General features: G+C 42.5%; 1 protein-coding gene across 1 annotated transcript; it reads right to left on the bottom strand.

The window, feature by feature from the left end:
- Positions 1–1,386: 1,386 nt before the first annotated feature.
- TMCC1 (transmembrane and coiled-coil domain family 1) lies at positions 1,387–99,244 on the bottom strand (the record flags this gene model as incomplete). The annotated part of the gene is made up of 4 exons (XM_082004727.1): positions 1,387–1,701; positions 4,374–4,509; positions 11,464–12,398; positions 98,699–99,244. 4 exons carry the CDS (start codon positions 99,242–99,244, stop codon positions 1,387–1,389), a joined length of 1,932 nt encoding a protein of 643 aa, XP_081860853.1.
- Positions 99,245–121,896: the final 22,652 nt, after the last annotated feature.

Below are 121,896 nucleotides of genomic sequence, written 5' to 3'. Positions count from 1 at the left end.
ACTTTGGTTTCACTTTTTAGGGGATTGTTTAAAAATTAAATCAGAGATATTTCTGAGACAACAATTCTTTTAAGTGGACTGTTGATTCAGTATTTCTTTCCTTAAAAGAACCTGTCTTTTCTCTAGGAAGGGATGAAGAGAAATTCCTTATTCTTATCCTGAGGCCAGGAATGAGAGAGTACATGGAAATTAGAAATATAAACATACTCTCCTTCACATTTGGAGAAAGAAAAAAAAGCTCTGCATGACAAAAATGTGTGGAGAAGATAGATGTTTTTCATGATGCTGCATCTGTATGCTCAGGGGGACAGATAAATGGCATATGAATAGCGCTGCGCTCCAGACAGGCCGGCACTAGAAACTACTCTCTGCCCTCCTCAAAACTGTTTTAGGACAAGACGGCTCACAATTATTCACGCATTTCTTCATTTAAAAACATCACTTCTTTATTTAAAAGAAAAAAAAAAAAGGAATGACCCTCCCAACCCCTTCCAAAAAAACCCCCAATAATAATAATAATAATAATAATTATTATAATAAAAAATCCTATTAGAAACAATAAGGAAGCACTGAGAGTTTGAGTATTACACTCTTCAAGTATGCTGTTTGGATTTTTTTTTAAATCTGTGAATATACATATACAAAAAAAACCTTAAAAGTGCGACCAAGGGCTTCTGCTTAAAGAAAGTATTTCAAGGACTACTTCAAAATACTGTAGCACAACTGTGCAGTTACTGTGTATGGCATGAGGCTTCCACTTCATATGCTTAGCAAAGTTAGCCAGCCTTATAGAAAGTTACTGTAAGTCAGGTTAGCACAAATGGTGAACACAGACACTGAGCTGGGGAAGAGATCCACACGTCGCTGTTTTTCTCTTGTTAAGGAAAGAAACCACTCTGCATACATTTGGACATGGAATGTGAGCAGACTTCACAGTAAAAGTTTAGTGTTACAGGTTTGCTGTGGTACCATCATTCAAGGCTGTGCACTAGATTTAGCTTTGCTCATCTTAAGCTAACCATGTTCTCTTCTTCCTGACAGGTTTAGTACAGTAGTTCAAGCCACAATTTAAATTGCCCATTGGTATGCTCCAAGTTTCTGTATTTTATTTATTTCTTTTGTACACTTTAAAGAATCTTAAGATTTGCATCCAAAGAGAACCATGCTACATAAAAATTATCCAGGATTCTCGCCAAAAAGAGTTCTTGAATAAAATCTAAAAAATACTATTGCAATGCATCTCGCAGAGAAAAAACGTTATTCTAAATGTAAACAAATTCACTCGGACACTTTAAAACTTCAGCGGAGTAATTGCTGACTAATCTTTGCCACACTTGCTCACCAAGAGCGCCAGGAGGAGGGCAATGCAGCTGATTCCTGCCACCATCATCTGGGGGGAGACAAGAACCGTTCCAAGTAGCCAGTGATGGCATCCCAGTGCTTCCACAAAAAGGCAATGAAAACCACTATAAATAAAGTGCTGAACGTCCTATTGCGAGTCTTCATGAGGGGCACAACACAGTTGGCCACAGTGGAGACGAAGACGAGGAGGACAGCCATGACAGCCAGGAGGATGTTGATGAACTTCCCCAGCAGGTTCCTGGCCGTGGCATTCTCCAGCCCCTCCAGCTGCACTACTTGCTGCTGCTGCTGCTGCAGCTCCATCTTGGAGATGCGGGTCTGGCATGCTTCCAGTGCCTCCTGTGGGCAAGAACACACCGCTGAGTTGCCAGCACTCCACAAGTCCACCCAGTGGTGGACAGCCCATGGCTCTTACCGACTAGGCCACACCAGGGCCACCTTCCTCACGCCTTACACACCTCCTGCAGGACATGAGTCACTACACCAATTTCATACCCTGCAGCGGGAGTAGAGGAAGCTGTGCCATTTCACGTGATTGAGGGTGAGGAGCCCCTCGTTAACTAGGTACTGCCATTTGTAACACACCACATCATCTCATTTACACCAGAGAGGCTCAGAGAGGACAGGCTGGGTAGAAGCCAGGCTTTGTTAAAACACACATTTCAGCTGCCACTTTGCACTGTCAGCTGCCTGTCCCTGCAGGTGGTGCAATGGTCACCTGAGACCTTACCATCCCTCCTGCCCTGCCATCAGACCCTGAGGGAGGAGGATGCCCTCAGCAATCAGACAGCCTCTGTCCAGATGGGGGGGGGGGGCTACCCACTGAGCTGCTCACTTCAGCTTTGGTTTCAAGAGACCAGTGAGGGGACAAAGGTGCTGTGTCCAGCCAGCACTCCTCTTCCTCTTCAGGGATGCGCATTCCCAGAGCCTCCCGCTTCCACCACCTTCCTTGCAGTGGCTTGTGCTTATCTGACCCTCTGTAAGCCCATTCAATTCTCTAGTCAACCTGGCAGAAAACTAAGTCAACAAAAATAACTAACCAAAAAAGGCTTGGCCACATTTGGCTTCCTTAGTGAGCTGAATGAGCTCAGGGAAAGGTTTGAGGGGCACCCGGGCTGGGACTGCACAGCTGCCGTCACAGGAGGAAGATCTCCTCCTCCAGACTGCAGCACGCTGTGAGCTCCAGGTGACACTGCAAGGGCTGGAGAAAGGAGATGTCTAGGAGAAGGATAAGAAGCATGAGATTTATGAATCTGCCTCTAGGAAGAGGCAAAGCAAAAGTACCAGAAGGAGAAGACCATCCTGTACAAAACAACATCTCTAAAGCACCACTGACTTGGGGGTGATTGTTTTCAGACCTTTTCACTATGCTGAACCTCAGGTGGACCAACCCAACCTGCAGTACAACACTGGCGACATGCAGTAAGTTGGCTAGGAATAAGGAGAAGGGTTAAAGACAATTAATGCAATGAGACATTTCTGCTCTTGGAGGTACAAAGTTACAATTTTTCCATTAATTCTCCCTCAAGATTTACTTTTCTCAGACCTAAAGGCCAACTTCGGGTAATATCTAGAAGTCTGCAGCAACCAGCAGTCGAGATCTCTCAGACTGATCACTGAAATAGGAACCAGAACTCCTTGCCTACAGATTGAACTCTGTCACTGTTCCTTTGAAACATCAGCCCATGCTCTTAACTACTTTTTCATGCAAGAAAACTTAACTTACCTTTTCCCCAGCAATGCTGAGGAACAGTCTGTTCCAGTTTGCAAGTTTACACTAAAAGCACTGAATCATAAGGTGAAGATTAAAAAAAGCTATTGAAATATCCCCACTTCAATTTAAGTTTTCAACCTTACTTCTTCCTGCTGTGTTAAATTAGAGAGAAGAACAAAACCTGAGAGCGTCCTGTTTACTCTGTTGGGAGGCCAATGGCACCACTGTCCACAGACACTGATTTATTTTAACCTTAACTTAAAGGTCATTGTCACCTGTTACACTTCTGTGTCATTGCATGATGTCTGTGGAGGTCAATGAAACATGAGGGCTTGTATTCAGTTATGGTCCCTGAAAGTCTGGGGCAAAACTGATCAGCCTCCTCTAACAGCAAGCAACCTGGCAGGACATTGACTCAACTGGACTTGCAGCTGGATCTGTAAGTGTGCCAAAAGCGCAGCCTGCTCTGTCTCCAGAGGAAATCACCTGGCTGAAGCGCCCCAGGGAGAAGAAAGAGGGAGAACTTTGAGACAGAATTCTCTGCTCACACTATAAACATCTCACATCAGCGATCAAAACTGAGATGCCTGCTGAAACTAGCCCGAGTATTTAAAATGGATGATATATCTGTTTCTGAATAGGCCTTTCTTTACAAGGTTTAGCAGCTGCTTAGATCATTTCCCAGGTCTTCCACTCTGTGGAAGGCCCTCCAACTCCATAATATCTGTTTCTATAGCTTTGGTCTTTTATATACTGAAAGAAGCTTCTAAAAGAAGTACCTCCTTATTTGGGCAAAGCCAAGAGAAAGAATTGTTTCCTGACTGAATGCAGTGGATACACAAAGCCAGTTTTCCTTATATACATGTGACCACTGCTCTAAAATCAGCGACACAGAAACACAGCCTAGGGTCAGTTTACTGGGAACACTACTATAAAAAAAGTTCAGGTCATGGCCCATTAGTTTCCAATACCCTGCAAAACCCTGTACAAAAAGTGGACACAGGCTTCCACTTTGCTACAACTTTTTTAAAAACTGCTCCGGACCAAGTGGCAGGCTCCCTCTGCAGATGAACCTGCCTGCTAGTGCATGGGCACAAAAGAAGAAGTTACTTGGAGAGTTACCCAAGGGTCAGAGATGGAATAAAGGCCATTTCAGAACTCGGTAATATGCAGGTTAGCCATAAAGCTACATGGATTAAAACCAAATATTGAATCACGTAAGTATTTCAAAAGTGAGCGAGTTACAGAAAGAGCAGGGGGAAGACAGGACTTGAGTGTCCTTGTTTCTGTCACTGACCTGGATGTCCCGGGCTCGCTCATAAGACTGATAGGCAATCTTCTCCTCCATGCTGGCCAGCTCCTGTTTTAAATTGAGGATCTCATTCTGGTGGAGCTCAGTCAGGTCATTTAGCTGCTCTTCGAGTCTTTCACATCTAGAAATGATATACATGGTACAGTAGATGTAATGAGAAGCGAACAGCAAAATTATACCAGTAACAATCAAACAATGAACATCATAGGCTTTTTACTGAAAACTAGTGTGGTTATCTCAGTCATTACAAAAGCACGCATTACAATGTAAGGCCCTCTCACTGGGAGTTAAGGAAATCCTTTCTAACAGGTAAGGTAGTGTTAATCCTGTTTCTATCCTGGGGAAAAACACACAGAGCGATTAAATGACAATTGTCTAGTGGTTCGAGAAACCAAGGACAGAATTAGAATAGAGTAAGTTATTCCCCAAACTTTTGTTTAAAACAGTTTCTTTCTAATACCATAAGCCCTTAAGCATTTTCATCTACACTCAGAACAGTAATGGGCATAAAAATGACACAGAAATTACACGTGACCGATGCCTCAGAAAACATGATGGTTCTGTCTGATCTTTACATGTGAGGTCACATAAACATCTTTCACTTTTTTCCTTTATCTCTCATGAATGATTCAGCTTAACTAGTAAAAAGAACATGACATTTAGAAGGAGGGCACATGAATCATTAACCTGCAAGCTTATTTTTCAGTTTGCTATGGTGAATGGACTGGGAGCAGTCCTGAGAAAGAAGGCTGCCCAGAAAACTGAGTTATGACAATTCTGAGAGATACAGGATTGTTTCTCATTGAGGGAGTTTTAAATTGACTTCAATGATAGCTCCATAATGTTGTTTTAGCACTTTCAAAACACATTAGGAATACTTTGCATTTGTACGTGGCACTTCATTTTTGGAATTTCAAGTCCAAATTTTCAAGCAATTCATGCTTCAACACCCTTTTAAAATCAGGCAAGTATTTGTATTACTTCCAAAAGGTAAATGCACACAGAGAGCTAGGCCACAGCTCAAGGGCCGGGAGTGGCGAGCTGGGCACCATCCATACCATCCTCTTCCATCACACTTCCTGCTAGTTTCTCATTCTTGATTCATTACGAGTGACAGCTCTGATGGTAACTAAGGTATGGGTACAGCTATTGTGGCCACCGGGGTTTTTTCACTCTTAATTTCCACCGGCTGTCTTCTCAATGTAACAGCATGGAAAAAGCTTACCGTATACCTCTTATCATCTGAGCCTTGATACTAATAACTGAGAAGTTTCTAAGGAATTCAAGAAGAGATAATTCTTTGTTTTAATTTCAGTTCCCCTCTGGCTCCAGGTGAATTTAAATTATACACACACATGCATAAAATTAATAAACAGTATTTATTGACAATGAAGAATTTAATTACAGGTTCTGAAACTAAGAAAAAAAATGCTTCCTTCCCCCCCCCTCCCCAGATCTTTAGTGCTTCACAAGCTACATATTCAGAATCAGTAGGCCGAAGCTAGGCTTTAAAAATAGTCCTGGCGTTTTGTTTTTAATTGAAAAGCCCGAAGAGAATTTTCATTTACATTCCCAATGCAATAATGCTTTGAACTAAGAAGGAGTGAGACATAGCATGACAATTTCCAACAATCAAAACACATGTGGTCAACCAGTAGTGAGACTACAACAACCACCAGCTGACACGGCTCAGCCCAGAAAGGTGCCACAATAACTGCGCAACCAAGGCAGGACACACAAGAGAACTGGTTTCCCAAGAACAGCAAGCTGCAAACAAGGGAATAGCCATGTGAAGACTAGCTAATGAAGAAGGAGCCCAGATAATTAATATTGCCATTTGTTCCCACCCAACTTAAAAAAAAAAAAACAACTTGCCAATAACAAAGAAATCACAAATAAACCCACTTTTAAGTCCCAAAGGCAGCATCAATTCCTTGAAATATATTCAGTTTGTTAATATATTACAAAATTCTCCAGTGGGTTTATTACACAAAAAAGGACTTAAGCATTTCTGAAAATATCATGAGGTCTTTTAACCTCCTACCACATAAACACCCTTCATAAAACAGCTGTTGCCAGGCAGCTTAAATCCTATTCTCTAGCAAGAAACAATTGTATTTTAGTAACTTCAGAACTACCTCAATCTATAGGAAACATAAGGAAACGCTGCAAATCCACAGAGTTAAAGAGTTTAAGCATAACATGATTAGTAAAAGGGTTGGCTGCAATCCTCCCTGCCCTGAATGCAGGACTACCGGCTTGTTGCTGAACCACACTTCATTTCCCTGCTCAATCCCAGACCTTTTGCAGTTTGCACCCAAGAATCATCTGCACTTTCAGAAACTGGCATGCCAGACAACTGCTGGAATTGGGTTATTTAAAGAAAACAAACAAACAAACAAACAAACAACAGAAACCAAACTGCCCAGACTTACTTTTTAAAATTACACTTCCTCCAGTCATCTCCTTTTCACCCCGTGTCCCGTTACCCACAATTTAGAAAATTCTTTTTTTTCCTACTGTTTTGTACTGGTGTTCAAATTTGAAAAGCTAAGAGAGGTTCATGTGATTTACAGGGCCCAAAGCCAGGGTTTTCCCACTGAAGGATGGTTCACACTTAACTCAGAGGTATTACAAAGGTAAAAGGGATAGGATACCTGTAAAGAGGATTAAGATTATACTCACTCTTCCCTCTCTAATGTAAGAGTGCCAGTGTCTATGCAACACACTCTAAACTTGACTGTGAATACAGCAGTGCCCTGAATGACTAAACCTCACTTTATTTCACGTACAGAAAATACCTCATTAGAATCCAAGAATTACTTTTTCACTAACTAAAGTGTGAAACATACCCTTAAAATAACTAGCCTCTAGACTAACAAGGACAGAAACTTTTCTGTATAACAGACCAGTGACAACTGTCACAAGTATCTCATCATCAGAGATGTTCATATGGAAGACACCCAGTATATTGCTGGGGTGCTCAGCTGAAGTATGGGATATGGTAACACTTCATTTAAAAAGCCATGTCAGATTTCCACACATTTTCTGAGGCTCACTGCTTGGGAATTAAGGAACTGATCTGAAAAAGGCTAAGAGACACAAATAAGAGCATCTCATTTTTTTAAGGGCTTTAAGGCATTTTAATGTAATAGCTGCAAAATACATGGTTAATACAGTGTATGTAAGGGAGGGACATGATGATAAAGACATTTTATCTGCACTCAGTAAGTGCTCTGGTGAGTAAAGAAACTCTGACCCAAACTGATGCTAAAAGATCTTCACAGTATACTGTGAACGGAGTCTAATACCTCTCTTCAAGCATTTCTCAAGATGGACCTTTTTTTTTTTAATAGCTATATCATACAAAATCTCATCTGGTCTTTGTCACCCAAATCATACAAAATCTCATCTGGTCTTTGTCACCCAAATACTTTTTTTTATGCTACTGAACACACTGCTTTCAACAGCAGACTAAAAGCCAAAAGCAGTATCTATTTGCAATATACTTCAAGTATTCTACCTAGACGATATACGGGGGACAGAGCTTATTCCAGAGGGAGCACAAGCTGCTCTCGGTACCTGCATCACACTGTGCTTTGAGCTCTGAACCTCCTCTGGCAGAAGATGACAGCTTTGTAGGGACATTTTAGTGCTTTTATGGCTGGGTGAAGACCTATGTGACCCAACACACTGCCTTCACTGCCAAGCCACACTCCCAAAAGGCCTCTTCAACCCTTCTAGACCTTAAAGGTTAGCACATTTGATCTATTTTAAAATAATGAGAACAGACTTAAGTCCAACAATTAGACTACAGCAAAAATCAGATAAATGAAAGCAGCAGTGTCTAGCATTCTAGCTGACAGATTTCTCCCAAAAGAAGCGTGGGAGACCTAAATGCCCCTTCCAAGGATGCTGGGCTTGGGAAAAAACCCAAAATCTCAGACTGGCCACACTCAAACTATGTGAGCTCATGATTTCACCGTGTACAAACAGGTTCCTAAAGGGACACAAAAGATGAAAATACTCAGCAGGAACTTCATTTCAGTCTCAATAGCACAGAAAGTCCCTGCTTGTACCAGCAAACAGCCACCACCAACCGATGAGATAAGCAACAAGCTATTTCAGTGCCCGCTCCCAGTGCGGAAGAAACACAATGACGGCCAAGGCGCCGCCAGAATCTTCCTTCCTCGATGACTCAGCCCTGGCGGAGTGCCGTGGTGCTCCAGGTCTGGCACGTGCTGCCAGCAGGCGGGCAGGGCAGCACAGCCTGCTCTGGCCTTGCCGAGGGGCTGCCAGGCCAGCCCCGGCACCCTGCAACACCAGGGTGGGAGAACTGGAGTGACTGCACCAGCAAGTCCCTGCCCTGGAGCCAGTTAGCAAACCGGCAGCTACATGATTGATAGGCAAGATCTGGAAGCAAGGAGAACGAGGGAGGAGATGAGGAGGTCATGGAAAACCTGCAAAGCAAGCCATAGCTGATAAATAGAAACTGCATGAACATGCAAGGAGAAAAGATCAGAACCTGCAGAAAAGCAGAACATCTAAGAGAGGAAATGGACATGCTTTGTTCCAGCTTCCAGGTACAATACACTCAGTGTTGCCCTATGACCAAAAGCTTCTCCAAAATACTTCTTTTTTTAAGCTCTAACTGAACTCAGTGCTCGTTTTTAAAAGCTTCCAGAAATAGAGCAGAGTTATGCGGTATTTATAGCTTCTAAATCCAGTTATGATTAATTTGAATCGCCAGTGTCCCAGCTTCAAACCACAACGTCCATTCCCATCTTTTCATTTTTTTCTGAAGAGAGCTGAGGAACAGTCAGAGGAACAGGTGCCAGCCCTCTCTGACAAGGCGGCGGCATCCTCTCTGCCCTCGGACACATCATGTAACCTTCCAGTTCTCAGGGTAATGTTGGCTTTTATCTTCATGATGTTTTAAAATACATAAGCTATCAAAGAAGAATCTACATCTGTACAATAAAGTATTAACCTCACTGTGATTAACCCATGAGCTCCTTGCAGATCGTGCAGTTACCTGCTCACCTCTGAAAGCCTGCAGAGACAAAGGCACTCAGTGTGGTTTAACTGGTCCTCTTTAAAGGTCACACCTTTAATTAATTTGCATCAACGTTCCAAATGGCAGGTCTAAATTACAATCTTTTTAAGCATTTATAAGCCAAATACAGACTCTCCCAGAAGCTTTTCACTCTAGGCTGCCTTGGTTAGTGGTTAGGCTCTGGGCTCACCTCAAGGGAGCACTCAGTAAAGATTAGCGGGACATGACAAATATGACTTCATATTGCACTATACGAGGACCTATGTGAACCTTGCTACATGGTTTCAGTGAACAACCAGCCAGTTTAGCTGACAACGTACATCAGTCCTCAAGGTCTCCTATTGTACTTTCAGGCCGCTCATTCAGCTGTACTGTGCTTGCATATAGCATTCCGCTATGAATAGCTACTGCTGTATGTGTGAAACAACCACCTACACAGCAACAGACAACAGGATCCTTCTTTGCTGGGGAGCAGAAGATAAAACTCCATGTCGTTATGTGAATTCACGACAATGAGGCACTAGGAACCAAAGTTGCTGTGCTGGGCACCAGTTCCAGTCAAATCGCTGATTGTTGTAAAGCTGGATTAGAAAGCGGCGTTGGTCTGGCTTTGCCTATCCAAGCTTTGCAAAGCACACAGAAAGCTTGCTGTCTCTACAAGATCCTAGCAGGCTAAGCCTTTTCAAACATTTTTCCAATGATCTGGCACCAGCATGTCTAAGGAGCTGTAGGGCAACTCCACGTCATACTATGCAAACCAACACAGCAAGTGGCACACGGTTACTTCAGAAAGCCTGTCCCCACACCCAACAAGCAGCTCTGCAGAGCCTCACAGGTCGTGCTTCCCGGCCTGGCCGAAGTGACAGAGGCCATAAGCAACCTCATTACAAAAGCCTGCTGTCCTCCATCAGAACGAGGAGTTGGGTCCCTTACATTTGTTATTTATTTATAGTTTAAAAAGTTAAAAAAGCACAGTTTAAGAAGACCATTGATTTAGACTGCAGTGTCCTGAACGGCTGCAGAAGGTTGCTGGTAACTCTTCCCTCTGGAGCTTGGGGACAAGCCCTTGCTCCCAGTGTGTGACAGGGAGGATGCAAGACATTGTGCTGAATGGCATGGGGCAGCCTGCTGAGAGTTGTCTCCCACCCAGCATGGAAGGAAAAGGGAAAGCGTTTCCTCAGCACCTCTCCATGGGTTGCTTTCCTCAGTGGGGAGGCAGGTGTAGCCTCAGGGTGACGGGAGGAGCTGGCTGCCATACCATACTGTCAGGCTGCATCCCTGAAGCCACCGTCACCTCTTCCCTGTGACCTGATCAGGGACTGGCAGTAATGCAGCAACTTCTCTGCCTTTCCATTCCTTCCAGCAAGGGGAAGGCTGGTGGAAACATCGGTTACCCACTTCCACAGCCACGTGACCTCCATGACAAGAGCATTGCCAGTATCTGACATTTAATTTAACTTCATTTCATTGAATCCTGCCACTGTGGGGCTCAGCAGAAAAGGGAAGGGGATATCCTAGTTTTGGCACATGGGCAAGATCATGTCTTTTTCAAGAACCCTAAGAAAGCTATATATTTCTTTCTCTGATAGATATGGAGCTGACTGTTGGAGGAGGCAGGGTCAGGATACTGTCCACATGTAGTCCCGTCTCTTGCCTAGACACAAACCTTTGCTGGATTTTTGCAGGGCAAAGCCCTGTCTGGATAATAGTAACTGCATCAATGTACTCCTGGTCTTTTGGGACACCTTTCTAAATTTCTTTGGCTTGACTTTTTATCTTGAAAACACTAAGAAATAACCTTTTTCCTTGCTGTTTCTTTCTTGTACAGAAAGGGAGATGAGCAGCGAGATAATGATATTTACAGAAGACAAAGCTGGGAGAGCAAAATCATGAGAAGACTGCAGAACTTCCGATCTAAGCCAGGCTGCTGGGAACAGCCTGCTGAGTAGTACTATGCAGGACTCCGGTGCTCTGCAACTCACCGAATTTAATTCTGAAACAAAGTATGAAAGTACGTACCTGTACCGCTCCTCCTGCAGAGTCTGCATTATTAACGAGTAATCCCTCTGATAGCGAACCTTAAGGTCCTCAAATGATTCTTCCAGTCTTGCCTGTGTCTCTCGAATTTCTTGAATCTCATGCAGTATTGCATCAAACCCTGAGCTCTGCATATCCAGAGTGTTGGTTTTGGAGCTAGAAGCTCCCACAGGGCCCCCTGTTGTGCTGTTGGCTCCCACTGAGCCTGATGTGGCACTGGAGCAATCCTCTTCACTGCCATATTTTGGGCTTGACTGAAAGTTCTGAATAACACCTAGAGCCTTGCCTCCTGTCCCATCTTCCTGGCCTTCTTCTAAGGAGTCTTTCAGATTAGCAATGTTGTCTGCACTCCCAAACTTGTTCCTTATGAGGGATGCAATCTCCCGGGGTTTGGAAACCACAGCTCCTGCTGCTGAATGTGTGGCTTGGGAGAAACTGGAAAGTCCACCTTTTACACTATCTACTACTCCCTCGCTGAAGCCAGTGACTTTTGCTCCAACATCTTTCAAACCCTGATGCATATCCCTGAAGACATCCTTCGGCTGTCGAGGGATCCCATTCTGTTCAATCTCTCGCAGCTTTCGATGGTAATGTTCTAGTTTCTTCTGCAGCTGCAAGATGGTCTGGGCTGACTTTTGATTTTTCTTCTCAAACACTTGCTTAATGCGGGCACTCTGTTGCTTGTCTGCATTGTTGGCCAGTTTCAGGTACTCTGCCACATTGTCATCTCGGGCTGTTTGTTCTATTTTTATCTGCTCAGTCAACTTCAGTATCTTCTGCTGCAGGTGTGTGATAGCCACTTTCGTACGCTGAGGATCTGGGGTCCCATCAACAGAGTCTGCATTGATGCTGCCATCAGTGCTCGAGGCCACTGCACTAGAGGTCTGCGCTAAGCTGCTGACTTCCAATCGCTCGATCTAGGCAAGGAGAGAGAGAAATATAAGCACTAATCACCCAACTTGACAAGTAGATGTAATTCTGCAGAAATACACCTTTTTTCTTCTGGCCAGTGTAGAGCATTAATAAATTGAGCTTCATGTGCTTTACAGACATCTAGTAAAAGCTGAGAAAAAAGCAAACCCCCTCATACTTAAGCCAACTTAATGGCCTCAAACAACCAAAAACTCAAGCCATGCACCCCAATTTGGCAGGCTGAGTTCTCTGAAGTTTTGATACAAGGCCAGTAGCTCTATCAGCCAGCGAGCAAAAAGAAGGTAACTGTGAAAGAGTGAAAGCCACACAGATCAAATATACAGCAAACCCAAGTTACTTCCAGTGCTTCATCTGTTTGCAGGAAAGCAAGCAACACCAAAACTTACCAGAAAACAAGAGACCTACTAAGGTCACTGCTCAAAGCAGAAATAGAGAGCCCTTCAGACCTCTGAAAACATGCCCTGCCACACGCTGTCAGGCCTGCAGTGCCTGCTATAAGCGATAAACCCTGTGAGCAGGTGCCTCCAAGTGGAAGGAAAACAGGCAGCAAGTTTCAGAGGTCAAACCCCATTTTTAGCCAAAAAAAAAAAAAAAAAAAAAAAGTTAAACGCTAGTGCAGTGCAAACTAACGCCGACGTTTTTCAGTCGGCTGGAAGAAGCAAGGAGCGGGCGGTTCATCTGCAACGCGACGCTCCCCCTCCTCGGGCCAGATGCGCCCCGAGGCTCATCAGGGGCCGAGCCGCCGCGGGGGGTCCTCCGGCCGAGGAGAGCCGGCCAAGCCCCCTCGCCAGCCTGGGGCGACCCCGCCGAGCCCCCCCGGCCGGCCCGCGCCCCGCCGTACCTTGGCCCGGCGGAGCAGCAGCGCCCGCTCCCAGTGCATGGCTCCCGCCGGGCGCCCGCATGGCTCCTCCGCCTCCGCCGCGCCCTACCTGGGCCCGACCCCGCCCCGCAAAGGGCAGCGCCCGCCCCGCCTCAGGGCAGAGCGGCCCCGCGCCCCTGGCCCCACGAAGGGCGCCCCGCTCCGGGAGGGAGGCTGCTGCGCCGCCCGGGCCCGGCGCCCACCGGGGGACGGCCCAGCCCCTGCCCCTGCCTCGCGGCAGGCACGCGGTCCGGAACAGCCCCCGCCCCGCTCGGCCCTGCCTCGGCCGCCCCCGCTGCGGCCCCCGCGGGGCGGCCCCGGGCAAACGCCGACCGCGGGCCGCCTCCGACCGCGCGTCGGGGGTTAACACGCAGCCAGGGGCGGTCCGGCGCTGCGGAGGGGCTGCGGTACGGGGGATGCTGCTGGGGAGGCAGGGCGCGGCTGCCGCCAGCCCCCGAGAGCGAGGCGTGCGGGAAGGGCGGGCAGCGCGCGCCCCGTTACCGCAGCGGGGGGCTGTGCCGTCTTTCCCACTGATGCTCGAGCCTCGATCAGTTACGAACGCTTCACCTCCAGACCGCGTCACCATCGCTTCTCGGACCTCAGGCTGTTGTGTTTACTGAGGTCGAGCTGCATTTGGAAAGGCAAACTCTAAAAATGATACTCGGCACCACTTCCATTTACGTTTTCAAAAAAGGAATCTGTTCTAATGGATTTCAAACCATGCAAAACCAAATACAAGTTTTGGTTTCTGTAGATGCAGCGAATGGCCCTGTAACATGCTGGATAAACAGGTGGTGATTCATGCCCTACACATTTAGCAAACAAGCTTTAATGGTACGCATTTGGTTTTCTCCATGGACCCAGCGGCTTGATCTAAACACTGGGCAGCATCCCAGATTATTTTCTTTAAACAACTACTACCCAATTGAAAGCTTACTCCCCAAATGCAGAACGCATTCCTGTATTTGCCTTGTCAATATGTAATTTAAAAAAAAAAGAAACGCTATTAGAGTTAATTGTATCCTTCTCTCTAGTTTCAATATTCTATATTTATGATTTAACACAACAAAATTAACACCCTGCAGTAGACAGGCAGCACTGTTGTGTGCTGCAGCAACGCCAGCTAGTGCCAAGCAGGGTCAATAAGGCTCCTTCCCAGCAGCCTTATGCTGAGGTTTGCTGTTTGCTATCACATCAATAGAAAACCAGTTAAGACATATGGAAAACTCTACTGATTTATTTTCTAGAGCAGTTCAGTTGCTGGCAACCACAGAATATCAGTTTTCAGTCTGTAGTGACTGCAGAAATATCACTGTGTGTATAATTACTGCACATTACACTAATAGCACATTCTTCCTCTCAGACATGAGTTTTGTGAGAGAAAAAATTTGTAGAAACTTTCTCTTCAATTGGCTTTAGCATATCTCTGCAGGTTATCTTCCTATACCCGTGACAGAAAATAAAGCAGAAGAGCTATAGTAGGATAAACCATGTTGGGATAATTACTTTATAAACACCAGCTGTGTGGATATTATTCTGTAATAACAAGAAGGATTTTTTCCAATTAAAAAGCAAATGGCTATACAAAGTGCTATTCTGGGACAGAACTGAGACAATTGAAGTACCTCCTCTGTATCGACAAGGCTTTAGAAAGGGAAGATTCAGCACAAACCGGGTCCCTGGAAAATGCTGCTGACACATTATTGATTTAACATGGCTGGCAATCTGTCCTGAAAAGAAATTGGTAAATGAAATACTGTAATGGTCAATGTTTGTACAAAATAGGGATTACAATTCAATTAGTCAATCCCCCTTGCAATACAGTTTTCCAGTATATTAAGTCAGTCCAGATAGAGTGGACCTGCATGACCTCCTACCAGGCAGTATACTGAAAACTTTGGCGCTACACCATAAACTGAATGAAGTCATCTGAGGACCTTATGCTTTCTCCCCCTCAAGATCTTATCAAATTCTTAGCACTTGCAACACTGTCAGGCTTTCCCTCCTGAAAAAGTTTTTCTATTTATCTATCCTGCAACACACAGCCCAAAAAGAACCTATGACTTTGCCTTTTGGCGCTGCTGAAGATTAAACACAATAGTTCCTTTAAAGGTGTTTCACCTTTTTAAAGCTATTTCAGTAAATGCACATACCACAGAGTCATTCACCAAGATGACTGTCTTTTTTAAACAAGCAGGGCAGCTGGCTTAAGCAAACAGCAGAATTCAGAGCAAGCCTACTGTGAGGCGATTGCTCAGCTCCTGCTTCCTTCTCCTGTATTCGGACCTTTAAAAATGTGGCTGAAAAGCATCATGTTACTTGGAATAAAAATATATGGGGCAAGGTGAGACAGGGGAGCTGAGAATGACGACTGCGGAGAGCTGCCTGGATTAATCACACTTCCTGGTGACTGAGCACCCCCAGTGGCAGTGAAACTAATCTTGAAAAATTATTTCCTTTTCCCCACCGTGCTGAAGGCAGTGCACTCATACAAGCAGAAAAATCTAGGAGACTCATAGAAAGTCATAGGTTTTAGACTTCCTGTTAGGAAACACCCCTTTTTAAGAGCATCGTTAGCGTGCAGCTGGCCAAGATGGGGTGCTGCAGGGACAGGCATGGGGAGCAGCCGAGGCACGGTGACTCGGGCCAACCCCTCCACACTGGGTGGGCAGATGGTCTCCTGCCTCGGGCACGCACAGGAGTGGAGACCTGCAATCTCCCACGACAGATACAAAACAGTCAGTTCATTAGTAAATAAGATCTCTAATTAACACCTTACACAGAATAAAAATTAAAGGGGAGAAAAAAAGGAGCGTCCTTTGTCTCTGTCCACATCTGCAGAGTTACAGTGCCCAAAGGCGCATCTGCCGCGCTCCGTCAGACCCCCCACTTGCCCAGCACCCTGCAGAGCACACGTCCTGCCGACTGGCACATCCCGAGACCTCAGGTGCCACGGGAGGTACGTGGAGTGCCCCATCTGATCTGAGACGCCTGACTGCTTGCTCTTTGTATTTCCAGAACACGCCTTGTATTTATTAGAATTAACAACTCAATGCTTGATATAGGTAATTACTTTTCACTTCCCTCAAGTCTCCTTACACTTTCAGCTGGATGCAGAATCACTTACTTCCTGCCCTCCTCTGCTGAATGGTGCCTCTGAACTTCAGACTAACGAATTATTTTAAGGTACCTTTATATGAAATTTTTAGAGGGAAGGAACCCACCACAAATTAACGTAAATAAATGAAACAGTGAAAATAAAGAGTGCTTGAGAAAGTTCTTTGCAGAAAAAAAAACCCAAAACAACCAAAACCCACACAAAACAGTGGGTTTTGAAAATGGACAGTACTACTATAAAGATAGTAGAATCAAAGTTATTTTGGAAAATACTTTACTTGACTAGTTGCTTATGGTCTGCTGCTGATGGAGAAACCAAATACCAAGGAAAGGAGTTTTTTGCACTTGCTGCTTTGCTGCAAACCATAACTGATTTGGTTAGTTAAAAAAAAAAAAGCTTGGTAAATGGTGATGTTTCCAATGGACTTCGTCCTGTGTATTCATCAACATGGAATACTGTATGTTATTTTTCCTTCTAAAAGCAAAAAGATGGCAAACTGCACTAAGTAGAAAATTTAGAGAAAATATATCTTGACAATATGAAGAATCAATCCCTTTAGATGCAAGAAATTTTGTCAGTAGGAAGGTATCCATAGAAAAGGAGGGTTGAGATTAGTTAAAACATGTGATTCTCACATTTAGCTTTAATTTTCTTGTTTCCGTCCTAACATGTTCTTGGCAATATTTCTTATTTTGAGGAGTCAGAGGAAGCTTAGGGAGAATACCTTTTACTGCTTTCATGCAGGGTTGACAAACACTAGTACACAAACATCTGTTCAACAGATCATATGTCACGCGGAGCAGAATCAATCTTTTGGATGCTGCCAGAGTTTCCACTGAATTAGTAGCAACCCCAAATTCACATCAGTTCCACAAGTTCTGCACTCCAAGAAGAGCTGTCTTTTTAAGAGGTATGAAACTGAAAGCCTGGCAACCTACAGCTGTAGAAAAAACACAACTCTTGATATAGGGACAGGGCTGTTAACCTCAGTGTCTTGTAATTACACTGTAATTTCTCATTTAGCCCTGCATTTTTCTTCATTTTTCTCCACTTCAGTAATTGTACAGTGCAAAAAATGTACGGAGGCCATTAGCCCACAGTGTGATTATAGATATGCATTAAACCATCTAAACGCACGTTTGTGTGAAGCCCTGTGAGGTACAATGAAGAGATATTTAAACATCATGAATTACTATGAGGTACCTTCAATGTATTCAATTAAATCCAATTGACAGCCAGAAGCCACCTCACTGCATGACAACTGCAGCACATGATTCTTTAAACATCTGAGTCAAGGTGACATCAACTCTGTTGTCCCGTTAGTAGACAGCATGTCATGTCCCTACTGGATCTGATAAAGACATAGCATATTGCAAAATTTATCCTGGGCCCCAAGTAAACAAAAAAAGTAATACAAATTACTCTGCCCGACTCACCTGGGAGCTGCAATAAGCTATTTATGACCTATGGTTGAGATAGCTTTTTCTAATGCTTTACTTTTTAAAGGATGTTACAGAATCACAGACCAGTTGAAGTTGGAAGGGACCTCTGGAGGTCATTTGGTCCAACCCTCCGCTCAAGCAGGGCCACCAAGGGCCACCTGTCCACGACCATGTCCAGGCAGCTTTTGAGTATCTCCAAGAATAGAGATTCCACACCCACGTATTACATTTGTGGATATATCTGTAATACAAACTTGGACCTGTAACCCTTTTCATCTGTCTGCTGCAATGCTAGCACACATTTGATAGTAGCAGCTCTTCGGTTCACTTTTTTATTTCAAATTGCATGTTTATATCATTGCAAATCTTGTGTAATAACATATGTAAGGGAGAAGATATAGGTTCATTCCCCCTTGATTAAATACAGACAGAAGATCCAAATACTGCTGAACTGAACCATCCCTAGGAAACACAACAGTCCACTCGGGTGTGGATTCATTTAAGAATCCTCCTTCCCTCAGCAAACGCCCACTGCAAATACATGCTCCTGCACTATGTAACATCTACCTTGGATTTACGGTCAAGAAGAACACAAAAGAAAAATAAAGAACAGGTCCAGTGTGATGTCTCATGACACACTGTACAGTTAACCTGCGCAATTTTATTGGCCAACTGAATCTTCAGAAACTGTAGCAGCTTTGCATTTTAACAGGCTTTCATCTACTTAGCCACAGAAACTGCTGGTCATCATTCCCAGCAACTATTTTGAGTTGTCCCTATTACGCTCCTAAATCCAAATCAAAACCAAAACTGGCTAAGGAAAGCATACAAACAGATGGACAGCTCAAGGAAGTCTTGCTGTGTATTTTTCATAGTACAGCTCATTGGTTCGATTATAATTGCGGTTTCTAAAAGATAAATAGCCTTTGTCTGTGGTCAATCAACCCTCAAAATGGTGGGAAGATCATCCTGGTTGTGGAAAAAAACAACACTGTGAGAAATGACCGTGAAAAAAATACAAGAAAAAATTCCAATACAATCCCTTTGCCTGCCAAAGATAACAGCTAGAGCAAGGAACCAACACTGGTAACACCAAGAGGAAATGGCTTTATACCTTACTCACAGTAGTTATGCAATCATGAGTGATGATTACTACAACACACATGCACTCATGGTACCTCTGCCAGCCCAGAGCCATGCATGTGGTTCCCAGCATTCCTGCACAGCCAGCACGTCCTCACTCTGCAGAAAGGGAAAGAGATGGCAGACACATAGCAAGGGACAGAAGGGCTAGCTGGCAACCACAACAATAGAGCAATTTTTACCATATGCTCAAGAGACTTAAACATGATTTAGCATCCCCTTTCTTTGGTGGTAGTGGTAAGTGAAGCATCTCCCTGCCTAACTTTGTATTGTCACAGCAGGGGGAGAGAAAAAACAATTCCCTGTGGGGCCGAGGTGCGAGCTAACCTGGGGACTGACCCACGTTAAGAATAACTGAGCGATAAGGAACTTGGAAATATTCTTATTCTTAGTAAGTTCCCAAACCTGGTTCACCATAAGGCTCCACACACCGTGTAGCAGCAGGACTGCAGGAACACTATAGGAGGGAAAAATGACTGGGACTGCTTAAGTTGGCGCCGGTGCCAAAAGAAACATAGATCAAGCTATGGCTTGAGGTATACATACAAACCCTCACCCACAACTTGGTATCTGGTAAAGCCAGCGGCAGTATGACTCTCCAACGGCCTTGTCACCTAATTCAATATGAAATGGAGATGTGACTTCATATGCTGCTTCAAGTGTCAGAAACAGAGTTTAGCTATAAAACAACCTGCTGTATTTTCCTCCTATTTGTCAATGGCAGAAATCTCCAAAGGAGAACAATATTTCAAATTCAGCAGTCACTGGGAGGAACACTGGAAGATTCTGCTGCCATGTGACATCATACTTGCTCTATCAGACCGTCACGTAACCTATTCCACAGGGGAGCGTCAGGGAAGTCTGTTAGTGCAATTGCTCAACACGAGCATTCCCTGCAGCACAGCACGGCAGAGCTTGGCACGTTTCTCCTGTTTGAATCTACCTCCCTTGGGCAGCATGCGCCTCGGGAAGCAAGTGCTATCACTGACTAGCTGGTTAAGAGGTAACTGAAGTTACAAAGCTGATTTACACCTTTCCCAAGTGCAGTTCATGCACATGCATCCGACTGCTGGTCAGCCAGGAGCAGTGGGCTGAGGCAAAGAACACCACGCAAGCTGTTTCCTCAAACGGGATGGAGACACACAGGACCAGGCACCAGCTCTGCCCTCAAGTATTTATTTACACCCTAGAGACAGAAGGAGACTGACAAAACATTGTGAAATCTCCTCTAAGATGATGTTTCTTGCTCCTTTAATTCTTTTAAAAAACCTAGTTAGAATCATAGAATCAATTAGGTTGGAAAAGACCTTAAAAGTCATCAAGTTCAACCGTTAACCTAGCACTGCCAAGTCCACCACTAAACCATGTCCCTAAGCACCGCATCCACACGTTTTTTAAATACCTCCAGGGATGGTGACTCCACCACTTCCCTGGACAGCCTGTTCCAATGCTTGACAACCCTTTCGGTGAAGAAATTCTTCCTAAAATCCAATCTAAACCTCCCCTGGCACAACTTGAGGCCATTTCCGCTTGTTCTGTCACTGGTTACTTGGGAGAAGAGACCAACCCCCACCTCACCACAACCCCCTTTCAGGTAGTTGTAGAGAGCGATGAGGGCTCCCCTCAGCCTCCTCTTCTCCAGACTGAACACCCCCAGTTCCCTCAGCCGCTGCTCATCAGACTTGTGCTCCAGACCCCTCCCCAGCTCCGTTGCCCTTCTCTGGACACACTCCAGCACCTCAACGTTCTTCTTGTCATGAGGGGCCCAAAACTGAACACAGGATTCGAGGTGCGGCCTCACCAGGGCCGAGTACAGGAGCACGATCACTGCCCTGCTCCTGCTGGCCACACTAGTGCTGATACAGGCCAGGACGCTCTTGGCCTTCTTGGCCACCTGGGCACACTGCCAGCTTGTATTCAGCTGGTTGTCGACCACCAGCTCCAGGTCCTTTGCTGCCAAAGACCTTACCTTCTTGACCTGAAATCTTGAGAAAAGATATTTTTGAATGCAGAAGAGTAAGGTCAATTCAGTAATGGTTTTCCAAAGCTACAGACTAGTCAAGAACAAAATCAGCAGTGCTGTTGAATAAATGGGGCAGTAACACCAACATTATGGGTACACTGCAAGTCCAAGGGAAGGAATAAAACAATCTGAATGGAAAAATAGGAAAGAACTGAATTATACACAAGGGCTTGCAGGAACTTGATTTTTGAGGTGGAAAAGGATGACACAGCAAAAGATATGGCCAAAATAACATTCATGGCTGTTTATTTTAGCAGCCCCAGATTTTTAATCAAGGGGGGACTGCCAATCCGGCCAGAAGTTACAATAATAAAGATAGGAAATGAGGTAAAGCTAAACAAACATTAAGTATAGGAACTGGGAGGAGAGGGTGGATTTGGAAACAAGTTTATACAAGCTTTTATCAGCAAGTGACTATGTAAAATGACGGGGGGGTGTGTGTGTGTGTGTTTTTGTTCTTGTTTTGTTGTTGTTGGGTTTTTTTAATTTAAAAAACCCCAAACAATCCAACTTATTTCGGTTTCCCGAATATGTCCGAATCATATCTCATTACCTTAGAGACAAAATAATTGTTAACACTTCCTAGAGAGTAATTTGAGAGGGGTTTTTTTATGCTTCAACCCGCTATCTAATAAATACAGATTATTATTGCATCTTACATATTCATTTGTAAAGAAGAGAGTTTAATTTTCAGATTGCAAGTTAAATTTGACTTGCAAAGCAATGGAGCAAACTAGGTCTGGAGTCTGGGAGAACAACCATCTCTGTGCGCTTACTCTGCATAGAATAGCCGTATAGGAGAGCAAGGATTTCCCCCCTTTTTCAGGAGATTTTTCTCTGTTGAATTTTAACATGCAAGTCATCTCCAAGTATTTAGTCTAAAGGGCTCCTGTACAGGAGCACAGCAACTGCACTTCTATACTTACTTCACTTCTTTTTATTTATTTTTAGTTGTAGTATTTTCTGCAGGTACAACACAGAGCGTCACCGTAACCAAAATTCATCCTGGAAGCAGTTGATCCAATCAACACTTTATACAAAAAGATAAATATTTCAAAACAGCAGGATTCATGTTTCTTGTGAACATATTTCTTTGTCATTCCTGTATAGCATTTCTTAACATATTGTTCCCTTATTTAAAGCCTTTCTAATATAACACAAACATAGTACATCAGCTAGTATTACACTTGCCAGAAAGCTATGCAATGGAGCTGGCTTCAGAGACTCCTTTCCTGTTCAAACGTAGCTTATTGTTTAGCTCCAAGTGCTGCAGGGTGCTCCTGCATTAGCACCAGCTAAATCCATGAGATTGCTCCAAGTGGCAACTTCACTTGTCAAGGACACGGAGAAGCCGTGTGGGCAACGGCAGTCACTACAGCACAAGAACACGCACGTTCCCCAGGGCTGCAGACAGCCGGCACGAGTGCTTTCAGGAACCTGGAAGAAGAAAACACTAAGCAACGAGACATCAAAGGGAAAGGTGCGTTCAAGGGATGACGAATACCCAGCAGAGTAAGGCAACAAGGCACTTGTCTAGAAATACATAGCAAACACTGAGTTAACTAAATACTGAAATCACTATGTTGCTTTCAATATTCGTGTAAAAAGCGAGAAGCCTGATCTAGAACTCCATCTAGAGACAAACCCTACTGCAGCAGCATCTCCACAACACAAGGTGAAAGGCTCAGGCTACCCTGGCAGCAGAACTGCCCGTATCTGATTTAGAGAGCACAGAACACGGTATCCTATGCTCACTACTTTTCTCTCCAGCCCTCAAGGTGATGTATTAACCTGATTACACACGCCAAGATGCAAAGTATGCAGACCTATCAACCTGGAATGTGGAATATAAATAAACCCCTCCTTCCTTACTGCTCGCTACCTCAGCGGTCTGTACCGCTTCAACTCTGCATTTCTAACAGAGCTGTTCCCAAGAGCCACCTGTGTGACACTTTTCTTATGAAGACTGATGAATGCAGTGAGAAAAAGTCCATGTGCCAGTATAGGAGATCCAGATCTTCCCAAGGGAAAATAATGAGTCTATTGAATAAATGTGATTAGACATATACGCTTCAAACACAACAGCAACACCATGCAATTTCTCAGCCATGTCTTCTGTAGATGATAACAAACCCTAGGCAAACATTCATCTACAGCAAAGGCAAATGGAAAAAAAAAAGTCTGGATCCCATATTTCTTTCTTCTGCAAACATCGGAGCCACAATGCACTGGAGAGCTAACTCCGGCAACCTGAAGAGAAGTATCTTTTATTTTGCACTGGAGATCAGTGTTAAAGGCCTTACTGTCTCTCTTCAATATTTAGTAAATGTTGGGGGGAAACACAGCCTACAGTTAACTCAGACTTGTGAAATGGGAATGGCTAGCTACACAGCTAAATGAAACCAGAGAAAAGTACTCATTCATTTCTGAAGGTCACCGACTCCATGTTACACTCTTACACCTGGAGGAAAAATATGATTCTGCAGTTTGTTTAGTACTTCCTGAAAATCCATTTTGCACAGCTGAAACAGCAAAACAAGAGGTCACATTAAAAAAGCTACCAACCCAAACAGCTCTCTGACACAGGGCTACATTTACTAGCCCCTTCTTTCATTGTATCATACAAGCCAAACCCCAAAACAGCAAAAACAGAAAACCCCAAAAAGCAGCACCACATTTGAGCTTGTTTATAGATTGCAGCACTCACTCAGACAGGAGCCTTTTTTCATATTTCCCAGCTTCCGAAGAGAAGAAAAGCTATATAAAAAACAAGCACAGAAATTCAAAAGCAGTGCCTGGAGGAAAACACCGTTTTGAAGGCTGGTGCCACAGAATGAGGTCAAGTTCTACTGGAGATTTAAATAAAACAGCCAAATAAGATAACTAACGCTGTTCTTGCGACGCTCCACGATCTTCTCACCTTCACAGGCTCGCGGAAGTCCCTTTGACAGCACACGCAGGTACAGCAGCACCACATAAACATCACCGTGTGGCCATCTGCAGCTCCGGCCCCAGCGCGAGGTACCGCTCGGGCAGCCGCCCGCGCCGCCCACCCGGCTCCATCCACCTGCCCGGCTGCGCGGGCTCCGGGCGCTCGCTGGAGGGACCGAGCGCCGCCGCCAGAACAGGCATCGCTGCGTGCAGAGCCCGTGTGCTGCCGATGCTCCCCGCAGCTCGGCCCAGAGCTCGCAGGCGGGCTACGCGCCTCTCCTGCAGACGCAGCGAAAGGCCAGGGCTGCAAGATTTAAAGCTACAGGGCTCTCCGTTCCGTGTTCAACGCACCATGCTATTTTTAAGACTGCACCTTTGAGCCAAAAAAATTGGACAGGATAATAGACAGCCACATCAGGAGCAAATCAATAGAGAATCAAGGCAACATATGCATCCCTCAGCACACACAACGAAACAATGCACTTGGTAGCAAGATTCAAACAGAATTAAAAATGGCGATTCAAAGATGCGCAGCAGGACATAAATCCACCTATAAACTATATGCTCTATTTATAGTACCAGAGAAACACTGCTATTTAAGAATCACTAAATAAAATTTTCAGAAGATTAGTGTGGCCTCCTGGAAGGCTGAAACTCTAAGTAGAAACTAATTGTCACATACGGACAAAACAGAGCCAGCAACAGCATTTTAACCACAGCTGTCATTCGTTCAAGAAGAAATCTCACCACCTCTTAAACACTATGTTGAACCTCCTTGTCAAAGAAAAGGTGTTTTACTGTCATATTTAGAAGATGTAAAGCAAAGGCTCATTACCCTGTTTGTGACAGCTCTGACCCACAGCACCTTATGCCATCAAGCCCTACCCCTTCAGACTCATTTTTGAACAGTCACCCTCACCTCACGGCTACGCCTCCCCGTGCTCTTCTCCTCTGTCTCACTGATATTTCCTGTTTGTACCAAATATTATTACTCACCTAGGATAGAGACAGATGACCGCCAAGCCAAGCCATACATAATCTAAGTTTGAGATCTTCAGAACCATTAATTCAGAGCGTGCAAGGTGCTCCCAAGGCTAAAATGCCAGGAATTGTCAAAAATGACAGAATGAAAGTGGGCTTTTAGAAGTTTCCTATGGCATTAGCCATGCAGCATGTTTGCAGCCAGCATGGATACAAGGACATAACTTCAATTTTTTCCTTTCTGTCTGTCCCTTTGAGCCAGATAACTCTTAGATGCTCCGACAGACATTATGGTGGTTGGGTATGGCATGTTTGGGGGCTTTTAAAATCATTCTCTTAACTTGCAGTAATGCACAGGCAGTGTACAGGTTTGACCCCATGTTGCTTTCCAAAGTCCTTTTCGATGCGAATACATTCAGCACTGACATGTTAATTCATAAAATATAAATTTCAGCAATGTAACCAAGGAGAAAACTCTTGACTGACTCAAAACACGGGCACTGTAGAAGAAAATATTATTAAAAGCAAAATTAAGTTTTTATTAGGGGAAAAAGAGAAAAAAGAGGAATTGAAACCTGAAAATGTGTTCTGTAGGAACCAGGGTTAGAGGAAAAACATCTAAAAAACCCAGTTGTCTTAACTTATACTGGTATGTATGCATTTCTGGAAAAGCGTTATGACAAAACAGCAAGTACGTTGGTAAGGGGCATTTAGAAGACGAATTGAGAATGAAAACATTTCATAGAAAAAGAACAATATAGTCTGATTCACGCAGAAGACAAGCCATATTGGTGTGGAGATATTAAAAGATACATCCACAAAAGCATTCTGGGAGGTTAGAAAACAGGACATGAAGGGCAAATGATGGAGGGACAGGGAAAAGGAAGGTGAGAATCAAAACAGTACGTGGTGCAATTCTGCAACTGGGCTGCACGCAGTCACCACATCGTAAAATATTGCACCAGTCTCCGGTGTAGATCTGGATTCTGCAGTGCAGAGTTTACTGTCACTTTGCCCAGCATGAACATGCAGCAACAAGTACCAGCATTGCTCTATCAGTAACATCTGCTCTTAATCCCATTCTGCAATGCATTGCTACAACGTTAGGTTGCCTCAAAGCCATTCCTTGTTCAGCAGGTCTGTGCTAGGTAAAGGGATCCCAGGAAGCACTACTCCAAGAACTGAAGCAGAAACATGCATAGGACATGAATGAAAATGAAAACAACGTAACTTACCGTATTACCATATATTCAAAACTGCAGTGTAGTGCCATGAAAATGACTGTAAAAATCAGAAATTACAGGAAATCTAATTCAACTGACATTTCTATTACCATTTCTCTGTGGGTATTCTCAGGGTTAAATCGTAAGAGGGTCTTTAAAAATTGATTACATTATGGGAATATTAGATATTGAGATTCTCTGATCACAAGAACACTGCTCTAACAAACGGCACACAGAATTCAATCTAGCAAAGCTGTTGTAAAGAAGGCTTTCTATACAAAATGAGGATCCCACCCCACATCTGCAAAATCTTTGAAATCAGCCAGTCATCCAGTGCATGCAGAAGAGTTTTACAACAATGCACTGCACGTCTGCCAGATAACTTCTGACTATCAGCTGTGCTCCAGACCAACTAGAAGCAAGAACATCCAACCCTGTTGCAAGAGCCTAGTGAGAAATCTCTGTGAAAAAAAACCTGTCCAGGCTAAATACAGAAACTGAAACAATTTCTACATTTGTGGAAGTTCAGGGCACACACTAGATTTTGCATCGTAATCTAACACAATAACAAATTTTTAAAAAGGGAGTCACAATTAACTTTTTCAGGGAACTGTTTTACATTCTTATGGCAGGTTTCACACTCGAAAAACAGCATCTATACTGAGAAACCTCCAGATGACTAAGACCTTTTATCTATTAATGATAGCAGATCCCATTTAACAGAGGTGAAAGGGAAGGGATGTGAAATTTCTTGTACAGAATGTCATTAGCCTTATTCAGGAAGCAGTTTACATTGGGTACAACCCAGCTTGAGTCACAGGAATTCTACTACTATTCAGACAGATCATTTCACCATACAAAGCAACAAACAAATCCATGAAATGCGCTCATTATTCTACTTAATATAATCATAGAGCCTGCAAGAGCTTTACAGAGCAATAAAACCAAAACCAACCTACCAGGCTGAGTATCACCTCCATTAAGAGAAATCAGTTTCACTCCTCAAAGAGGAAGGCATGTTTTCTTCAGTAAGTTTTGCTACAACCCCAAAGCGTGGCAACAGCGCACTGATGTTCCATGCTGTTAAAAGTAGACTCCTATACCCACAAAGAAATAGAAACATCATAAAAAGAGCACCGACAGCTACTCTTCTACGCAAACTAAGTTCAAATAACTCTGGCAAGTTGCAGCGCAGCCGCGAGCCTGAGCAAGTCTCGCTGCTGCAGTGACTCCAGTGGCCCTGCCGCCCTTGCCTGCGTTCTCTGAAAGCCTCGCACAGCAGGAGACGACGACTACCGCAGCAGAAGCCAGATGATGGGATCAAGCCTCAGTAACGTGCGGGGACACAGATGTTTCTAAATGTCCAAGCCAAGAACAGAAAAAGCTTCATCAATCGGTGCAGCACCGAGAACGGCAGGGCGGGGATGGGGGCACCCAGCACGCACACTCGCGTGCAGCCCTTCACTGCTCCAGGAGGTCTCCCTGCACCTTCCCTCGGCCTCTGCCAGCGAAGTCCCCAGCTGCATCAGCAGCAAGGGAGGTGCAGCCATCAGTAGCTCGTTTGCATTCTAGAGCATTTCTTTCCTGAAGTTACTTAGTAAAATTGGGGGGTGGGGGAGGTGGGGGGGGAGAGGCAAATGAGCTTTGATGCAGCTTAAAAACTTATGGAGATTAGATGCTCATATGACCCCTATAACAAGATGAGAACTCTTTCCAAGACCTCTTAAAACCAAGAAGTTTAGGGGGAAAAAAAGAGTAGGGGCTAGATCCATATATTCTGGGAAATCCGAATGCTGCCAAATACTAAGTAATATAAAATACAAAGCAAGAGAGTGAGAAACTGGTGGAAAATTCAAGAACCGATTTGTGATCATTCCTTCACTGTGTTGTTCCCTGAAGTGGTGCTCAGACTGTGGAGAAAAGGCAACCTCCATCCGCTCTCCCTATCTAGAGTGTTTCACCTGTGAAATGCCTCTTTTGAACACCTGAGGTGCATATTCAGCTGATGGGAAGAGAAGCCCGTGTTAGCAAGCTCCTCATAGCAACAATTGAGCCATACAAGTCTGCGTCAGTGAAATTGGGAAAATGAGGCCACAAAAGTTAACAGTTACAGGAAGACAAAACCCTGAAACCGAAACAGCAGAGGAGTCTGAAAAGGCAGACTATAATTACCAGAAGAAAACTGGGCCAGCACCATAGCAGGGCATCCTTGATTTGGCTCCAAGTCCTCAACAGGCAGCAGGAGCGGAGGGCTTAGGACCAGGGCTGGGCAGCACGGGGGCACAGCCAGGCACAGCCAGGCACAGGGCGGCTGCCCCTGCAACCCCTGGGATGCTGCAGGCAGCGCCGCTGCAGGATTAACCCGCTCGCTGCTGAAAGCACCAGGAGAGCGCGGCTGAGCGCTGGCACTGCCAGGGCAGCAGCTGTGCCCTCAGCAGCGTTTCACGGGATCCACGGCCCACAGTGCTGTGGGCACATTTAAGAGAGAAAGCTGGATTCACGGTTTGCTAGTTTATGAGACATATAACTTGTCCTGTCAGGGGCTTGGGACATTGCTGTTTCTAAAGCTTTATGGTTCAGATTTCTAAACTCCATTATTCACTTTTGAGACCACTGCATGTAAAGACACTGGAATACCAGGCATAACTAACACACAGCAAGGTAAACGGGAAAAGCAAGCACGTGCTCAAACCCTGCGTGCTAGTGCTAAAACCATATCCTTATCAGAGCTTACCCTGGCACAGCCTTCTTGTGCAGCAGAAACCGCATCGCTCCATTTAATACAAAGCTACATAAAATAGGAGCGGAACATTTGGAGAAATAGAGACTGAGCTCTGAATTCAGCAAGTGCAAACCAGAAGCTTCAGTAATCTGTGGCAAAGTAAACATATAGGGTTGTTTGGGTTTTTTTAAACCCAGTACTGAAACTAGTCATTAATTAAGATCCTGGGTTTGGAATACCTGTTCAGACACAGGCTTTATACTTGTACAGGTCCTGCTTCTTAATTCTTCAGGAAGGATTACTAAGAGGCCAACCTAGTGCTTGCACATAGCACTTCAATGAAAGGAGAGTAAATTGGAGTATCAGCCCCTTTCCCTCTCTCTTTCTGGGTACAGGAAAACTGCAAGGCTCAGGAAATTAAGATCTGCTTTGAACCTTCTGAATCAGGTTCTCCAAGTGAAGGATGACAGGTAAGAGGGAGGAGAGCCAGAAAGCCAAGCAAATGGTATGAACCAAATTACAATGTGGTAAAGTGCAAGCACTTGGTATCAGCACATCAAATTACAAATATTAAACATCTAGAGACATCCCATGACCAACATAATAGATGAAGAAAGAAAAATAAATCAGACTCAGCCTACTCTCATGCCCAAATGATTGCCTCTCCTCTTCTGCATCAAATGCAGACGAAACCGGTCACGAACATCAGAACAGGCTAGAAGACTCTCACAGATGACGGACTCTTTCGACTCTGTGTACAGACACAAATGCAGGGCAAACACAGTGAAGCAAACCCGCATGTATAAGACAGGTCTTACTAAAAATAGGGTTAGACCAAGACAAACTCAGCAACTTCCAGGAATGCAAGGACTTCTGCAATACAACTTCTGTCTCTACAGGTCAGGAAATTTTTCACACTTCCAAGTGTAGTTATAAAGAGGGAAAACTTTAAGTTAGTTATGTCAGGGAAAAATGTCCACCTCTGACTATCCTCAAAGTGGGCACTGGAACAGGTGTACAGCTCAGAGGTCCTGAATGTTAATTATAAGAAGCCAGCTGAGGAACCTGCTTCTGTCACTGTGTCATTCCCAACGGTTTCAAGACTAAAACGTCAGATAAGAATCCTTTCTAAATGTAAGCATTAGTCAGCCATTTACATATGGATGATGCAGCTTCAGTCCGCCCCTCCAAGGCAAGTGGAATTACACAGTTGCGTCGGATAAAAGAGCTGAGGTAGCTGAAGGCGGAAGGCTGGCCACTGGAGGAAGCGCAGTCCGCAGGGAAGCGCTGCCCCGTGCGCAGCGAGTTCCAGGCAATCCACCAGTCATCACCAGCAGGCAGGGTCGGCAGCAGACGAGCGAGCCGACAGCAAGGGTGTGTATGTATGTATGCACGCATAGTAACGAAGGAAGGGAAGTATGCGCACACAAGTGCATATATGAGGAGAAGGAAGGAAGGGAAGCAGCAAAGGAACAATTGCTTATTAAAACCTTAAGACAGAAGGGCTTGCTTGGCAGCCAATACATTCTAAACTAATATTACATCCAGCAGCTTGTGCATGGATGTGTATGTTAGGTTTTCATTTTCTTAACTCTTTATACTCACAGGAGTGATAGCTTTTTAAGTTAAATCAGCTTCTTCACAGTATACTTTTTGTGCCTGACTAAATCTGTGGTTATATATTGTAAATACTTTTGCTAAACATAGTACGAGTATTTATCAGAATACACGTGAACTGTGCAGTGTACACATTAGTTTTATTCACTTGCAATTGTAGAATAGTGAAATTATTGCAAACATTGTCATAGTTTTCAAATTAATAATCTGTATTGTCTAGTGTGTTTTTTCTGCCAGTTCAACTGAAGAGTTACGTGTCAGCAACTAAGCATGGAGCACATGGACTAAAACCAAAGCTCATCAAAATCAGCAAACATTGCCAGAGTTCAGCTGGGACTGTGCTCTCAACATCAGTCAACTAATTTTCAGGACTTCATAAAGAAAACATTCTTTCTAAAATCCAAAGAATTCATAATTCTCCTGATCTACTTGAAACTTAACAGGCTCAGCTTTCTTCTAACTAAACTAGGAAATCCCCACTAGATAAATCCAAAATGACTGTATTTTTATACAAGGAGTACAAAGCACCTGCTTTACAGTGTACTTAAATATCACTGCAGCTCCAGACGACTCTGTTCAGACAGACAGCAGGCAGGAAGATGCTCAAGCAGTTTAACTCCTTAACCAAAACACGGGCTCCCTAGAAATATGGATCTTCAGGAACTATCTCGCACCTCTTACTGTAAACCTTGTTCTTGATACAGCACTTGAATCCATCAACAAAAAATGTCATCCTCCTTCCCTTTTCATTAGCTCATTCCTGAAGAACGGTTCAGGTTTGTGGCTTTTTCTAAGTCAAGGTAAATGGGATCCTTAACGCTGGGAGCTGCAATTCACACATTACTCATGTCTTGAAAATGCTTCACCTCAGTTTGTGAAGTGCTGCATGACACAATGATGAGCAGCAAAGTTTTCCTGTCTTACAGCCTCTACGATGGCTATCATCGACTGGGATTGCATCACTGCTTCTTCGCAGGTCCTAGTTTTTTGAGTACAGTTTTCCTTGTACTTGGGTAAAAGAGATCTTAGCCACACTGAAAATACCAGCTTGATAAAATATGGAAGAGGAAATAAAAATAAGAAAGGGACCTCATTTGTTGTGCTCAACAAAACTTCTGGACCCCCAAACAGGTATTCTCTCTCAGGAAAGGAAACCTTTCTCCCTAGCCTTTTTGAAAGCTACTACTACTGCTTTCAAAGCATGAGGGCTTCAGGGCTAGGAGGATCCCCCTTAAAAACCACTGACTTCAAAATCTTGTCAGACAAATAAAAGTATCTTTAGTAAAAAATGACACAACACAATGATAGTTTGTGGTGAAGGTTTAAAATGGGCCATATTACCTACTATTTCTCTTCACAGCTGGTAAAGCACTAAGCCTTCAGGTAAAGATCTCAGAAAGCCAACTACTGACAGTTAAGGCTGAAAAATATGATCTGATAAGCCATTTCAGCCCATGTTTTGTGCCTGTTTTGCAGCCTGCTGACAACCTTATAAGCACTTCAAGCTGAACAAGGATGGCTCTTGATAGAAGGTATTGATGTCTTCCTTCCACTGTCTCGGTGCAGATGGAAAACCATGAAATCGTAGACTTTGGCAAGTAGTGGAAGGAACTAATGGAGTTTGAAAATAATTTTGTTTTCATACCTATTTGCATCTTTGCATCTGTTTCTGCAATATGTAATATTAAATATTTAAAAGCTCTCAAGTAACTGGATGTTCACTTCTAAGTTTTGTCCAGATACAGAAATTGGTCATAGTTAACTTAGAATTCATAATTTCACTAAATTTACAGAACTCCTAGAAGGGGCAACACTTACTAATGAGATTTATATCCTTTAAACTTACCAAGGCATACTAACAGGATATAAGAGTATCTACACAGTTAATTAATTTACAATATTTGGCTTAAGTAAACAGGTGGAAGAGTTAGACTTGCTACCATAAAGGTTTAAAATGAACACAGATTACTGAAATTCAAAACCACAAGATTTGCCGTTACTGACTAGAACTTTATATTGCCAGTGAAGAGTTAATAATCAAACACTACTCCTGGATCAATAATCTCAGTGATATGAGGCCTCTTGCATAAGGCTTCCTAGTTAATTATGTGGTGATTAGTAAGTTTCTGCACAGTTCCAAGAAGACCTAAGCACAGATATCTGGGCTTGATCCATGTTAACCCCCAAAACTGAAAGCCAACAGTCTGTTCCCATGCTTATTGCCCGGGGACAAGGGCTAAAGCCACCTTAATGTTCTTGCTGACATATACAAATTACAAAACTGTGTGTGATTATAAAAGCTGTGATAACCTAATGGTATAAGGTACCATTTGGATCAGAAGCACTTTAAGTTAATGCATTATTTAACATTTACTTTCTAATTTAAGCTCCTAGACTTCAAAGTCACTGCATAGCACTGAAGTTACCCTCCTCTGTGTATACCCACTGGGATAAAGTTAGTTTTGACTATATTTGCCTTTTTTTTTTATTTCACTCAAAGGATGCTCTGTATAGGACTTGCTTTCCTTGTCACTGTTTGCAGTTTCTTGCCCCAGTTTTAATCGACCTAAGAAAAACAGCCCTTGCTTTCCCCACACATGTTTCCAGAAGTATTCAAAACATTTCTACTAGTTTTTAAAGGGGGGGGCAGGGAAGAAGGTTAGTCCATAAATATTGCACCCTGTAGTCCTGATGTGAAGTGCGGCCATATTGATGGTCCTTTTTATAACCAGTTTAGCGCACAATACCAACACTCCGAATCTCGAGGAAGAGACCACGTCAGGCTGCGATGATGCAGCTCAAAACTAAAGTACTGCCAAATGACACTGCAGAGCCAGAGCTGTTATTAGCCAGTAAATGGCTCCATGAAATAGGTTAGAGAGTAAACTTGTGTATGCATAGCCTCCAGCACGCTATCAACATCAAGTATGTTTTCCAAGGGCATTCTCCTGATTACTGCTGCATCAAATCAACTTTCCCACAGACAGTTGCTGCCTGGCAAATTGCTACTAGACCAGGTCTGCATACATGGTTAAAATGCTGTGCATTTAGAAAAGGATTTCTCCATATTTATAACCTAATGTGGAGAGACTTTAAAAAGCTTTTGCTGAGCTTGTATATTCCAGCTATTCATGTGATGATCCAAAACATCACTTTACACTAACTTGTTAGTACTGATTAAGCTCCACTTCCAAACATAGAATGGAACTTTAAAGACTTCTGTCCAAAGGACACGCAAAACTGCACTAAATCCCATTAAAGCAAAGGAGATCTTGGTGCAAAAGAAAATTCTAGTTTGGTTGTATAAGATCAAGTCAGAAGTTTACTGGTCTTGAATGGAAATGGATGACTTTCTTTTTTTCTTCCTGATAAGAGACCAATTGTCCATCCCTCTCGGTGTGTCCATGCTGTCAGTGGAGCTCAATCATGTCTAGCTACAGGCTCTGTGTTCCTCTGGTTTACAGTTACACGCCTGTTGCTTCATTCCTGAGGAGGCCAAATAGTTCCTCTGAGAAAAACATCTAGAGATTTAGAATCACACTGACCAAGGTCTGCTCTGGCCAGCGCCTGCCTGGGTCAGCCCTCTGATGTTGCCAGCAGGTCTCCATGCTCAGTCCCTCACACCACTTCCTGGGGTACCCAATGCACTCCCCCAGTATTATGCTGCGTACTTGGGAGGGCTCTCAGCACCTCATCTTAGAAGGCACACAAAAATAGCAAGGGCAGCAGGGCACCACAGGGAACTGAGGGGTAGCCCTGGCACAGTGCTGCAATGCAGCTGATTGCTCCCAAGGACATTAGCCAACTAGCTCATGCTTGGACGCTGGCATGCATTAGTCCCCAGCAACTGGCCTGGGGGCTATGGTGGTCTGCACACAGACGATATGGAGGCAGCCTTTGACACCGTTCAGGAAAGGAAAGGAAAGTTACCTGTCCTCAGTCTCCATTCCTTTCAATTTTTTTTGGTTGGACATGGTCCAACGACAAAACTGGTGGCATTTCTGCTCATCCCTAACAGCTATTATTTGATCATTATCTGCAATCAGTTCCAAACTTTGGGGCACTTTCTCTTGATGGTGAAGACACACGGAGCTCCTGAGATCTGTCCTGAACAGACCTACCCCTTCAACCTGCTCTCACCAGTGAAGATCTGGAAAGCAGTTGCTAGCACCCACTGCCATTTTTCAGTACAATACTCTATCCCAGCTCTGACCAGTGCTCCAGTGTGTAACATTGACACTCTGAACTGCTCCTCTGCTTATTCTTCAAGTCTACAGAACTCTTATATCCTTGCCAAAAGCCACAAAAATCTCCCCGTAATATATTTTTTTAATTTTCTACTTTTCATGTTCATTAGGCCTTTTTGTTAGTTAAATGGTCCAACACCTGCAGCTCTGAGAACCAAGTCACATCTTCTCCTGTCTCACTGGCTGCACTGATCCACGAGTAACATTTATCCAGGAGGAACTACCAAGCTGTGCCTGCAAACAGGAGAAGGTGTGCCTCCAGGACTGCTGTTTCCTTACCAGGAGGTAATGGCAGACTGGGCCTGAAGCACCTGGCTGCTGACAAGAAACGGCACTTCGTTTTGCGCGCACCTTATGCTGCTATTCCCCGTCTCCAAGAAACCACAACAGGCTGCCACTAGCGTCCCATGAGCCACACTACAGGCACCATTGTGTACAGGACAGTGCAGAGAGCGTCTTGACAACGTCACTCCTCCTGTGCGTATCTACTGTCACAGCTCTGGTTTTCTTCAAATGGCACCAAGTGTAAAATCTGAGCATTCACAGTCCAGTTCCAATTTTGGACACAGCCTAAGATATAATATACCCGATTAATAAATGGGTGATGGTCTGTAAGTGATTTTAGTCTTTTTTTTTTCTTAGTAAGCCACAATTTGGTTAACCTGTTAAGATATCTGCGCATAAAAAACCCACCTCCTTCTTCCTGACATGGCAAAATACAAAATAAAGACTTTTAGCATACTATGCAACAACACTCTGGTTCAACAGAAACCACAATCAAGGCAAAATGCCCAGTCTGTGTAAAGGATTAAGTTTACCAATAAAGCTGCAACCTAAAATCTATATAGCGATGAAATGGAAAATTTCCAAGTAGGCTTGGTGTTTCATTTCTCAATACTGCTAGCCTGAACATTAAAGTGTCTGACATAAGTCTAACTGATACAGAATACACCCCCCTCCCCAAACCATTTGTTTTAGTCTTAACACTACGTTTTCATAGAATCAAGTCTTCCTCAATAACAACTTGGAAAGGCAAGCAGCTGCAGGTAAAACTGCTTTCATTTCCTCTAAACAAAATTTCACTTGTCAGCTTTCAGTTTTATTGGATGTCTATGTATCAAATTTATTATTTCTGGGTATCACACTGTTAAAGATTTCTGACATACCAAACTTCACCTTCTCACACTTTCTTCTTATTAAAATACTAGGGAAAAAAAAACCAAAACACACCAAAAAACCACCCACCACCACCAAACTAACTCACAAAAAGCATCTTCTCATCTTTCAGCAGCTGCCTTGGTGGTTTAGTTCTTACCATTCAGTGACCTGACTTTCCTTAAAGTGTCAACAAAGAGCCCATATTGACGTATTGAATCACAGTGTGTTAATCACAGTATTTGAAAACATGAGTCGTTTTGGCTATTGCAATTGCAAGGCAGGATGCATTTGCCTGAGCCTAAAATCTGTAGATGAAGATTTAAGTTTTTGCTCCTATCTTGCAATGAGCTTAAAGTGCGCAATAAGCACATGACATGATGGGTTACTACAGCTTAACTGACATAGGCTAATTTGTTAACTCATTCATTAAAATGGCTTGGATAAAATGAATTTCATAGCTCAGCTCAAAAGAGAAAGATAATGTCAGAACATGCTTCTTGATTTCTAAAGGAGCTTCATGTCCACAGTCATTTACAGCTGTACTTCCTCTGGAAAGCAGCATGCTTTGCTTTCCTTTCTTTCCGTTTGCTTCGGAATGCTCTTCTGCCATGAAAGCAAGTAAAAGTTACAGTACAACTGAAAATCTGAAGCTATATTTGGAACTTGCAGAACTTCTACAAAAATCCTGAAGCAGAAAAGCTGATGAAACTCACTGATAGCAGCACATAAAATTCAGCAATCCCATCTATCAGATTTGCACAAACGACTGATGAAGTAAACTCCTAAGTTACATAGTTAGAACTAATAATGTCACAACAGACTGGGTGTGGAGGAAAGCAGATTCCCCATGAGCCATAAATAAGATGTGAATACATTCTAAAGAAGGCTCCTTTATTCCAGAACACAAAAACCAAGACATGAACGCAAACTATGAAGAGGGCCACTGATTACACGGGTGAATTCAGACAAAAGAAAATGTTGTTGCTCTTGCAGGTTTCAGAGCTAGCATTGATCGAAATAAGGATTCCGTTTCTGTGTGTGCTCTGGGTTCGTGATGTGCAAGAGGCTGCCGAAGTCAGTGGCTGGCACACAACAATCCCTATTTATTCCTTTCTCTAAAGAACAAAGTAATAATTTGAGCAAATTCATTGATTGATCAATCCAAAAGTCACGAGCTCTGATAATCTTTGCTCATGGTGATCCTATGCAGAAGCTTACGAAATTACATCATACCAGACCATTGTATGTGGGCAGAGAGCCATATAATGATCAAGATGTGTTCAAGCTCAACTGACAAAAAGCAGTCCCTTCTCTCAGACTATAGAGGCAGTGGGCTATCACAGAAACTAGAATTTGTGTTTGAATATTTTCAAGTTGTATTTGTCTTTTCTGTTAACCTTCCCCAATTTAGCATCCCCTTCCCTTTCCAAATAAATACCGGTCTACAGGTTACAGCATACATGACCTTAAATCCAAACTGATGCACTACTGATGGCAAAGAAATGGCTAAATGGATGTTTTCTTTGGAATCAAGTTCTTGATAAAGCAGGAAGCATTTGCTTTTGAATTTCTCTTCAATTTATCTGATGAAAAATCTTTTAATACTATGGACTGCTCACGAAGATACCACTGCCTTTAACCTTTTTTCACTGTTTTGTCTCCCACATTACACTTCCAACTCAAAATTGTTTTCAACAACAAATAATATAATTCTTCCTTGCAGATGACCTACAAAAAAGTTTTAAAAATATGTAGCACTGTGCTATTTTTCCATTGACAGCTTATAAAAGAACACACATAACATGTCCTTTTCACTACAGAAACTCTTCCCTTTAATTCACATTTCCTTAAACTGTAGGAATATGAATAGCAGAAAATCTGATCTTTCCTTGCTTTGGTGGTTTTCTTCCCAGATACTTGCAGCTAAACTGATGACACAAGAAAGATGAATTTTTAAAACCCAAAGTATTAGTCATTGAAATGGAATATGTACCACAAAAAAAAATCTGAAAGCAGATTTTTTCCTTTTAAATACATCAGTTGTCACTTATCTTCTGTACTAGTTCTCCAGGCATCTTGGCCTAGTTTTGATAATTTCTCACGTAAAAATATCAAAACCCTTCCTTGTAAGCTGCAAAAAAGCAAAAACCATACAAGCCAAGGTTTTCTTTCTACTCTCAGCTCACCTTTAAATTCTGTCAGTGGCTCTACATGCTGATCTGCCCGCTTAGCAGAGCTCCGCAAAAGAAAAAGGCACCCCAAATAAAAAGAAAATACTTTGAATGCTTTTAGTATTTTCACTTTTCTTTGTTCCAACAATGCAGCTCTGTCCTCTGGGAACGAGCGTATGCGGCCAAACACAGTATGTCATTCTCCCATTTTCGTCCCTACGGAGCAGCACTGACTTGCAGCCGCTCCCCCAGCTCTCCGGGTCCGCGCAGCAGCCAGGCTGGGAGCCCCACAGCCCGGACTGACCTGCCATAACCCCGCAGAAAGGTCTCCTGCCCCACCAACCAGCAGATCCCAAAGTAAAGCAGAACCTGCTTCCGACAAAGCCTGCATTCACAAGAGTCAGCATAAGGCAGAAAGTTACCTCGGCACAGAACCACAGCGTGAACGGGGAGATAAGAATCAGTGCTAATGCTACCAGCAATACCAGAATTGATGAAATTTCCTCTAGATTGAGGGAGGGGAACTGCTATGGGGTTCACCATTGTTTTCTTAATGAAGAACCCGATTTTATAGTCAACCAAAATATTACTCGTGAAACTAGAATATGCAGGCAGACTTTCAAAAAAGTGCATTTCTGTCTTCAAGAACAGGGAGTTTCCTGGAACTGCCTTACTGTCCTGATAAAACACAATCATTAAATGCTAAAGAGATTGTAAACATTATTCGAAGTTATTCTCTGACACGTTTCCTCTGCTGTTCACATTCCTTGCTGTTCACTAAATCTGTACATGGCACCTTCTGACAAATTCTCTACATTCTGTGCTGTTTGGGACAGATTCCAAAATACTTTGTGGAGGACCACCACAAGGAAGCCTGACCTCAAGGCTCCCCAGAAGAAATCACTTACCATAACTGGAGAAGCTCTAACCATAAGCCCAAAAGACACAGACTTCTGGTATTAGAAATCTTTTCTCATCACTAAACCATTCAAACCGCAGATTCTTTGTGTTCATGAGGAATCTCCCAACACAAAATCTTTACCTCCACAGCAAGAACAGATCAAACACTTAAAAGACAAACAGCACCTCAGCAGTGCAAGCACTTTTCCTTATTTTAATACTGAGCCTAAGCTGGGCCACAAACATTGCTTAATACAGAGCAACAGCAGAGGAAAAAAAAAAATCTAACCCAGCCTCATGAGAGGATGACAGAAGACATTTGATTTCACCCCTTTGGCGTCGCAATAGGCAGCAGCTCGCAGACTGATTTTTAAAAAGCAAACTCCAGCAGCAGCTAACAAAAATGCTGAGCCTGGGCATTCATTGGTGACCCAGGTCTCTGCCTAGCAAGCCAGCCACATTCACAACCCTGATATCACTGACATCCGAGAAAGGAGAAAGCCACAAGACGTACGGTTTCGGAGGCAGGCAGCGAGCCCTCCATGCTGGGTGCGCAGCGAGGGAAGCATGCAGTCTAACCCCAGCGGCCCTCCGCCGGCCGAACATGCTGTACTGCGGAGTTACGTTAGCAGAGACCAGCTCCAGCCCCATCAGGCTGAATTCTGCCCTGACAAAGCAGGACCTTGTAATACGACGCAGCAGTACCCTGGGTGTGCTGGCAGAAGCGCCGGATGCATGTTTGAGAAAGCAACTGCAGCTTCGAACAAGCAAGGCATGAATGCACTGCAGAAGAGTTACCAAGTGTCTGCTAAAAATACTTCATCGCTGACCCCGTCAGGCAAACATCTGAAGCGAGAATCTTGTTTTCTGGAGAATAAAACAAACAAACAAACAAACAAAACAACAACAACAAAAAGCAAAATACATCTGCTGGCATTGGTCTTGGAAGTTTATTTCAAAAAAAAAAAAACCACAAAACCCCAACATAGTCTCAAAGAGAAAAACATCTCAAATTTTCTTCCAACAGGAAGACTGCTGAGTTGAATGACACGCTTTACACCTCTTCTAGAGCTCCGCGCAAGGTGTAAGCTCAAAATCTCTTCCTCTGCAACCTGCCACAGGAGGACCTTCAGACTGCTATTACAAGTTAAGGAGCTAACTGCAGACAAACTGAAAGCCTGCCCTGCTGAAGATGGCACGTAAGCCTTGTGCATTGCACGGTCCCACGTGAGACAAATGAAACCCGTGCCAGCTGGCCGGTGCCCCTTGCGCAGCTTTAGGGTGCCCTATTACAGTTAGGATGCCCAGAGAAAAGTAGAAGGAGCCACCAGACTGGAAACGTGGGTAAAAGACACAACATATCTGGCCTGTCCCTCCCTGGCAGGACAGACAGCGAGGTTCTTCCGGGAAGCAGGTCGGGAGCCTTCCTCCTGCCCTCCTCTGCCAAGCACAATCCACACGGCACGACAGGCAGAACAGATCCCAAGCCTTTCTGACAGTGTGAACGAGTCCCCTGGGGAAAACACGTCAAGATGAGGCTTTTATTTTATGCCTCAAGTAAGCATAGCAAGCATACCCTGTATGTTTTGGGAAGCTGTTGGGTTGTGAGACAACGTATTCTTCTGGGGAAGGAGACGTGAGAGAAGCTCCTTCATAGCTTACTGCTCTGCAGTCAGGCAACTGTTTTGGCTATCTATTCATAACAGACCTATCCTTAAAGTTATTTTTAAGAGATGTTAATTTGTTCACCAGGCATGTTTTCACATGGATTACGTTCTGTTAATTGCTACTCAGCCTGGCTGTCTGTACCATATTCATTCAAGGAAAGTAGAGAGGGATATTAAGTCTAAGAGACACCACACTGTATTTCCCCCACGTTTTTTCAGGTCACAAACTCGGATAATCTATGTTAGTATATTCTCTGGGTTTGTAATACTATCTACTTAGTAGTAGGCTGACAAGTTTATGACAATCCAGTTTCAGGAGAATTCTGCTCTGTTACAAGCTGTCCTAAGGGTGGCCCACCAGGATTCAGCAGCCAACACCAACTTGGCAATTATTCCCACCCACCTGATTTCTGCTTTTGCTTAGCAGCCCTACTGAATAGCAACATGAGCAAAGGCCTTGTTTAAAGACAGAAAAATGCAAAAGACACAAGAACTGCAGAAATATTTTTTAAAATTGATAACAACAAAAGAGGGGCTTAAAAACAGTAAGTTTTGTGTTCTTCCTTCCACTCCCCTTGATGTCAAAACACAAGCTCAGTTTTGACTTAACTGCTACCCTCACTTGCATTTACAGTTTGGGGAAATAAATGCATTTAGCCAGTGAGCACACCTTTTGTTCTTATAGCAGTCTCTGCCAACTGATCAGTAATTATAATCAGTTTTCAAAGGGAACCTTGTCCCATCTTCTTGCTCAGCAAGTATATAGGTAGTTTTAGGACAAGCATGCTCTAGATCCATACTGAGAGTGTGAACCTTTGCAGAAGCCACCATAGTGGAGGGATTGTTGATAATCCTACAATGTGCCAGAATTATCATGTTATTCCTTTCCCTCAAACTGGGTTAAGCTTTTATACTGCTGAATATTTGGAAAGTGAGTCCTTCCTCGAGCCCATCACTTTTTTTTTTTTAAATTAAAATTAGAAAATTTCAGATGTCTCATTCTGGGTCAACTTAAAGCATGTTCTAAAAAAAATCACAACAATTAATTAAGGAAGCCTTGGTCTGGTACATTTCTAGGTTTACCATAATAATGCATCGATCCCAATACACATTAATTCGTTCTTACTCTCAATTTACCATACAGGGTCTGCCTAGTATTTAATATTGATGATTACTCAGACGGATGATAAGGTGCCACCTGGGTCACAATGAGCCCACACAGATAAGATCACCTCTCCAAACCACTGGTAAGCAGTGTTTACAGCTGCACAGAGTCATGCCAGGTCACCACCAGCCTGACCGGGATGCCACAGACACTGCCCACCAGCACCGCATGCTTCTAAAAACCCAATCGAGCCCACGGCTGCTCCACAGGCACACAACACCCTCGGCACATGCTGCTCCAAAAGGTTTTGTGGCTGCATGGCAGTGCTGTGAAGAGAACACAAACACACAAACCTTGAACTGGCACTAAAGTAAAATTTGTTGCCATGGGAATTAGCTCATAGACAAGTTCTTAAGCTTCCACCACTTTTAATCAATAGCTTCGAAACCAAATGGCAGAGGCAGCATCCTCCTCGGCCCATGGATGCACACTCCCTCCAGGCAGCATCTGCCCGTGCCGTCCCCATCTTGCTCACAGCTGCTGCTGGAGTCACTCGCTGACCTTCCAGTAAAATCACCCCAGATAACTAAACAGCTACAACAGGGTATTTTTCATTAACCCAGCTTATTTGCACTAATGTTTAGCAGTTAAAAGAGGACAGTTGACGTTACACAGCAGATTCCACCAAAAGTACTCTCTCCGTTTTCCAGCCGTGCAACCTGCGGCATCCACCTCATGAAAGGAGCCACGTACAAACAAAGCAGCGACACACTGACAAGCAGGGCTCGGCGTCCTGCCCTCTCACTGTACCAACTGCAACTGCTTAACAACTCTCTCCATTCAAAAACCTGCCCTCAAAGGAGACAATATGACTTTTCTGAAAGTACCTACTTGTTTTCTGCTTCCTGACTGGAGTTTTTCCACACATTTTTAATGAAAACTGTCACTGATTAGCTGAGGACAGCTCAGCTTTGTTGCAAGACAACAAAGAGTATACACAGAAGATCACATACAAACCTCACCCAGGAGACAGTCAAAAGCAGCACGTGAAAATACCCTCTCAGAAGAAACTCTGATGAATAATTGCAGAAGAGTGTCTCATGTTGTTAAAAATAGAACTAATTTCTGCATTGGCAGATGGAGTTTCAGTCAAAATATCCTCTGAGCCACTTGAAGAATAATTAAGTGTTGTTTCTCCATGGCATAACAAAGTATCTAATGCAATTTACTGGCCTTTCTATAAAATGTGATATAAATACTGTTTGCTAATTTTTCAGCAATGAAATTAATAGAAATAAGGTTTATAATACTGTGCAGCAAGCCTCTAGCTGAAACACTACCACAGCTGCCAAGACATCAGCACCATTCGCTACACACAAGCTATTTAATCTTTCAGGTAATTACCTCCTGGAACAGAGCAGTCATTTAATCTAGAAATCAGGTTTACTCAGAAGGAAGCAGAAGAAACTCTAGACTGGTAATCCTCAGTAACCTGAAACATGTGGTTAGACAGAGTGACAGATAGCAGCTGATGCACAGTGAGATTTTTTTTAAAACTATACGTACAGTTTTAAAGAGCAACACATAAAATGCAATCTTCATGGTAACACAGACCTGCATATTGCACAAACTGCTTGTATTTCACAGAATCAAGTCGAGTTTTTCTTTTCAAATCTTAGCATTTCATATCTATTTAGAGGAACCTCAGAAACCTGCTTTCTGTCACATAATAACTGGAACATACTACATGAACAGTTTTTTTACTTTTATTGCAAGCCTCCTGGAGGAACAGCTATATACATTTATGTACTTTTTCATTTGCAGTATTTGCTCCTACTCCTCTGCTATCTCAGTAACCATTTTCAGTCTATGAGGGCACAAAGGGCTCTGCATCTTCCTTACAACTCACGTTATCATGAAAATTCTGTTCCTCAAAGTCTCAGTCCAGCGGGATTCCTGGCTTACAGCATTAAATCAACTGCAATTTTCAAACAAAGTTTAAGACCTGAAAGGAGAGCAAGTATCTTAAAAGATTTTTCTGTGCTGAAGCTGTTCACTGTGAAGTTATGAAGGATACATACAAAGCACTTCAAACATTTAAAAAAAAAAAACCCAAACAAAACAAACACACAAGTTTCTTACTGCAAGGGTGATCAAACACTGCAGTAGGTTGCCCAGACTCTATCCCTGGAGTCAGTTAAAACCCAGGTCATGGTCCTGGGCAACCTGCTTTAGCTGCCCTGGCCTTGGGCATGGGCATTGGACTAGACAATCTCCAGAAGTCCCTTCCAGCTTCAGTGATTCTCCAACTTTTGGGAGGCATTTTAAATTCTTCAGTATACTTAATTTTGGATCTACTGCCAAATGAATCCAGCCACCAGATCACCATTTAGCAACAATGACCTCACAACATTAATGTCTACAGCGCACAACTGTGAAGGAAACAGTGTAGGACCAGGGCATGAGCAGGTAAGAGGTGGATAATGCTTAAGAAGTGTCTAAATGTACTAAAAACTGTCCATTAGATGAACTGTGACAAGAATTCAGGGATGATATCTAGAAAATACAGAACAGCCTGAACAATCAGGTTTAATGCACCGTAGTCAACAAAACACAAGCACGCTAAATAACGCGCTGGTACTGTAAATCTGCACAGATTTCACTAATTGTTCATCATATGCCAGACTGGTCAGAGCTTCTTGGCTTCTACACCTAGACTGTATGTGAGCAGATGAGCTGGCACTTCGGTCTCTTTTCTCCCCAGTTCTCTTCCAGGCTCACTAACCAGTCTCGCATTCTCTATCCCACACCAGCAGGAGAAGACATTTTCCTTCCAAATCCAAGCAGCCAGGGCCTGTGGGAATGAGCCTTCAGCTGCGCGGCTGTCCTACCCCAGCAGGGAAAGCCAAGCTGCCCTACCCCTGCCAGGGCACATGATCTCTTTGGTAATCCAACCCTGTACAGCTGTCAGCAAGAACCTGATCCCAGCTCCACCAGCATAAACACAGCAGGGCCAACTACACCAGCAACTCAGCAAACAATATGGACGCAGACAATCCACATCAGCAAAAAAGGATTTACAGACTAGTCTGTCCGCAGTAACTAAATGCAAGAGCTTCTTTAGGTAAAAGCACTGAGAGCAGCATTAAAATGTGTCCCTACCATCACCCTATTTTCACCAATATATAGATTTAACCCAGTTTACACAGAAGGTAAAAAAATATCCAGCTCATGCCAGCTAGCAACTCAACCATCAACTTCAGCAACACTCAAGAGAATAAGACTACATCTAATTCTGAAGATCTACTATGGAAACAACACAGCAGAATAAGGAATAAATTACTTTAAACTTGGATTTTCATACCAAACTTCACATTTCACAATGAGTATAACCATTTCACTCACCAGCCTAAGGTGCTCTGACCAGGGCAAATTTGTGTGGGCTTCTACTTCCCCTACACGTATTACAGTGCGCAGCGCATGCACAGACTGAGCTAGACATTGCCAGGAAGACAGTGCACAGCACCATATACCAAAGCATCTAAATTAATGGGCTTCTTTAGAAATTAAATGCCAGATTAGTAAATCTTCCCAAAAGCTACCACAGCAGAGTTCTGAGTCTTTCCCTAAACAGATTAAGGACAGAAAATGACAAATGTTACTAGATGTTAAGTCTGCTCTGTTGACACCAGAACAGTAGAAGAACCTCAAGTTCTTCCCCCATCGGTTGGCTAATGAGTCTTAATTTTGAACTTTCTAATTTTAAAATATCTCTCTCTAAACATTTCAGATCAGCTTTATTACTGACAAATAAGAAACTGATACAACTGAAGGCTTGGGTTGGGTTTTTTCCCCTGCCTCATTTAACTGGAAGGTGAAATAGCTATGTAAATGGCATAAGGCCCTGTTAAAAAATATCTGGAATATGTAACCTAATAGCACCAGAAAAGAAACCATACCTCAAAATACTGCTACGGGAAAGAGAAGGCAGGAAGGGTGTTTGGGCTGGAGAAGACAAAACTAACTAACTACATCATTCCAAAACACATTGAGAGGCTCACCTGGCTGGTTCACTATGCCTCTGGAAGGCAGCTGAGCCCCACAGCACAGAAAAAAACACCAGAACAGGGAGAGAAGGGAAGGAGCCTGCGTGCCAAAGATACAAAAGCATGCAATTGTGGCAGATAATTAAGAATTCTTCTTTAGTTTCTCTCCCCCACTCATCCAGTGTTTTTTAGAGATTAAGGCATGAAGGCGAGAATATTTCCAGCTCAGCTGATGAGGAAATTACATTGCAATCAGTAGAGGATCTACAGTGCAGGACTGCAGCAGCAGTAACGGGACCCGTTCCAAGAAATGGCTGCAAACAGCTACTTCACCAACTGTAAAGCGTATTCTTCAGGCACAAATCCACGCAGACTGAGGTAATTTCTCAAGACAGCAAAGAGAACCAAACACCATAGAAAACTATTTGTAGCATGAACCTGTAACAGCAGTATTACCGGAGAAAGGCAATTCCAGGGGAGTGCCCGTAAATGGTTGTTCTCTGGTTTTCACACTTGTACTACGATCTACAGTAATTCCATCCATTTGAACTCATAATTTTTACTTAGCCAAGGTATCTTTATTTTGCCAGACAAGAAGATTCTGAAAGGACACAATTTCCAAGTTTAACAAGTGGGATAAATGACTGTCTAATTTCCAGCGACTCTCCAGTGACATATGCAGCAAGGTCCATTTTCTACATTTCTGAGCAGCGGTACCAAGTTCTGTATCTCCTGAGGGAATTAGATGATCTATATGCCTACAATCTAAGTTCAATGTTTCAGATACATAAAAGACAATCTCCTAACCACTTAGTTATCATTTACCATTCCTGGGAAGCCACCATTTGTACTCTTGCTGGGTTTAGATAGCCTAATACTAAAAATACTCAGAGAAGACCATATGTTTGCATACACATCAGTAAAGTGCAGTGCATACTAAGTTTTATTAGTATTAAGCAAGATAATAGTATAGCACAGTCCTGAACTTTAAGCATCTAACAAAACACTTAGGTCTAGGGTCATGTAAAAAGATACTCTCCAAATCTTCACAGTTCTCCTGCCTCCATTAATACAGATGGATAATAAAACCACCAGTACAGACTGATAATAAAACACAAATGTTGACCTACACATAGTTCATCACAGAAATTTTTCCCACACAGTGAATGAAGACCTTCTCAAGGTATTTTACATACAAAAACTCTGGAAGAATATGTAGAAATTAAGTAGCTAGTGAACACCTAGAAAAGATCAACAACTCTCAATGGCTTTAAGAAAATCTGTAAAGGAATAATGAGTATGCTGGCAAACCAGACCAGACCGATAACCATACTCTTTACGTAGGAAGGATTTCTTTTTAAAGTGAATGTTTATATTATGTTCAGCGTGGAAAACAGCTTAATGATAGCTGATGATTTCTGAAACCAAAAACCTGCAGCAACTAGCTTTCTCTTTTTGCCAGCTGGCCACACAACAGGCATTTGTATTGAGAAACCTGTTAACATCGAAGCCACAAAGCTCCAGCAGTGCCCAAGTCCCTCCCAAGTCCTGCAAACCTTCAACACTGCCCTGGAGAAAGAACACATTTTCAGGGACTCTTTATCGAGCTACGAATAAATGGGAGATGCAGTCACATTACGTGAACTATGACTGAACTGCAGCGGTCAACGAGACTTCCTTGCCTGGCCTTTTTACATCCAATTATTTCAAATCTAAAACGGTACAATGATTTCTTTGCATAGCCCTTAGCTTTTTCGCTCACTGCTGGCATGAAAAGCAGTATTTTCTTCTTCATCTCTACTCTCAGCACAAGCCAACAAGTCCAAAACCTATTATCTGCGTATGATACAAATCAATGAATATTAACAAAGGAGCAACATTTTGATAGCAACTGCAAACTGATTTAAAGAAACAACTTATTTCAAGATTCTTGTAAGGTCAATTTGGCTAATCATGCAAACCGAGGATATAACCCACTGTCCTTTTAGCAGCACCCTGCAAGCAAGAAATGCCACATGTAGCAGCGTGCTTCTATTTCCTCAGCCTCCAAAGTAGCCATCAGTACTAACTTTTTCAAGGTGGTGTTTCAGATCTAAGAAAACTGCCACTGAAAGGGGTGCTCCCAGTCCCTTCCTTTACACACCCCATCTTCCGCACATTCCTGCCGGCCTCCTCCCGTCAGACGCTCACGGCACGGTGAGCTGGCTCCAGCAGCCGGTCCAGAGCAAAACTGTCCTCCCTGCTCGGCGCGGTCCGTCCTCCCCTGCACAAAGCAGCTGAACTGACTCCCCGCAGCGGCACAACCCAGGGGCAGCTGTAACAGCGCATGGGCGCAGGCAAGGGGGAAGCAGCAGTCTGCTCCTCTTAGTGGCACATACTTCTGTAGCTAGGCTGGCTCTAGTAAGACAACGCATCCTAAGACATTTCATAGCAATTTCTTCAATTAAAACTGAAATGCATCACATATTTTTGGTTTGGGCCAAAAATACGTGTGTTTCAGTTTCCTAGAAGACCGAAAGCATGGACAGATACTTACGAAAAAACACAATCGTGTGTTTGGATTATGATGAAAGCTATTTTTAAAAAGTTTGGCATGAACATTAGACAGTAATGTACATGCACAAACACACAAGCACATGCTCACACGTGCAGCCCAGCTGACTCGCCAGCTCCTGCTACACCTGAAGCAACACACAGTAGCACCACACAAACAAAAGGTCCTGGGCATAACACTGAAATGCCTCAAAGGACAGCAAGGGGGGTCCAGGAGCCTTAGGAATAGCAGGAACCTGGAGTGCAGTGGAGTATGTGTTGTTCTATGTGATCTCCTGCCTGGAAGAGCATTTGGCCCAAATCTCAGGGTTTTCAGAAGGCAGCAGCAGCATTCATAAATGACATTTGTGTGGAACGCAAGAATTCTGGTAAAAGTGAAAAGAACTATGGGCAGGGACAGAGGTGTGGAGCATACTTGTACAGAAAAATGCTGGTGCAACCGCAGATACATAAGCCCAAATTTTTGTCCTTTTGTCTACATGGCATAATGAAGACAGGTTATCTATTCTAGCTTTGGTTTTATGTTCTGCTATTCTGAGTGTCAAGATTCATTAAAAAAAATGGGCTCAAGCATGCATTCGGTTATGTTAAAAATCAATGTGATTTAAACCCTCATGCTGATTATTATTTCTCCCCTTCCAACTATATTTCTTGTTTTGTTTTTAAACAGGATACATCCAACCACAATTAACTTTCAACAGAGTAAGAGGGTTAGAGAGGGAGAAAACAGTCAGACATCCCACAGAGCAGGACAAAAACCACTGACCTTACCTAGCAGTAAGACATGTTAATGCTGCAAGGCATTTTCTTGAACTTACAATAGCAAGTGTAGCTACGAAAGCAAAGGTAGGTGCCATGGCCTTATTCTTCCCTGCTAAAAAAATACTTCAATGTTATTTATAGGTTAAAAGGAAGATAAAGTCCTCTATCTGAATGTCACTGTACTCCCACAATGCAGACGGGGATCATGTGCCACCCATGTAAAACCTTTTGTTTCAAAGCTCTAGGCTGCTTCAATTGGCTGCATTAATGCAAACAGCAGTACTGAAGTGGATTTGCCTGTCTGTGGATTACAGCAGACAGTCATTCAAAAGTCACATAGCATAAAAAACTTCTCCCTTCAAAGAGAAGACTGCTTTAGAAGTTATGTGGCAAAGAAGGTATAGACAAAGAACACCGGAGAATATGTGTTCAACAGTCAAGGTACTGCTGCACAAAAGCAGTTTAACACAAGATGTCAGGTAATTTTTTTTCTTTACCCTTAGAAATGCGAAGGGGTGTAGATACTTGTCTAAATGTTATGAATACAAAGCCTTGCTAGGACTATGAGCTATGGTTATGTTAGCTTGCAATTCCATGAGTGTATGAAAACAAGTGTAGCCAATATGGAGCTTTTTAGCTGGATACTGTTTGGAGGAAAGAGAAGGAGCAGCAGAGGAATATGCATCTCCCACAGTGGGGTCAGTTGGTCTCAGAGGTAGCAAATCTGAAGCACAACAATTTAAAGCCATCTGCTCAAGGTCATTAAGACGGAGAGGTACAGAAGCTGTGAGCTGCAGTTCCACAGTTGATAGTTTCAATTAAATCTGTGATTGCCCACAAACTCTAATCACCGACCTACTCCAACATCACTGTGGCAGTTCCAGAGTGTTCAGGAGATTTTAATCAGTTAATTTCTGCTGGCAGACATCATACTTGACTATGTAATGTCTGTCCACATGGTATTTCTGCTAGATGCCTACTGACTCCTTTACCAGGCCATTTCTTTTGCTTTCCCTCCTCTTCTGCAGCTGCACCTGATTTCAGTGCTGGCTGCAGTATCAGTTATCCATGGTCCCCTGGGGCAGCCAGGGTGGTTTCTTCACCTGTGGACTACAGGGCTTCTGATCACTAAGAATACTCACAGAACTCCTCACTGAAATTATGATTTCCAAAAGTACCACCAAGAAAAACAAAGGGAAAAGCCTCTGCCAGCTTCTAAATCAAAATAGAAGAGAAATACACACAGGAAATTACCATGTACAGAGTGGCTAATACTCTCTGCATCTTCATTAGATGCATCTGCTTAAAACATGCTTAATGTATTTAATTTTCCATTTCCACGTAAACCAAATGACAACCTCTCTGCTTTCTAATACCTTTTTCATACCTTTCATTTTTTTGTGCAAGCCTAAGCAGTGCCCAGGTTGCAACAGACTTCCAGTCCCCTGTGAACTGGGCCTGTTTTGAGTAAGTGACCTGAAAGGCAAAAGGGTTTGCAATTGTTCAGCAATTGCTTGAACGATGAGAGATCCAGTCAGGATGTTTAATACAGCACAGAATAAGACTCTCAATACAATATTACTTCCTAAGGATTATAAACTGTCAAAACGTATAGGAAGTTTTCCTTCTAGGTTTAAAAGGAGAGTTTAAATCTGTTTAAATTATTTCTTAAGGAAAATTGTGATCCTTCAGATCCACACAGTATTCTGCATACCTTTATAAGAAAGCACTCTGATAAAAACTGGCATCTCTCAGTAAGAAACTGGGTTAAAGCTTCTAATGCAGAAGAGAGCAGCATTTAATTTTCCTACCGTCTGACTGAAGCAGAGTACTCAATAATTTACAGCTTGCTCTGATCAAGCTCCAGCACAGGTGCTGCACAGTCAAACCTCAGGGAAGCTGCCTGCAACTTGCCTGATCATCATAAGTAAAACAGGCATAAAAGATATGCAACGTCTGCTTCTACAGGTTTTTTTTATTGATGACAATGCAAAATTGCAAAAAGAGCCCTGCTTTGAAAAGTCCTTTGCGTTAACAGTCCAACAGTTTCAGAGAAAGTGAAGGGGGAGAAAGAGATGTGGGTGTTAAGAGGGAAAAGTGACTGACTGAACTATGAAAACACAACTGTGTGACAGACCCACGCTCCATCTACCCAGAAGGTAATTCATGAAGCAGAGCACCCCGTAAGTTTGCTATAGCCAGTCCAGCAGTAAGTTCATAAACAGCAGCCACTCCAAGAATGGAGGCTTTTTGTTCCCACTCCTTTGTACCAGTAAGGTGGCTCTGAAGAGAGCCTTACTCATGAAGAAGTTGGCAAAAGCACCTTCCATTCTCCTCCAGGAGAGTCAGCAGAACTGAAAGACACCATGCCATGCAAATCTCCCTCAAAAAATTAACTATCAAAGCAGTCGTCAGCAGTTGGTTTACTGTGTACTCCCAAACCAGAATACAAGCAGAATCACAGTCAAAGCACAAAAATTCGGAACATGAATCCACTCCAGAAATAGAATTAGAAAATGCTTCAGAAAAATGAGTGTATGAACACGGAATTTTACCTAAGTGGGTGAAATCACAGGCTGTCTCACCTGATAGAGACATCTTCATTCCTGGCCTAGTTTGGCATTTCACAGCTCATTAGCAAGTGTGGGAGCTTATCTGCTGCATCACAGATTTGAAAGAGAAACGAAACTAATGCTGAAGACAGCCTGCCTTCCAGCCCGATCTAACTTATGAGCAACACTGGAGAGGCATGAAAAAGACACCTCTATTCTTCCTATCTTTGCAAAAAGACCTCTTCCCCATCAGTAGCCTGGACTGTAACCAAGACATCAACAGGACTTTAATTCCTATACCACTGGCCCATAAATGAGTCAATGATGATTTTTGCTGAGCTCTCTCAATGCTCTGTTTGCAAATACTCTCTCATTGCCTTGATAAAATAGAGGGTGCTGAATCAGCAACTTTTGATCCAATGCTTAGAAAACCGTCTATCATGGTGGGGTCCAAGCCAGCGTATGTCACAGTCTCCATCTGCCTGCTTCTAGATTTAGAGCATATTGGTGTATTTGGATTGAAATTTTAAGCAAACGTGAACTTAGCTGTTTTGTAAAATCCATCTATCTATCTGATTATTTGGGAGGAAAAGGGAAAAAACCAAGCAACAGAAGACCATATTTACTCAACACAATTAGAAGAGTGACTACAGCATCCACAAGTGTATCTGAGACAACCAGTCTAGCACAATTAGTGGCAAAAACATTAGAAACATTGTTTTTTAGTCCTGAACAATACAAGAGTCCAGTCAGTTGTTAATAGTCCCAAATAGTTCTTCAAGACATCATGCTATTGGGTTGGAAAGAAATTACAGAGTACTCTGTATTTTAACACTGTAACTGAGGAACCCGTTTTCTGAGCATCCCAGATATAAGCAAGAGCAGCCAAACTCATTCCCCACCACTAACCTTACTTACCACGCATGGATCCATTTCACAAAACTAAAGAAACAAAGACTAGAGCACCTGCTGATGCATTAACCCTCAGTTAATTACCAGCTCACGAAATCACCAGAACCTGCTAATGGCAAAACCTCAGTGAAAGCTACTTGGCTTTTCAGGATTGGACCATGCAACAGCAGTGAGCAGCCTGCAAGAGCTGAAGTTGGACACATTTAACTGACCACTTGAGATTAGACACACACAGCATGCTGAACCCAAAGCCCTGCCTGGCAGAGTTCACAAGTGAATTGGGTTAATGTTCAAGAAGCAACAGCAAGCAATTAATTTACAGACAAAGCATGATACCAAGTAGCTTCTACTCATCATTTTATCTCTAAGACACAATGTACCTCACTGTTAGTTCTTTATTAAATGCTTATATAAAGAAGTGGACATTTAAAAATCAGTTTGATCTTTTTTTAAGCATTCCCTGAAACAGATGGTTTTATACTCCTCCTTTGAACCTGGCTATTGTAGAACTACTGTTAGTGAGCCTGAGAGCCAGCTGGTTTTAATTTACGATGCCTTGTTATATGGCAGTTTTAACCTATATTCGCATTCTCTCCCTTGAAGACTCGGTACATCATGCCTTAGCTGAGATGACGTTCCACACACTGAACAATCAGGAACATGGCACCACTTACCAGGCACAAGAGAGCACTGCTGCGAGGGCTGATTTCAGTCAAATTCTTTTGGAATACTGCTCCCTGACTGTGGATATTTTAACTTTTGATTTGTCTCTTAAAGAGGCCTTTGTTAATGACACCAACAGCCTACTTTTTGGTTTCAAAGATGTGAAAGATCAGGTGCGGAAGGGCTGCTTTGTTAACCAAAAGCAACACTGTAGTTTTAACTGTCAGAAAAGAAACTTAACAGCTAGGAGGAACTGTGTAGACGTTAATGATCCTCTACCCACTGCCACATGCACTGAGCCGCTGACAGTGTCTACATACATGAGAATCCCCACGGTGTGGAGCCAGACAAAAGCAGGAAACCCAGTGGATTCTGCCCTGCAGACGGTGATGCAGAGAACGCCGGGCTCGGCAGCTCGCAGCCCAAGCCACGCAGCTCTGCCCATCAGGTGTTCAGTTTACGCACAACTCAAATCACCTGCACCACAGAATACGTGGCCATTTCCACCTTGTTTGAGGGACTGTAGTATTTTTCAAAAGTGATGTTTAGTAATAGAAATATTTTAATGGTCTTCCTGGTGATCCCGCCTTTAGGCAGAGTGTCAAGATAACTTCACAAGGCCTCTCACTAATGCCACTTCTTTGCAGTGATGCTGGCTGGCAAGAAACCAGCTCAACTTTCTGTCTGGCAAATAAGTACCACCGTGGCTGCTACCTGCAGCAAGTTCCCTGTACCCGCGTAGATGGACGAATGTAGAAAATTAAGTTAATGTGTAGTGGATTGCAAGTCTGTAAATTTTACTGAAATAAAATACCTGTATCACCAGACTGTTAATCTGTGCTCTAAAAGTGCTCCACCTCTGGATATAACAAACCAGTGGCATGTCCCTTTTACAGAAAAAAAATAAAGTTTATGAAATGAACTTCACCTTCAATTAATACATAAAAAATGCGTCTTCTTGCAGGGATTCCATTCTGTATAGTATCTGAAATTAAAAGAAATGTGTGGAATTCCTGTATCACACAGTTTTTTCAAACCCCATACTAATCTAATCTTGGTAAATAACACCTTGGATTTTCTCTTAATGAATGCTAGAGCTTTAATTAGACTGCCTAGAGGCTGTGTACGGTTGCAACATACTATTATAGCTTGATTTAAGTGTATGACACAGATCAAACTGCCAATCCAAATGATAAGCTGCCTTTGAAATCTGTAAGATACCACAGACCCCAAAATGATAAATAAACCTTGGAATTCCTTCCACGTTTGGTTTTATACTGAGCCTTAGCTATCCAAGGCTCAACCCTGGAATGAAATAATTGTCTTTTTGGGCGATGAGTTAGCCAGCGTTGTAACTGCGGCACCACCTTGGATGCGAGAAGGATGATGTCATTCTCCACCGACGGCCATGCACACCCACTTCCCCCCGCCCCGCACCTCGCCCTTTGCAGCACCAAAGCCATCAGCACCCATCAGAAAGAGTACTGCACAGCCAGTACTTCTGACCCAGGTACGTGCGACTGCTTGCTTGTTACTGACTCTTGGTACTCACAAATGGTTTTCAATTCACAGCCCAGGCACTGAAGCTTGCATAAAGAGCACCAATTCACCAGGCAAATATTTACATATCCACTTATGAAAAATACCAGAAAAGCAAAATAAAGAAAGCATTCAAAGCTTTGACATTTCAGGTCCAGCAACAAAACATAGTTACAACAGTCTCTCAAATGTGTACTGCTTGCTATTAAAATGCTAGCAGAAGACGGCTTGAATGTACTACAGAGCCAGGAGACCTTTTTCATCCAGCTTATCATTATTTTTTCATTCTTTAATTATGCATAAAAGGTTCAGATATCTTTGTTCTTTGGGAGCAGTTTTGGTAGTCAGATCTGGAAGGCTAGATGAAAGCTACGTCAAAGGGAATAAAAAACAGTATTCAGCTGAGTAATGTGCCAGTTGCTCAAACTTATGATGTACATAAAGAATATATATCTGCTGGTTACAGATAGTGTCTGAGGTACCTCTTATTAGCTAGAGGCATGACAGTATGAAACAGCAGGAGTAGCTGGAACACAGCCTCCTCTCTTGCAGACCTAACCACGTGTTCAAAAAGAACGTGGTTCTTCTTGTATCCCCCTTAGTACAGCAGGGATCAAGAGATGTAGATATTCACTGCGGCATCAGCAACATTCTAGACTGGGAATCTCCCTCACTCTAAAAGCAAGACATAAGTGAAAGAACATGCATAAAGACTCATTTGTCCAGTGAGAAATTCTTTCCTCACTACCTATTAGCTAAATTGTTTGGATAATCCACAACCTTTTCTACCTGTTCTGTGGACTGTCTAATTTTTGAAATGTCTCATTTCGAGTGCTTAAGATCTCATAATTTATGCAACCATTTATTTTTGGCAGTCTGTGTACAAATGCTGTTCTCTCTTCATCTCTGTTATGGTACAAAAAGGATCATTTTACATAACATATGGAGGCTACAGCAGACCTCTGAACTTCTGTAGCTGGTATTAAACAGCACTTTAGGGGAAAAAAATAAAAATTTTTATAATAAAATAAAATAAAAATAAAAAGTTTCACATTAGATGAACTCATGTGTAACCCAATGAAAAGACTGAAGCATGGAACAGATCAAGTTATCAGAGTATTGCCAATATATTACCTTAGTTAAGCAACTACTTTATTCAGAACATTAATATTGAAAGCACTGAACAAATGCGAGAATAGCTCCAAATCTGACAAGTATTTAAATTTATAGCACTTCATCCTAGCACATAATAACTATGACTAAGACATAATTGCCCTACTCAATTCCAGGACTCTTGAGTCTCCACGCCTCTGCGATACACTATTATTTTTGAGATTAATGGGCCTGACCCCAAGATATGCCCAACTCCTACTGAAATTAATGCTGTGTGCATAAAAAGAACAGGAATGCCTTGGGGGGTGGTGGGGGGGTGGTGGTGATCTTTAGTGTAAAGAGAAAGGCAACCTACATTTCACTGAAAGAAAGAACACACACCAACTAAAAGCTTATTTAAATAGAGAAAATTGTTAGAAACTTTAGTCCCATTCCAAAATATTCGTCCCAACTACTGAAGACCCGTGGGCAACAGTTCTGCAGTAACATTTCACATGCTTTGCAATCCAGCCTTCAGTGAAACACCTCCTCCACTTGAAGCTCTTAATTTCCTCTGTTCCTATTGTCCTGTTGCCAATGTCATCAGGCTGAAATAATTTATTTCTGACGATAGAAATATTTCTTTCCCCTATAAGCTTTTGTTCACACCAACAGGATCCTGGGTCCCTCCACATCGATGGTGTAAACAGTGGGTTTCAGTGCACCCCCAAGGCAGACATGCTTGAGCAAGCAAAAAAATGTGCCTGCATAAAGGCTACCCCATACTAATTTAAGCAGTCCTTCAAATTTCATTTTCTTTGGGAGTAGTTAGTGATTCTGGAATTGAAACTTCTACTATTATGTTATGGATTTTCCAAATGTGACATCAATGCTCGTAGGCTTCTGAAAGTATGAGGCATGATATATGCAAATAACATGAAGAGAGCTTACCAACAGCACTCAAGAAAAAAAAAAAAACCCAAACCCAAACCAACAAACAAACAAAAACAAAACAAAACAAAACTAAACTCTTGTAGTAAAACTTTACAGTTTTCATTCCTGTGATCTTGGACTCCATTATTGCTAAGTATGTGCCTTTTGAATGCTCTACCAAAAAAGTCAAATGATAGCACTTATAACATGTTGCTGAAACGTTTTTTTACTCTGATTTCAAATCTAAATACAATTTTCTTTTTAATGCACACTAAAACGTTCATAGCAATTTTTTGAAGGATTAGAACCTTGCTTCATTTCCTGAGGAATCCTGTCTATTTTAAATAGTCTCCAAGCTCACAACTCAAGAAGGGAATGTTTTCTAAGCTGAATTCCTTATTCGAATTGCATCTTAAGTTAAAAAAAAAAAAACAAAACCTTTCTTCTCTAGTTTTCCTGTCAACATCTATCAAAGTTTTCAAATGAATTAATTTCTGTTTTCAAAAGATGGACTATTCAGACACACAGCCTCTGAAGAAGTAGTCTGAACTGCATGTACAACTTCATTTGTTGTACACTAACAAAAAATTCCGCTGATTTAAAATTTACTTAACATCAGTACAGACCGAGTTATTGGATGGGATTGGCCCCGACTTCCTCTTGTCATGAATTTTGCAGGGAGACTGGTTTTAGAACCTGTAAGACCTGTTTAAGGATGGGATGGAAAGAATCAATCCAAACGCAAGAAAGCTTAAACTGCAAGCATGCCGAACTGGGATTAATATTTTACTTATTGTAACATCTAAATCAGGTGTTGAAAAAACAAATATTTTCTAAGACACAAAAGATATGAAACCACATTTTAAAATAATAAACAAAAAGCAGGCAAGAAACTTGACTTGCAAGTTTCTGCTAATTTGTAATTGCTGTGGAACACATCTGTCCTCTTTAATGAAGAGCTAACACACTGTAGGGCTGTGAACTTTTACATCAAATAATAGGTCATCCAGTAACTACAGTTTATGGAAAAAGGAGATGTCCTGTGTTCTTATGAACCCCAGAGGGTTGAGGGGATAAGACTGACAGCTATAGTGGTTTCAGTAGTTGGGGAAAAAGTCTGTTCTGTCATCCCTTAGTATTCCAGCAACCCAAATTTTAAAACACCAAACCACCCCCCATAGAAGTGTGGACACTTGTGAAGAAAAGCCCGGCCCGCGGAGGCCCCAGAGGAGCGCGTGCCTGCGCACGCCGCAGTGGCCCACGGGGCAGCACTGCGGTTCAGCCCTGCACACACAGCCTGCCCACTGTGTCATCTGTGTGCTTTTCCCTGTATGCTTTATTTAGTAAGGGGTCTGCAAAGAGACAGAAAGGCTGCCATGGAGAAGAATTTCATTTTTTAGCCAAACTCTGATGGAGACAGATGCTACGACAGAGAAGTACTGAGCCCGCCGGCCCCACAGCAACATTGGTGCATTCTCAGACCACCAAGTGCCACCACACCATCCGCAGCTCAGCGGGCACTTGGAACAACGAAACATCCCCTGCCTCTTACTAACACCAGCGTTTTGTGGGCTTGGAGAGGGGTTACCTTGGCATTCTGGACTCCTTTGGATTGTCAAACCAAATGGAAGTTCAGCCGTATCATTTACTCTGAGCTATGAAAGCTTTTGGCCATTTTTCCTGGAAACGTCTTAGCTGCTAACCCACTTAGGACTGCTAGCATCAATGTCTTTTCTCCCACAGATCTAGCCATCAGTGACGCCTGTGGACACGCAGAGCGGGACGTGCACACCCGCTGGGCAGAGGCGATGCCTGGCGCAGATGTGCCGGCGGCACAGAGCTCAGCCACGCTGGCCGTGCCGCGGGCTGGCACCTCTCCAGCCCTCAGCTGCCCGCGCCCTAGGAGCGGCTCCTGGAGCAACACCCATGGCCAGAGCCTGCAGGGAACAAAGCCTGGGGGCACCAGCCTTACCCGCAGCAGGGTGTGGGAAGGAGTGGGAAACAGACGGTGCAATTGCGGGCTTTTTATAACCGTAAGGCACCAGATACGTGATGTCAAGGCAAGGAAAAAAAAGAAAAAAAGTCTACATCCAAAACCGCATCATGCTAAGCATCTTTGGCTTCTTGAAACAAAGACTGCGTTTACCTTAAGGGAAGTTGGAATAACAGCCCCAAAGGCAGAAGTCAGTTTAATAGAGAGTTAACTCACAGAGGAGCCCTACTAGCTGTCAATTTATCTTAAATATAATCCCAAATATTAAATTCATGGTGTGAAAAGATACTCTAGAACTTTTATTATTGAACTCAGTTGCTCATGTGCCCATCATGGAAGTGTATTAGGATGCAGTTATGGTCTGGTAGGAACACAACTGTAACACCTAACTCAAATTACAGAAGACACAGCCACCACCAAGGGATGCCTTCGGGAAAGCTGAGCAGATCTGACCGAAAAAAGAGGCAAATCCCATCTTTGAACAACCAAAATTCTCTGAATGAAATCTCTACCATCCATTTCTCTGCTTACCAAACACAAGTGTTTACAATTTATCTCTGATAATTATTTTGGAGGTCATTGTCTTCATCCTTTGTCAAGACAGGGAGTCCCAAACTGGACGTCATGTGAATGTTGACAAGTAACTCAAGTTCTCCTGCTCCCGTTATTTCATTTCCCCTAAACTTCTGAGGCCTTCCTCCAGCATAAAAGCCTTTCTATCCTTTCTGAAAAGGACCTAGTTTACATCTGCATTTTTATCATTGACTGTCACATTCAGAAGGGAAAGATTTGCAAAATAAGAGCAAACTCTTCTCTGCCTTCTGAAGAAACACTGGCTGAGGAAGAAGCCAGCTTGTTTATCACACAGAATTGAGGGGAGAAGGGCAAATACTAAACAAGCCATAATCTCTACACAGGACCCCTAAAGGTAACTAATTCAGAGTAAAGATGCCAACACTTGTAATGCTTCCTTTGATCACTGCTGGTAGGCAATTCCAATTGTTATTGCTATCCAGCACCATGTAAGCACCTATTATAAAGCATGATGATGTTCTGCAGAGCAAACTGCCATAAGCTGCGGAATTTCATTATTAAAAGGGAAGATGATTTTATGTAAGCTGCATTCCACCTGTAGTCTGTGTTTACATCCTTTAACATTGTAAGTTTATTTGGCAATGAGCCATCATATGCAGTTCACCAGACCCCAGCTGGCATGTATATGGGTAATTCTTTGGATTATTAGTAATGTTTTTTTCATAAAGAGAAGTCCCTAATCCTACCCCTAATATCCTTGCAGGTGCAGGCTCACATACCTTGTTAATTACCAATGTCGGAAGATGCTTCAAGTCTACTTTACTTCTGCACTGTCATGGCATTCCTGAACCTGTTACACCGAGACAGGACAAACCCCTCATGAAACCTGTTACTCCTACTTCTTAAAACAGAGTGCCAGAAGCTCATTTTCCTTTTGTAAGATGAAGGTGATACCTCTGCAACACCTTCCCACACATTCCTATGAGCAAGACAATGCAGTGGAAGCTCATTCCCTTCTTGAGGGACCCATCCTGCCTAAAAAAGTTCATGATATTTCTAATCACTGACAGTACTCATTCAACAAGCAGCATGGCCAGCAATTCCTGGAGACCTATTTACATCCCACCACCTCTCAGCTTTCTTTAGACAAGCCTTTTGCCCAGTAACCCTTACAAAGTATCCACGCAGGAACAGACTCAATACTAAATAATGTGAGGAGTTGTACTGGGTGTGGCTGAGATGGAGTTAATTTTCCCCACAGCAGCCCTCATAGTGGTGTGCTTTGTACTGGCAGCTAGAAAGATAACACACCAGTGTTTCGGCTACTGCTGGGCAGTACTCGCACAGCATCACGGCTGTCTCTCCAACGTTGCCCCCTCACCAATAGGCTGGGGATGGGCAAAATCTTGTGAGAGGACACAGTCAGAACAGCTGACCCAAACTGGCCAAAGGGATATTCCATATCAAATGACATCAGCTCAGCAATAAAAGCTAAGAGAAAGGCGGGGGGGGTGGGGAGGTGGGGGTGGGGAGGTGGGGGTGGGCATTTGTTATTTATGACATTTGTCTTCTGGAGCAACCGCTACATGTACTGAATCACACAGGTTGGAAAGGACCTTCAAGATCATCAAGTCCAACCATTACCCAACACCACCATGCCCACTAAACCATGTCCCTAAGCGCCACATGCACACATTTTTTGAACACTTCCAGAGATGGTGACTCCACCACCTCCCTGGGCAGCCTGTTCCAATGCTTGACCACTCTCTCCGTAAAGACATTTTTCCTAATATCCAATCTAAACCTACCCCGGCGCAACTTAAGGCCATTTCCTCTCGTCCTATCGCTGGTTACTTGGGAGAAGAGACCAACACCCACCTCACCACAACCCCCTTTCAGGTGGTTGTAGAGAGCGATGAGGGCTCCCCTCAGCCTCCTCTTCTCCAGACTGAACACCCCCAGTTCCCTCAGCTGCTCCTTATCAGACCCCTCCCCAGATCCATTGCCCTTCTCTGGACATGCTCCAGCACCTCAACGTCCTTCTTGTAGTGAGGGGCCCAAAACTGAACACAGTATTCGAGGTGTGGCCTCACCAGTGCCAAGTACAGGGGCACAATCACTTCCCTACTCCTGCTGGCCACACTATTCCTGATACAGGCCAGGATGCTGTTAGCCTTCTTGGCCACCTGGCTCATGTTCAGCCGGCTGTCGACCAGCACCCCCAGGTCCTTTTCTGCCGGGCAGCTCTCCAGCCACTCCTCCCCCAGCCTGTAGCGTTGCCTGGGGTTGTTGTGACCCAAGTGCAGGACCCGGCACTTGGCCTTGTTAAAGGCCCTGCTTCATGGGAAGTGGCTGGATATCACCTGCTGATGGGAAATAGAGAATAAATCTTTTGTTTTCCTTTGCTTCCGTGTGCAGCTTTTGCTTTATTAAAACTGTCTTTATCTTGACCCACAAGGGGTTTTTTCCATCTTATTTTCTCTCCACTGTCCTGCTGAGGAGGGGAGTGATAAAGCCACTTGGTGGCACCTGGCATCCAGCCAAGGTCAACCCACCACAGGATGAGATGCTCCAGTTGGTTTGTCTACAACAGGGTACTCAAAACAGCCAACAGAAGCAAACCTGCTTTTCCATTAGGAGCAACAGGAAATTTCTGAATAACTGCCCTTGCACTGACAGTAATAAACTAATCCTCCACTTGACCCAAGGGAGTGCGCATACCTGAGTTACGGTGAGGTATGCAGGGACAGACTTGCAGCATACCAGAAAGTCTGCTGTGAGGGTGAGCAACCTTCTATCAGTTCCCCCAAACAGCGAGTTGCTTCAAGCTGCATCACCTCTACCATGAGAAAGAGGTAATCTAAAGATAATTTGAAGATAAACACTATTGAGCAACTGATGTGGTAACTTATGTGTCCTTCCACCCCCAAAGGTCCCTTTAGATCAAACCATCCAGCCAGCTTTGCTCAGCCATGGGTACAATGATGTTACTTCAATTCTGCAAGCAGTGCAGAATTTGAAGAGCCACAGGAAAACTATTTGTCTGCTGGTCTCTTAAACATGAGAATAGAGTTGAAATGCATCAGATTTCCAAACTCTCCTCTGATTTCTGACTCTCCCCCACTATTAACTGTAGCCAAGCTACATTAGATATCAGCTCTATGAACAGTTTTACTGAGAACTCAACGAGAGCCACTATTTTGTATATTTTAATAGTGAAGAGATGCACTCCAAACATAGCTAGGACTTTTGATGCTATGTATCATAAAAATCAAGCAGGCCAAACAGACAGAAGCATTCACCTTTTGACCACTTTAGTTATAAAAGTGGAATCAGCACCATACCTTTGCTAAACATTATTTCTCCTGTGAATATTGAATATTAGGAGAGCTCTGCCCTGATAAACTGGTTAGCACAGCCTGGTATTTCTTGATGTTTGGCAAGGGCTTACCAATAAAACATGCTGCTTAAAATTTGCTTACTCCAGTGTCGTGGTGTAACCCAGAAGGTAGCTAAACAACCACACGGCCGTTCACTCACCCCCCTCAGCGGGATGGGGGAGAGAACTGGAAAAAAAGGTAGAACTTGTGGGTTAAGATAAAGACAGTTTAATAGGACAGAAAAAGAAGAGAATAATAATCACGGAATCACTAGGTTGGAAAGGACCTTCAAGATCATCAAGTCCAACTATTAATCCAGCGCCACCATGTCCTGAAGTGCCACATCCACACGTTTTTTGAACACTTCCAGAGATGGCAACTCCACTACCTCCCTGGGCAGCCTGTTCCAATGACTGACCACTCTCTCGGTGAAGAAATTTTTCCTAATATCCAATCTAAACCTCCCCTGGCGCAACTTGAGGCCATTTCGATATATAATAATGATAATAATGATAAAAGAATATACCAAACAAGTGATGAACAGTTCTCACCACTCACTGACCGATGCCCAGTTAGTTCCCAAGCCGCGGCACCTCCCCAGCCAACTCCCCCAGTTTATATACCGAGCATGACATCGTATGGTATGGAATATCCCTTTGGCCAGTTTGGGTCAGCTGTCCTGGCTGTGCCCCCTCCCAGCTTCCCGTGCACCACCCGCCTTCTCACCGGCCGGCCAGGGCATGGGAAGCTGAAAAGTCCTTGACTGCTTAGCAACAACTAAAAACATCAGAATGTTATCAACATTATTTTCATCCCAAATCCAAAACACAGCACTATACCAGCTATTCCAACTACCAGGAAGAAAATTAACTCTATCCCAGCTGAAACCAGGATATCAAGATAGGAAAAAATTCTTAAGAGCTGAGCACATCCAATAGTGGATCTTATTAATAAATGCATTTTTTTCCATGTAGAACACTGATAAGACAGGAAACAGCCACACATCAACTGGCTCATGAGTATCAAGTCACTCTACTTTTAACTTCCTGGGTAACTGTTTTACTGATGTGAGAAAGGACAGAGTAATTTTATTTCACATTACAAGCTTCTTTCCCTCCTCAAGACAGGCGCACACAGAAAAGAAGGATATAGCCATGAACAATTCAAGCAATATGCTCTGGAAATCCACAGAACTTAGCAAAGACCATTGTTTACCTTTTTTGTTCTGCAACAAGCAGTTCTTGAATCCTAAGCATCGTGATTCCGCACAGGAATGTCTTTAGGTGACAGTTTAAGGGACACAGTCTTAAGGAGTTAATTGCTGTAATATTATATATTAGACTGTATCTGTACATACTAAATTCAGATTGCTAAAAAAGTTATTTCATACTACATTCATCTTTACCAAATAAAGATGGCAGAGAGTGGTCAGGCATTGGAACAGGCTGCCCAGGGAGGTGGTGGAGTTGCCATCTCTGGAAGTGTTCAAAAAACGTGTGGATGTGGCACTTCAGGACATGGTGGCGCTGGATTAATAATTGGACTTGATGATCTTGAAGGTCCTTTTCCAACCTAGTGATTCTGTGATTATTATTCTCTTCTTTTTCTGTCCTATTAAACTTCATCTTTACCAAATAAAATTCTCTATCTGTGGATAGAGACTCCCAGTGATGGCCCTATACCCACAAAAACACAAGGTCAGTAGCATGAAGAATAAAGGAAACAATCCATCAACACTGGGTAACGAACACAGCTGAAGACAAGCAACTCGCTTGGGGTACGATATCAAGTGCTGGGTCGTATCTGCCTGAGATCAAATGTGATGCAAAAGAAGCGCGACCCAGAGGAAGCTGAGGCGGCACTGCTGGAAGAAACTTTACCTAGATCAATGACAAGGAGGGGTGCAGACTACGCTATCAGCACAATACCACATTCACTTGCTATAACCTTTAGACAGGCTAGCAGGAACTTAGTATTCCAAGGCTATCTCGGCATAATCCACTGAAGTTTCCTTCCCATAAATAAACTCAATCCACATCAGTGACAACACATAGACAGTTCAGATGCTAATAAACCCATACATTACTTAAGAGCAAAATAGCCCAGTCTTGATTTTTTTAACATTTAACGTGCCAGTTAAATGAACTGAGTATCATCGCAGTACACAAAAAAAATTTTTTTTTTTTTTTTTTTTGCATTTTCTTTCTTTAAATCAAATGTGGCCTTTTCTAGTTAAAACTTCAGCCATATATGAAAGCACTATTAGGCTCACCTGAATCTCTTCTGGGAGAGCAGAACCTTTAAAAAAAGGGTATGCATTTTAACTCACAAAAACTTCCTCCAATACAATTTATCTCCATTATTTTCCTTTCATAAACCCAGCTAAAACATCTGGCCAAAGTCAAGCTGAGTAAAAGTTGGACACCGTTTTGTACCGTCACTCCAAGAGTGAGGGAATTCGCCAACTAAAATAACACAGCAGCAACAGCACTTCTTGAGGTCTTGGGTGACAGTAATTGCAGGCCCTGCAAGGATTTCAAAACAGTACAAGATGGAGAGTGGTTTGAACCAACATACTTGGAAAACACTTTGCATACTTAGGAAGGAAGGGGGTGAGAAAAGGGAGGAAGGTGAGACAAAGTAAACAATCAGAGTTTGGCCTGGGGAAGACAACTGTTGAACCAATCCAAAAGCCATCAGGTATTTGGCCTTTAAGACTTAACAGTAAAGGTGCAATAATTTATGACTCAAATTTTTAACAGTTACAGACATTTAAATTGGCAAATTAGCACAGAATCCAAGCAGTAACCCACAAATACTAAATACTGATTTGGTATACGTGAAATAAGAAGTAACACTTGAAGATAGGTCTGTGTAAAACTTTCTGAAATTCCTGATGCAAACGGGTTATCAAATGCAAACATTTCTTACGTTAGTATACGGTTAAGTGCTTATACAGCTCTCCCCAGAGCAGTATTTAGAAATTTGACAGCCACTATGTAAATAACAGAAAGGTATTAACCCCATTCACAGAAGGAAGGCAGAGACTGGGAGAGCTTAAAAGATTTGATCAAAGCCATGTGGTGCAAATAGCCATATTGGAAAGGGAAACCAGCTAACCCTGGTTAAGGGTAAATCCTATATCACAAAGTTGTATTTTTTCTTCCTGCACGAAGTCCTACATTTTCTTTGTTCAAGTGTTATACGCACTGGTGGCAGCATTTTTCAGTTTGCAGCTCTCAAATCTGCACAGTCACATTCTATCTGAAGCCTCCACCATTAAATATGGTTAGAAACTGGAATTTTGACCTTGCAGCTGCGTAACACAGGCACAACATCTAATAATGTCCTATTTCACCCAAGAAGTGAATACATCCTGGGAGCAAGTGCTCCAGGTCCTACATAGATGTTTGCCAATTTTGAAGTCTAAATCAAGCAAGTCAGCAACCATGAAAGAATCAAGATTTTTGCACCAAAAATATTAATAAAATACTGCTTTATTTACATGTCTGGCAGTCATTACATTTTGGGTGATAAATGTATTAGCAAAATACTATGTCTTTTCTGGAGTTTCCCTCCAGTAGATGAGAGTGTGCTTTATAATACCATTTGCAACTGCTTACCTCCCGTCCCCCAAAGACTCAAACACAAAGGGACTTCCCAATCCCATTCTAAAGAGGAGTGAGAAGACAGGGAAATCAAGTTCTCATCCTACATCCAAACCTAGACAAACACAATCCGTTTGGATTGTTCCTTTGTACAACTACGCTTTTTATTTTGGTAAATACAGACCAAGCTCTCATTTTTTTCTTCAGTTCATCATACTGTAAAAGTTGTGCATCTGTTACAATCAAAAGAAAGAAGGTAAGAAGCCGTCAAAGCTAGACAATTGTTTAAAGTAGGCTTGACACAACCAGAGCTAACTCACTGCAAGACACAATTGTGTCAGACAACACAAAAATGGAAACAGTTCTCATATAGTAAAAAATCAGTGTAAACATTTTTCCAAATCAAACAAGATTTTAAAATGGACTTATCCAAAGGAGTTCATTTCAAGCTATTTTGGCTGCCCCATATAAATAGAGCTTAGATACGATGTGCATTACTAACTAGATCAAGTCTCTTTTGAGGAGAATATTAAACTCTGGAGTGCCTGTGGAGACTTCTACTGCTTGCAGGCACAACTCTTGACATGGAACAAGGTAAACCATTAAAAGATGCAATTTTCACTTTTTCACACCCCCTAAAAATGGCCACATCAGTTTCTTTAAAATGAGGAGATACTAAAGAAAAAAAAAATCACACATAAATAAGATACTAACTTATTGCAAAGCCATAGCTTTTCCCAAGACAGTCTGCAGGATGTGAATTCTAACCTATTTTAAATGCTGATAACAGCATTTTAAAATTTTGATGAATGCATTTTAAAACTGGGGGGGTGGGGTGGGGGGAAAGAGCTTAAATGTAAATTGAAAATGGAGCTTGCCATTTAAGTGTCCAATTAATACTGTAATTCCTACGTCCAGAGCCAAGTCTGCTCAATGAGAATGGTTAGATGCAAGAACAGGGCTGCACTGGCAGCTCTGTAGTAGTGTTCTTACCTGTAGTGCACTATGCAGCCTCACTTTTAGTCATGGATTGATTCCCCCCCCCCCAAATGTTTTTCAAACTACATGCATTGGATTGATTCAGTGACAAAACCACAAGACTACATAGATTAACTAGTCTCTCCTCTAAAGAAGTTTCTTGAAATAAATTAGAACACCTGCAATTATTAAACAGCAAAACCTGTTCACAGCAACTCCTTTGTTCTTAAATACCGTATTAACAGCAAGCGCTGCTGAGCACTTCAAAGAGAGAAGGGTAAGCTTTCCTCCTGCTTTGGCAGCTGTGTCACTGGGACAATTCATATTCTGGACTATTAGAGAGATTCTAGCTGATATAAAGCCCATGTTTAAGGAACTGTCACAAGCAACTATCTTGTACATCCACATATCGGCACAACTGTTAGTTACGTTCCCCCTTTCCATACTCCCCCTTCTTTCTGTCCTGAGAGTAAACCGAGTAAGGAAGCTGCAGACTCCCCCAAAACCCACACAATAATTGCAGAGTTAGAGGTATAAAACCAGTACCTACTAATAGACGGTCTGCCTTAAAACACCAAAAAACCCAAGAGCAAACAGAACCCCTTTGTGTCTCCAAGAGGAGAGAACAAAAGAGGGAGCTGCCTCCTCCACACGGACTCGCCCACCTCGGGCGAGCAGCAGTTGTGCCGGTATCCAACGGCGCGGCTACAGACGTGACCCACCTTAGAGAGCTGCCTCCTGAGGCTGAAGCGCTGGACCATGGTCTGCCTCGGTCCTCGGACAAAGCGGTCCGCAGCGGAGCATGGAGGGAGCAGGGCGGCAGCCGGCTGCAATCAGCTGAGGCACCGCCGAGCCCCCCGCCCCGCAGCCTGAGACTCTTCCTTCTGCGGGGCGCCCCGAGCAGGGCAGGGCAGGGCGAGGGGGGCGCGGGCGAGGCACTCCCTGTTGCCAGAGGCGGGCACCGGCACCCCCGCCCGGCCGCCCCGCCCCAGCCCGGCCCCGCGGCGGCAGCCGAGAAGGCCCGTCCCCCCGGGGAGTCGACCGAACGCTGCCCCCGCCCGGCGCGGATGGCCGCAGCGGGCCGAGCACGGCCCCGGGGCCCGGCGTTGCCGGGAAGGTACTCCGACCCCGAGCGAGCACGGGACACCGCGCCCGCCCTGCCCGCCGCTCCCCAGGCAGGCCCGCCCGCAGCGGCAAGGCTGGGCCGCGTCCGGGGAGCGAGCGGCGGAGCGGGCCCCGGGAAGCACGGCCGCGCCGCCGCAGCTCGCCGGCAAGGCGGCACGGGCGCGGCCCGGCCGGCACCTGGAGGACGGACGCGCGGGGCGTCCCGGTACCCTCGGAGGAGGGCTTCCCCTCGACAGCGCCCGTCCCCTGCTCTGACCCGCACAGCGAGCTGGGGAGGGCCGGCCGTGCCCCGCACCGCTCCACGGGCCCCGGCTCGGCGCTGAAGAGCAGGGCCCTGCCGCCAGCTACGGCAGCACGGCTCGGCACCGCTCCCCGGCCCCGCGGCTCGGCGCAGCGGCTACCTGCGCGTGCTTTGCAACAGAAACATCGCCAGGTGCCAGTGTCCGCACGCCACGTGGAACAGCGCAGCTCCCGCCGCCCCACGGCTGCCGGCGCAGGGCGCGGGGGAAGCTGCAACGCCGAAGTTACCGCAGACATCGCGCATCGTTAACGATTCAACTGAACACGCCGGCTCCTCTGGCCGCCCCGCGCAGCTCTCTGCTTGCCTTTGCCTATTATAACAGGTAAGGTTTAATTCTTCTGGGGGCATCAGCACAGAACACGCTGTTACAATCACTAGAAAATACTTGAAGAAAGTATTTCTCCCTTCCCACCACAAATATGCAATAAGGATCTACGGTGAAACAGTCTGGTACGCTTTCATTCCTTCAAATGTCTTGATAAATGTAGCTTTTGAATCCTTAAATTGTTCTTTCTCCCTTTACAGTATTTGTGATGGACACAGTACTATCTATCTCCATGCAGAAAAGCGGGTTACAAGACTCCATTAGTTTGTTTCAATATCTGCAGCAATGCTGTAAGGGGTTTCAAGAAACCATCAGCAAGGACACGTGCGCTTCCAATTTGTGCCATTCAGAGAGGTTCAGATCTTAATGAATTGGCCCAGGCATCTGCCAGGATGTTCATAAAAGGAGAAGGGAAACCAAAAGCCCCAAACACAATGAGGAGCTCAAAATCTCTGAAAGTCAGTGAGTTTCTGATGTAGTCCTCTCAGCATTTTCTTTTTGGACTTCCTAGGATTTTATTTCCAAGCCTTTTTGTAATTGCCTCCTGCCTGTGATTTTGCTTTCATTTCTTTCTATTCCTCCAACTTAAAACCACTGCATGCTCCTGCTCTGGATGTCAAAATATCCCTCATGACCCCTCCATACAGAGTTCTTGCCTCACGTCAAGCCTTTCTGGAATGCACTCATGGCAGGAGCTTTCCCGCCACAATCCACCGAAGCAGTGAGGCAATATTTAAAGTGAAATAATCAAGTACATTTGAACAAAAAATAATGGTATTTTGAAGAGATATAACATTCTATAGAACAAAAGCTGACTGGAATGCTTTCCTACTTCTTTTTATATACAATAAATAAATAGAAGTTTAAAGACATATCCTGTATTCTCCATTCCTCCTCTTACACCAAATTAAAAAATAGCATACTAGCCCTTGCATACGCATTATATCTGGATTTAGGTACAATCCAGAGAGTCAGACACCTGAAAATTGATAGAGATTTTCTACAGTGCTGTTTGAAAGAAGCAGGGAGGCTGGTTTCAAGCATCATCCTGAATTCAGCAAGCATGAAACTTTGCAAATGCCAGCTCTTTGAGAATTTCAGTAAAATGTCACTTTCAGCTCCATAGTTCTCAAATGCCCCTACTCTCTCCATTTTACAGATGGAAAAATGGGCAAATTCAGGGGAGAGCCTGAATTCAGCTCCATGGCCTGTGCTGGAAGGATCTATCACACAAGGTATGGGCACATAGTTCATTGTTGGAATGACTGCAATCATTGCAGACACAGCCAGCAGGTAAGCTAGGAATTCACTGACATGAACAGACTATCACTTAAGTATGACAGATGACACAACCATGCAGCAAGCCAACAGAAAAGATAAGAGCAACAGAAATGATGTCATGAGATTATCTGAGATGGTTACACACACACCTGCGTAGTTTAATAGCACAGGACTTAAGCAAAGACAGATACTGAGTTTCCAGACTTGGTATCTGTGTTAAAGTAGCATACTAGAAAGGGGTTTGGAGTTTAGACCACCAGATCCTATCTCAAAGTACCCTTCTGTAAAATTTGCCTCCCAGAATACATTTTTCAGCCTCCTGTGTGGAGAAGGGTGTATCCTGCTGTAACGCACACAACCAAAGTTCATGAGGAAGGTTGGTCTTCCCCTCAGTCACCATGGGAAAAGATACAAAACTTTTGTAAAAGTCATCACATGCCATGCAAAAGGCTCAAGTTGGCAGACAGGCTTCATAAATACTAAGTGCAACTCCTACAGCAGTTCATTTTAGATTTTTGTTAATACTAACAGAATTCAGTGAATGGCTTGCAGGTGTACTTGTTTTGCAAGCAGGTGACCTTCATGGCTCTCAGTGGACGTTTATGTTGAACATGCAGGGTTCAACAGCAAGTTTCAGTTTCACAGCTAAGGCAATTCACATCTGGTGAATACACCGTCAGCCGAGTTCTGCCTAGCATGGAAGACTCGCTTAAAAAGTTGCACTGGAGTCGTTAAACGGTGAACACGGGTGTAGACCTGGACACTATAGGAAAAAATGACATTTCTAAGCAGCAGGATCACCTTTCTAACAGCTAGTTCTTCTCCCTCACACTGCTGGTGCCTTCTAGTGCAAAGGGACACTGAGCACTATCACATCTCAGCAGCTGATACAGCTCTTTCTCTGTTCAAAGGCAAAGCACATGTGCTTTATTTTCAGTACCACTAGTCTGCTGCTGCAATGTGGTGCACTGTCTTCTGCACAGAGATGAGAGGACCAATGCATGCTTCCTTACAGTCTCGTTTTTTATTGTTTGACAGACCTTAACAACAACAACAAAAAAAATGTGTTGTCTGAACTAAAACAGTATCGACAGAGGCCAGACTTTTGTAAAGGATGGAGAAAACATTGTGCCTTCCCTTTTGCCCAGTACTTGCAATATTGTCCATAGACACTGTGGAGTTGCTTTAGTACTAGATTGACATTTTAACATGGTGGTTAAAGACTTCAATGCCATTTTTTCAAAAGCAATTATTCAAAATGAAATGAAAATGTAACCACACCTCAGTGAACTTGAAATGCTATTCAGAAATTCCTTTCATGTTGGGAGACTAAGCTATAGGCATGCTTTGCCCATAATATGTAGACAGATATTTTTCACTACAGAAAACACAGGAATTCATTCATACAAATATCAAAACTTTTCCTCTACTTGATTGCTTCTGTGTTCTTTTTTCTGTGTCACAGTTTTAAAACCACATAAATTACTCCTCCCCATATGTATGTTATTTGACTTAGGACATCCAGAGAAGACATGTCACCAATAGGGATGATGTTGTTGGATGACAGAGATTAAACTAACCTCCCGCCATGGAAGATTTCATATTCCGAGTATAATTAAACAAAAGCTTTCTGTTCAAACAGCATTCAGCTCATTTGCTCCAATCATCTACAACAGCAGCAGTTATTCAGTGCCAACTACACAGCCTGATTTACTAGTAAAACTTAAACCTTAAATAGGCTGTCATTATGCAACTCGGAAAGAACATGGAATTAGATCAAAAAGTCTGCTTGGGATGGCAGTAAGTACTCACAACTGACCATTACTACATAACCCACAAAGCACATTCTGCACCACCACCAGAACCACTGTCCAAATGCTCTGTGAATGTAGTGCTAACTTGTAACTGCAGCATTTCTCTGTCCTGACTACACCTATAATCCATATTTCGCAGACCAACGAAAACCAGTATGTTTTCATGCTGAGCCACAAGAAAGTTACTTTAGAAAGAAACTTTACTGGCACAGGTTGCCCAGAGAAGCTGTGGATGCCCCATGCCTGGAAGTGTTCAAGGCCAGGTTGGATGGGGCCTTGAGCAACCTCATCTAGTGGAAGATGTCCCTGCCCCACGAGTTGGAACTAGATGATCTTTAAGGTCCCTTCCAACCCATCCATTCTATGATTCTAATGAACGTGTGGGTATTTTTAGCCTTAAAAAGGCAAATTAAATCAATGCATCAGGCACTGATTTGCTGTGTTTCCTTTCACGTTGGGCACATCCTGAAACTTTAAGGCAGCAGGAAATTTAAAAAGATTTGATACTGCAGGAAAAAAATAAAATTTGAAAAAAATTTACATCTGCATCACTGTTGCATGATACAACTTAGCCTAACCAGAGCCTGAGTATCCATGGTGTAAATGCACAGACATTTGACTAGGGTATCACGTATGCTGCATACAGCTAGGACCTGATGGCATCTATCTCAGCATCATATGCTGCAGTGAACAGATCCACTGTAGTATTCTTTCACAGGAAAGTGCTGGAAGTTTTCTGGGCATATAGTGGAAAACCACAGAAAGGCACTGGATGACTACCACCAGACACATAACTTGACACACATGCTCACCAACAAGATAGGGAGATTGCTCATCTGAGCAAAAGCACAACACAACATCCCAAGCAGTGCCATGTACTTAACTCTCAGTAGATATTTGGGCTGACAGAGCTGGCAAATGGGCAAGACCTGAACTTAATTGAATGTCAAACTCAAGACTGAAGATGTACCCTACACTGCAAAGTAGGTTCCAGCTGCTGCAGAACAGCTGCTGAAGTCAGGAAATGTCCAGTTTGATGCTGAACACCTCCAAAGCTACATGCTTTTGTTTCCTTTCTTGTAATTTATCCATCCACTATTAAATTAGTGGGGGCCCACCTACATAACTTGAATAACATTTGTCTGCATTCTCAGCATTCATTCTGAGAACTTATACATCTTGTACAATTCTTACAACACAACTCAGACACACAAAATTGCAACATGAACCCAAAAGGGAGAGCTCCTTTTTGCGTTACATTTAAACGGCTATAGCGTTGATCCCTTCAGTACATGGACCTACCTACACAGGAAAATACTTCCTGAATAACTAGTCTATAAGCAAAACTACTGGAATCAGGAACAGCTCCCAACTCTTGGGGCCAGAGCATGTCCCAGCTGAGTTTCGACTCCGAATCAGGGCAAGGCTGGATTATCCAGCACTCAGCTGCTCACCAGCACTCTCCTCAGGCCTTCGTTTCAATGGGAGGCAAGCTCTGGCACAATGGCCAAAAAGATCCCATGGCATGCTCCAGCTATGACAATTCAAGGGACCTGGATCCCACAGCATACTATAGCTATGGCATGCACCCGGCTGTTAGAAGTCAGTTGTGCACTGACTCCATCCACAATTACTCTCTATGGTATGTACTGGGAAAGTACACTTCACTGCCGTGCATGGTTGCATAGTCTTGTAGAAAAATGAAGGTGACTTAGGCCAGAATATTTGCCTTGTTAAGGAAAAATGTGTTTAGCCTATTTTTAAAGTCATCAAATGACTTGGAGGCTAGAGATAGAGGAGACGTTTGCGGCTGGGCCATGAAGGGTCATGAGAAGGGTCAGTGCAGTTCTCCAAACGGAACTTGCTGGGAAAGTTACAAAAAAATTAAACAGAGGTGTTTATTTCATAACTGTAATCCAAAACTAACATCTATAGATGCATACCTTAGCACTGAAAACCCCAGCTGTGATACAAGACCATAATTTGGTAGCATTCTGCCCTGTCAGTGGTAACTCAAAGGTTTCAAAAATGCAGAAGTGTATTCCATACACAGGAAGTGTTTCCTGCCAGAACTTGAACTCCTTTTCAGAATGCTCACTTTTAGTGGAAATACACAGATAGAACATTCCCCATTTACCAGGCCTCAATTCTATAACGACCATGTAGAGCCAACAGCAAAGAAAACCGATGCGACTGAGACACTAGAAAAACCTTCTCATGCTGGCAGAGCACATACCAGATGCTCAGGGGATTCTGCATCTAGCAGCTGTACCATTCTCCTCTCTGAACTGGGTCAGTACTTCTTGTTCTGCAGTTTGACTATAGTCAGAAGCCTCGTGCACACCATTCCTACTGCAGAAAACCTATACCATCTTGAACAGTCTCCGTGTCTGGAAAGCTGCCACACACTTGCTGCTGTTGAGACCACCAGGCTTGTCAACATTCCTGTGACAACATCCTCCCGTGACTGAAAATAGCTTCTCCAAAGAACTCTCTCTCCATCGTCTCCTGGTCTTTTTTGTGTGTTCAAAGATACACCTTGGATTTCTCTATTTCATTGGGAACTCAATGACCAGTCAGACAGCTTGTGAAGGAAGCGCAGTCAAACAGCCAGTAATGTGGTGTGGGAGACAAACACCCGCAGCGTCCGTGTTAGAACAAATCGCTGGAACATGGGCAGCCAGGGCAGGCTGGTCCATCCTGCATCTTATCCACTGCATCTAAACTTCCCTGTCTCCACACTGTCTGACAGTAGATACAAGTGGCTCTGCGTAATCACCCTCCCACCCTCAGGGCTCGGTGCGAGAAGTCCCAAGGACTACCTGGTACCTCCTTGGTCCAACACTTTGGACACATAGTGCCTCAGTTCGTTCACGGACGCCCAGATCTCTTTTCCCCATCAGGTCGCATGGCTCAGAGTCTGAGCAAGACAGAGATACAGATAAGGGAAAGGAGCCAGCTGGCTGAAATTTAATCCACAGACTGAGATGGAACTGGTAGATTAGCAAAACTGATGATAGCAACATTTTCCTTTGCCTCACACTCAGCATTTCCAAACTGATTTTTATGATCTGCATAGTTAATGAATGGCTCCTACTCCTACACAGACACACATGCATCTCTTTTTCCTTAATCCTCTTTTGCTGGGCTATCATAACTCTTTTTTCCCTAGCATTTTCTTCCTACAGCAATTCATTTCTGTGTAATAGATTAACTGGTGAATTCTTCTCTCTCTATTCAGGAACATAAAAAACACTTCACCATTCAAAATAATCTCTCATCATGCTAACACTTGCAAAGCTGCCTACAATATATAGTACTTCTAAATCCACAGGCTAAAGAAGTAATGTGAAAGATATGGACATACCAAACTTCTGAAGAGATATTCTGAACAGCTTACTGTATCAGAATTCCTAGAGGCAATGGCGTTAAATTACATACAGATGTATAAATATACATAAATGTGTAATATAGAGAGGATCCATTACACCTGAATATTTAGCAAATATTGAAAAGTAGAAGTAGTGGAGTAACAGAAAGCTTTCTCTATGCAAGCCAGTATAAAATGTGGTTATAAACAACGAACAGTATGTTGTGTAAATTAAAGGGAAGGAAGGGTGGAACCCCCCCCCCGGACATATTTCATATTTATGCTATGTGTAAATGACACTGGAGTGTGATTTATCAAATAGTATCGTAATATTCACATATGAGACTTCCATAGTTTTAATCTATTTACACCCAAGGTATTGTCTTTATGGTTTTAATACTTCAAGAAGCCTTGTCCTCCTGAAGAAATCAACATTTTCTCCCTGACCCCCCCCCCCCCTTATTTTTAATAAATTGGATGGGGGGTAGTGTGTGCAGTCGTCTGCTTACTTTACTGCAGAAACAGTAAATTTTTAGTAGCAGCACTTCTGTGTTTAACAAAGACGATACAATTAAGGTTTATGCAAGAAACTGTACTCTCTTCTCCTAGTTTACACAAGTCTAAAATGCTTGCAGTAGAATTTAGGGCCTTATTAAGTGCTTTGCCAACAAGTCTAGCCAAGAGGAGCGTAAAAGCAAGCATGTGCTGTGTAATCAACCCTAACAGAAACACAGGCAGGGACTCTGACTGCAGCACTGCCTTAACCTAATGGGAGGCTCCCCTCAGCGCTGCTGCTTCGGAATTACCCCACAGCACATCTGCAGTTCCAGGAACTTCTCCCCACAGGGGCAAGGCTTCTAACCAAACGAATGGCACATCCCACAGACAACAGGATTACAAGAGAAACTGCTGCCAGCTAGTGCTTCACAGTCACGTCACTTTTATGCGGGCTGATCCACACACAAAGCGCAGAAATGCCTCTGTTGTTCTATTCAGAGCAGCACCCCTACACGGTTCGGCCAAAACCTCAGTTTGCTCCTCTTGTGGTAGAAACACCAGTGGAACCTGGGTAAGGAGAATGTGAAAAAGGGATCTTGGCTGGGTCGGCAGCATGAATGTTTCCGACTGACTGCAGGAAACACACGACTTGTAATTAGAAGGAGCAGTCAAGACAATCTTATCCAGCAACAATTTAGCAGTTTGCGACTTGTAAAGATTACAAAACCAGAAAGATTTCTGTCAGATTGAGAAAACACACTAAGGTGACCAAATGCTGATACACTCAAGTGATCAAATGCTGCTTCTGCATATGGTGTTGGCACGTTCAGATCCTTTCAGAGGGCTCTGATGAGGCTCCGTGCAAATCAGCCTTACGGCGCAGGGCTGTGCCGTGCACGGGCTCTTCCCAGTGGCAACACAGTGCCCAACAGTTTCCTGCACACACTGGCACCTCTGTCTGTGTGCGTTGCCAGATTTTTTTCTTTAAAAAAAAGAAAACTTTGGTTACAATTTTTATCAGTTAAACAAACCTGCTCAGGCATCCAGACCATTTATCAATCATAACACTATTTCTTGAAAAGAACAGCAATCTCCTTGACTCAGGAGTTTGATCAAGTACCAGGAGCAAACCCCTTTCACCGACAGTTTTGTCACTGGCTCGCCCAAGCTAATTCCCTGCACTCTGCAACCTACGGCCAAAGGAAAGCAAGGCATTCGCACTCCCCGGGTGGGGAGTCGTCCACAACCGAAACAGCCGCCTGTCCTTCCTCCGCACTCCTCTTCGGCACGCTGCTTCTCACCAGAGCGACGTCGCTTCCTCCCACGGAGGACGTTCATCAGAACCACCCGTCAGCACTTACATGCCCAACTTTAAACACGTGGATTAAAGAGACGGGGGCCCGCAGCACCGGGGTGCTTCACACACAGCTCGATCCGTCCCGCTCTGTGTGGCTCGTGAGGGGCCAGTGGCACGCATCCCCAGTAGCGGCCGATACTGTCCTGTTTATAATGTCTAATTTCAGAGAGGACATTACCATGATCTTGGAGAGAAGTCTAAAACAGCAATTCAGCAGCGATGGAAAGCCACTGACGCTTTCCATGAAAACAGCACCGTACCATATACAATACTTATTTCTATGCAGTCCCCTCCCAAACCCTAAGCCTGTTCTCCAAACAAGAATGGGTGGGCTTGATGATCTTAAAGGTCTTTTCCAACCTTTATGATTCTATGATTCTAAAAGCTATTTATTTTGTTACCACATTCAGGATGAAGAAAATTCAGATTGTAGTGAAACCCACCAAATTTTATTTTCAAATTTAAAATTAACGAGTGCCTCTGCCTGATATCCTTTCATGAGAACACAAAACACAACTAGATTTATTTTTAATACAAAATACCTTGTAACCACTTTTCTTTTTAAAATACTCAGTAAGAATTGACTTTTTGTTTTAATATCCCTCTCATTGAGATCTCCTACAGCTTTGCACTTACACATCAAATTCACAGCTTTTAGCATTTTTTTAATTCTTTTTTAGAATTATATAAGGTTAGCAGAAATATATACATGAAAGTCAAATCAATACTTTATAAATTTAAACGAATAGGTAGATGTCTTACTGATAAACTTGTATGGAAGGACCTGTTGGAATAACCAACTGTCCTGGTTTCAGCCAGGGTAGAGTTAATTTTCTTCATAGAAGCTAGCGTGAGGCTATGTTTTGGATTTGGGATGAGAAAATGTTGATAAGGTGCTGATGTTTTGAGTTGTTGCTAAGTACTCAAGGACAGTCCAGCTTCTCATGCTGGCCTGCAGCGAGCAGGCTGGGGGTGCACGGGAAGCTGGGAGGGGACACAGCTGGGACAGCTGACCCAGGCTGGCCAAAGAGATATTCCCTACCATATAACGTCATGCCCAGTATATAAAGCTGGGACAAAGAAGAAGGAAGGGGTGGAGGGACGTTCGGAGTTATGGCGTCTGTCTTCCCAAGAAACCATTACGCGTGACAGAGCCCTGCTTCCCTGGAGATGGCTGAACACCTACCTGCCCATGGGGAGTGGTGAACAAATTCCTTGTTTTGCTTTGCTTGCGTGCGCAGCTTTTGCTTTACTTATTAAACTGTCTTTATCTCAAACCATGAGTTTCCTCACTTTTACTCTTCCAATTCTCTCCCCCGTCCCACCGTGGGGGAGTGAGCAAGCGGCTGCGTAGAGCTTAGTTGCTGGCTGGGGCTAAACCACGACACCAACATTAGAGAAATTTTCCTACTTCAGAAAGTTTGGAAGATAAAAATTTCATGTATTTAAGCATACATATTCTCAGGATCAACCCTTTCAGTTTATTTTATATCTGTTTCAAAGTAAAACAGAGTATTTTTAAAGATACCTATACATACTGAATTTGTTACTATCAGCCTACAGTTTTCTGCATCTAACAGGGTATAAGTTGTTTTAGGAAAACAAAGTTAGATTCAAGAAAGGTATTTAAATATTTTTCTTCTCGATTATTTAAATTGAACTACTTTCATAATCACTTGTATTTGCCAGAAAACATTTGATTTCATTGTTGCGTTAAGATAATTCTTTCTCTCAACTGTCACACAGGTGATAAGAGGTCTCTCTGAAGGCCAGCTGAGGAGCTCCAACCACTCCATTCTCGGGGCAATCAAGTGAACTGTTTCTGTGTCCATTTTCAGAAAAGTCACAGCTCCCTCTGTTGACTGAAGTGTTGCTGCCGTGAAAAGGCTCTGCATGGAAACCAAAGGCACCTTACAAACAGCTCTGGTTGGGCTTGGCTTTCAAGATGCCACCTTGGGTGATGGAAGACACCCATCCTGCGCGAAGGGGAAGCGGCACCGAGGCGCTGTCAGCAACCACAGGACCTGCATCTCCACCAAACCACCTCAAGTACCTGTCCCTATCAAAGCCCTTCACATTTAAGGATCACCAAAACACTCTCGTGCATAAAAGATGTCATCCCCACCTAAGAAAATCTCAAACAGCAACATGGAAGTAACCGAGTTTCCAGATAAAGTTAATGACTGAGCGGAAAATAGAAACCTACTTCCCTCACCCCAGCGTCTTGGCTTTCAGGCCAACAGGGGCTGCTGCCGCCATCTGCACGCCTTCGCTCACCCGCAGTACCCAACGCTGCTGATTCAGGCTTCCTTGCCCGCTTTATTTTAGGCTGTCTTACTTCGGGTAAGACTCATCTGTCCTGCATACATTCGATGCTGGCAGAAAGCGGGACATGTACATAGCGCTGCTTAGATACAATTTTTTAAACTGGAAGTAAAAATGACTTCGAGTTAAAAAGTTTTACCAGGGATCGTGTTTCTGTTCCTGGCTAGCACCAGTTTGCTGCCTGAGTATGGCAACTCTCCACTTCTCATCAGTAAAGCCACAGCCTTCCGATCTTTGGAAAATATTTGAACATACATCAGTAAAATCTCCTTCCTTCCTGCACACCATGGGACCAAGAGATTAGATCAGCTCTATTTTTCAGGATCTCTGGCTGCAGACTCCACAAGGCATATAAACACAAACAGCAATACCACAAGCCTTACTTGCCACAAGCGCCCTTGGCAGAAATGTTATGACACCACTGGTACCTCTCCTCTCCACCACCCAAATCTTTTTCATTCTAATGGAGGTAAAAGGGCTGCTGCAGGGGAAATACTTAAGTTCTTATTTTAACATTGATTTCCAAATAAATAATGGTTAGAATTGCCGCAGACCAGCAGTTTCAGGGAGCTTCAGAAAGCACTCATGACAACTTGACTATAAAAATGAGTATAAATAAAATACATACATATCGCAGTCAATCCTACAATTACAATTTTGACTTAAAATGTTTTTGAGTTGCCATGGAATTTGATATTAGCACAATAACTATCTTATACAATGTTGCTACAGTGAAGAGGCAAACAAAGCATTATCACCAGAGTTAAAGATAATGTGGGTAAAGTTGGTTCAGCACATTTCCTAGTTGCTCAAATCAGCATTTTATTGAAAGCGACTCCCGTCCTAAGGGAGATATGGGGATGGTCTTAGATGGTATTCTAATCTGGAAGATGTGAACCTGTCAAAAATGTTGGTTACATAGCTCCAGTAGCTCTGCTACCAGTTACAGCACGTACGTGTCTCCATAGCTTACTTTATCATGACTCTGAACAGTGTCAGCAAAAGATGTACGGCTGAGTTTTAACAGCACTGCCTACAGAAGTTTCAATTTTCAGCTTTGTAATTGTGCAACCAAGTAACGAACCATTTGTGGAGAAAGCAGTAACCACAAATCATAGAATCATTTAGGTTGGAAAAGATCTTTAAGATCATCAAGTCCAACTGTTAACCTAGCACTGCCAAGCCCACCACTAAACCATGTCCCTAAGCACCGCATCTACACGTCTTTTAAATACCTCCAGGGATGGTGACTCAACTTGGTACGCTTCCCTGGGCAGCCTGTTCCGATGCTTGACAACCCTTTCTGTGAATAAATTTTTCCTAATATCCAATCCCAACCTCCCCTGGCACAACTTGAGGCCTCTCGTTCTGTCTTGTACCTGGGAGAAGAGACCAACACCCACCTCAGGACAACCCCCTTTCAGGTAGTTGTAGAGAGCGATGAGGGCTCCCCTCAGCCTCCTCTTCTCCAGACTGAACACCCCCAGTTCCCTCAGCTGCTCCTCACCAGACTTGTGCTCCAGCCCCCTCACCAGCTCTGTTGCCCTTCTCTGGACACGCTCCAGCACCTCAACGTCCTTCTTGTCATGAGGGGCCCAGAACTGAACGCAAGATTCGAGGTGTGGCCTCACCAGTGCCGAGTACAGGGGCACAATCCCTGCCCTGCTCCTGCTGGCCACACTCTTTCTGATACAGGCCAGGATGCTGTTAGCCTTCTTGGCCACCTGGGCACACTGCTGGTTCATGTTCAGCTGGCTGTCGACCAGCACCCCCAGGTCCTTTTTCACTGGGCAGCTTTCCAGCCACTCTTCCCCACACCTGTAGCATTGCATGGGGTTGTTATGACTCAACTGCAGGACCCAGCAGTTAGCCTTGTTGAACTTCACACAATTGGCCTTGGCCCATCAATCCAGACTGTCCAGATCCCTCTGTAGACCCTTCCTACCCTCAACCAGACCAATGCTCCTGCCCAGCTCAGCATATGCTCTCAGCTAAAAAACACAGTATCGTATTACAGGGAATCTGAAGGTGCACAATGCCTATTAGGTCATTTTATTGACGTTCTAGCCAGTATGGATTGTTCACCTACATTATATTTTCTATTGTTTTGGTTGATTCCATGTTGTGGTGTCAGAAAATATCCTCTTAATTCCACATCTGCAGATACATTCCAGTATCTGCTGATGCTCCCTTAGCTGTAATGAATGATTCTTCCCATCCTACAGCATTTACTATTATTCACTAATACATAAAACTGCAGCAGAAAGCTTTGGAAAGTGTCAGGCAATCATAGCATAAGAAGTCTCTCCCTGTTACTCTGGAAGACAAAGTAGGTTGGGCAGAAAAAAAGTGTTCACCATGCTGAATCTAACCAGTGAAACCTATGGGCTTGCAAAGGGATTTCAATTTACAGTCCCTACCAGAAAAACAACTGTTACCTATAGAGTAGAAACCAGTAACCTGAGATAAGATTAGGTACTCTCAAATGACGAATTTGCACACTTGCTCAAGAAAATACGGCAAGCTTATTGTGGAAAGTTAGTGCCCTTCACTTGCTCTCTGTCAGTCACAAGGATCTGTTCTGACTCAAAAAACCCCACCAAACTACACTAAAATATACATATTTATCAAAACCTGCAATTACAGTGCCTCTAAACTTCTGGATGTATAAACATCCTTTGCAGAGGGCACTCTTTTCCTTATTTTTGCACCCTGACCTGTCAAGAGCAAGGAGCTTCCCTGATACCTGTGGATGCAGGCTTCTACAGCACTGGGGGAAGGAAAGTCTCGCTCACACAAGAGTGTCTGCGGGCCTTTGGAAAAAGAAATGCGCAGAAGAATCATGCCTACAATTCTCAGACACATAAAAAAAAAAAAATCTTTCTGAAATCAGACATAGAGAAAAGTTCTGCAAGTTGAAAATGAGAGAAAAGAAAAACAGTTGGACTGGAAAACTTCAAAGGTGAAAGCATGCTCAGCAAAAATGTTGCAAAAAACAGGTTTGAAAGGAATCTTTAAAACTCTCAGATGATCTACTGTTCTCCTCCATGGAACTGTATTCTGGAAGAGGAAACAAAAGAAGAAGAAAACTAGAAATAGCTGCCACTTTCCAAAATCAAAGACAACAATCATAGATAACACTCATACACTTGTAGATGGATAAATGTATTAACAGATTTCTAGATTTTTTGTATCTTCTGAGATAAAGTTTAAATTGTATGATAACCCAAGGAATAATACGTCGTCTGGGACTGGATTAAGATATGCATTGCAGCAGTAGTATATAAAGTCTTACTGACTTATTTTCTTTCTTAATATAAGCAGTATTCAGATAATTAACAGTTAAACAACAACAAAAAAAGAGTTTTAGAGCTCCCACAGTCACTGTGTAGCCCTATAACACAGCACCACCATTGCTAATAACGTGCCACAGGCTTCGTGCTGAGTTTACAACGCCACAGGTCTGAGGCTTGCTCTGTCAGAACTTTCCTTCACCCGCCTGCAGCTTTGTTTCATTCCGTTTAGCTGTGGCAGCGGTTTCCCCAACTGACCGGGTGTCTATGGCTGACCTGCGTCACTTGTGTTTATCACTGGCAGGTACAACCACAGTGTTACAGAGACAGCGGTAGCAAGCAGTTTTTCCTACATGGAATGAGTGAGTTACAGCTCCATAGTACTGATGTAGCATAATGACGTGCAGGCCTGTATCACGACAGGAGAGGCCGCGACAAGTGGAGACGGAGGATGCAACACGGAGGAGTGCAAGCGCGGGTTGGTAAGAGAGACGGCACAGACTTGGCACTGGAAGCCTCACAGCTATAAACGACTCGCCAACGGTCAGTTAAAGAAATGTAGATGTGGAGCTGCAAAAAACTGCTTTAGAAGGGGGTGCGGGGAGAACAAGGAAACTAGAAAAGGCACCATACGCACATGGAGCTGCAGCCTAATCAAGAAAGAGAAAGGTCAAAATGTGTGTTTGCAAACACATAAAATAATAATCCAAGTACGCCCTAGGGCGAGGATGAGAAACCATCAACCCGAACACTGAATTCCTCCCAGAGAAGGACTCCAGATGTTGATAACCTGCTGTAATACCCACACACCTCCAGCCTGACCAGAACGAAATCACCAACTGTAAGACCCAGAGGAGCAGTGGAGGGGTGAGCATAACCTGAAGAAAGGGGTTAGAAACTAAGAAGTGTGTGTGTGTAACGATTTTAACAGCATTTTTTTTTTATTTTTCTGTAACAACTAGATCTGGACTAATAATGATTACACCCTTAAGATTTCAATTACACTAATATTAAATTCCTGGCTCTCCTTATGTATAATGTGCATCCTCTTTACCCATAAACAAGACTTTGAGCCTGACGCCACAGGAGCTTCACAAAGGTTACTGTTACCAGCCAGCGAAATGCAGTGCCTGGTACAGCATGGTCTTTCAGAGCAATTAAGCAACTGAAGATTAATTTCTGAGCTTGTGAAACAATCCTCAGCCTACTCCTGACCTATCTCAATCTGCAATTAAGCCATTACAGTGCCTGCCAGTACCTTATCTTGTTGCACGATGCAAACAACGCAAGCCTATCCCTGTACAAAGCATCAACGTCGGGTTGTGCTTTTCGGGGGGGGGGTGAGGACAGCGTTCGCCGCCACGAGGGCTGGAGCTGCATAAGCCACGCTTACGTGCCGCACACAGCTGTCCACGCAGATTTGCTGGAAGGCCAGATCTGTAGCTCCAGGTGGTCCAGTTTTAAGAAAGAAAGTGAAGTACTGTTACCCTGAAATGCTCCTCGTACACCAATCCATCCAGGTTCTGCTATGCCTCTCTGCGAGGATACAGGTAACTCCTACTTCACCCTCCCAAATGAGTACAAGCTCTCCCCTTACAGGAACTCTGCAAGATTAGTGCTGGTTTAATATGACTCAGCTGCAGGTACTGCAAGTAAAATCATACATATTATTTCCAGAAGGGCTTGTGACTAACCTGATCTATGTATATGACAAGTACTATGTTCAGTATAAAAACAATCCTTTACGGCCAAAGCTACAAAATGTTTTACTCAGGATCAATTATGAAAAACCTCAAAAACATTTACCACCTACCTAAGTTGAATAGGAAAGCAAAGACTACAGTATGATGTTAAAAAGATTGCTTGTTCTTTTGGGGAACGGGTTAAAGCCCAAGTGATCTTCTATAGATCGAAGACATTGTTTATAGCCACAGTAGACTTTCCACACAGTTTTAATGTTACAAAAAACTCCATCTTTTGTCTTTTCACAGGTGGCTGTCCCAGGTGTTTTGCATGGTCTTTAGAACAAAAGAATTTGTGAAAAACGTTTCTGGCAAATAAATGACTGCTTTAAAAGACTATTTACAGTTCATTCTTCCACAGCTCTGCTACACATACTGAAAGGGTCAGCTGAATATGCTACCTTGTTTATGTTAATATGTAGTTTGTAGACCCATGTGACTGCTTGAAGAGAGTCATTAGCACTAAATATAAAAAGCAAGCTTACTGTTTGTAGGTTTTTAATACTCATGGGGTCGACATCATCACTGGAAAATATTGAGGAGCTGCAAACTAAAGACTGAAAACTACTATTCCAGAAACATATGTGGCAATTGTTTTTTTTAAATGTGGACAATAACAGAATATAGATTTAAGCTGTTAACCAAAATCCAAAGATATTTGAAATATTTATGAAAACTGATCATCAAAACTGAAAAGAGGAGGACACAGTAAGTCCCATCAGGACATAGCAGAAGTGAAGTGAGTGGTGCCTTGGAAAGCTGCCCTACAGGGACCTTGCTGCGGGACAACAAATCCTTTTTCCTATCATTCCTGTAACCCCGAGGCAAGCAAATAGGAACCTGGAAATGTCTGGGCCTATGGAGGCAAAAGCTGCAAATCCACTGAACGATTTGATACTAAATTAATTGGGGTTGGTCTACCTACTTAGTGATACCAGAAGGTGTCAGCCAAGGGCTTCCACCAAATATTCCAAAACAATTCGCTGTGCAGAACCCCTGAATGAATAAACTGACCTCACTATCACCTTGCTCTAACACCAATGCTTGGCATCCAGTCCAGATGAAATGGACACAAGCACTCCTCCCCCGGCCCCAGGGAAAGACCTACTCAGGTCACCACACCGTGCCTTCTGCAAGGTGGCCTCTCAGAACTGCAGGAGCAGGTACCGCCCGAACGTGCCTGGAGAATTTTTACTCCTACTAAAATGGTAAGACTTCAGGGTAACACTTGCCTTTATTGTTGATTCCCACACATTTTCCTGCCAGCAGGGAAGTGAGCAGGACATCATTCAGAAATCCCTGCCTCTTTACGAGAGCAAACATCAGCCTTCGGGTAACAATCACCAGAACTAACCGGAGGCATTGGCTGCGGTGCAAAGCAATGCAATGGTTGGGCACTGTCATTACCTTCATGGCACTGATAAAAGGTCACGCGGACACAATTTCTTACCAAAGTACCGCTACTTTTACGTATCTGGAACCTGAATATTGTTTTGTTTGTCCATGTCATCACATGAAACTCATTACCCCACAAAGAGCTCTGAAAGTACAGTAAAACAAAATGAGACCCATGCAGGCTCAATCATTTTCAAACCACCACAATCCTGATTTCTCAGCTCAGTGGGCTGCTTCTAAAAGAGAAGATTTATGCAAAAATATTTAAATTTAGATTGCTTGAAATATAAGACCAAGTGAAATATCTTGGTAAGACTTTAATTATTACGTTATTTTCCATGCTGTGACAATCTCATTTCTCAGTTTCTATACAAAGCCTGACAACATGGAGCAGGATTATTACACATGCAAATGTACGTAAATGAGGTGTTAGAACAAATCCACTCTGTGGTTTTGGGATAACATTTTGCCCTTCTATTTCAACAACAAATTGACATAACAGAATAATACTGTGAACTAAAAATATTTTGTGTGCAGAGGATTATTAAGAATTTACTCTCCCTTACACCACAAAGTACTCAATGTCCTTAATTCCCACTGCCAGCAGAGGATCTCAGCACCACACAGAATCAGGCTCATCCAGGACTCATTATTTTGAAGAACCATACCAACAGGAGTTAACACAACATCAACCTACTTACAAGCAAAGTTAAAATACTACCACAGTTCTCAACGTTTACCTCAAAGAGACTATCCCACACCTTGAAAAACTCTGACAGCTGCCCCAGACTTAACCTGTTCTTCACATAAACTAGTTCTGTAAAGATACAGAAGAGATTTTATTATGCTTTTGTTTGTATAGTAAGAGAACCTCTTCTAAATTGTATCAGCACACTAAGCAGGTACGTCTATTGCCTTCGCAAGCAGCAACGACAATGCACTAAACACCTCAGTCTGACCTGATTACCCAGGGAACTCACTACCTCACTGAGTCCCGACCTTGTTCAAGGGGCTTTGCAGAACAAACAAGAAATAAGGACTCTTGTCTTCAAAACTTTGCAGTACCCTCACCTAAAACGTGGGGAGGGGAAAAAAAACAACCGACAACAAAACAACCAAACAAAAAACCTTCTTGGGTTAACAATACAACATTTTGAGACAATTAACCTCCTAAGCTTCCTGGCAGCATGTTTAGTGTGGAGGATGTAAAGGGGTTAGAAGCATGAAAAGGAAAGTGTAGGTGTATCTAATCAGGAGACAGCTGAAAACTGACCCTGTCACATGAAATAAGGAGGCTGGAGAAAGAGGAAGCTCCTGGAACAGGAAAAATGAAGCCTAATGAGGTATCTGTAGCATGCCAAAAACTCTGGATCAGAAGCGAAAGACAGATATTGACTGTATGTATTTTTAAAAATGCAATATAAATTTTAAAATTGTGCCCAGCACGTGAAGATTGGAACAAAGACACCAGGAAAAAAAAAAAAAAGGAAGGAAGGGGAAAAAAAAGGTGATAGGATAGGAGCATGGTAGTAGATGAGGGTTTTCAGAAATTTAAACAAAGACAGAATGGAGATGAGACCAGAAAATATCAGTATCATATCTGTTTGGCCTCTTCTCCTGGTAAGGGCTTGCACACAGCGCCCATGCCTGTTAGGCAGGCATGAGAAAGGTCTTCCCCACAAGGAGACTCCGAAGAGCAGGGTGAAGAATGCAGGTTCCATGGTCTGCTTCAGGTCTTTCCTGGTCTGAGGAGTCCTGGCCTTTCACAGTTGCCCCATGCTGCTGTGACCTGAGTTTCTAAGCATACCAGGAAAATTAATTACAAAATTTCTTTTTCACTTTTGCCACTGACCTCATTAACATGGCCATGCTGATAAAGGGGTTTTTTTTTCCTTTCTCCAAACTGTATCTCAGATATGGCACCTAGTGTTAAAAACCAAGGGTAACACCTTCCAGCAGGGCCAATGGAGCAAGCAAATAAATCACAAACATTAATTAAGCTCAGAACAGCATTTACATAAGCAGAGTTGAGTATAAACTTAAATCACTGTGCAGCCTCACCTCACACTGAAGGATGAAGCTCAGGGCTCGACTCCACAAAAACTGGAAGATACAGAAATAGTCTGGATGTGTTTAACAAGTCTTAAGCTTCAATAGTAAACTCTATAGACAGAAGCATGTGGCCTCCTGCTCATCCATCCTTCACAAATAACATTCGCAACAGGTGAAGTTCCTGCCACTCCAATAAGAAGCACTGACAATTTCACAGCAGCCTGCAAAGGCTTTTACAAGCCTCTGATAAAATAAAAGTGAATGCTCGCCTCTCAGCAATCCAAGTCTGCTGACTTGCTACATCTACACGTAGCAAAATCTTCTGCAGTCACAGGCAAATCTTAGACTTAACAACCACGGGCACTGTGCAGCATTACGTAGCAGCTGCATGACGCCGTCTTACTAACAGAACGGATTGCTGCGAGCTTCAATGTACCATAGTGCAACAGCTAATCCTTACAAGAGAACAAAACGTCCGATACTTTTGCTAAATGACAGACATCTGAACACCGAGAGGAAAATAAAGCCAGGCGAGAAAGCAGAGCAGGAATTTCTGCTACACGCGCAGTACCAACCACAGCGGAGACAGGAACGCCGCGCCTGCGGGAGGAGCGCGGCGCGCCAGGCAGCCTGGTACGTTTTGCCACTGAGCGCCCGCGGGGCAGGAGAGCTCCTTGGCAGACGGCTACTGCACGCAGAAGGAGGCTATGTGACGGCAGCGGTAGATGCCAGCAGATCAAATGACGGCAGAAGACATGAAACGGAAAAATGAGAATTAACCGCTTGACTACAATTCCTGGATTATGCCATTTTTGTCATTCTTAAACCACAACTTTTCCATTATATACACTGTTTCTTTGTCCTTGTAGCTTGTATAGCCCATATGTTCACAAAGATGGGTCAACACTGTAGCTCAGTGATATTTTTCTAATTACAGTTGGATTTATGAAATTCTTAAAGAATTTCAAAGGAATACTCTTTGATGATGCAAGGTGAGTCAGCGCATCTTCACTGTTACCAGCAAACACCAGAATTAAGCGAGTGAAATTGGTAGTGTTTTATTAAAAAAAAGGCAACAAACTTATTTAAAAGATAAAATCACAAAGAGCTTAAGGAGACAAATAGGCAGACTTGAGAAAGTGAATGTGAAATAAACAAACAAAAAAATCAAGTGAAGGTTTGCTGTATATACAATCCATTCAGACTCAAGTAGAATCCAGGGGACCAGAGGGCTCTCAACCCTGATCACTGTTATCTGCCAGATACTTAAAATAAATTACTTCTATTTCTTAAGCTTCATTAAATAATTCCCAATGAGATGAAATAAATTAGGAAAATCCAGGGTTAAAGTAACACTGTGTGAAACAACTTCAGATGTCTCACACCTTAACGACAGTATTTGAAATGTGAGTTCACACTTAACATTACCTCTGTTGCATTTAAATTTGCTCTAATAATTTCAGATTTTACCTGGCTCTTTACTGACTCTGCCATTTGAATTGTCCTGTAACTAATTTTGCAATACAAATTGTTGAACAAAAAGTTGTAGTTTTAGCAATTTAGCAATTCATTAATTTAGTCAAAAATTATGACAGTGTGGCAGACTAAATGCTAAGCTGGCTTCTCAAATGCCAAAAACAATGATGTATTTTATAAGGTTGATTTAACTGGCTGCATCATGCTGTCCTGATTTCACTGAATCATAAACCAAGAAGCTCTCCTAGTAATAGTATCAGTGATTTAAAATTTACATGTAGCTGATTTTTAAATGCATTACATCTTTATACTGTAAAGTCAGTAAAAGCCATCAGATGTTATTTAAAGGTGCATGATCATCTGCGCTTGAACTGTGAGTGGCCTTCCATTAATTTGTAACTTCAAGCGGAATCAACACACTTTAAGCCTAATACCTACAGACATATGCCATAGCTAAGACAGCATGTCTCAGATCAGAGTAACTGCAAGGTATTAATGGCAAAACACATGGTGCTTTTCATAGAATATTGAACAGACAACGTTCTGTCCTTTGTGGGAAAAAAACGCAAAAAACCACCAGCATTTGTATTTTCTAATTTTTACTGTATGTTTCCTGTGCTAGTTAAGTCAAGGGCAGCTCACATGACTATCACAACTCCCAAAATTATGTAGCTTTCACAGCAATATGACAGAACTCTTAGTCTTTCTAGCTCCTCTAGGGGCGGAATAGACATCCCCACATTTTGAGGTGTAGGGTTGCACTGAGTAACTCTTCCAATTCCTGTGCCACATTGGGAGACAGTGCTGTTACCAGCTCTTGGGAGAGAAAATGGGCTATATCACCTGGACTTGGCAAAATTTCCTAGGAAAAGAAAGAATCCAACTCACCCACCAATCTCTTTTTCCCCTCCTACAGACTACCTGCTAAAAGACAAAAGGTAGTTAGGTAACAGGGGCAACATAATTTCTTTACAGTGATTGAGACTAGCACCCCCACCTAATTTTATGTCTCGTTCTCCACAGCAGTTGAGATGTGGGCAAGCTGTGGGTGGTGCCCTCTCGATAAATAATTTCCAAGGGACAAGCAAATTCATAGTGACTTGTGAACCAAACACTTTCTTGAACAGTTTTTCTGAGTTCTTGGAAAATAATGTATTTACTGTTATCAAAAAATAAGCATCCTTCTCTATAAGCATTCAGGTTTTGTCCAAAAATACATGAATATGCCACAATATCTAAACACATGAAGTGACTGAGACAGCCCATGGACTGAGACAAGTGCCTGACATCCTCTGCCAAGACATCTCTGGGAGTTCAGGACATCACAGTCCCAACAGCTAAACTGGCAGATTTTTCCTTTCCTTATCCAAATCAGTGAAAAGTCAGCCATGGTACTTTAAATGCCTTCAGTGGCAGGTAACCCTTGCTTAGCTGCTTTCAAATGGATGAAAAACTTCACTAGTGAATGAATGGACTCCCTCGCTACCCAGGCAAGGTGACCATGCCAGGTCCCAGGCTGGCAACTGGGTTCAGCCAAGCGTCTGGAACACCAGAGATATCCATAGCAATGAAAAAAGGTTAATCTGGTGTGACGGAGACAAAGAGACTTCACTGTAAGGTTCATATTAACAATGTATTTGAACTTTGCTCACAGGTCCAATACACCACTATTGCAGGTTTTTATGGATACAACGGAGGAATGCACTATTGCAATTACCACAATTCATAGAACACAAACCACAAGCACACTAGATATTAATACCTTAAAAAGAGTGCACTAATCACGATCTTAAAGCATGCCAAATACCATACGTATGTTTCTTAATCACTTACCCTCTCTCTCAGGTAAAGCCTCTTAATCCCTGGGAAGTTACCTTGTACAGCGTCCTGGACAAGGAAGGGAAGAATCTCCTACAGGCCAGCTGTATTGTTGGAAGAAGACTCCCCCATTTTCTGCCCAAACCTTATGGTTTTTATTTCTTGATTTGATGGGTGGGGGAAGGATTACACCTGAGTGGTTTATACTGTCTGGGTTGTTTATCTCTGCTGCTACGATGGCCCCTTAGTCTACATTGCATTGCTAATTTTGTGATGTCTAGCACACAAAGTTACTGAATAGTGGTGGAATGGTACTCAGGGCATTTGTTTGTTAAGGGGTTATTCAAGGCTCCATTCGGATCGATTCTTATCATGATGCAGTGTTCAGGCAACCCTGAACATACCATCTCTGCATAGATAAGGATCTGTCAAGGTGAGACGAAGCTGCTCCAAAACCAGTCTAGCCGGGTGATCCCATACATCTGGCAAGTCAGTCTATAGGTCTGGGCTCAGATCAGCCGAGAGTGCAAGAGTCTCAGCTTAAAAACAGCTCCCAAAGGAGCAGTTGCAGGCCTTTGCTGAGACTATACCTAATATTCTTCACAACAGCTCTTACCAGACAACTGACCCTGAACGCAGACAGCTAAACTTCTAGAAGCTGACAAGGGTACTCAGGGCCCTGACATACGCATACGCATACGTCTTCTTCAGTGCAACCAACCCATCTAGGATGGTGGTGTGGCTTAACCCCAGCCGGCAACTAAGCCCCACGCAGCTGCTCGCTCGCTCCCTGCCGTCGGGACGGAGGAGAGAATTAGAAGAGTAAAAGTGAAAAAACCTTGTGGGTTGAGATAAGAACAGCTTAATAATAATAATAATTAATAAATAAATAAATAATAAATGATGATGATGATGATGTAGCAGCATATACAAAGCAAGTGATGCACGATGCAACTGCTCACCACCTGCCAACTGATGCTCAGCCAGTCCCTGAGCAGCAGCCCCCCGGCCAGCCTTCCCCCGGTTTATGTACCGAGCGTAATGTCATATGGTATGGAATATCCCTTTGGCCAGTTTGGGTCAGCTGTCCTGGCTGTGCCTCTCCCAGCTTCTTGTGCATCTTCAGCCTTCGCAGTCGGTAAAGCATGAGAAGATGAAAAGTCCTTTTGATTTAGTGTAAGCCCTACTTAGCAACAACTGCAACATCAGTGTGTTATTGACATTTACTTTTCATACTAAATCCAAACCAGAGCACAGCTACTAGGGAGAAAATTAACTGTACCCCAGACGAAACCAGGACAGTTTTTAAGTCACACAGCCATTTTGCCAGTGAACAGCTCACTAACATTTTGTCTATCACAAATCCATTCAAATTCAAGTATTTATTTCCGCTTCTTTCTTGTTCTTCTTGGCCTTGCACCAAAACCTGATAAAACCATGCAACAATGAAGTTTGTAAAACAATGGAAGAATAGAATTACTTTTTTTTTTTTTTACTGCTAACCCCAGAGATGGTACAAACAACTCTCTATAGCAAACTGGATTCCAGATTCTTTCAGATGTCTTCCAGGCTTTCATGGCTAGTCACCTGACACTAATTAGCAGAGATGTTGTACTTATCAGTACTCAGCAGATGATCTCCCTTTCACTAGTTAGAAATAACATGCTAGATACTTTGTTGACTATGTCAGTTCTGCTCAAAGTCTTTTGAGTCAAAAGGCTTGCTGCTTCCTGAAGACTTTGGGCGAATTATTCATGCGCTTCCATTTTCGTATCAGAAGAAAAGAAGTAGGATTTAGGAAATGTGGAGGAAAAGGAGGGAAAGGAGGGAAAAAGGTTTCGTAGTGGTGAATTCAGCTCAAAGATATCTAGTGCACCGAGACACTGGAAATGGACATCCGGGGGGAAGAGCAACAGCAAAGCTCCGCATCACCACTAGATTCCGACAACCACGGCTTTTACTTCAGCAAAGCACAGAAATGAGAGAAGCTGTGCTTGACTACACAGTCTCACTGCCTGGGATAGAACGAGAGACATAGCTCCATGCTGCCACTATGGCTTCTCCAAGTCCCTTGACCAGATCATTACAGACAGTAAAAGTATGGCTTTCTCCCTTTTTTGCTTGTTTCGGTATTTTACACACCAGAGAAAGTCACTGTTTGGAATCCATAGCACTTTTTGTTTTCCCTTACCCTCTTCGTTGTTTAGAGCATCTGTTTATATCACCATTCTTAGGCAGGAACCAGATGGTCCGTCAGACACTAGTCAACTTTGATCCCAGATGAAACTGGTTAGAGATGCATTTACAATTTATGCATGCACCCACCTTCCATGAAGATATGAGAAAGTTTCAGGCAGGACTGGGGTGGGGAAAGACTCTTTTTCATAAAAGAAAAAAAAAAAAAAAAAAAGAATCACATAACAGTAAAGTACAACTGCAGAATGCTGAATAAGATGAGCAATCGGTCATCTAACTGCACCTTGAATTTAATGCTGTCCAAACAGGCCATATTTACCTTGTAATTTTACATGTGTAAATAAATGCACAGCCAGAATCAGTACTGCCTCAGCTTGAGTACACACTCAATTTCTGAAGTAAACTGTAGCTTATAAAACTCAAGGCTTTTGCCTTTAGCTTACTTCGAAAAGGCTGATGAGTCAGGGCAGTCAAGGTTTCTGAGTCCACTTAAGCCTACGCATAATCAAGAAAGTTCCTGTTTTGTGGTATCTCTGGGCAGAATGTTATAGTTATATTTAACAAAGACAATAAACAAGCATAAACACTGAAATTACAATAATGCTAAAGGAACAGCAGGAACACATTTTCCTTCAGAAAACTTGACTGAAATAAGAACAAACTCGAGAGCTCCTTTAGCTATGTTTTTTACTTGGTTCTGTTAAAAAAAAAAATTATGTGCTCTCATTTTAGGTCTGTCTTCACCAAAGAAAACATACAAGAGTAATATTGAAACTAACAGCAGTCAAAAGAATGGGTAAACTTTACACATAGCTACAAAATGCTTTAAGAAAATAAAAATGTTCTTTGCAAGAAGATTGGTATTAGAGATTAAGTTTTAGAGTTGCCATGATACCTAAATTTGTTTTGTTATATGGTCCTCTGGCTTCTTCATCAACATGAACTATTTTAAATAAAAATAGCTGTAATAAAAAATTCCTTTTTTTGAGCAATTTGATATCCTGCTGACTCTTTGTTTTTGCAACTTGAAGGGTCTTCACAAATGCTATCCCAGTTCATAGCTACATTTCTGGAAGTGACCGAATGGATTGCTGAAAAGCAGTACCACTCTTCACTTGTATAGATGATATCAAACCTTAAATCTTTCACCAACACTGCTGTTCTCATTTTAAAAAATGCATTATTTATTTTGTGTCTTGATCAGTTGCTGCATGCTGCTGAACAGCTCTACCCTCTGCCCAGGTAGGGTCTTGTTAGCTAGGAAGCATTAAGTACCATCTATGCTACAAATGGGAACAGGTTTATGAGTAAAGAAAGCACACACGTGGTAACTGAGGCAAAGCCAGAACTCCAGTGAACTCATGACAAGTCTTTCACCTTCACGGTACAGTAATGAAATACCTTTACAGAATGAAGCAACCACTAAGCAAGATTTTATTTATTCTGCTTTAAAGATAAAATGTCATTTTTTATTTTCTGCGCAGCGATTTTTCAGGAGATGTTTTGTTTTTTGTTTTTTTACATGATCTAAAAGAGAATTAAGTGAGATTTTAAGAAATACACAGAACAAGAATGGAGAAGTAAATACCACAAAACTCAGAGCCCTATCAACAAATGTTGCAGCATTCCTGCAGTGTTTATTTGGATTCTAACCAACAAGTGCACCCCTAGTTTTCAGAATGCACATCAGGAAGCAATTCCCAATTAGAACAGAGGAACTGGAGGGTTCAAGGTTAAGGACGGTTAGGTATTACGTTCTGAAGCAGCTCGTGTGCTCTGGATCATGCGAGAGGGGAGCTATGCTGAAGTGCATGAACTTCATTTCCACAGCTCCCTCAGCCCCATGAGAAAGGGTTCCCACCTTGCACGCACACACCACAGCGATACAAGTACCACTACAAAGAAAAACACGAACATTGCTAGAACAGCTGACTGCTTCCCTCTTGCTCATACGCGTAAGGGAGATTGCTGCTGCCACTGTCTTGCAATACTGGCTTGCAAGCAAGCAAGCTACATTCAAAAACTCCAAGTATATTAGATTTTCCATTCTCATGTTCCAAAGATTTTTAAAGATTAATTTTCGTCCAGGTTTATCAGGGACTTGACCCTTGCTCTTCCGAAAGCCTACCTTACAGTCACAGTCCAGAGGGCTATACTCCAGATGCAATCCAGAGGTTGCTGGTCCAACAGTCTCACTGTCTGTCCCTTTCTCTCCCCTCTACATCCATCAGTTTATACCACAAAAGAAATCCTCTTGGACAAAACCTAAATTTAAGGTCAGCCCAGGTAGACTGTAAATGCTGCACCATGCTTTTCCACCAGACCAAAACGCCCAAATTAGACATCAGACAAAGGTGTATTTCCCCAAAGTGTGACAAAAAAAGCGAGGCAGCATTTCCTTGGTTATGTCACTTTAAACCCGTAGTATACATCTTTATTGTCTGCCAGAAAAATGATGCAATATGCAAATATTAAAAAGCAGCTGGAAATTCACTAACCTACAGAAGGCAACTGGTCACAGAGGTCTCTCGATGGTTTAGCCCCCAAAGAAGGCCTTTCCTCACATGCATTTCATTTTCCTCTTTCAGACTCCAGTCCACTCCCTTTTCTCTTAAACATGGAGAGGAAAAAGCCTGAACAGCCCTTTTTCTTCAAGTCACAGAGCATACCAGCTGAGGACAGGGCAGACAGCAACAAGAACCACTCACATCCACCTCCAAGATGACTACTTGGTTAAGTAGCAGAAGAGCCTTCTCAATACGGCATGCTTCTCAATAGGAAGAACAGCTACAGTTGCTGTTTCTCAGTAATCAAAGGCTGTATCTACCAAAAATTGACTCCTAAGTTTTTTCTCACACGTAGCAGATGTTGTAGCAGAATGCAGTTACCATCAGATTAATAGTTCTCATTTTTCCAGTCACTCCTGCCAAGTGATCCAATTCATCCAGGCCACTGGTTTCCAAGCTTTGGTTGTGCACACCTACCAGTAAAAAATTTTTGAGCACGGACTGCCAATACACGTATATTTATTTATTAAGTTATATACATGTACTACTAAACTAATATACTGAGTACATTATAAAACATATAAAAAATAGAAAGTAAAAAGGAAAAGAAAAATAAAACAAACTTTATTTCAAAAAATTATTTTACTTATTAACGGTACAAAGAATATTTTCTTCCCACACTCCAGTGGATTGTCTTGTGCACATCCCACTTTGGAGGCCACTGACCTAGGCAAAGGTGGTAACTTTTCATCAGACCAGCTGACATAGCTAGGAGAAAGGACACCTCAACTCAGGTCTTTCCCCATATTACTTACCTAATATTCTTAGGCCTGTTCCATCTCCCTGCTCGTACATGAAAGAAAGGAACTACAGTTTTAAACCAACAAAACAGAGCTTATTTCATAAACTTAAGTTGCTGGATTTGCGTACAAACTCTGAAAACTATCAACTCTCTCCTGAAACAAAGATCTCTAAAATTCTCCTGAAACAAAGATCATGAGTCCTCTCACAGTGAAGAAAGTCTGTAAACAAATAAAGCTGAAACTATCAAGAGGCCTCTTAAGGGCTCAACTGATATGGCTCAATTGCAAAATTAACCCATCCTAGGGGAGCATATGCTTTTCCTAACTACTTTATTACTATTTCTATTCTTTTAACTGTTGGTAAGAAACAAAAACCTCAGATACAGCTCCAGGCAGATTCCTCAATGCTTTTCCCTAGAGGAAACTTTACTCACTGCCTTAGAATGATATTGTAAATTACGCTAATACTTTGTAATTACCATCTATAAATGCAAGATAAGCTAATTTCTGGATGACTATCAAGGAAATACATTGAAAGCATATTATACTGCTGAATACTCTGAGGAGGTTTTAGCTTAGAGTATTTCAAAGTAGGCTTCAAGGCAAGGAAAACAATGTACAACAAGGGAACAACCTTGCTACAGAGGCAAGGTGAAGCAACCTCCCAATGACTGAAATTCAGCCCCAATCCATTGTCATCTAGCCAACCACAAAGAAACCGTAATATACAAGAACAAATTTTCATCATGAAAAATCTACATAAGTTTCAGGACCACGCTATCTCAACAGCATCAAACACTAGCAGGATTGTTTCTCTGGGTCCGAGTCATGATCAGGCCCTCTTTAATTGAGAGCATACAAACCAGAAATCAGTTTCATCCTATCTTTATCAAAGGGTTTGTCCTCCAATGAACAAGCCTGCAAAGAATTTTAGGAAAATAGAGGTTATAGCTAAAGTTAAATCAGAAACCCATTAAAAAAAAAAAAAAACAACAACAAAAAAACAGGGCGGGGGGGTGTGTGCTTCAACTACACTGATCTGGGAAAGGAGAGAGATGGTGAAACAAGCACTACTTCTAGGTATCATCAGTAAGCCAATATGCATAGCTTTGCAAGAACATGTCACAGAATACAGACCATCATTTTGGTGAATGTTTTTTCCACACAGGCTAGACACACTAAAAAGAGACATCAGTGATCCTACATCAGCACAGTAGCCAGGCTGATTTAAATCAGATTCAGTCAACACGGCATTGCAGTTCAGTCACAGGCTGCAGCCAGTGTTCCAAGAGTCTCTCAACAGCCTAAAAGACCAACAGCACCGTTCATTCAAACTGGAATTCCTCACTTTTATGAAATACACAATATAACAAAAGGGGAAGAAAAAAGCCATCTACGTAAATGCAAGGTTTTGCTGCAGGAACTAGATAACAGCTGCTCAGGAGGACTACTCTGGCTGCTGCTCTTCCTGTCACTCCTTGTTTGACTGTGGTGTGCCATCCAACCAACCTAATGGGTTTCAAAAGTAGCTCTCATTTCACTCATCAAATACATGTAAAATACACCACCTGCTATGTGAGAAAATGACTAATGCTTGCATCTTTTAAGATCTTTGCTTCACCATCGAAGAAGCTTTTGAACACAGTAGCATTAGTGTTTGCTGAAAGAATCTTGTTTTTAAAAGCAAGTTTCAAAAGGCTTAAGAAAACATACAAGGAAATGATAAAGACCAAAGGTAAATCTGAGTAACTTACTGCTGCTGCTGTGGCCTCGTCTCCACCTACATAGACAGAAGAAGCAATCTCCATCACAGATAAGTTTGTGGGAGCATCTGTAGTAGATGACGATCTGGGCCGACCTGACTGAATCTCTTGGGCAGACCTCCTGTTGATTTGCGGGCTTCCTTTCGGGGCATCTGCCTTGCCCCGCCTGTTGTGCAGGCTCGTCCCTCTCTTCATTTTAGGTGGCACTCTGATCTGTTGAAGCACCCGGTTCAGAGCTGTGGGGTGGGTGGAGACACCATCAATTTCAGCACAGACGCTTTGGCTTTCCAAATCCACGTCAGGCTCCAGATCAGCCTGAGCTTGCTGAACATCGTGCGGAGAGACTGACGACCTCCTGCGCTGATGCTGGAAAAGGTGCTTCAAGCCTTGACCAATCACATTAATGTTCTCCAAAGCATTATGGGTTATTTTGGATAATTTTTGCTCTGATTCATGTTGTTTTTTGGTCTCTTGATCTTGGGATTTGCCTCCAGGATCAGGGTCATCACACAACTGTTCAGTGCCAGGGGGCTCCATTGATGACACCCAACAGGTTTATTTGACTATTCATACATAATACGTCCCCCTGTCTTTAAAAGGCTTGTGTTTGTTTTAAAAATGCCAAGATTGTCAGCCAATTAGGTGTGCAATTGCTTCAAGAGTGACTACACATGCAGCTGTGCCACGGTGATCTCATGCTTATCTAATGTTAAACAAAAGAGTCATTATTATACATCCATGCAGAAAAGTAGTGTGTTAAAAAATCCAATGCGCAAAACGTGCCATTAACAAAACAAAATGTATCATTTTCCAAGCATCCCTCCATGTGGTATTAGTTGCATTTAGGTTGTGTACAGAAGCCAAAACTCATATGAGACAAGTCATTCATTGCCTAGGGAAAAAAGCCCAGCAGAAAGGGTACAGGAAAGCAAGAAAGGTAAAAAAAAAAGCTGTTCAAAAGGGGGAGAAGCAAGGAGAAACCAGTGCGGGTTTGTTTATTAAGAACAAGCCCATAATAATATCTAACAGAAAATAAGGCTAAACTTCTGAAGAGCATGTTAGTCTCTTTGGCAGAATTAATTTTGTTCCATGACAAAGATCTGGTATTTTGTGCTTCAAATTTAAGGTCTGCTCTGCCTACCTGATTTCCTATAGAATGCCTAACTTCACAGTATTCAATATATGCAAGAAAACAGAACATTTCCAAATCAGTTATGCATTTCCAAATAGTAAGAAATGGTTTATTACTGCCAACATCCACCGATGGCCCTGGAAACTAGATGTGAAAATCTGTCTTCAAGCAAGAGCAGGCAAGTGAAATGGTTTCAGTTGGCACAGTCTTGTCCATAGTTCTCAGAGAAAACAAGAATGCCTCTTCAAAAGTAGATTAAGCAACCAACCTGAAAGGGAGCAGCACCATGTATGTATAGCTCAGTCTCTAGCAGAGAGGCAACACACAGCTTTTCTCCAAGAGAACTCAACCGTACCTATCAGCTGGGCTCAGGCAGGAGTTGGTTATATTGCAGCTGAGCACTTACATAGCAACACGCTATTGGAGAAGTACAGCAAAGGAATGAGGAAGGAAGGAAGGAAGGACACAGTATCTGAAAGAGTTTCACATCAGCACCATGAGATCACATGCTCAGAAGCTGATCATTGTTTTCTTGCAGGAGAAAGCTTTGATTAGGCTTCTATAAATACAGAAATCAGATCAGAGGTCTACCTCAATCTTGGCAGAAAGCAGCCTGTGCTTTAAAAAAAACATTTTATTTGAAATGCAACATATGTTTGGGATTTGAGAGCATTAATTTTTATCTTAAAACAGCTGCAGAAACATAATGCATTGAGGTTACAATTAGAGCGCTCTCTATTTTGTGTATCTGAGATCTGACACTTTGGGTTAAACAGAAATTCAAAATGCTTTCCAAATTGGTGTCCAAAAATATCAGAAGAGCTGCCTCACACTCTTTTTTTCAAATGTCATTGCTATCAGCTGGAGGCAAGATGAAATTCAGTACTTACAGAAACCAAAACACGGGAATCATACAGGATTTTATCTCAGTACTTCGAACATGTTATAAACATTGACTCTAAATATATATTGGCCAGTTTATTCAGTAACACATTAAATGCAAAGTAATAAACTACATCCCAGAAAATGAAAATACATTTACCTATATTCATGCGGAAATTGTGTGGCAGAATAAAAAAAGAAGTGCAACCAACCTTTTATTTTTACACATTTAACACTTCCTTAAATGACTTCAAGTGCCTTTATAACTAGTATTATGCTTTGACTTTTGAGCTCACTCTTTCTTAATATTTCTTTTTTTCTCATGCAATAGGTTTCCCAGAAAGTTGAATTGCAGGTCTCCCCTAAATTTAAGTTTTGGGGAAAAAAAGGCAAAACTAGATTTTCCTTTTCATTCAACAGACCAAATGGTTCAGTGAACAAACCTCACTGGCTAAAAAGCCAAGAGTCCCAAAATTATTTGGTGTATAAAATACAAACCTGAGAGTTGACCCATAACTGCCTTTTCCATTTTAGCTAACTCCCTCAGTATTCATTTTTCAGTCAGGACTCACTGAAGAACTGTAGTTCCTATCAAAGATGCCCAATATACTCTCTAACCAGTATCTTTCTGAGCTCCTGCATGCTTTCTATCCAGATTACCACTGGTAATACCGCTGATCGTAATGAACACCACTTCAGTCTAACTGAAGTTCCATGCATTATGTGCTGGAAACCATTAACCTGCTTTAATTAGCCCTATGTCAATTTACAAAACAACCTGAAACAAACCAGCCTACAGTTAGCTCACAAACAAGTCGCTACTACCTCTGCGCATTCTGTGACTAACTTCTAAAATTACACTGACTCTGATCTTTAAGAGGCTCCTATAGGGACCTTTGAGGTCATCTGTCTATTCATATTTCCATATGATGTGTCTGTTGTGAACGTGGAAAGAGCTTTTCAAATTGCATATCTGGTATGAAGATCCTTAAAACTACTTATTTGTCCTAGTATCTACTTTTTGGGAAAAATATTTATAAATGTGAAGAACTGTAAATCAGCAGAATTAAGCACATTTATTTACATTAGGATTCAAGTTTTGTGCTTGTTTTTTCCCCATCTATACCGACCTTCATATTCTGTTTGAGGGAGGAAATGGAGTACTTTATAGGATGAAGTTCAAAAACATACATTTCTTATTCATATGAGAATACAATACATCAGGGACAAAATTCACAATTCCATATATAGTCACACTGAGCAGATGTCATAATATTATTACATCCCAGAACATGCTAATAGAGTCCTTCACTTGTGCAATTATTTCACAGCAGCACTGGGAAACAAAACAGTTCAAAAGGACAAACTGGCAAAAACAGTATTAGATAACTGTGAATATATAAACTAGTACTTGCCTCCATCACTTGCCCTTTAGCATGGCTGACATACAGCAGTCCCTCCACTGAACAAAACTGCAAAAGAAACTGGGTATGAGATGCAATTCTCAGAAATGGGAGGAAAGATGTACACAAACAACAAAGTGATCATGGTTCCAAATTCTAGTCCTTTTTTTTTTTTTTTTGGTGTCATTTAAATGCAAGTCCCTCTGGAAGCTGGGCTATTTTAAACTCTTTCAAATAACTGAAGGGATACAAATACAACTGCAGTTAAAACTGAATCATACAGAGTTAATCAAGAAGTTCTTGTGAAGGAACGTTTTCTCCTGGGGGTTTATGGCCATCAGCACATGCTGAAAGCATAGGTAGATTTCAGGGCTCTAGCCTGGGAGGTCAGACTGGTCCACACAGATTTTTATTTTCTATCCTTATTCAGTCACTCAAATGTTCTGGGCACAAGTCAAAGAGCTTGCTCTTGTTTATCTGGAGTTCACCTAACAGGATGTGAGAACTGTGAGCACTTTGAAACACGAGCACCTTTCGGTCCATTTCACAGGGAAGCCACCGTCACCCTGGCTGAACCGCTACCGTGCGTAACAGCAACCTCTGCCAGCAGGCCACCGAAACCAACCCCTGTCCACGGCAGCAATAATCCCTCGTGCAACACCGTTCCGTAGTGGCAGACAGCCTACACGCTGTGCCCGTCGACGTGGAGAGGTGGCAATGGATCCAGTCACAGCCTTCACACAGAATGAGCGTGAAGGATTCGAAGGTTTGAGTCCAATGTAAGCAAAGCACACCATGCCTAAGCACACCATCCTGGCTTTGCTCTCCTTTCCTAAAGGAGGGAACAGAGCACTTCAAGATGATCTGCTTAATGTTTCTGTGACAAAGCCAAGGTAAGGCCAGATGCTTGCTAGAAGAACGCAACAGAGGGTGATAAATAGACAGCTGAGAGCAGATACAATGACCACACTTCTCTAGCCAGACTCACATATTATTCTGAAACACAGGTAAATCACACAGGTTTTCCACTGGTGATCAGCTACTCAACTAGCGCTTGAAAACAGGGATACAAGCTTCAGAATACATTAGCATTCAGAAGAACACAACATGACTCTTCACAACTGCGGCATTTTGACTATTTTATTACACTCCAGATTCCCACCTCCAAGAAGACAAGGGAGATAAAGAAAATGTTAATCAGAACCACGGAAGCAGGATGGTAGAATATGAAGAAAGTGATGATAGGAAATATGACGAACTTAGGAAAAAATGAATGAACACATTTTTGAAAAAGGTCTTGACATAGAATAAAAATTCTACAATAGTATGAGTGGAGAACTAGGCACAATATGTGAAGTATTGTTAACATATGAGGTGCCACTAACATAACTTCATAGCCATTCTACTTGTCTTTTTTATTTTAGTTTTGATATTATTTTTTATTTGTAAGAACTGTCAGAGCTTCTGCCAGTAAGGTCTTCATAGATAGGCCCTATAGCACTATAGGGCCCTGTAGGTCAACAGATGCTTTTGACTCAAATTCCCAGCCTTCATACTGCAGAGTCTGCTTTCCAGAATGCCTACAGATAGGCTTTGTAATGTATTGTACTTTCTCACTTGTGAATCACAGCCTTTGCTGACATACAAACCAAATCTCCCATTTTCCGTCAGAAGCTCCATTTTTTTCTAAACTTTGAAAAGCTACGGCACTGCGCTAATCAAAATTCCTTCACTTTCCTGTACTTATGAAGAGCAGACACAATCTTAGCTTTTTTTTTTTTTTTTTCTGTTCTGGTTTCAGCCAGGATAGAGCTGGTTTTCTTCACAGCAGCTAGTGTGAGACTGTGTTTTGGATTTGGGATGAGAAACTTTTGATAATGTGCTGATGTTTTGGGTTGTTGCTGAGCAGTCAAGGACAGTCCAGCTTCTTGTGCTGGCCTGCCAGCGAGCAGGCTGGGGGTGCCCGGGGAGCTGGGAGGGGACACGGCCGGGACAGCTGACCCAGGCTGGCCAAAGAGATATTCCCTACCATCCGACGTCATGCCCAGTACATAAACTGGAGTTGGCCGGGGAGCGGAAATCACTGCTTGGGGACGGGCTGTCGATCACTGGGTGGTGAGCAATCGCTGTATTGGGCATCACTTGTTCTTGCACATTCCTTTGTTGGTATTATCATTGTCGTTTCCTTCTTTCTTTCTCAACCCACGTGTTTATCTCAACCCACGAGCTTTTTTTTCCTAATTCTCTCCCCCACCCCACTGCGGGAGGGGGAGTGAGCGAGCAGCTGCGTGGTGCTTAGTTGCCAGCTGGGGCTAAACCACGACATTGGCATACATAATGGCTCTGTTGCAGAGACATTTACTTGGCACGAATGCTACACATATATGTTAGAGAGAACTTGGAGGGGCAGAAATAAATCAAGTATTGCTGGTGCTGTTTTGCTCCAGACAGCTAGATCATCTATAGGGAGAAAAAGTTTCTTCCCACTCTTTCATTTTTCTTCATCAAATACTTTGTAACATGAAGATTTCAAGAATTTGTCAAGTATTTGAGATCAAGATCGGAAGTCGGAAAATACTTTGGGGCATTAGATTTTAGTTAAACTTTATTCAAGTAAACATTTACTCTCAATACATTAGTTTAAAGAATTCCCTTCAAAATCAGAGTTATTTGTAATTAACTCTGAAGTTACCATTAAAACCCAGTTCTGAGGTCACTTATCTGCAATTGAAGTACTTGCTACAGATACAAAGAGTAAAGAACTGTAGAAACGGAGAAGAAAAATTGTTTTCAACAAAAGAGAAGAGAAAAGATTCTGGTTTTTTGTAGAATATTTCAAATACCTTTTATTTATATCATATTTGAACATCTCAAACCCTTAACATTAATGTTGAAGTACAATTTCCTAAGGAATTCTCTCACTCGTTTTATTCCATAAACAGGTCAGTTTAACAGCTCATGGTAGAGTTGTAGCCCACAGTTAGCAGGGATCTTAGGTAGGAGATGCTTCCCATTCCTCCTATTTGGCAAAAGGAAAACATTTTTCAGTTGCTTCAGGATAAGAATGATTTTTATTAAGAAAAAGCCCAGGTTAGTTTGAGAAATCCCAGATTATTTTCAGCAATTCATCCCAAAAACGGATTCTGTATCAAGGCAAACAGTTTAGCAAAAAGACTACAGGGGCAATAGTCACATGCTGGAAAGCCGCATATTAATGGCAACTGGGAACCCTAGCAAGTGATTTATATCCACAGGAGAATTAAGATATTTTAAAAGCATCATTTTTCATTAGGAACAAGCAACAGAGCAAATAAGGAGAGAAAGCTCTCTGTGTTCACAGCTAATCCTGTCAGAAAGAGGAACTCATGAGAAACCGGAATGGGTGTAAAATTCAAGGGGGCTGTGGTTTAGAAAACATTCAAAGAGGAAGACAACAGCAATAGACTAAATAACTTGACCCCAAAAAACACAATTGGATAGTGGCATGACTACCCAATATCTAAAGAAATGCATATATTTAGCTATAATAAAACAGAACAATTTTTTAAGTCAGAGTGGAGAACAGGGGCAAGAATGGAAGAAAAAGACATACAAGAAATAAACACAAAGAACATAGGTAAGATGGCAGAATACAGGGGAAAAAACTTCATGAAGATCAGAAAAAAATACTATTTTCAATGGCACACAGGGCAAAGCAAGATACCTACAGCCTATATTTTAAGCCAACCGTACTGTGTTACAGGGCAAAACCAACATAGTAGGATAACAATAGGTTTTACTGATTTCCCTAAACCCTCCAACCTACTCCCAACATTATCCAGAAGTCAAGAAGGAAGTCAGCTGAATGATGCCATCTGTGCTACCCTTGGTTTCCCTTCTCATACCACAGATTCAGCAGGAACACAGTTTGGTGGCTAAAGTACCGGCTGAGAGACCGGACATCCTGGGCTAAACAGCTGTCAGTCTTGTTAGAAGATCTTGAGCAAGTCAGCCTCTGTGTCTAACGTTTTCCTACATGCAAATCATGAACAACCCAGCTAGCTGAAGAAGGGCAGAAACACTGAGGGTAATACTGGTGAAGGTACTTTAATAAAACGCTTTATAATAGAGCAAAACACTTAAGATTCCTTTGAAGGCAATGTGTACAGATACCAGTTAAGAATAACTCAAACTTAGAATGCCAAGCTACTGAATTTTATAAAGGTAGCCAACTGTATTCTTTTGGTAAAAGGATTAAAGTCAACTGACACGTGCACTATAAATCTTCATTTAGTAGTCGCACAACTTACACAATAAGCCACCGGTCACTTGTATGACTACCCAAGAATACAAAAACTTGCTCTAGCACACTAGTTAATAAAATCAGAGAGGCTCACACTGTGTTTATGTATGAATTACACAATCATCACCATGGAGCAACTTAACAAGATTTTAAGATATTCAGGGACAAAAACTGACAGGCACTATGTCTGAGCCCGTACAAAACATGAGAGATAAATTCTCTCTCCTAGAATCCTCACAAGCCTAAAATAGATCTAGATAGTCCATTCACTCATTTATCAGGGGTGAGTAGACTGCAAGGAAAAGGGGGTGGGAGCAGATCCCTGAGGTCAATCAAAAGGTGTTAAGAATTGCCCTTGTCTTCTCTGCAGCAGAAACAGGGAGGAAGGGAAAGTCACCTTTTCCCATGCCTTCCCCACACTCATTAACGAATATTCATTTCAGAGGGTTCATCAGCAGAGGATTTTATGCTTTGGCACATGAAAATGTATTCACCATTTCCACCCTTGCATCCACTAATGGTTCACATGCTCATACTGTGTGAGGGTAGCATGTTGATAGATACCCCAAAGGTGATTTTTCAACACGAGCCTCTTAGATCCACATCCTGTTGCAACAGTTCCTTCCTATAACTTTATATTTAATACTGCTGACCAACAAAACTAATGCACACAGTTTTTTGTTCCTGAAAGCTCAAATATTAATCCTGTAGATAACAGAAAATTGCACTCAAGTCACAGAATCACTCGGAGTCACAGATGAGCAGATACCAAACGTTCTCTTAACATCTGACAGATCCCTTTCTCCTTCCAACTACCTTTTAAGAATCATCTTCCTGGTGCACTCACATCAGAATTGAGCATCTTCAATAGCACTCATGGGCTACCTCTAAATTACTGCTGTCCTATAAGAAATACTGCTCATTGATTGCTGTGGATATAAACACCAATGGTTCTTCTGCAAAGTTAGAAGCTCACAGTGTAAGGACCACAGGCATAAATATAAAAGATTAGGTAATTTTACTCGTTTGCTAGAAAACTGCAGTGGCTTAAGTTGAATGACTGGTTTTCAGAAATGTTTCTACTGCATTGCAATACAACCAGTTGCCACTGAAATCCTTTCCATCCCTCTTCAAACATTCCGGTAACTCAGTGTTTATGCTGTTGTCTGAATCAAAGCTATGAGGTAGAAGTGAAGACTTCTCCAAAATTAATAACCATGCAAAGGTGCCAATACGTAATCATTCAGTTTTTGGTGTATGAACACATGAAAGTCAAAGAAAAGTATTTCCGCTGTATTTCTATAGCTTGTGATCTGTAAATTTATTAGAAGACTTTCAAGACTGTGCTGCTGTGTCTAGAGTTGGTATTCCATAATAGTCTGACTGTGGGGCAATGTTACTGGTTCCACAGTTTAGCAGAGCTTCTTGTTCTTCCTTCTAGAAGGCACTGCTTGGAGGCACACTCACTGAGGCCAAGAGCAAAGTCAAGGGGAAGCTAAAAGCCCACAGACCAGAAGATGGCAAAAGGATGAAGAGGAGTTAAGATATGTGATATTTCAGGAAAATACATAAGGAATAGAGAGAAAACATGGTCATCAGCCCAATCTGCTTCCCCTGTCAACTCAGAGATGGGAAAGCTCCAGGCTTATGTGGACCATGACAAGGAAAAACTGCTACAGCAATACACACTCCTGTCTGTCTCATTTAAAATACAGCTCTAAGTACTGAGTCCTTGTTTGTCAAAACAAGACACAGTTGTTTGAAGAAACTACTTTAAACTGCTTTATCAGTTTTCGCTATTACAGCATATATAATATCAGAAACATGCTCCAGTTTCACCACAGCAGCACAACTGTTTCATTAACCTGGTTAAGACCAGCTGTGGAGGCATTTCCTATGAGGAGGCAGGAGCCTATACTGAGCCCGTTCAGAGTAGCACAGCAACGATAAAAGCCTACCGCCAAATACCAAATGAATTCTATACCTGCCAAGGTGAAAAGGAGTAATTCAGTTTCTTTTAGCTTCCCCCTGTTTAATGAAATCTTTCACTGGAACAGATTTAATTCCTTGAAGCATCTCAAATGTTTCCGTGGTCAGCTGCACTCCTACTATCCACTTTTGCTATTAAAATTTGCATTACCTGGATCAGATTCTCCAGCCTCTGGAAAAATGCAACTAGGCCATGCAAACATTTTGGCAGGACCTCTTCAGGAGAGGAAGGCACAGGGGGGAAAAGGTCAAAGCTGCCCTTATCCTCATTGCCTGTCTGCCAGGAGATGCTGCCACTTTCAGTGTGTCAAAGCTGACTCAAATGTCGGGAACAAGTGAACCACAAAGTGGAAATACAGGTATTTTCATTCCACTTCCAAGAGAAGATAAAAGGTTACACTACAGCTATTTCACACACTATAGAGACACTTTTAAGCATGACAGTCATAAAAAAAAAAAAAAAAAAAAAAGATGGCCTCTCATTTTAACTCCTAGCAGATTCATCTGTGACGATGCCAGCACAGAAGCTGGCAAGATTTAACACCTCTAGTTCTAAAAGAAAGGTTTATTCCAGGCTTGGAGTTGTAAGAGGGTTACAGCAAGTTAAATTAGCAGGCTCGTAAAGAAAGATACCATCTACCACCAACCCACACTTTATGCAATTTTAACAGGTGCTTTTAGCCCTGAATTTTGGAAAGTATCATATTTACAATGACTTGTGAAAAAAGAAAGTAGAACTAACCTGGCACAGAGTGGTAAAATACTCCCCCTGATGACTCAAAACCCGTATTAATTCTCTGATCTTTCAGAAGCACTGACTCAACTTACTGAGACTAAAAGACAGATTAAAAGAAGTTTTCATTTGGCTCAGCAAAATCACAATGCTTTTCCCATTAATTCAGCTGCTCTTGGTATTAGGTCTATGAAAGCCTTCCACTGATATTTAGCATCAAATGAGTTGCAAAGTAGAAGTCTGACTTGAAACAGTTTACAAAGACTAACTAAAACCATATTCAGTCCCAAAATATGGAAAAGTCTACTAATCCAAAACATGGATAACCATCCCCATACTGCAACCCAGATCTTTTAACACATTTGCTCTAAAGAGTGTACCTTAACCACGCCCTACGGACATAAAACTTGGACTCAAAAGCAGCAATATGCATCTCATGTGATAGTTCCCTGCATGCTGTTGAGAAGGATACCTGAAAATACTGTCTGAAGACCATTGCCATTGGAAAAGCCTGCTGGCAGGCTGCAAAACCTGACAGCTCATTGCATTAGTATTGCTTAAAACATGACACAAAACAGGCGAGAGAGACAAAGTCTGATCAGAAGGTAACAGGACTCACTAACAAACTGACAGCTTACATTGCTCTACCACTTCCAAACTGTCTCTCATATTTATGATATGACAGGTTCATCCCTGCTCTTCAGAAGACAATTGATCTTTCTTTAAGTGAGCCAGTCCAGGGAGCTTTTAATTGAGTGCAACTCTTATGTTAGTATAACAGTAATGGCCTTAACCTGGGGCTGGTTTGTTTAAATGGCGCCTTTTTTTTTCCCCTCTAATTAAGCATTAGCAAGTCCCTCCCTGCAATGCTACAAACAAGATGTTCAGTTTGCCCATTAAACACTGCTTGGAGTCCTTCAGCCAACACCTGACAGGCTGGGGGAACCTACTGCTAAAAGATTACCCTATCCATACCTCCTTACCTACAATCATTCCTAAGAATCTGCTACCAGATGCCAATAGAAATAGGATACAGGCATAACGTGTTTTTAACTTGACTCATTATCGCCATTTCTTCAAGTCTCAGGTAGCTCAGCACAGCTTGAGACAAGGAACAATATAACTGAGTACATATGTACCCTACCAGGTAGTAATAGTGGCAAAATAGCCTTTGTACCTCAGGAATGCCATCCAGACAGTCACAAGTACCTGTCCTGGAGTACACGGGCATGCTGCCGGGCTTCTCCACTGCTGAGGAAAAAACCCAAGGTAGCCGCAACTCCTCATTGCGGCACAACAGCATGTATGTGGAAATGGAGCCAGTGTTTGCTGTAGATGCAACTGTTACCCTATGGGAGCTGTGACTTCCCTGCTTTACTCCCCGAACATGAACATGTGCATCCCAAGCACACTGAGGTTTATTTATTGTTTGTGCACTAATATGGGGCTTTTTTAGTGCAAGTTTTGATATACCAGAACTATGATCATTGTTCCACATTTACTTTTAATCACCTTTCTTGGCACGGACACAGTGAGTATTTCACTGCAAAGGTCAGATACATTCAACTTTACCTGACTAGTCTTGAGAGGGTTTTTAAAAGCAGTAAGGGCCTACACTTTTTGGACTTAAGCAATAAAAATGCTGATGCATATCTACGGTCCTTTTCTTCTAATATATCTAATTATGCCTTTTTAGAGAGAACACACACAAACTGCACAAACATAGCACAGCTAAGCAGCCACACACACAAATATGCTAGCTCTTCAATATCCACCTCCACAGCCAACTGCACAAAGACAGTAGCTAACTTGGGTGACTTTGGTATTAAGAAATTGGGCTTGATTACTTGCTTGCCAATGGGAATCAAGGCGTCATACATTTAAAGTCTCAACCAAAAGCAGAATGTTTCCTCCCACATTCATGGCAGAGTCCATGTGAAAAAAACAAGCCTCAAAATTTTTACCCAAAGCAGCACAAAAAGGCAGCAGACTTGTTTGAAATAAGGCTGAAGTTTAGCTACCACTGAGGAGATGCAGGCTTATAACCAGAGCCAAAAACAAGCAAGACCCAGGTTAATGGCTCCTTACAGAACTTGGGTGTCTACCAGAACTCCCAGGATGCTTTCTGCAGACCTGCCGGTCAGGCCCCCAGCACATATACAGTTATACAGGGTGGCCCACATATGGTATAGCACCTCCCCAGGTGCAGGACTTCGCATTTCCCGTTGTTGAACTTCATGAGGCTCCTGTCTGCCTATTTCTCAAGCTTATCCAGGTACCTCTGAATGGCAGCACAATCATGTGGTGTATCAACTTCCCATCTTGTATCACCTGCAAGGTTCTTCACAGTGCACCCCGCCCCATCATCTAGGCCATTAGCGAAGAGGTTACACAGTACTGGACCCAGTATCAAGCCCTGGGGTACTCCACTAGTGACTGGCCTCCACCAGGATTTCATGCCGCTCTGACCACAAACCTCATAGACAAACTGAGGAAGTACGGGCTAGGCATGTGGACACTGAGGTGGATGGGAAACTGGCTGAACTATTTCTCATCCACCTCAGCATCCACATATCTTGCCCGTACTTCCTCATTTTGTCCATGAGGATGCTACAGGGGAACGTGTTAAAAGCCTTACTCAAGTTGAAGTAAACAACGTTCACTGCTCTCCCCCCATCCACCATCCAGTCATTTCTTTGTAGAAGGCTATCAGGCTGGTCAGGCGTGACTTACCATTCCTAAAGCCATGCTCACTACTCCCAGTCGCCTCCTTAACAAGCTTGGAAATGGTTTCCAGTATTATTTGTTCCATCACCCACCCTCCCTAAGATGTAAGCTGACCTGTCCACAGTTCTCCAGATTCACTTTCTTAAAAGATTCCTTCTGGAAGACAGAGGTGGTACCTGCTTTCTTCTAGTCCTCAGGCACTTTCCCTGATCACCACATCCTTTCCAAGATAACCAAGTGCCCCTGCAGTGACATCCACCAGCTTCCTCACTGCTCATGGGTGCATCCCATCAGGTACCACGGACTTGCTTATGTCCATGAAATTGTTTAAGTGTTTCCTAACAGGGTGTTCCTTAGTGGGAAGTGGACCTTCCCACTGTCATAGGGATCTGGGATTCTTGAAGGCTCATATTCCCAGTAAAGACCAAGATGAAGAAAAAATCACCAGATACCTTTCAAGAGCCGTATTTAACTGACCAGGACAAACAGCTACAGGTTATTTTTGTGTAACACCCAAACCACCCAGCCCTTCCACCACTAATTACTCACTCTTAGACAACTATTTCTACTAGGCTATCATTTCAGATTTCCCTGTCATATTAGAGATACAGAATAAAAGCTCACACAAAGGGTTTTAATGAATTTTTTACATCTAACTGATTAACATGCAAGAGGCTTCTCCCACTACTCAAATTCTATCACCAAACTTTTTTTTTTTTTTTTTTTTTAAACAGCATCAATACATAGCTATGGCAGTTATACAATTCTTTGGTTTAGAACCCGCTACACCTGTTCCTCCCCTATTATTTACTCAGGCTTTTCACCATGTCCTGGAGATTGAGAAAAGTATCCCAATAAAAACAAATAGGTAGCAAGCTCAAAAGACCTAAAGCTCAAGAGAACATGCTGCTTGACAGGCCCCACTGAGGGGCAGAAATTTACTACAGAAAGTCTGGAGACGCAACACTGATCACCGCCACCCAACGAGTCTGAATCCATGTTCCTTATCAAAAAAGCCAGCAGTTCTTTTCTTGAACTGCTTATCTTCATGTCTTCCTAATTTTAGAAATTATCAAAAGTATAGTTTTAGTGGCAACTTATGGAAAAAAAATTATGATCTAGAAGAGATCCAGCAGTGACTTTGCTAATATAATAGGAATTAAATTTTTCCACAGCTGAAATAATTTAACCCTTACAAATTTAACCCAGACAAATGATTAGTCTGTCCATTTAGCCACAAAATGCCTGAGGTTTACTTAAGTGAATGCTTACCAGGATTGAACTGGTGAGCATTTGAACATGAAGACAAAATAAGGTAATGTATGGTTATGCAGTTGTGTTTCATTTTCAAAGTTTGCCCTTAATTTACATTTTTACTGCAAGCTGCCCATATTCTAGCTTATTCCCAATCACAGCAAGCAATTCCCAAGCCAAAAAACTTCAACGACTTCCCTCTATACCTCAGTTATCAACTAATTTCTTAGAACTCTCGGAAGATTGAGATCAAAGTTTCCTACGTTGTTTCAGCTTTAAATTTCAGGAGGCTTTCCTTCCATCACTTTTTCCAGATGGACTTTAATAAAACATTCATAGTCACAAATATTTAAACACCTTTATAGATTAACATCTCCCGAACTGATTAAAAAAGGTAAAACTAAAAAGAGGAAAAGAGAAGGTAATGAAGATTCAAACAAATTAGCTGTAACACACTGGGGCCAGAAAATTCCTAAACCTGGAACTAGAGTCAAGGAAGGAGCCAGCCTGCTCACCACAGTCTCAATTTCTCTCCCAAGCATGAGCAGTTGCAGATTTTGGAGTGTCAGCCTTAATTTAGATGTTGTGTCTTTAAACTTTGATTTCATTGCCACCTTTGCCTCCTCCAAGGTCTCTGGAGATGTTAAGATGGAAGTTTTGCAGCTAAGTAGTGTGATCTGAGGTTGGCTCTTCCTCAGCAACTGCTATTGTAAAAGAGCCATACCTACACCAGAATTTTAAACATGCTGGTGGCAAACAATAAACATTTCTGTAGTGGCATCCCCAACAGAAGAAGATGAAGAACAAAGATTATTTGAACAGCACAGATGCAGCTACGCGATGGGTACTGAAAGACCATGATAGCAGCTGTTTACAGTAATTAAAAAAAAAATTTAAAAAAATCAGTAACTCCAATTCCAAAATCCCAAGAAATGAACTTTCATCCATCAGAGTAAAAAATGCACATCTTTTTTCATACCAATATAGCATCTGATCACATGATAAATTTGTAATCTTGCCTTTATTGCATAATAGGCTCCTTTCTCAAGCATTTCTGTTTTGAAAAACGTTGTTTTGAAACTTAAGATCAAACCCATTTAAAATCAAATTTGTTCGGGAAGTCCTGGTTTCAGTAAATACCATTTTTCACACCAAATTGTTTGTAAATACCTATTAATTACTCTACACTGCCACCAAAGGACATGCGTAAGTTCAGCTGCAATTTATTATGAACCTTGCTACAGAACTTGTACAGATTTCTTTTAGAGTGCTACTTCAGGCATTAAAGATCAGCAGAACCTGATGGCGCACAATGATATTAAGTGCCAAACGCATGAAGTACAGAACACAGTTCCATGAGAACCACATCAACTGCTACTTTAAAGCACAGCGTCGCTGAACACTGCAGGTGTCCACTCTTGAGGTCATCCAGACAGGGGTAGCAGGACCAAGAGCTATACTCCGTCACAATCCTGATGCAAAGCATGGAGATGAAACACCTCAGGCAGTGAATCAACATGAATATGAGAAAAAAAAACAAATTGGAATACAAGGATGACTCCAGATCATGAGTTTTCTCATTCCATCTCATCAGTAACACAGAACCCTATCTGGGGAACTACTCTAAATGGAGCAACTTCACGCCCATCAACTATTCTCTTTCACCTTTTCTAACAGGATAAAAATCTATTTTGCAGGATGTAAGACAGTACTGAGTTTCTACAGTGGTCTTTGAAATAGAGTAGCTTTTTTAGTACTGCTTAAGACACAGACGTGTGTTACAACCACACTATGAACTGCAGTGTTACAGAGAACTACAGAGACTAGCTTCAGTGTTGGAACAGTCCAGCTGTATTACCCACCAATGAGCAGATGAAATTACTCTGCCAGCCCAAGACTGGTGCCATACAATGATAATCCTGTATTCTACCATTAACTGCAAGAGCTAGTGAGAAGCTAACATTGAACTAGAGATGTTCAACAAATGATTGCTGGTTGTCTTCTAATGAGGGAGTAAGTGAGGTTACACCTCCTACACCGACCACATACACCTGCTGGACTTTATTGTGAATTAAGAGCGGGGGCTCAGATGGCAGCAGAGCATAGTGGTTCTCAGTCTAAAAGCTGCCATCCTCAAAGCAACCGAACAAGGTTAGAGATAGTGACCGTACTCTTCTTTTTGAAGCGCATGCTTATCTTTTCAAAGTCTCATATAACATGACCACAGAAGAGAAACCCATGGTATTCTAGCACTTCCTTAATAACCTTGCATAAAAAGCTGGATCAGCAATTGTGGGTTATTGTTGGTACAGCTTCATACTCAACTCCAGACAACCTTCAGCTGAATTACGGTTATCTCCACACACACACACAAATAATGAGAAATGGCTACAGTGCTTGGATTATAGGTTATTTGGGTTAAAGTTTGCACTCTGACCTTTTATTTGAGCAAAACCATCTAAAAAAAGCTGAAGAAAGACTTTGCTTCCTGGATAAAAAGCATACTTCATTAAAAGCTTACACTTCAGCAAAATGAAAGGTTTTTTTTGTATAGCTGAATATCCACAGTTGTGATGTTTCACCACTAAACTGTAAGGACAAGTATTAACTGTGACATCACAATTAAAGATGCTTGTCCATTAATTACATAGAAGTACCCTATTAGCTGTAGTTTCTTTTTAAACTATTACAGATGAAAGGTAACTTAGGGCACAGTCAGATGAGTCCAAACTGGCAGCAGCCAAGAAGCAAAAAGGTTGTTGCTCCCCTTGTCATCCTCCACTGAAGTTTGCCATCCTCTCTGTTCTGCTAGTCGTCTGCTCAATTCCCTAACTCTACTCGTTAGTGATCTAAATTTTAAAAAGAAAAACTAGCTTAGGAACCAAAGCAGGGAGAGCCAAGAAAAAAGTTAGAACAATTTCTTAACTCATTTTAGCAGCAATCAAAAATCATATCTGACTGTTCTCTAAAGAGCACTTTGTTGGATTTGCTGTTTGTGTTAATATTTGAAGACTTTCTTGAGCAAGCTTTCTAGAGAATACACACAGCACACTCAGAGAAGAGTCGGGGGAACCTGCTTTCAGCAGAGGAGGACTCAAGTCAGTAGTTACCAGAATGCACCATGAAAATAGATGCATTCCCAACAAGTGACAGATGCCAAAACAAAAGAATCCTCAATGGGCATGTTTCTTTAGGAATCCAGAAGAGTTCACAAAGCTAGCAGAGCTGAGTAGTTAGAACTGGTACCTTTTGGGCACTGGGGTTAAATCCAAGCTGATCCTAAAAACTACTGGATGTCTTCAAGTGACTCTGGGAGTATAATCTGAGATACACATAAATTTTGCTTTAAAAAAAAAAAAAGTTATTTTCTTAGACTGTCTCAATGAGAGCAGACTCTTTTTAGAGATGAGAGCTTGAGACACTCATCAGGCAGTTAAATCAACACTAAACCAAAAACCACTCTGGATTTTTTTTCTTCTCCCACAAACTGCAATTGCAGTTGAAGCATTTAAAGCACTTTGGTAAACCAGAACCAAAACTTACTACTGAAGCACAGCAAACCACCTGAAAACAAAACACCCCCAGCAAAAGCATGACCAGCATGGAAACTGCTCTGCAGACCAGCAAGCAGCAGCTGTTAAAGCCTAACCCATCGCGACAAGCCCTCACTCCTCTACCCTAGGACACTCTGCAGACCAAGCAGTCAGACTTCCCACAGGTGTTCCATGCAAACTAACCACACTCTTCCCATTAAGAAAAGGCACACACATCCGGTTCATGCTCTTCCCCTGCAAAGAGCTTAATATTAATTAACAGCCACAGAGCCACATGAACCTGTGCTTTCCCTTAGCAACAACACAGGAATATCCCACTTTGCTCATACTTCTCCAGAAGTAGGTCTCGACACAGATGCGCAGCAGTTTCGCAGCGCCCACACCAAAGCACTGGCACAGGCAGGTTCAGCTGGGATCTCATCTCACTGCCCCGGCTTTCAGGAGCTGAAAACAAATAGCTGTGCAAGACGAATAAGACCCTAGCTAGAGGTTATCCCAACTGAAAGCTGACATGGTGAAGGATCACAGCACCATACACCTTGGAGAGGACCGTTTTCCACGAGCAACACTTTCACCTTATTAGTGCATCAACCATTACTGGCCTCAATCAGGTAAGTTCAGGTATAATAGATCCTGACCAAAAGTCGCTCTTTTTTCATTTCTCCAATTTTAACCATTACTCAGCCTCAGACTTGCAGTAACGCACACTCACTGCACCTTACTACTACAACCTACTAAAGCATAAGACACTTGTTCAGCGCTCTCCCACAGGCAGTGATTTACAAACATTGAGCCTCTATGGGCGCAGTACTTCTATCAATCCCAGAAAAGGCTACAGACTTTTTGCTCCAAGTTAGTATACCTAGTGATCATGAAAAACACATTTATTTGCTAACAGGATAATCACCATGCCAACTTGCTTCCAGGAAAATAACAGCCAACTCAAGGACAAAGACAGGCCTCTAAGGAATTTGTTAAGGGAGACCAACCAGCTCACACAAATCTGAAAAATACTGAAATTTGCCAAATTTATCCGTGAAGAAACTGTAAGTGTCTGCAATCTTCTTTTTATAACTCGTTACACAAGTTGAATCAACAACACTAACATCCATCTCAACATCTCAGTGCCTTTTAACGTTCTTAGAAACTTTTTAGACACCTTGTAGGGCAGTTTTAGGGCAACATTTCTCCAACGTATACAATTTCACCTTTCAGAACATTTCTTTGTATCAAAAGAAAATTTTATCTTATACTCAAATCCTTTGCCACTCCACGTGTTAGTATTCACTTTTAGTCACATGAGTTTGGACAATGAAACTGCAGTTATTGCAAACAACAATTAAATGATGCTTTTCATGAAACAATGTTTTACAAAGGTAGATCAACCTCATCTTACAGACAAAGAAATAAAGATTAATACCTTGCTTAGGGATATACAGTCAGGGACGCACCGAATCTATGTATTCTTACAGGTTTTCAGAGACACTGCAGGAACTGTTGAATTTTCACAGAACAGAAACTTTTTTTAGGAAATGCACACCCATTTTAATTGATGGAGTTACAGAGACCATAATTTATTTATACACAACTAAAAAAGGGCACCTAGCTGGATTACAGAATCCAAGTCCCTGGTACACTATCTTAAAACATGCACTGAGATCGTAATAGGCAGCTCAGCAAACCACTTCACTCCTGAAGCTCTGGTGCATTTCTCCCGTTTTCATGAAAGCAGTTCACAGGAACAGAAATACTTTTCTGTCCAATTCTATTTTAGTATACTACCACAGCAAAAATAACAATGCCCAAATTAGACTAAGGAACACATTTAAAGTTTCCCGCATGAAGTTCTGCCCACTTATAACAGAGAAATTTACCAAGCTGTTACCCCTTATTCTAGCTCTGCTTGCAGGGGAATGACAGGAGGAGTAACTGCAGAAGAGAAAGGATCCCCTTCTCAACCACAGCACTTCACTGCCAATTACAGTTTACACTAGCACTGCAGACACAGTCCATTTTGCCCTCCTGTTACAGTAATAACATCATTGGGCTATTAAGCCAGACAGGTGGGTAGGTTAGATGTGGGTCCCTCCAGTATCGTCTCAGCCTGACTCACTGGAGCTCATGAATAAAAGCTTTTAAGACAACTGTGTCTGCTAAATACATACTGTACAGCAATGTACTATGCTGAATGATTCAGTCAAGTATCTACTTTCAGCACTTTTTTTTTTTTAAATAAAAAGGAAAACTAGACTAATGAATAATCAGTCCCTTCTGGAAAACAAGGGATGTGTTTGGCTACCTTTTACTGTAAGCAACAGTTAATTGATAAGACGGCCACTGCCCTGGAGTGTTAGCGTGAACACCTACATCACAGAAAAGATAACCATGTCCAAGTAGTTTAGGAAAGGAGAGTCAACAGATGTTATCAGTGCACAATGGCCTCTTCTAAGCCCATACAGAGGAAGTTAGCCAACTTCCTCATTCCAGGTTTAGAATTCAGTATGAAAATACAGCTAAAAGCCTTAAGGTGAAATACAGCTGCTCAAGCTGGTGAATTTCTGCACTTCCTAAACAGCTATGGTTCTCCATCTTCTGTTACCTGGGTGGGACAAAGCTGCACAGTCACAAAGCAAAGCCCACGCAGCTCTACTAGTCTTGTACATTACAGGCAGATTGCCCTACAAGGCTGCTGCTTTCTGTGAGCAAAAAAGACGACTGTGCTATGACCTGTGCATAGGAAGGCAAGCACGACCTACTTCTTTTCTAGCCTTCTCTGAAGATGCTTTACAATTCAAGGCACATATCTTCTAATTTCATCTGAACGCTTTATCTAACCAACCAGAGAAACCACCATTGCCTCCCAGGTGCATTTCAACGACTACTTAATGTCGGTCAAATTCTTGGAAGAAGAAAATCTCTACAGACCTTTGTGGGTGGCACTTAAGAACAGAATGGGTGAGCAGTGAAGGCTCAGGTCCCACAATGAAAACAACATGCTCTTCTGAAAAGAATCTTTTGAATATTCCTGCAGCAGGTTCAAACAAGGTCACCCTCCATACAATGCCAGCAGGATATTCTGGTGCTCGTACAGTCTCACTGTGCATATGTATATTCCATCGCTAATACCATGAATAATGGTGTAGATCAATCTCAATCTAGAAGACATATGCCTAGAGTTCTCTTTGCCCTGTAATCAGATGGCCTTTTCTTCCCATTTGTTGTAAGTCATAGTAGGCATACATACCTCAAAATTGCTCAGGCTAGCTTGTCTCTTTGCATAGATATGCTCACAGTTGTAATCCAAACGTCTTCAACAGAGGTCTAATTTTAAAAATACTTAGAAGTATAAATTCCACAGGAAACAGGAAAGTCAAGGGAGGGAACGAGATACGATTTATCAACTTCTACGTTTGCAGACAGCTGCAGTCAGTAGTGTAGGTCATTTTCAGAGTAAAACTTGACAACAAAGCTTCATTGTAGAGGAGAAAGACCTGCCAAAATTAACAAGCATAGAAGAAACACCATTAACATCTGATAAGCAACAAAACAGCACCACAGATTCAGCATCTCCTTCAGAGAAAAGAACTAACTCTTACTTGAAATATTTGGTTTCTGCTAGCTTTGATGTATTTAAAATCAGAAGCAGCCTCTGAAGTTACCTCATATTCTGAGTACTTTAACCTAATAAATTTCTTGGCATTCAGATAATGTTTCATCATAACAGAGCATAGAACACAATGACAGATTGCAGAGTGCCTTGTTTCAGACAAAACTTCCCAGATCATTAGATGGCTTGGTGTTCACTGTGTATTTTCACATAGGACTGCTTGGGTGACCAGTGTCAGACTGAAAAATTAAGCTGCTGTCCAAAACAAGGGCCAACACATGGCTCTAAGGTACATACTAGAAGAGTTACTGCACAGCAGAAACATTTAGGAGTGCTAGCGTACTTCTGAACTTTATTAACTTAAATCCAAATTAGGTAAAACGTAAAACCTTTGGGGCAGAGACTTTCTATTCTGTGTTTGCATTTCACGTAGTATAGCAGATCTAGGTTCCAAATCAAGGATGTTCAATGTTATTATGATACAAATTTTTGTACTTCTGGTACAACAGTACAATTCCTCTTTACAAATAAGTCGGCTAGTTTTGCATTATCATAAAATGCTTCTGAAAGTATGAAGAGATTTCATTTAAGAAAAAAAGACATTTAACTCCATACAATCACTTGTTTCCTTCTTCTTTCCTTTTCCTTGTGTGACCATTTTAACATGCTTGGCCGGAATTTTAAGAATTTGGAGCTTATATTCAAGCTGCAAGAATCAGCTCACTGTGCTGTGACAACATCCAGTGTCTCAACTGTTTAGGGGTTTTAAAATTCTACTTTGAGTCTTTAAATCCTAGCGGACTACTCACAAATCACATCTATCCTGCCACTTTCACACTGCAGTTTATTCATGTATCTTCACTTTCTTCAAAGATGTCGGTTTAGCTACTATTAAATGTTGTGCCGAGTCCACAGAACCACAGACTGGTTGAGGTTGGGAGGGACCCTCTGGAGGTCATCTGGTCCAACCCCAGCTCCAGCAGGGCCTCCTAGAGCTACCTGCCCACAAATCACTTTAACAAGTCTCACTGTTAATATTGAAACACTACCCTCTCTCTCATCCTAGAGAATTAACATGAGTCCCCTATTAGTTCTAAAGAAACTCATATTCTCATCAAGAGGGTATGATCTTCTCTGTAAGTACCATTTCGTCAAGCAGTATCCAAGCGCATTGCAGTAATCAGCTTTCAGAATGCCTTAGAGGACAGACATGAGGGAGAACCACTAGCCGTATTTTAGGGGTGAGGAGATTTCAAGTCCATCAAGGGAAAGCCACCCAGCCAGATCACTAAGCAATCGCTTAAACTCAGAGATTCCAGTTCCCAAAGCCCAGCTTTCATTAGAAGACGACAGCTATGAGACCGGCTGAGGAGAACACACCACATCAGCAAAACACCCTGGAGAAGCAAGTGGAGAGAGAAGACTCCTCCCCCAGACCTTTAAGTAAAAATTCCTAGAAACCCAGCCCAAGGTATTATCACGCCCATTATTTTTGAACGGTTCAAAAACAATTCTCTGAAAGACCAGACAAGATACTAATACAAGGTTTGCCTAACTCCAGCACAGGCCACAGGAGCCTGCTCAATACAGACGCCATCACTTACACACAGGCACCAAACCGTTCAC

This window comes from Phaethon aethereus, assembly GCF_964289735.1.
Source record: "Phaethon aethereus genome assembly, chromosome: 11".
In the NCBI taxonomy this organism is placed as follows: domain Eukaryota; kingdom Metazoa; phylum Chordata; class Aves; order Phaethontiformes; family Phaethontidae; genus Phaethon; species Phaethon aethereus.
The sequence above is the reverse complement of the archived record's forward strand: the minus strand, read 5'-3'. Positions and strand labels throughout refer to the sequence as shown.